At 44.3% G+C, this 144,179-nt stretch overlaps 1 protein-coding gene across 1 annotated transcript; it reads right to left on the bottom strand.

The window, feature by feature from the left end:
• Positions 1 to 23,417: 23,417 nt before the first annotated feature.
• Positions 23,418 to 128,932, bottom strand: CBX6 (chromobox 6). The gene is made up of 5 exons (XM_069231302.1): positions 128,784 to 128,932; positions 116,727 to 116,770; positions 78,756 to 78,821; positions 33,077 to 33,143; positions 23,418 to 26,578 (listed from the first exon to the last, which is right to left on the bottom strand). Exons 1-5 carry the CDS (start codon positions 128,883 to 128,885, stop codon positions 25,640 to 25,642), a joined length of 1,218 nt encoding a protein of 405 aa, XP_069087403.1. The 5' UTR covers positions 128,886 to 128,932; the 3' UTR covers positions 23,418 to 25,639.
• Positions 128,933 to 144,179: the final 15,247 nt, after the last annotated feature.

Raw genomic sequence — 144,179 nt, 5'->3', positions numbered from 1 at the left:
AATAGGCTACTCACGCATAGCCTCATTGCAAGTTTGCCAACGTGCCTCACTCGGCAAACTTGGAGACTCAACATCTTCAATGGTGGTGCATTCCCTGGGCTGCAGTAACAGGGCCTAAAATTTGAAATTTCACCTTTTCATGGTCATTCTCATTTAATTAGAACTGATTTGGTGGCTAGACTGCAAAGATAATTTTGGGAACTTGTGCAATTTACCTACTTACCATCATTTTTGATCCAAGCTATGCCCAGGTTGGCAGAGTCATTCTTAGCTATAATAGTTCTGTGTTTTACTGGGTCATTGCCTGATTTCCTACTAAAGTGACCTGTTGCTACCTTCTGGGGACTCTCTGTGTTGGTTTTGACTCAACTCTTTTCTCAAGATGTCAGATTATGAACCACTTGAGCAAGACTATGAGACCTACGGGCCTGCAGAGGATGAATGCTACTTTTATGATGATGGTCTGGTGGAAGTGATTGATCATATGGTACAATGTTCATTAGATAAGGCATTTTCCTCAGCCCTGCAGCCTAGTGCTAAGGACCTTGAAGAACTTTCTGGCCATCCTTCTGCCCCTCCCCCTACCCTTCTCCCACCTTCATACTCCTCTCAGCCCCCCATCCCAAATCCTACCGCCCAATAGCCCCATTTTTATACCATCTCCACATTATCTCAAGGTATTCTTGGGGAGCATACCTATAGTGCCCAAAAATGTCCACTTTCTCAAATGCATGATTCTTCCCTAGATTTCAATACTGATTCCTCTGCTTCCCGTCTATCCGATAACAGCAGACTCCCCTCTACCCCCAGAAGAAACGTTCTTTCACTGTCCGTCTAAGCTCTTCCCACTACCTCCCTCAGACTCCCTTTACCTTTAAACCTGATTATTTTGTACACTCTAGGTCCTCTGATTGGGTCTTGGCCCCTGCAGTGGTGGAGTACATGCAGACTCACCTCTGCAGGAGCTTTGAGAAGGAGGTACGATCTAGACAGAGGGCAGAAAGTCCCAGAACAGACCTTCCCAATAAAACGGCACAAACACCGGACACTAATCCAAGTATGCTTACTTTCTTGAAAAAATACGCCAGAGATCCCAAAAAGGGATTAGGTAGAGCCCTCAGGTTGTGTCAAGACAAATTGCTGAACGTGTCTGTGCCCTTGGAAAAAAATCTTAGAGTTGGCCCTTAAAGCACAAAATTCTGGCATCCCTATAACTCCTGATGTCTTGGCGGGTGGGCCCAACATGCAGTTTGTTTACTTGGCAATGTAACTGTGCTTTGGCTTCGGAGGGACGCAAGTTTGTGCTCAAAAGGACTGATCCTAAATTAGTGGAGTTGGTAACCTCTGAAACAGGTCTGCTTGTGGAACGGAAATTATTCGGAGCCGATTTGTCAAGGACATTGGCAAGTCTATCAACACCTTTGCCTCATTGGATAAAGCCCAAACTTTTTAAAAGAAAGTATTTAATCCCCTTTGTGGATGGGCAAGCTGCGGCCAAGGACGACCGGTCGGCAGTTTCAACATTCAAGGTCTTCAATGAGGCTTCGGGCTTCGCCACAGAAAAAACTGGCAAGACACCTCTCAAGCAGGCTTCTTCCCCTCCATATCCAGGGTTTTTTGAAGCAGCTACAATAAAGGCATCAACTGAGGTGGCCAGGCCTTCAACTCCCAATCTGCAGGTAACTCTGTCACTTTGTTCACAATTGGGCCAAAATTTCCGCAGACACTTGGATTTTGGACACTGTTCAAGGTTATCACATAGAACTTACCCAGGTCCCAATCCAAACTGCCCCTCCCTTCCCTCTCCATTTTTCCATACAAGTCATGAATTTTATAGACACCAAATTCAAGAACTCCTGCCGAAACAAGCTATTCCCCCCTACTCGACCTCACCCAAGGGCTTTTGCAGCAATGAGTTCTGGTATAAAAAAGGGTGTATGTCATAGGCTCGTTCTCAATCTGAGACAATTCAATCAATGGGTGGTTTATCGCCATTTCAAAATTTCGAGATTTACTCCAGAACGACTGGATGGTGCGTCTGGATCTCAAAGACGCCTATCTCACGGTTTCCATCTTTCCTCCTCATCAGCGTACTTCTCCAACTCCAATGCCGGAACCAATGATTTGAGAATCTGTTTCTCCCATTCGGTCTTTTTTCAGCTCCTTGGCCGTTCACAAAACCTTTGAACAGTTGTCGAATGACTCAGGGAAATGGGTGTTCAAATCATCGTGTATCTAGACGATATTCTTCTGATGACGCAAGAGAAAGCCTTGCTTCATACACGTTTCAACCTTACTTTAATTGTTGGAATTTGTCATCAACACTAAAAAGTCAGTGATGATTCCAAACAAACAATTGCAATTCCTAGGATTTCAGATCGACTAGCTCAAGACCCAGTTGCTTTTCTTGGAAAAATAAAGTCCATCAAGAAGGAGTTGAAGACAGCTTTGTGCAAACAGACGGTATCTTTGAGATCCTTAGCTCGGATTGTGGGTCTTTTAGCTTCTTCTATTCAGGCGATTTTCTGGTGCCCACAACATTACAGGACGCTGCAGGGATTGAAAATTCATCATCTTCAGAAAGGGTTGACTTACGATCGTCAGGTTCCTTTATCTCCCAAAGCACAACATGAACTCAAGTGGTGGCTTCAACACATGGATACGTGGAATGGCAGAGACATTTTCAGGGCCATTCTTGATACTGTCACTGAATCTGATGCCAGCAGTTGCGGCTGAGGAGCAAAGTGCGGGGACTTTTCTACCGGAGGTTGGTGGTCATCTGAAGAAATCGGCCTGCATATAAAGTGGTTAGAGCTTCTCACGGGGACCTTTGCAATACAGTCCCTCTCTCCCAAGAAGAGCACTTGCTGTATCATCCTTTGGATGGACAATGTATCTGCGGTCCAGTACATCAACAGACAGGGGGAACCAGATCTAGTGTTCTGGCGAACATTGTCAGTAACTTTTGGCATTTTTGTCTTCGTCAAAAGATCACAGTGATGGCAGAGTATCTTCCGGGCAAGGACAATATTGTGGCGGATTGTAAATCCAGAATCCAGGTGGATTACAGCAACTGGAAACTCCATCCTAAGGTCTTTCGGATGATCCTTCGATCCCTAGGCCTGTGTCAAGTGGATCTCTCTGCATCCAAACTGAACTGTCAGCTGAGAAATGTTTATAGCTGGAGACTGGATCTGGCGGTGCTGGCCATGGATGCATTTCTGCAGGATTGGTCCACTCAGGTGAATTATGCATTTCTGTGTTTCACAATGGTCCCCAGACATGCAGCCTAAATCCGGTGACAACTTGCGACGTTGGTCTCAGTGACTCCCATATGGAAAACTCAACCTTGGTTCCCTTCCTCATCCCCTTCCCAGTTTCCAGAACCTCCTGCAAAATCTGGTGGTTTGTCACACCCTCCTCTTCTTCAAGGCCAATTAGTTCTCATGGCCTAGAAAATATCATGAGACACAGACACAGACAAATCAAGGGCATTTCAGCGGCAGCTGCCAATTTTATACGACAAGCTTGGGCTCCATCAACCCACAAACAATATTCTTCTGCATGGGAAAAGTGGATGGGTTGGTGCCATCAACGGGATGTGGATCCCATGGGCTCAGATCTGAATGATGTACTGAATTTCCTCTCCAAGTGTCTGGCTTCTGGATTGTGTTCCAGGTCAGTAAACAATTTAAGATCAGCTTTGTCAGCAGTTCATGATCATACTGACGGCAAACCAGTGGGTATGCATCCTTGAGTGTGCAAATTGCTCTAAGGCATTAGAGGTGCTAATCCTCCAAGAAAGAGGTATGCTCAGTTATTGGATGTGAATTGTGTTCTGTCAGTTTTTGACAATTGGCTGAATCATGCTGATTTACCCATGAAACTCATCTCTGCTAAATTGACCATGCTCCTTTGCTTAGTCTCCTGTCAAAGAGTAACAGATGTGATGGCTCTGGACTTAGCATGTAGGTCAATTTCTCCTGAAGGTGTCTCCTTTGTCATATCAAAGAGGAAAAAGACTTTGTTATGGTCTATTGATTACCCATCCTTTCTGCGTAATAAAACATTATGGACCATATTTATACTTTTTGACGCACAACTGCGCCAACGCAGTTGTGCGTCAAAAATGTTACCGCCGGCTAACGCCATTCCAACGCGCCATGCGGGCGCCTTATTAATGGAATGACGTTAGCCGGCGCTGCGGACTGGTGTGCGTCAAAAAAAATGACTCACACCAGGCAGCGCCGGCGTATGGGAAAATGGGGGTTGTGCGTCAAAAAATGGTGCAAGTCAGGTCTGAGGCAAAAACCAGGCCTCAAACCGGATTTGCGCCATTTTTTTTTACGCCCAACCTCCATTGACATGACTCCTGTCTTAGCAAAGACAGGAGTCATGCCCCCTTGCCCAATGGCCATGCCCAGGGGACTTATGTCCCCGGGGCATGGTCATTGGGCATAGTGGCATGTAGGGGGGGCCAAATCAGGCCCCCCTATGCCACAAAAAAAAAATCGGAAAAAATACTTACCCGAACTTACCTTTACTTCCCTGGGAAGGGTCCCTCCATCCTTGGGTGTCCTCCTGGGGTGGGCAAAGGTGGCAGGGGGTGTCCCTGGGGGCAGGGGAGGGCACCTCTGGGCTCCTTCCGAGCCCACAGGTCCCTTAACGCCTGCCCTGACCCAGGCGTTAAAAAAACGGCGCACATCAGGCTGTGCGCCATTTTTTAAGGCCCACCCCCTCCTGTGCGTCAAAATGACGCCAGAGTATAAATAAGGGGCACAGACGTTAAAGTCATTTTTTGGAAGGGAATGCCTACCTTGCATATAATTTACGCAAGGCTGGTTCCCCCTTCCAAAAAATGACGCACATGGTGGAATTTTGACGCCCGCGGGGTCGGGCGTCAAAGTATAAATATGGGGCAGGGTTTGCGCCGATTGTGCGTAAAAAATGTTGACGCACATTCGGCGCAAACAGAGTATAAATATGCCCCTATGTGTTGTCAAATGCTTGAAAATGTATGAAGAACGGACACTAACTTGTCTAGCAGATCCGTTTGGTCCTCTGCTTTTAGCACTTTGAATACCTTTCGAAGCAGTCTTGGCTGCAACCTTGACTCGTTGGGTCATAGCTGAAGCCGGCATTGATGTAACTATGTATGAAGCTCATTCTACTCGGGGAGCTAAGGCCTTTAAAGCTTTTGTGCTAGGATTCAGATTAGAGGATATCATGTGTGCAGCTGATTGGTCTTCTGAGTCTGTATTTAAAGCATTTTACTATAAACCTATTGTACATGCTACTTCTGTTGTGGCAAGTCAGATTTGGTCCATCATAATTTGAGCCTCTGGTTCTGCCATAGAATAAAACATTTTCTAGCATGTGCAACAAGAATTTTAGTTGCAATTAAGGACACGGAGGCATGGATTTTCCCACCCATTCAGACGGGTAAGCTGTTTTGACATCTATTGTGATGTTGCTGTTATGGTTCATGATTTGTTTATCTATCTAGTTTTTTGCCTGCCCTCATTGTTTTTTCTTGGGTTTTGAAACTGAGTTCATATTTCCTACTTCATTTTCAGGCTCTGATACAAAACAAGAATGAGGCGTTTCGGGATGCGAATTTCAGGATGATGCCAGTTGGCTTCTGGAGTTCTAAGAAGTTTCATTGATCAGGAGGCATGGTCCAGTTCGTTCAGCTCCTGCTTTGTGGACTTTCTCGTTCCGGCTTTAGGTTTGGACTGTTGATCTTGCAAAGAAAGAGGCAGGCAAGATAGTGTCTCTCTGTTTTGTACATGGAGACTATATATGATTGGTGGACTATGCATGAGGTGTAGTTCAAAGCTTCCTGGGAAATGTAGTTATTGTTTGCCTTTTTTTGCTGTGTTGTTATTGGCTGCTGTTCAGGGTAGTAAAGATGGAGAAAGTATAATCCTTGCCTCAGAGTCCTTAATAGAATTTAAAATTCTTGTCGTAAACGCAAAAAAATATCTATTTTTCTGAAATACTGATGCGCTTCAAACGTCATTAAATGGGTAGGGGAAAAGCTGCCATGGCTCCTTTTACCTTCATGTGGTAGTCAGGGTAGTGAGCTCAAGAGAAGTGGACAAATCAGAAGACCACTCTAAACTAAAATAACAATATAAAGAAATGTGAGGTCAGGCACCTTCATTGTTACCAGGGAAAAAATGAGATAGAATAATATAGCTAAAATATTAGAAACTTGAGGGCCAGGCACTTTTCTGCTGGGAAAGTATCATACAAGAAAAATAAAATCAGTCTCAATGTTAGAAGAGATAGGCTGCAATATCTTCGGATGAAAGCTCTGCCTTGTGATACTGTGACTTGTCTTCTCTGTCTAGATTAATTTTCTCAGTTTCTTGCTCTTCACGTACCATGCCTTTGTGTTCAGCAATTTCACAGATGAGGCACAGGTAATTAACTTCCTGCTTCCCAGCTCAGAACAAGTGAGAAAAACATTCTACAAGCCAGGTCTGCCTGTGGTCATAGATACTGTGGAGTCCGTTTACAGCAGCTGCAAGATGCTGTGCACGGTCAACCGGCACTACCTGAAAAGTGAGCAGTTCTCCATAGAAATGCAAGTGGCACTGTGTGCCAGCTCTAAGACAAGTGCTGCAATGTGCTGCTTCTCATTTTCTTCAAAGATGTTCCTTACCAGGCACGGTCCCCCTGCACCCAAATATGGAGGATCTTTCAGAACACTACATATCTCAAGTGGTTGTAAGAATCAGGTCCTCAGATGCTCTTCTGAGAGAAGTTACAGGAGACTTGGAGGTCTCCAGACACCACCACAGGAAGACATGTTTCTCTATAAGTGCAAGATACCTAAAGAGTGGTCAAAGGGGAGAGGTGCTGCAATGTTATGCTAATGGCAGATTGTGTGCTATGCAGGTGCTACTTAGCAAACAAGTTACCTTCAGTAACGTTTTATCTGGTAGAGAAATATTCTAGTTGCACATTCCTTACATTTTTCCCAGGTGTCAGACTGGATCCGGAGATTTTTCTTCGAGCAGCACCCATGCGCATCGTTAGGTGGCGTCGGTTGACTCCGTGTCTGTTGTTGTGGTCACTGTGATGACATTGGGGTCATACATAGGCGCCCCTTCGGTGCAGTGATGTCAGTTTCTTTTCATAACTTTCCACGCCACAGCGCAGAGCCATGAAGAACATTCAAAATGTTGCAAAACAGCTAAGACCCTGAATGGGGAATCCCTGTCCCTAGAAATCAGTTCACAAGCGGGGAGGATGGGTAGGTCAGTAAGGAACTTGCAACTAAAATATGTCTCTACCAGAAAAATCGTTACCGAATGTAAGTAACTCGTTCACCTGATAGAGACTTCTAGTTGCAGATTCCTTACCTTAGAATAGATACCCAAGCAATACCATCTTTGGTGGTGGGCTGAAAAGCAAGATCATATTAGGAAGTCCTGCAGGACCGAAGTAGCCATCTCTGTGGACCTGACTGTCCAGGCAGTAATGCTTTTTAAGCGTGTGCAGGGATGCCCACGTTGATGCCTGGCAGATATCTAGGACAAGAACTCTGCGTGCTAATGGTGTGGTAGCAGCAGTTGCTCTAGTAGAGTGAGCGTGCAAGACCTCAGGGGGTTGCTTCTTTGCCAAAGCATAGCACATTTTGATGCAAAGTAGTACCCCTTTTGAGATGGTACCCTTTTGCACCGCCATCCCTTTCTTCGCATCCACATATCCAACAAAGAGTTGATCATCCACCCGGAAATCTTTGGTACGATTAAGGTAGAATGCCAATGCTCTTTTTTTGGATCCAGACGGTGTAGTCTCTCCTCTTCATGAGAAGGATGTGGAGTTGAGTAAAAAGTGGGCAAATTAATGGACTGGCCTACATGAAAAGGTGTAACTACTTTGGGAAGGAAGGAGGCCCTCGTACGTAGCACCACTTTGTCCAAGTGAACAGACAAAAATAGGGGCTTTGAAGAAAGAGCCTGAAGTTCACTAACTCTGCAAGCAGAGGTGATGTCAACAAGAAATGCAGTTTTGAGAGTAAGGAGCCGCAAAGGACAATTGTGTAACGGCTGAAAAGGAGCACACATCTAGTAAGGACAAGATTGAGGTCCCACTGAGGCATGAGAAATGGAGTGGGATGAACCAAATGGGGGAGTCCCTTAAGGAATCTACCAACAACAGGAGACTTAAAAAGGGAAGGTTGGTCTGACAATCTAAAAAAAGGCTAAGATAGCCAGTAAGCAACCTTTAAAGGTGCCCAAAGCAGAGCCCTGCTGGGCTAAAGAAATAATGAACAAAAGAACCTCAAAGAGAGGGTAGAGAGGGGATCAACAGACTTGGTACACCAGGCCAAAAATGTATGCCGACAGGCGTATACCGTTTTGGTGGAGGGATGCCTGGCTGCCAAGATAACATCACAGACTTCAGACAGAAGGTCAAAAGCTGTCAAATGCTACTGCTTTATCTCCACGCACAAAGGCAAAGATTGGACAGGTTTGGGTGAAGGACCGTCCCCTGATGCTGCGACAGAAGGTCCTCCCGAAGTGGCAGTCTGACTGGAGGATCTGTGGTCATGCTCAGTATCTCTGGATACCATAATCTCCCTGCCCAGTCCGAAGCCACAAGGATTGCTTGGGCCCAGTCATTCTTGATCTTCTTCAAAATTCTGGACAGAAGTGGTATAGGCAGGAAGGCGTAAAGGAGACCCGAGTTCCACTCAAGATGAAAAGTGTTGTCAAGCAAGTACCACCTTGGAAACTCCAATGCGCAAAACAGCTGACATTCCACATTTTCTGCAGAGGCGAACAGATCTAACCAAGGCTCTCCCCACTGCTGAAAGGGACCTTGCGGCTGAGTTTGTCTGCTCAGGCGTTCAGAGAGCCCGCCAGATGTTGAACAACCAGGGTAATGCCCTGATGGGCCAGTATTGTCCAGAGGCACAGAGCCTCTTGACAAAGGGTCCTGGACCCTACTCCGCCCTGTGTGTTGCAGTACCACATGGTGGTAGTGTTGTTCGTGAACTCCTGCACCACTTTCCCTTTGAGAAAGGGAAGGAATGCTTTCGACGCAAGTCTGATCGCCCAGAGCTCCAGAAGATTGATGTGGAGTCCAGACTCCCCCTGAGACCAGAGACCTCTAATCTCCGCCTCTCACATGTGGCCGCCCATCCCAGGAGTGACGTGTCTGTCACTACTGTCAGATCTTTTTGGGGAAGGGAGAGGGATCTGCCATTGACCCAATCCTGATTCGAAAGCCACTGCAGATCTTTCAGAGTCCCTTCTGAGACCTGGACCATGTCAGAGAGATTCCCCTGATACTGCACCCACTAGAACTTGAAGTCTCACTGCAGAGCCCGCCTAAGCCAACTGACATGTCTCACTAGCAGGATGCAAGAGGCCATGAGGCCCAGTAGCCTCAGAGCCATTCTCACAGAATCCCAGGATAGAGGCTGATACACCAGAATCATAGCCTGAATATCCTGGACTCGCTTTTCAGGAGGATAGGCCCGAAACTGCACTGTGTCTAGAACAGCTCCGATAAAAGGGAGAGTCTGAGAGGGAGTCAGGTGTGACTTTGGCATGTTTAAAGTGAACCCCAGCGTGTGCAGAAGGTTCTCTGTAGTCAGAAGGTGGGAAGACGACTTTCTGGGGCGTGTCTACCTTCAACAGCCAGTTGTAGAGGTAGGGGAAGACTGAAACCTCGGACCTGCGCAGATGAGCTACAGCCACCGCCATCACTTTTGTGAACACCCGAGGGGCACTAATAAGGCCGAAGAGGAGCACGGTAAATTGAAAGTGCTCGTGACCTACCACAAATCGCAGGTAGCATCTGTGGGCAGGCAAACCAGGGATATGGAAATAAGTATCCTGCAAGTCCAATGTGCCAATCCAACCTCCTGGGTCCAAGGCTGACAGGACCTGAGACAGAGTGAGCATTTAAAACTTTTCCTCCTTGAGGAGAGATTGAGGGCCCGAAGGTCTAGGATAGGACGTAAGCCCTTGTCCTTTTTGGGCACCAGAAAGTAGTGGGAATAACCACCACAACCTACTTCTGGCACAGGGACCCTCTCTATGGCTCCCTTGGCCAAAAGAGTTGTGACTTCCTCGCGGAGAAGGGCCAGATGATCCTCTGGTAAGTGGCCGTAGTATGGAGGCACGGCCGGAGGGGCAGTCTCGAAGGAGGGGGGGGGGGGGGGGGGGGAGAGTAGCCCCTTTGGACGATCGTCAAAAGCCACCTGTCCGTAGTGACGGATTCCCAGGGGGCAGGTGATGGCGAATCCTGCCGCCAACTGGTCTGAGATGGGGGAAGGGACTAGGAAGGCTTGGAGGCTGCAGCAGGGGCGGGGTTGTACTGGGCAGACCGTTGGGATTCTGTGTCCCCGGCCACGCAGGGGCTGAGTAGCATGGGTGGCAAGGTGGCTGGGAAAGGGACACAACAGGGAGCCCCTTCAGTGGCCACGAGAGGCAGACTGTTGGGGACGAGGGTCAGTCGAAAGGATGAGGGACTGAGATGTAGCCCAGGACTCCTTGACCCTCTCAAGCGCCTTGTCTGACTTGTCTCTGAAGAGACGGGTGCCATCAAAAGGCACGTCCATATGGGTCTGTTGGACATCCCCTGAAAAACCAGATGTCCTCAACCAGGTGTGGCACTTCAAGGCCACTATTGACGCAACTGATCTACCCAGAGAGTTGGTTGTGTCCAGCCCACGTCTAATAGTGAACTTCACTGTGTCTCTTCCATCAGCAACAGTTTGGGAGACGATAGCTCGGGCCTCCTCCGGGATCTGCAGTAAAACTCGCATGACTGTATCCCACAAGGAGTAAGTATAACGGCCCAAAAGGCATGCGGTGTTCACTGACTTCAGCGCCAGACTGGAGGAAGAAATCATCTTTTATGTCCAGCCTCTTTTGATTCCTTATCCAGGGAAGTGGAAGGAAATGCGCCAGATGATGAGGATTCCTGGATAACAAGGCCTCAGGCGTGGGGTGCTGGGACAGGAATTTAGGTTTGTTCGGGGCAGGCCGATGGCGGCGAGCGATTGTCCTATTCACAGGAGCCCTTGTGCTGGGTCTGGACCAAGTACCCAGAAGGACATCAGTGAGGGCTTCACTGAAAGGGAGGAGAGGCTCCAAAGTGGAAACCCCAGGCTGAAGCAACTCCGTCAGGAGATTAGTCCTGACTGCTACAGTGGGCAGTTCGAGGCCAAGGACCTCAGCTGCCCTACTGACCAAAGAGTAGGAGGCTCCCTCGCCATAGCCACAGTAGGAGGAGAAAGCATGCCAGCGTCTGGAGAAGTATCCAGACCACTGGCCTCACCCAAGTCCAGTGCCCATCCATGTTAGGGTCGTCCATCTGGTATTCATAAGGATCCAGCGACCCCTCCAATCCTTCCGCGTATTCGGACCCATAGGAAAAAATCTGAATCCAACCAGGGGTGAGTAGGCCCCATTGAAGTTGGAAGTGGCGTCAGCTGACGCTTTTCCGGCTACTGGTCGTCAGGGATCAGGATTGGGTCGATGTCGATCATGGGCACAACAGACGTCGGGAGCGTTGATGACCTAGCCGGTGCAGGTCATGAAAGGTACGACCGGCATCGGCATGGATCCGGTAGTGGATCCTGAGGGGCACTTGGAGGCTGGGGCAGACAGCGTGAAACCCACAGGGCCCCCATCCGAAACCCCCAGACCCTGAAGGAGCTACAGTGGGGGTCCCCAAATATGGGACGCATGGTCTCATAAAATTCTTTCAATTGGGCAGGGGTAGTTTCGGCTCCTGGAAACTCGGGGACCCAGAAGTAGGCTTGCAGACGGAGGCCTGGATCATCGACGCTCCTCCTGCGTCGCATCAGCCGAACGACGGGGTGAAGTCGAAGAATGCCTAGCCTTCTTCGACTTCTTCCTACCCAAGTGACCTGAAGACTTGGAGGATGACGAGTGGTGATGACTCAGCGTGTGGTCTCAAGACCTTCCTCTTGAGCGAGACCAGGAGCAATGCGGAGTCGAGCACCAAGCCACAATAAGCTTTAGGGACAGTTCCCTCAAAGCCTTTGGGTGCATGGCCCGGCACTCGGAGCACGACTTCGGGTTGTGGTCGCGCCCCAAACACCACAAACAGACCCCGCGCATATCCGTCAGCGACATCATGCGGTGACAGTCCTTGCATGGTTTGAAACCGGTATTCACGGACATCCTCGATGCACCAAAAATTCACCCAAAAACTCGACAAAAGTTTTGAAATTGGTAAAAAAAAAAAAAAAAAAAAAAAAACAAGGGTAGCTCTCTCCAGATCAACGCAGGAAGAAAGGAACGGATGTCACTGCGTCGCCTATGTATGATCCCGACCTCATCAAGGCGACCACGACGCCAATGACGTACGTGGAGTCAAGGGAACTATTCCTCGAGTTTCCCAAATGTTAAGGCTCATGCCACAGACAGGAGAGCTATCCAGGTTAAACTGATCTTACAGGCTCTGACGAACCTGGATGTTATGCAATAATGCTGGCTTTATGCAAGTCTGATGACTCAAATGGACACAAGTCTTGGCACAGAATTACGGACAATACTTGAAATATGGTTGTGTCCTCCAATATGAATTTGCCAGTGTTGTGCTTAGAGGCAATATGTATCAGAGTTATGTTTCTGTCAGGGTAGTAGAGACAGGAGCCTATATCCTTGTTCCACTTTTAAAGTAATAAAGCAGTTAGAAGAATGGAGAGCCCATGCTTGTCCCAAGATGATGGGAGTGTGTATCAGACATCTATGTTGAGTAACATGTCCTCTGATCAACCACAAAAGCAAAGCCAGAGAACTTGCTTGCTTATTTAGCGGGCCTAAGAAAGGTAAGTCTTTGATTCCAACTTGTCTCACTGGAAAACGGCATCTGATTCAGAAGTACAAAGTACCCACAGCTCACAATAATGTCTTTGGAATTGAGATCAGGAACAGTGTTCTACACAAAAACAGCTTTGTGTCACAAAGCCTACAACTCAAGGGACTTGCGCATCAGGTATGGAAGAAAGTCAAACTCCCAACTTCCCACCATAGGGGAAAATAACAGTCCATCTAGATAACATTTGAAGACATCCAAATTAGAAAAATATAGCCTAGATCAATGACTGAACAACCTGATTGCTGCTAAGCAGGTCTTAAAATTATTCACTTGGCGGGTGCCTGGTAAATGATAAGACGTCATCCCTCCAGCAAATCAGTGATTGATGTCATTGGGCAGAGACAGCAGAAAAACGTTAAACAACTGCTTTTCTGAAGAGAACTAGAGGTGAATTTCCTGCCAGCTGTCTGAACGTCCACATTATTGGAGAAGCCTTTCTGGGTGAAAGCAGTGGTATACTGTGAATTTGAGGGGGTGACAAATCATCTCATCCATGGACAGAAGTTGGTCATGTATGAAAGGAAGCTAGATCGCCTCATTTGAATGAGGTGCATGATGGCAGATAACCAAATCTGGCTGACCAGGTTACGGCCAATCAGATGACCAAGCTCAGTGACCAGCTCAAAATGAGGACCTCCTCATCAAGAAGGGCAAACCTTTGTATTCTGTCAACATGTGTCACACATAAATGTCACGTCACCCGAAGGCCACAAAGATGGAGTCAAGGATTGCCACACTGAGATCTTGCTCATGTGATACAGGCAGGTGCCTGCACGAGCTGTGTCCATTCAGACTGACCACCCAAATGAAGGAAAAATCCAGTAGCAGCTGGTCTAGGGAAGCTGCTAGCTGCCACAGATCCACTGCCAGGTGGCAAAACTTTGGTGAATGAGTACCCCTTTGCTTTCTGACATGACAAAGGGCCATGGTGTCATAGCTGTATAACATAATCACTTTGATAGACCACAGAGAAGACCTTCAAGTTAATGAAGGTTTGGGGGGGGGGGGGGGGGGGGGGGGAGTATCAAATCAGTTCCACAAGGTGTTTGTAAATAGATATGTTGTGTTCTTCCCATCAATACTGAAAGAAGTCTGATGAAGCAGAGATCGGGGGATATAGTAAGAGGATTCTGCCCAAATATTAGCAATATGCACCTAGCAACTCAGAGGTGTCACCAGGCTTGCACCAACTGTCCAGCAACTGATGCAGTACCAGTGAAAGATGCAAGGGTCTCATATCTGCTTGCAGCGGGACACTTTCCTTGTGCAGGAAGTCTCCAGTCCCACAAGCATAATGAAATGTTATACTGCAGCAAAGATGTGATCTAGAAAGGAATCCTCTGTTTTCTGGATGCCACTCCTGCAAATCACTGTCAGTTGCACAGAGGTGGCTAACAGGCCAGTATTTTATGGCTACTCTATAGTCTGTCTTAGGAACATAGGAAAGATCTCTGTTGGCATTTCATCACAACATTAATGACGTAACACCAGGAAGATCGCCTAAGCTTCAAACTGACACTATGGCCTTTTTCAGAGAAAAGGAACTGGCAGGTGTGTTTCACTCCTAGGTGAGCGTCATGAGTCTGACAAAACCCGTCGGCCAATCTCTCATCTACAGGTGGTACACAGAGCTCCACTTCATACCCCAAAATCTGTACCCACGCAGGGACTAGTATTTTATCTACATAATTATTTATTGTACTCTACTCATCTGCAAATTATATGCGTTAGAAACATTATACCAACTAATTATTTACTATACATATTAGGGCAAATATTAGATAAGCCCCAATCATAATGCATCACATAACTCGGTCCAACTAGTCTAAAACACTACCTCAGTTATAATTTGCTGTTTAACAGCACGGTCACACTAATTCATCATGATGCCAAGTCACTTAAAGCCTCCTCGCATACCTTATTGTGCCATAATGCATCGTATTTTCAGCATTCCTCGGTTACTGGTCTATGTGCCTAACCCCATGCCTCTATTGATATCTTATATACCTTTCGCATACATGGAGCTCTGTGGAGTGGGGAGGGGTCTGCTTATGCTCGGCTCCTGCTCTTGCTTAACACTGAAGTTTACTAATATTTTACCTCGTCCTTCCTACAAGACAGAACTCGTAGGTCATTTCTGTCTGTAGCTGTATAGCACCAGCTGTGTTTACAAAGGAGCACCAAAGACTAGAAATGTCCCTTTTCTAGTCTGTTAGACTGTCTCAGAAAAGCATGGCAACTGTTCACACACTTTATTCGTTGCATTTTTTAGACTATCACACCTGCGTTTTAGACGTTGAGTTTGCACCATGTGCTCTAATGCAATTAACTCTCAGTGGCCATGTTAGCATACAGCCAGGCCCGTAGTGCATGTAACACCAGGAAATACATACATGCCATTGTCCTGATATTGCTCGTCTCCAAAGAAAAAACAAAGGAATATTCTGTGATCCAGCCAGATGTACACATGAAGCTATATATGCTGCAGCACTCTTCATTGTTCTAAAGTGTAGGGAAGATCTGGACAGAGACAGCATCTCCAACTTCTGAGAGGTGTGGAACTAGTTTAGAAGATACAGCATTTGACAAAGATGACATTTCATCTTGTTGGCTAGGAAGTACAGCAAGCTGTAGCCATGCCCACTCCAGAGGATTGGGGAGGTTTTGCAGCCACTGTGGGAACAACAAGGCTCTTCACCTCCAACAAACATTCTTCAAACTTAGGCCCATGTAGCATCTTTGAGAAAATGTTGGTGTGCTTAGACCTAGAAAGTATGCACAATACATTCAGGCCACAAGGACACTTCAGAGCGAGGTCTAGTATTTGATCACAAGCCCATGAGAGTGTTGTCCCCAGTAGTAGTGGAACAGGTATGGACTTATATCCATTTCAACAAGTCCCTCTGCAAATGTCTGCATGAACTATGCTAGAATACAGACCCCTGTGCAGGTGGGTTTTTTAAAACAAAGGCACACTCACTGTACATCTTTGATTCCCTGCTTTGACTGTCTAAAATATCGATGGGGCAACAAATCGAGGACTGAGTACTATTGGGGAACCCTGTTATTCGAATGAAAATTTGTCGCCAAATCAGAGGAGGTCAGGCTTACAAAGACTCTCCAGAGACAGAGACTTTAGAGGATTGAGACCGATCCAAGTGCCATCACTTGAAACCAGTAAAAAGAGTCTTATGCAAAAATAGCAGTCAAATGTCAAAGCCAACGGACTAAACCAATAGGTGACAAGAAAAACTGAGTACTGAGGAATATTGTCATGTGCCAAAGGCAACCGATCACGGTTAGCAGAAAAAAAGTCACTAAGGTGTGGAGAGTAAGGAAGCTTGTATGAGGAGAAAGTCCAAATAGTGCATATGTGCGGAGAGCTTTCGCCCAATTTTTTTCTGTTGTGCAAAAGGTGTTACAGTACATGGCTTGTGGTCGACACATTTTAGGTTGCAGAGTATGGGGCTAAGGATTACCTGAAATGAGAAGCTGTGTTTTGGGGGAGCAATATGTTTTTTCATTTGTTGTGAAATAAGTTGAATCCATCACTGTGCTCAGTTTTCGAGCCCAGAGACAAATTGTTGCAAACGTTACAGGGACGGCATTAGCATGCTTTTTAGAAGAAAAATTGGAAACCAGAGGGCAAAATCCTTCCTGTAGATAGAATGGAGTTGACTTGAGTAACTCAAGACTAATGGATACAATGATCAAAATTTCCTTTCATTCTAGGGATGAAAGATACTAGAAACGTATGGCCACTTGCAGGTTCTCATTCCACCAAGAGTCACAATAACTCTGTGGTATTTGCTGGCACGACAGACCAAGGTTTTGGTTTGCCCTATTATAGGCCGTACCTGGATCCATCAAGTGCTGACAATATTTGTGCAGAGGTTTCAATCACATAAGAAGATTTTCGTCCACTGTCTATTTTTGCAGGATCAACAGGATCTTCAATATGTACTGCTGCCTTCTAAATGGCACAATCACCTGCATTTCCAACATCACACATACGTGTAGACTTGGGAGGGGGGTGTTACACTGAAATGCCTAAGTACAGTAAAGGTAGAAAGCCTGAAGGGGTCAACTGACAGCAGAAAAAATAATTAGTGTGTACCCCCACCTCTATAAGAACAGAAGGCAGAAAAGATTCATGCGTTTGCAGGAAACTGAATCGTTAACTGAAACGATGTGTGTGAAAGGACAACTGTCAAAAAGAGGTCGATCACTGCACCCAGATTTGTAAGTCATATCTTGGGAACCAAGGATTTTGAGCCAAACACTGAAGAAAAGTTTGTCAACAGGATGACTAAACCTCCCAGACTGCCCACACGTTTCATTGTCTCCTGCAGTACTAATGGCATTAGGTTGTCTTATTACTTCATAGGACTATAAAACAGTTTTCAAAGTAATGGCTACTCCAGCATCGGTTAATGAAACTTACGAGAAAGACACACTGGAAAGGGTTCCCTGTACCAACGTCGGCGGTGGGCACAAGCCTTCTACATGGCTGAGCTTTATTTGTGCTGTGCATCAGTCAATGCCACCCCTTCCACTCCAGTGCTAGAGGCTCGAACATTGAGTGCAAGGACAGCTGATTTTATGATAGGTATGGAACCAACCTCTACGGGGCTCGAACAAATGGCACGTAGGCAGCAACATACCCTGCACATCTCTGCTGAACCTTACAAACATAGCCTCTTTCTGGAGCAGTGCAGTCAGTCCTTGTTGCCAACATGTGTATCTTCCCATCAAAGTCTTCTCCCATTCTTCCCACAAAAAGAGCCTGGCACTGGTTCAATAGCATCCTTCTATATAGGTTTTGTTTTTATTACATTGTTATCGCTTCCATTCATTTTTTTCAGAAAATGTTTATAAATATAGCACAAAAAATGTATGGATTTTAGCATGGTGCATTCTCCCATTGATCGAGGGTGAAGTTCTGGTCCGCTGGTTAGGCAAATGCCTTGCTTATTTTGAAAGCTCGCTGTTTTTTTTGTTTGTTTTATTTTTGCATTAACATTAAGTTAGACTTCTATGCACTATCCAGAGTATTTGGTTTCAATTTTACACATTTGGGTATAAAGGTCACAGCGTTTATTAAGTATGACTTCTACCTTCCGTGCTCCAAGTAGCCACAATAGCCTATTAGAATATTCCTCTATTACATGGATACTCAAAGTACGGCCCACGGGCCTCATGCGGCCCCTCTGACCTTTACATGCGGCCCTTCGAGCAACAGGAACACTGGGCAGCTGTTTGCTCGACTTTGCACCAACAATAAAAATATGAAATACACGCACAATCATTTACTTAAAGCTCAATTGGTCTGAAAGAAAGGAAGTAACTAGAGACTCCTGCACTTCAATTTAAAAAAGCCTTCATTTTTAAAGACATCTTGCAACACAAGTGTAAAACTAAGACAGCCTCTTCAAAATTAAAAAAGTGTATTTAGTTAACATACAGATCCTTTTCGCCTTGATACAATTTATTTTATCAGTGCATTGAGATGTATCCATTTAAAATTGATAGTCTTCAAACATAAATTTGGAAACATAAATTTGGAATCATTAATTATTTCCCTAACCCTGAGAACATCACCAATAGTAAATTAAAGAGACAAGTCACTCGGTATGTGCGCTTTATGGGTGGCCTGGGTTCCTATCATTACAAAATTACACTTTAATAAATCAAACATAGAAGCAGGTTTTTTGCAGCACACCATGAATCATGTATTTCGAGGTCATCTTAAATGTGATAATGCAGAAAAAGGAGGGAAAGTGAGACTAAACAATTGTCTAGGATCACACAATTTGGAAAAGTGGGTAAGCTGGGATTAGTTCCAGGTTTTCTGATTTCCCATTGTTTATTTCAGCCACTAGATGTATATAATTTGCTTCTCCTACACCTACCTTGCCGCCAATCCCCCCACCCACCCCACCCGACCGCCACTGCCCTGGGCATCAATGCGGCCCCCAGACACGTCACAGACCAAACTTTTTGGCCCCTGGGAAAATGTTTGCGAGTACCCATGCTCTATTCACTCTCCACTATCTCCTTAGACGACATCATCCCTTCAGGTTCAAATTGCACTTTTTTTCGCTCCCAGCAGCTGTCTAACTAGGCCTATGTCTTAGCAACCTTGAACTATCAAACTCTGGGTGTTTTTTCATTACCTAATGCTAAAAAAAGCTGAAAATAAAGCAATCCATTTCTTAACTTCTGCCGTACAAACTATCAATTGGTGCCCACCTTATGCCTCCCATCATAACAAAACCTGGAATTTCGTTTTGACAATGAGGTGAGACTTACCTCTTCCATCATGGTCATCATCTGAAAGAGCCATCTAATTTCACATTCCAATCAAAACCATCTTCCTAACCCAGGAACACACTGCCAGCCCTGCAGGGGTCCACGGTTAGCTTTGCCAATATTCAAATACTTACACCCTTCCAAAAGAACAAGTTATCCCAAATGGTATAGCAAAGACTTGGCTCTTACTTCAAGTACTCATGTTGCCCAATGAGCTACTTCCTGGTACAGACCCCCATGCCCAGAGGCCAACCAGAAAAGAGATGAAAATGTGCATAGCGTAACAAGGTCACAGCTACCTACCTGGATCCATGGTTTTGTCTAACATCCAGGGTCTCCTTCTATGATCTCTCAGAATTAAAAGATAACAAATAAATAGCTCTAGAGCCCTCATCTAACACGTTTCTACATTTAGTTTGTATCTTATGTTATGATGCAAAGCTGAAAAGACCCTTAGGCAGGGCCTCCAACCCACTTAAGACACTCGACAGCACAGTGGAATGTTTTTGTTTTTATTTAAAATGTATTTTGCTCCATCTCCACGTATTAATTCTCGTTGGTGGGTACAGAGAGCAGCAAACATGAGACTACAGTTCAGCACACACACAAAATTAAGCACTAGATCCCCAACACCCAACAAAAGCCCACCCCCACATAACTGAATACAGCGCTTTTAGCCACTCTTAAATTACACAAGATACGTTTTAGCCAGCTTGAGACTGGATTTCAATACAATATAGCTTAATTGTTTTCATTTTTAACATAATGAACAAAAAACATATACACAAATATCCATTTCATCTGTAGGGAATATTGATCAATGTGATTGAAGAAAGAGAAGCAGGATTAAACTGTGTCACTTTCCCTCTGTCTGTATGTGTCTATAGAGCAAGAATGACAAAACACATACTAAATCAATTATAAAACAAATTTGATGTCTTCATTCTGGTAGAGGTGCCGGGAACAAGGGCAAATCGTCAAGTGTGCTGTTTCGGACACCGCATGGTCAACTTGGCAGCAAAAATCACCACTGTTCTTAGTCAAGTGATTCATAGAAGAAAGGATGGACGAAAAGGAGCGATTCAAAGTTAGTGAGAAAAAGAGGACCCTTCACCAATAAAAACACCAGTTACGTAGTCCCCTTGACATTGCTTAGCAGACAGATGGGACTCTGGATACAACATCTGCATGGGGCCTTTTTAAACCTCTTTTCAGTATTCCTGCATACTGACTATGCCCCTACATAGAGCATTTTCGTGGTTCAACATTGAAGGTCTTATCAATGTTCATGTAAGCACATGGGAGGTTGCAATCTTGCTCCGAGAACATATACATATTTACAAAGAATCCTCAGTGCTCCAATACACATAAAGTTGGAACCTTTTTGCTCCGTTACAGACATAAGCTCTCCTTGTTGCTCTTTTGCATGACATACCTTTATTTTTCTTATATACACGACATGTACATTTACAAGATTTTCCCTGTGCTTCTATACCCAGAGCAGGGGTTGCCTCGGTGTTTCTATTAACATACTCTTCAACATATATGCAAGAAATGTTAATTTGCTATTCTCAAAAACAACATTTAAATCCAATTCACCAACAACCCTGTCCTTGCAAGTTTCCTACACTACACCAGAGACTCATGTACCTAAAGCTGTGACAGTAGATGACTTGGTAGAGGGGGCTGTTCATTTGAAAACCTAGAATGACCTCTATCCCCTTCAGAGGGCATCCAGAACCCCAGCTCCGTGTAAAGATTCCAAAATACACGCCGGGCACCATGTTTCATTAGCATCCTTTAAATGAATTCTGTTGAAGCAAGTATTGCTGAACATAGACTATACAGCGCCTAGTTTTGCACTTTTTATTTTTATTGCAGTGTAACGTCGGTTTGGTGAAAGGCAGACAAAAATGAGAAAAAAACCTACTGGTCGGATCTGCATATGTAATTCCGTCCGTCCATTTGTGTAAAAAGGTTTTCTTCCATTTTATGCTGCGATAAAATGGCACATGTTACTACATCTGTTGTATCAGAGTTGATTAAAATACACCTATTATTACCATGCATCAATATACTGTGCATGAAATAAGCGTGCCCTCCCTACTTTGACTAATCAAGCACGTCACACTGTTGTGCCCCATACCTTTTTTTAAAGAACAGACATTTACACGGGTTCAGCTGTACACAATCCCATTCTGCGGTCTAGACATTAAACCTCTATAGCTGTCATTTCTGGAAGCTATTCCACATTACAGGAACCTCGAATTACCGTTATACCATGTATCGGTATTAAAGCTACTAAACTATGTACCAATATTAATGCCAGCTAACTTCCTGCCTTGCAAAAAAACACCGTCTAGACAGCCAGCCACGGGAAGGCGGAAAGGTTCTCTAAATACGATGCCCTTATCACTTACTTATTCTTGGGGGCTGGAGAATGGAGCCTCTGGGGGTGGGATGAGAGTTTTACATAGTTTCCTAAACAGTACTACTGTTCACAAAAAAAGGCACACAAAAGAAGAAAAAAAATAATAATAATAAAAAATAAAAAAATCACAAAAATAAAATTCCAGCCCCAGAATTGTTTTTCTCTAGGTAGGTGAATGTCCCTTAGTTTACAGCACACATTTGAAGACGTGAAATGGTGCCTTTTGAAATTCTTATTTTATATATTTATCATCAGAGTTTGGAAGTAGCCTCACCAGAGTATTCAGCGAAATCCCTCTCCTCTTCATCAAAGCATTACTAGTCACTTCAATGACTCTGGTGTCAACAGAGAATGTCTTTAACAGAAAGGCTGAACAAGTGTGCGAATTCAAGTAAACGGAACGCTTACTGGAAGCGTGGGCAGGGTCAAATATTGCACTGAAATGACTCCTGCATAATGCAAATGTGTTTAGCACTATAGGGAGGATATAGGGTGGTGTCCTTGTTAATGTACACAGAAGTGCATTTATATTCTACAGGAAGAGTGGGCGGTTCCAGATTTACCATGACTCTTCTTAAATAACAGATATAGGTTTATGTCCTTGTTTGTTGAAACAGGAAGTACATTTCTGACCTGGAAGAAGTCTGGGTTGAATATTGCTCCCTACAGAACACGCTTGCCACCACTATCTAGATACAGCATACCATCTTGGGTGTTGGGGAGGGGGGGCGGTCTGGTGACCTTTTTGTGGCCAGAACAGTGCAATGTGATTGGTGAAGAGAGCTGCCAAACACTATCGCCTTTTCATGGAAGAAACGCTCCCCAAAACACCCAATCTGCCCTGCCCAGTTTCAGCAACTCTGTGGTAGAGTAACTCGGACTGATGGTACGCTGCTTAGCAGCAAGAATTTTGAACCATGGTGAGGAGCTAAAACAGATTTTGTACTTAAGAGAAAATAATCACGACCACAGAAACAGACAAAAAAAAGAGTAGAAAAATACTTGATGAACAAAGCAACTTTTCAGTACTCATGCTCAATGAAATATCTTCAATCTCTTAATAAGTGCATGTCTTGTCACAAAAAATATATTTCGTTGGACTAAATATATTACCTTTGCTTTCCCTTTTCCCAAATGTGACATTTCTTTCTCTATCACAATTACAGAACCTGACATGCTTAAAACAATCAACAGACGTTACTCAACAGCCTACAAAGCGTTTTTACAACAGCATTCTACTCTAAATGCAATGCATCAGTTTTAGTGCACTGCTACACAGACACACGCTCATCACAATGAACTAACTTAAAGCTGCTTATATGCTAAAAAACAGCTTTTAGAGATTATCCTTTAAATAGCTGTGTCCACCACAGCTCACATCTGCCAGTGCAATATTACTTTACCACCGCTGATAACTTGAGCTCATTATTGTCTCCAGATCTATGATCTCGCTATGATAATTAAGAAAGGATCTATCTTTATAATTCAACCTTGTTTGAAGTCTACTCATAAATGATGGTAACAAGTGTGGTTGTAGCTCACTTTGGAGGTTCTGTTATAGATATGGGTGAGCCTGATACCCCAAACATTGGATCGCTAACAGATGGCAGGAGGGAGCCAAGACTAACTACCCTGCTCCTCCATCAGACGGATTTCAGGCTGGGGGGGGAGTTTGGGGGCAGAAAGAGGAGAATGTATGTGTGTGTGTATATATATATATATATATATATATATTTAATAATGCCATGCCAGTGACAATATGGCAAAATAACACATTATTTATAGCATGTGTACTAATAAACACACATTTATTGCTACAGTGCAAAGGTGAAATTCCAGGTTATTAACACAGTACATTGTAACTGATGCTAGAAAGCATTGCTTACTGTCATACAGAATCCATATTAGAACAACTTGACAGAGGTAAACTCTTTGCCCACAGTACAGTCTGTGTGAATTCCTCTAAAGGTATGGATCTAAACCTTTTAAGCTGGATTTAGTCAATATCTTTGTTTATGACTACCAGATACGACAAAACAGCATGCATAAACAATATATGCAGATGTGCAGAGTGCAACATGGTATTTATTACAATTAGTGAAGGAGGGGCATCCTCAGCCACTCAAAATGTTTGTCTTGCGCGACTTACGGACCCTCACCACTCCTAATGGTAGTAAATAGCATCATATACAATGTGTATTTAAGTGTGTGTGTGTGTATAAAGAGAGAATGTACCTTGCTACTTCAGTCCTCTTCCTTCTGAACACTTTAGGCAAACATAGGGCACAACATAAATAAATAAATAAATAGCCCAGCTTCCAACTTTGTGGCAACGCCAGATGGGTTCCTGCTTTTTAATCTTAAAGGCAGAGGCACCATAATTTCCACTCAGTGAATTATCACCTCCAGTACACAGTGAATGACCCAGTAGGGGGGTTGGCAAATGAGATGTAATTGCATTGATGGGCGCCCTCCAATCAGTTCACGGTGAAGGCACCCAAAACCAGTTCCTGGGTACTTTCAGTATCTCTCCCAAATTAATCTCAAACATTTCTAGAGCAAGTCTAAATATACTGACAAGTATATTGAATAAATAGCATATCTGAAGAAGAAAGGGCAGCTGCTTTAGTGTGCTCACTCATTCACAACAGAAGTGAGTTGAGTATCACATGGACTGGCAGCGTAGAACTCGAATAGGCTTCGGGGTACCAAGGTAGGAGTCCTAACCACTGGCCGTTGCATCTACTAAAACGCTAGTCACTAGCAAAGGGAGTCAACGTCGTTTTCACATGGGGGCCAAAGGAAAACAAGTCTGTGGAGCTTCCTGCCTCTGAGAAGCGAGGAGGCTGGAAGGGATGTAATATGAGGGTGGGGCTGGAAACCTCTGCCTGTAATCTATTTTCAAAAATATAAATTAGCAACTTCGGAGTGGTGAAAATGATGCAACTGGCCAACTAAAGCAGAATTGAGGAAGGTTTGCGCAGAGGTATGCCTCTACCCATTTACGGAGACATTCAGGTCTTTTACAGAAAGACATGGTATAAAAGAAAATGATATATGTAAGTTCCACAGAAACAGAGAAAATAAATGACAGCTGGCAAGGCATTAGTAGCCGTTCCTCTACTCCCCTACAAATAGTCCACACAGACAGGCGACACATAAGCACTTTCTTTATGTTGAATGACTGCATACCTCAGCCCATACATTTTCCTGTGAATGCCTACCTTAAAAAGAGAAAAAAGCTGCACTTCCAACATCCACAGCACTTACAGGGCTGATTAAGTTATGTTCTCTTTTGAACAGCACAAAATCCCAAACTGTGTGATCATCGCCAAGGCAACAGGCTTCCTGGGGAGAAAGGGGCCTATAAACAATGTAAGGAAACAGTGTGATGTCATAACGGAGACCGCGTAGATCAAAACCGACAGTGGAAACCACAGAAATTGCATCACCTTGCGGCAAATTATAGATTCATTTGACTGAGGAAATAATGAGCGTGAACAATAAAAAATAAAAAAATAGTGGGATGTCATTACTGGGATAATCTATAAAATACATGTGATGAAAGCAGATATACAAATTCAAGCAAAAAAAAAATACCATGATGCCATCAGACGCTGCCTGCATACACCTAAGTTACAGGAAACACATTGTGGTGTCATCACTCTAGCTACCAAAAGAGAAAAATACACAATTCTGACATCATAACTGCAGCAACTTATAGACTGCTGTGATGGTACATTTCAAAACCAAAACAGGCACATACGCAATGATGTCAATACTATGTGCGACTGGACTACGTTCCCTGGGATGGAGCTGGCCCTTGTAGTTTGGTCAGAATTCAAAAAACTGCAAAATACATAAATACATAGGAATGGATGGAATCAGGAATAGGCTTTCCTGGGGGGGAAAGCACAGCAGTTAACCACTGAAATGACACTGGAGTTTAGCACCTATGAAAACATAACTGTTTTTGCTCTCCATCCAACTCCTGTTGCAAGGGACCCACACAACCTATTTGGCTACGGCAGCAACCTTCTCAAAGTCTTCGGCAGTGCAGAACTCCTTGATAGTGACAGTCAGCAGGTTGCTGGTTACGTCGGTGACGACCACATTGGAGCAGGGTGACATATCTGGGCGCCAGTCTCCAGCGGCCTCTTCCTCCTCCTCCAGGTCTGAAGATGGAGTCTGCTCACCAGGTGGCGCTGGAGCCCGCTTCCTGGCAGCGGAGTCGCTCGGAAGGGACAGATCGAGCGCCTCAGACTCTCGCCAGTCGGGTACAGCTGCGCACGGGGTCTCCGGAGGCGGGGGCACGATGTGGGAGCGGGCTGGTGCTGGGGATGAGCATTCTGACGAGCTTGAGCTGCTCTCCTCGTCGTCATCATCATCGTAGGCCATGCCACCCGGAGGACAGAGACCCATGGCCCCTGTGGCCGAACTGACTCCGGGCCTCCCGCCCTCCGGCACCTTCCCACGTTCTCCCTCCTGACTAGTGGGGGGAGGCTTGCCATACAGCGAGAAAGAGCCAAACTTGAGGTGTTGCAGCTGAGAGCGCAGCGTACTCTCACTATACTTCTTGCTCTTGCCTATGACTCGGTTGCGGGAGGGTATTTTAGGCCGTGCAGATCCTGCTGGGAGCGGCCTCTTTCCACCACCCTTGTCGATCACCTTTAGGTTCAGGATGATGCGGCTTCGCTTGGGTTCCCGTGGCTTCACCTTGCGGTTGAGTATGCGCACGGTTTCCGAGAAAGGGGAAGGGGGTGGACGTGTGCCCCCACTTGAGAGTGGGTCCGGGCGCGGCAGGGGCCGACGGGACATGCGGTGACAGCGGCGGATATCTTTCTTCAAACGGTGGACAGCGGCGCTGGAGTGGAGCTTCGGTGAGGTGCTGGGCCCCGGCTTGACTGCAAAGTGGACGTCGCTGATCCGCAAGGCATCAGCCTGGGCTCGGGCCTGGGGATGACAGAAGCACAAGGCAGAATTAGTACAGTCCATGCTAAGGGAGAAGGCGAAAGGGCAGCAGAGAGGAGCTGGGCACAGTAGGGGTAGTTTTCCTAGCTCGATAGTTCTCAAGTTTGTTTCACAGTTTCTATTACACACGTTGCTATCCTATGACAAGGAGGGCTATTTTTTTATTCTAATGAAACACCATGGAACCGTGTTCCATTTTGGATGACGTATTGACCGGTGTTAATGACTGCATCTGGTCAAAATGCAAGGACAGCACAAATTTAAGTTGGTTTTTACCAACACAATGAAAACCACATCTGCTTGGGGCCTAAATTTGTTAAACTATTGTGAGCAAAACACAGCTCCTGACTGCCCAAGTGGTAATGCATAACAGCAGGCGCTGTGGATTGAACAGGCAAATCATTACTACTTTTATGGAAGTTGTTGTCCTCTGCCTCAGCACTTTATCAGAGTGAACCTTTTCGTAGTATAAATATTAACTGAATAAGCAAGGGACCCCTCAGCTCAAGGCCACATGTAAACTGCTCTAGCCTCAGCGAACAGTGACTTATCTGATGCCACCAGTCCCTGATGCAGCCCACCAGAAAGCATGCTATCCAAAACTGCCATACAGCAGGTTAAATGGATCAGAAACTGGAACAGCCATCTGGGGTTGCTTGGTCCAGAAGAACAAGTTACTTACTTTTGGTAATGCTTTAGCTGATAGAGACTCAATCTAGTTGATGATTTCTTACCAGAGAATATTTTCAAGGCGTTTGACTGAATCCGGACATTTTCGAGCAGTATCTATGCACACCAGTAGGTGGTGCTGTTCAGTTCAGCATCCGAGCCAGAAGTGGGGTGTATGGTGTCTATATAGGTGCCACTTCAGCACACTAACATCAGTTTCTTTTCATCACATTTTTGCATCCGAAGCACAGAGCCATGATAGAATGCTGATAGACCAAAGTGCAAAGACCAAGGGCCTACAAGGACTACCCAATATAGATAAGTCCCCTCACAGAATGGGGAGGATCGCTAAGGAATCTGTGGCAAGATGGAGTATCTACCAGATAAGACGTTACTAAAAGGTGAGTAAATTGTTCATCTGATGGAGACTTCTAGCTGCAGATTCCTTATGTTAGAATAGATACCTAAGCATTACCTCCATGGAGGTGGGTCTACGAACACATTTAGACCAGAAAGCCCTGGAGGACGGAATGGGCAAAGTGCCAATCACAACAGACCTGAATGTCCAGGCAGTAGTGTTTGGTAAATATGTGCAGAGAAGCCCACGTTGCAGCCTGTCAGATATCCAGGGCAGGGACTCTGCAAGCTAACGCAGTGGTCGCCACCTTGGCTCTGGCGGAATGAGCACACAAGCCCTCAGGGGGATGCTTCTTGGCCAGTTCGTAGCAGATATTAATGCAAACCACAGTCTGTCTGGAGATGGTCTGCTTCTGCACAGCCTTTCCTGTCTTTGCCCCAACAAATCTAATAAAGAGTTGATCGCCTATCCGGAACTCTTTGGTACCATCAATATAAAACAATAACACTCTTGTCTCTTTTTGGGTCCAGGCAGTGGAGGCTCTCCTCCTCTTTGGAAGGGTGAGGCAGAACAAAGAATGTAGGCAGTATGATGGTCTGGCCTACTTGAAAATGTGCCAACAATGTCAGCAGGAAACCAGTGTGCCTGGGAAAAAGTAATGTAAGGAGAGAACACAGAGTGCCTGCAGCTCACTTATCAGCCTTACCAATGTAATGGGCACTGGAAAAGCGGTTTTAATGGTCAAAAGGTAAGGAGTGCAAGGGTTCAAAGGGTGAGCATATCAGGAAGGTCAAAAATAGGTTCAAATCCCACTGGGGCACGATGAAGGAATTATGAGGGAACATAAGCTGTAGTCACATTAGAAAACAAATCACAACAGAGTACTTAAAAAGCAAGGGCTGATCTAGAAACCGCGAGAATGCAGATATGGCCAAAAGATATCATTTAACTGTGCCCAATGCAAAGCATAGCTGGGCTAACAATACAGCGAACAAATAAACATCTGACAAAGGGGTTCAACAAAGCCACAAATTTGTCCGAATGGCATGCGTTTACAGTCCTGGTTGAAGGATGCCTGGCTGCCAGAATGACATCACAGACATCTGTATGGAGGTAAAAAAAAAAGTCAAATGCTGCCATTCAATCTCCATAAATGAAGGCAGAGCATACGCAGGTTAAAGTGCATGACCCTGCCCTCTTGATGTGACAGTAGATCCTCCCGAAGGGGCAGCCTGAAGAGAGGCTCAATGCTCAGGAGTTTGGGATATCATACTCTCTGCCCAATCTGGACTCGTAAGAATGACTTGGATCCCGTTTGTCCTGATCTTCTTGAGAACTCTGGGCAGAAGTAGTATTGGCGGAAAGGCACACAGGAGGCTTAGCTACACTCAAGATGAAAAACGTCTCTGAGTGAGAATAGCCTTGGAAATTCCAGCACACGGAACCCACCAGATGTTGAACACCAAGGAATATGCCCTGAGGTTACAGGGCTTGTCCAGAGATACAGGGACTTTTGACAGAGGCTCCACGACTCCACTCCACCCTGTTTGTTGCAAAATCACATGGCGTTGGTGTTGTCTGCGAACACCCGAACCAGCATTCTCCTGATGGAAGGAAGAACGACTTTCAATGCCAGACGACTCGCTTCCAACTCCAACAGGTTGTTGTGGAGCTGAGACTCTGCTGGAGACCAGAGTTCTCTGATACCCACGCTGTACCAACCCAGAAGTAACACATCAGTCTCTACAGTCGGCTCCGGGGAAGGGAGAAAAGACTGCTGCCGACCCAAATTTCAGTCCTCAGCCACCACTGCAGATCTTTTGTAGTACCCTCCGATACCTGTACAAAGTTGGAGTGATTCTACTGATGCTGTGCTCACTGGGACTTCAGGTCCCACTGCAGAGCACACATATGCCATTGGGCATGTTACCAACAGGATGCAGGAGGCCATGAGGCCCAGCAGTTTTAGAGTCAGTCTCATAGAAATACAGGATAGAGGCTGAAACATTAAAATCATAGCCTGAATATCCCGGACTTGCGGCTCCAGAGGATAGGTCTGAAACTGCACTGAATCCAGAATGGCTCTGATGAAAGGGTGCGTCTGAGAGGGAGTCAGGTGTGACTTTGGCACACTGATAGTGAACCCCAGGGAATGCAGGAGGTCTGCCATAGTCTGGAGGTGGGAGAACTGCTGGAGTGAGCCCACTGGCAGCGGTCATCAAAGTAGGGAAGGCTGGAACCCCTGACCTCCGCAAACGTGCTGCAACCACCAGCATCATTTTGGTGAACATAGTCGGGCGCTGGTGAAGCCATATAGGAGCACAGCAAACTGAAAATGCTTGTGGCCCACAGTGAACCACAGGTCACATCTCTGGTAAGGTAGGATAGTGGATGTGGAAGTAGGAGTACTGCAAGTTGAGCACTACCGTCCAGTCCCAAGATCCAGGGCAGACAGAACCTGAGCTAACATGAGCATCCTAAATTTCTCCTTCTTCAGGAAGAAGTTGAGAGGGCGCACATCTTTAATAAGGTGGACGCCTCTGTCCTTCTTGGGCACAAGGAAGTAGTGGGAGCAGCAGCCACGACCTACCTCTTGATGGCTCCTTTGGCCAAAATAGACTGTACTTCCTGACGGAGTGGGAGAGGTGGTCCTCCATCAGCTGGTTTGGGGATGGTGGCATGGGTTTCTAAGAAGAGGATAGAATAACTTAGTTGAACAATTTGAAGTACCCATGTGTCTGATGTCATGGACTGCCAGAGGGCTTTGGTTGCTAGGAGGGTGGTGGACTGGTATACCTCTGGCTGTGTGTCCCACAAGGCTTGTGGGAGATACATCCATGGCCACGAAAGGAACGGGGAGCCTGTGGGCCTTAGCAGCTGGGTGGGAATGGACCCAACAGATAGCCCCTGCTGTAGCCTCAGAAGTGGTGAAAGGCAGATGGGGTTGACTTGGGGACAAGGAAAGACCCAGAGACCATACAGTGGCCCGGCTGTCCTTAAAGCAATCCAGCACGGAATCTGCTTTATTACTGAAGAGGCACTAAAGCACTGAAGGGCACGTCCATAGGGGAGGCCTGGACATCCCCCATAAAGCCAGTAGTTCTCAGTCAGTTGTTGCATCTAAGTGCCACTAACTATGCAATCACTCTGCCTATCGAGCTGGTCGTATCTAGTCCATAGCGAAGGGTGAACTTTGCTACATCCCTGCTATCAGCAACAGACTGGTCAGTATGGCATGGGTCTCCTCCAAGACTAGGATCAGCACTTGGTGCAACCGAATCCCAAACTGTGTAAGAGTATCGGCCCAAGAGGCATGCGGTGTTCATCCACAGTAGTGCAAGGCCGGAGAAAGAAAACATCCACTCGCAAAAGGTATCAATCCTTTTGGATTCCCTGTCCGGTGGGGTGTTAGAGAATGTGCTGTGGTTAACTTTGGAGGAGGAGGCCAGGACAATCGGACACTCCAAGGTGGGGTGCTGTGTGAGGAAAGCTGAGTCCACAGGAACGGGGCGATGGCAGTGAGCAATTGTCCTGTGCAAGGCTTGGCCCAAGCCCCGAACAGGACATCTTTTTTTTTAGAAGGGAGAAGAGGTTCTGTGTGGGCCACTCTCAGTTGAAGCACCTCCGTCAAAGCATTCTCTTAACTGCTACTGAGAGCAACATAAGCTCCAGGACCTCAGCTGCCCTTCACATTACTATGACAAAGAAAGCCAGTTTCTCAGTAACCACACTAGGAGACTAGGCCAGTGGCCACTGGCATCTGCCAGTTACCTTCAGGCTCTTCTAAGGGGTTCTAGTAATCACAAGTATCTGCATATCCACTCCAATCCTACTCCTTGCAGGGCCTGTTGAATAAAGGCCCTGGATCTGATTTGAAAGGTCCAGTTTCAGCCGGAGTCAACGTCTGGTGACGCTGCTCTGACTCTGTATGGGATACAGGTATGATGATGGGGGCCGGAGCCACTGGAAATGATGTCAATGGAACTGGTTCCAGGGATGGTCACTATCTCGTGATTGGAGCCAGCCTGGAACCAGCACCGAAATCATGGGGCCCAACTGGCACAGAGGGAGGACCCGCCAGCAAAAATCCAGCAACACTCGTCAAACTCATGGGGCCCTGTACGCGCTCCAGAGGGGTCAGCTCGCCCAAAACTGAGGTGCATGGCCTCCTATAATTAATGCAGTTGAGCGAGGAATGTTCCGGCAAACTCTGGGAGGCAAGAAGCAGACCCAGAGGCAGGCTCTGCGATTGACAGGTGGGATCAGGGCCTCGAATGGTGATGTCATTGCCAAGCCTCATCCAATGACATGGACCAACATGGCAAAGTCTGAGAGTGGTTCAACTTCCTAAACTACTTCTTGTTGCGGGACTAAGCAGACAACTTCAAACACCTGGAACGACTTTATGCATGTACCCAGGACGTTCCATGTGACCGGAACCTGAAGCGTTGGAGTCTATCAGCGTCAGGAGACCAGGAGCTTCAGGGAGTGCTCCCACAGTGCCTTGGGGTCCTTGGCATGGCAGTCATCACAGGTCATCTGGTCGTGGCCCACCAGAGACGAACGAGATGGGGGTTTGTCACAGACATCTGCCTGTGAAGGGAACCACAAGGCTTAAATCCCCAGGGGTTTTGGTGGATATTCTCGCATGCTGAGAGAGAAGGCCAAAAAAAGGTCAACAAAACCTGGAAAAAAGTTGTCCAAAAAATGGACAGAGGTAGCTCTCTCCAGATCTGCACTGATAGCGCAGAAGAAAAAGAACTGATGTCAGCACGCTGGGGTGGCACCTATATAGGCACTCTGCATGTCACTTCAAGCACAGAAAACGCCCAGGAGCCAAATGATGCCACCCAACAACGCTCAGAGGCACTGCTCAAAAGGTTCCAAATCCAGTCTAACACCTGGGGAATACTCTAAGTTAAGGAGTCTGTGGCTAGAAGTCTCCATCAGATGTGTATGAGACGGCGGCTCAAAAGAAGGAAGAAGATGAGAAACATATATCTTGGGTCACAAGTGTCCACCACTCTTCTTACATATAAACACTTGTAGAAAAGATTCTATGTATCACACTGGGAGCATATTGACTGTGAGAGACTGAAATGGTAAACACTTCCTGTGCTTTTAACTAGTAATATCTCTCTATGATCAACTTACCTGACCCACATGCACAATAGAATGAACTAAAACGATATGATAAACTGCACAGTCTTGGAAGAGAAACATTGGTGGTAGAGCCTAATGTGTACAGATCAAGTTTGGGACACAATCCCGCATTGTGCTCTGCCCTATTTTATGCAGGAGCTAAACTAAACTGAAGAATTACACTGCAGACACACCCCACACAAACGCATAGCCTGGACAACCCAAGAAGTTGCTGTTCAGTCAGTATAAGCATGCTCAGAGGAAGGGACAGGAAGGAAAGTCGAACTTCAAAGAATTGCTCTCTACGTTACCTTCAAGAGGAAGTTTTTCGGCTTTGGCCCTCGTTTCTTTGGTCCATACATCTCCTGCTCCCTCTCCCTGAGCAAAAAAGGAAATGACAGGCAAAAATATCAGTTCTCCAGAAAAGGATCCCTCCCAGGTTTATAGGCTTAAAAACAGTTCCATACGTCCCAGCCAAACCTCAAAAGCTATATTTTTCAAAACGATAACAGATAACACAACATTTTTTCAAACCAATTCAAACAAGCACAGACAGCTATTGAAGGTTGTGAGGAGAGGAAAAAGTAATCTGTTTCTCTGTGTTTTCAGTGGCAAATGGCTCTGTGCTCCGAGAACAGTGGGCATCAGAGATGCATCCTGAGTTCTTTTTATAGCTGCCAGCTATTTCGTCCACCATGACACTTTTCTATAAGACATAACATCAAATCTTACATGATAAGCGCCCAAACGATTAAATATTTCTCACAAGACCATAGATTGTAGATCCAAGGAGTCATCGATCTGGACGCTTTTTTTGTCTACCATCCAAATCCACTTCGTTGCAAGCTGTCATGGGCATGAGTGAAGCATTGCTCCATAAGCAACCAGCACATTTATTACTGCACCTTTTTATGAAAAAAACACAGCACCCAGCCCCTTTGCTAATACCAGGGCTTCAAAACTAAAGAGGAGGCCTGGGGTATTCTACTTAAGAAAGGGGCTAGAGAGTGTATTTATTCCGTCTCCAACAGTCTCTTTGGGAACCAAAAGATCCGTCAGCAAGATTCAGTGGTCTGTTCCCCCCTCAATACTTAGAAAACAGATACAGTTGGTGGAGGACAGGCTTAAACCCACGCTCTTTTAGGGAAATGTAGTTCCAGCTGCCCAAGGCATGCTAGATACAGTCATGTCACATTTAACCACTTTGGCCACTATTAAAGCAGTTCTTGACAAGAACTGAAATACAAGGCTCTTAATATACATCCACTCTGTGAGACACAACTTGCCCGAAGATTCTGCAGTGGAAGAGGTTCCCTTGGGGGAACAAGCGCTGCTAACATCATTATGATCAATTAAATGTGTAGAGCGACCAAGAACTGCTAGGCAAGAAGGTGCTATACAGTAGTGAAATACAGCGGCAGCTCACTCAAATAAATGAGTCTTTAGGGCTTTTGCGAAAGACAGATGGTGGTTCAACTGCCCCAGTCCTTTGGGAAGAGCAATATATAGGGTGCTCACAAAAACTGGGAAGGACCTACCCCAGCATTTGTTTTCATGATTAACTGTGTGGAACTAGTATGTTTGCCAATAACATCCTACTTGGCCAATAAGCACTGACAAACTGCTTCAAATATCCAGGAGCACTTAGATTATTGTGAGTGACAAAGTGAATTGTCGCCTCTACAAATACACAAGCAATAGCAGTTCTAGGTAGGACTTATAGTGCTCATAGGGATGAGTTCTGCAACACTTTCAGCTTTCTGAAGTTAGCCGTAGATGTTCCTGCTACCAAGGCTTTACTTTTCGTGCCAACAACACGAGCCACAATAGATCTAGCCTCCTGAGATATCAGATGTCGTACATTTCTCTGTATTTTCAATGGTAGCTAAAGGACCTGATGATATTATTCACCTAGTTATTCATCGAATGCAAATAATCTAAATAGGCCCCTAAAGTTTTCATACTTTCACTAATATATCTGAGTTTCCAACAGAAAAAAAACCAGTAAGTTGATGTCTGGGTTTTTGAAGCACTGATGCCCGCCCACTTTTTATTCATCCAAGGTAATAGCCAAATTATTTCCAATACTCTGACAACTGATAGCCAAACGACTGGTTCATCAAAACACAATTAATGCGCCATCTATGTAGTTCTGACAACTCATCCTGTATGCTCTATGAAATGAAAACGTAGCTGGGCGTGTTATATGTTAAACAGAGATGAGCTGCAGCTTTGAGGTGCCCTGTACTGTAATAGTACAGTACTCTGCTTTTCCTGTCCAATACCAAACACTAACCATCTTAGGGATAATTGACAGTCCCAATATCTAATAGGATAGGGTGTTAGAAGGTGTCAAAAGCTGCATTTAGATCTAGTAGTATAAACAACGTCTAGTCCCCTGTATCCACAATATCTAGGATAATTGACTGCATGATCAACAAGATAGTTTTGGGGCCTCTACGTGGTCAGAAAAATAAATGGGTGACTCAAACAACCTCACTGAACACCGCATAATCTTGCAATTGTACAGTGCAACCATCTCAATTATTTCTAATACAGGGAGTGCAGAATTATTAGGCAAATGAGTATTTTGACCACATCATCCTCTTTATGCATGTTGTCTTACTCCAAGCTGTATAGGCTCGAAAGCCTACTACCAATTAAGCAGATTAGGTGATGTGCATCTCTGTAATGAGAAGGGGTGTGGTCTAATGACATCAACACCCTATATCAGGTGTGCATAATTATTAGGCAACTTCCTTTCCTTTGGCAAAATGGGTCAAAAGAAGGACTTGACAGGCTCAGAAAAGTCAAAAATAGTGAGATATCTTGCAGAGGGATGCAGCACTCTTAAAATTGCAAAGCTTCTGAAGCGTGATCATCGAACAATCAAGCGTTTCATTCAAAATAGTCAACAGGGTCGCAAGAAGCGTGTGGAAAAACCAAGGCGCAAAATAACTGCCCATGAACTGAGAAAAGTCAAGCGTGCAGCTGCCACGATGCCACTTGCCACCAGTTTGGCCATATTTCAGAGCTGCAACATCACTGGAGTGCCCAAAAGCACAAGGTGTGCAATACTCAGAGACATGGCCAAGGTAAGAAAGGCTGAAAGACGACCACCACTGAACAAGACACACAAGCTGAAACGTCAAGACTGGGCCAAGAAATATCTCAAGACTGATTTTTCTAAGGTTTTATGGACTGATGAAATGAGAGTGAGTCTTGATTGGCCAGATGGATGGGCCCGTGGCTGGATTGGTAAAGGGCAGAGAGCTCCAGTCCGACTCAGACGCCAGCAAGGTGGAGGTGGAGTACTGGTTTGGGCTGGTATCATCAAAGATGAGCTTGTGGTGCCTTTTCGGGTTGAGGATGGAGTCAAGCTCAACTCCCAGTCCTACTGCCAGTTCCTGGAAGACACCTTCTTCAAGCAGTGGTACAGGAAGAAGTCTGCATCCTTCAAGAAAAACATGATTTTCATGCAGGACAATGCTCCATCACACGCGTCCAAGTACTCCACAGCGTGGCTGGCAAAAAAGGGTATAAAAGAAGGAAATCTAATGACATGGCCTCCTTGTTCACCTGATCTGAACCCCATTGAGAACCTGTGGTCCATCATCAAATGTGAGATTTACAAGGAGGGAAAACAGTACACCTCTCTGAACAGTGTCTGGGAGGCTGTGGTTGCTGCTGCACGCAATGTTGATGGTGAACAGATCAAAACACTGACAGAATCCATGGATGGCAGGCTTTTGAGTGTCCTTGCAAAGAAAGGTGGCTATATTGGTCACTGATTTGTTTTTGTTTTGTTTTTGAATGTCAGAAATGTATATTTGTGAATGTTGAGATGTTATATTGGTTTCACTGGTAATAATAAATAATTGAAATGGGTATATATTTTTTTTTGTTAAGTTGCCTAATAATTATGCACAGTAATAGTCACCTGCACACACAGATATCCCCCTAACATAGCTAAAACTAAAAACTACTTCCAAAAATATTCAGCTTTGATATTAATGAGTTTTTTGGGTTCATTGAGAACATGGTTGTTGTTCAATAATAAAATTAATCCTCAAAAATACAACTTGCCTAATAATTCTGCACTCCCTGTATATAGGGAATATTTCAGTGATCGCATGATAATTTGCAAGAATCCAATAGTGCACAATGCTCATAAATACAAATCAGGGTTAGGAACAGCATCCGAAGCAGGAATCAGATGCCCGAGATACTCAATCTAGTTCTAAAAATAATTTCGTACATACTGAACCAATAAACAGACAAGTCCAGAAGACCCTTAAAGGCTTTTGGATCGACTAGGTATTTCAAAATAGGATTTGTTTATGAAATATTATCAAATTCTTTTATGATGCAACCTGTGCTCTGCTTCTGACCACTACTCCACAATTCAGTACTGGGGATGAAGCCAAATGGTAAACTGTATGTCAGTCTCCCTCAATTTTATGAAAAAACTTTAGTTTCAACTTTAGGATCACTCCGGGTACAAGGGATAGCCTGTTTACCCTGACATCAGGTTACATTTGAGTTTCCATTCACACTATGCCAATATAAGCAAAATGAACACAGAGTTTATATTAGTGAAGCTACAAGTACATAAGTCACACAACAATACATCCTCTCCACAAATCAACAGACAATTTAATTCACAATGACTCCCAGTAGGCCGAGGATTCACTCCTCCATTAAGTCACCTCTACTACACCAATATAAAAGCTAATAGCCTTAGTAAAGTAACACACAAAAACCTGACAAAAAAGTTTCAGGTGAGCCCACCAACAGGACATGACAGGTGATAAGTGCCCTTTGTGAAGAAGCATGGTGCCGTGCATCAGTGAGGGGGTCAACGTCCTGTTTTTTCTATAATCAATAAAAGCAATAGTTGGCAACAGTCTCTCTCAGAGGACCACAGTACGTTTTTGTACATACTGTGAAAAAGGGAGGTTGTGCAGGTGGCCCTTTAATTTCCTCGTGCTGCCATTTAACGTAATAGGTATATTTTATGCCTCCTCCAAGAATTAAGCTTTCGGCCGTCTATTTAAAATTCTTGCTCGTTGGCCATTCTTTCTATACAGTTTTCACGATGTCATCAGCAAATCTATCCTTTAGCTACCCACCCTGTTTTTTTTTTTTGTCCTAATCAACTTGTCGTATGCTAAATGGTCAGTTCCAATGGATTGGTTAGCTCATCACTTCTCTGAAACAGTAAAAATATATTTTCACTAACAACAGCCTTTCTATACTTACCAATATGCATATGATATGGACAAGTCAAACTATAGCAACTGGAACATAAAACACACAAACTCGACCTTTACAAGTAATTCCATATCAATATCCCCCAGAGGGCAAGTTAAGGAGTCAAAACTATAGCTCCACACTGGTTCACTTCTTCTCAGTAGCAGTTCATGGTCCTGCTTCTGACGAGTTTTTCCAATTTTGTCAATTGTAAAACCATTCACACTCTCAGATTTACCATTATGAACTTCTTTAAAATCTAGGGCGGTTTCATAAGGTCTATCCAGTTTCTCCACAGAATTCATGTGTATTAGGATTTTCTTTTTAAAGCGTTGTATTGTTAGTCCTATCTAGTTTACTCTAAGGAAACAGTTTTACATAATACCATGTTTGTTGTAAAACAGTTAATTTGAAAATAAAATCTGCCCTGGTCAGAATGAGGCTACGCGAAGCATCACCAGATTACTATAATAACTTTCTCTAGAGCTTTATGTGTCAACGAAGACTTTTGAAAAGCATAAATGATTTTCTAGATGGGCTGCATTCCCTTTGGAATCTTCTACTTCACCAAGGTGAAAAGAAATCTGACAACACTGGTGTTGGGACAGAAAAGCCTCTCACATGGTAATAGGTTTATACCCCTGCTCTGAGTTTCCCAACTGCAGTGATATCTGAATCCTTGGTAAAAATAAAATTGTGGTCATGGGCAAACACGGATCATGTGTGGGCACCATGACCTAGGCTTATTTCAAAGATTGCAATCTGTTTACACCAGGAAGGGCAGTGCGCTACCCTCAAAGTCGTGTTGGGCTACAGGTATTAACAAGGGCTAAGTAGCATGGGCATGGTCGTGGCAGCATACTGTTTTTTAATGAGTAATCAGTAGCAAGGCCAGGCCGGTCTACCTACGGGATGGGAGGGGGGCCTCCTGGTCCACTCAATAGCAAATTATGTTGCTGTGTGCTTAGGTTGCCCAGGATGGATGGCGGTCCAGGAAAGGATGTGCCGTACATGGCACACCATTATGTTTGCATGCCTGTGACAGCAGTGCATGGAGGTCTTTACACGTCTTTACACAGTGCACTGTTATGTATGTATTCCGGTGACATTAGTGCCAGGGGACATGAAAAGCCATTCCCGGATTTGTGTGCAGGGCTAATGATGCACGGTTGCCTGGTAGTTGTACAGTGCATGAGGCCTGTGGGTCCAGATTGGGAACCCCCTGGGCTGGCTGAAAGAACATGTGGAAGTAGAGGACTAGCTCCAGGCAGATTTGTGGATTGCTGCTTTCCTGAAAGCCGGATGGGACACACACTGGAGGAAGGAAGAGCGAGGCTTGTCAGTATGCATCAAAAGGGGCGATTTGATTTTGAAAGACATCAAAGAGGGGCTGGGCAGATTTTAGGAAGGAGATGGGGCTGATATGGGAATCAAAGAGTAGGGTTGGAGCCATTTGTTAACTTTTTTTATGATCATCACTGAGGTTGCCATCCAGGTGTGAACCTCTAGTCAGGCTTGTGTTGGGGCTATCAAGATTGGAGATTGTCCAACTGTGATAGACTGCTCTCTGGAGGAACAGCACAACAGAGGAGTGTGAACTTTTTTTTGTTGCAGTTTTTTATAGCGCAAACATGACCCAAAGGTATTGGAGCGCTTTATGAGAGCACCAATTACGTTACACAAGGACTTATTAATTTTTTTTGGTAGGCACGGGGAGGTTAAGTGATCTGGCCAGAATCACAGGATGTTGAGCCAACGCCGAGGCTCAACCTGGTTTCCCAGCTCCAAGGTCGGAGGCTCTAACCGCTGGCCACATCCTCTCCCTTCAATTCAAAGTGGTCAACCGCAAGAACATGAACTTCAAAGACAGATACATTAAATCACATTTAAATCTGGTTGGACATTGATTATAAAAGGGGGAGCATGAGAATCCCAAATTGTTAAACTGAAGCTGTACATCATGTTAAAGAAAAGCTGCACTAGTTCTGCCTGTTGTGACCAGGACTAGGGCACTAGACTAAAAGTATGCCAGTCTTCCATGTTGGATGAGAAGACCTCAGACAGAAGAATCAAGAAAATGAACCTGGAGCACCAGCTTCTTTCTGACCCAAGACCAGAGGACCCTGTGAGGAGAAGGAGATCACCTAAAGCGAATGAGGTCCAGTAGGATTCTTGTATAGTGGATTCTGGAAGCGAGTGTGAGATTCTATCAGGAGTAATGCACCTTTCGGGTTGTCCGCCCGTGTTCGCTGTTGTGGCCCCTTTATACCAGTTGGAGGCCACAGAGAAGAATGAGGATCATCACCCCTGGTGCCACACTTCAAGAGAGAAGAGTAGTCACCCTGTGCAGTGTCGTGACCTGAGGAGGGCCGTCGTCTTAGCTGTACTGCATGGGACCCCATATGCCAAGTGGGGGCTGTGGAGAAGATTGAGGGCCGTAGCCCTCGTGCAGCGCGTTGACAAGAAGAGGGCCATCGCACTGTGCAGTGCGGTGACCAGAAAGGGCCATTGGCCTGTTTGCCGCTGTCCACAAACCCTAGTATGTCAGGAGGGTGGGCCGTAGTGAAGTAAAAAGGCCGTTGCACTGAAACAGCATGCAGCTATGAAGAAATAGCAGGCCATGGGCAGTGGAAGATGAGCACCAATAAATACCCGAATCCAGGAGCACCCAAGAACTAACATCAGATTCAAGAAGATGTACCATATGGCCAGAAGAGTGCCTTGGAAACCTACTGCCCGACCACAGGATCCAGATCTGTGCTCATCGCTGGGCCCCAGATATGCGCATGGACACTCTACCTGACACTCTAGCAAGAGAAGGAAAAACTGAATATGGGGATGCCGGACCACAGGGAGAACTTGCTAGGCTCATGCGCCACAGTGCAAGGACACTGACTTTCACCAACACACTACGTAACTTCTAAGCCTCAAACTCACTTGCCAGGCTTAGATTGGATATCAACTCACATAACTGGGAATAACCAAAGGACCTTATACAGGGATACAGTACTTGATAAGCTGACCAGGATGTTAGTAGACCTGGCTAGAGAAGACTGTGTGTATTATTTGTGGTGTGCCGTATTTTACTTTGTGTTCAAATAAAAATATTACTTTTTATTTAAAAGCAAGTATCTGACTGGACAATCATTTATCGGGGACTATTGGATGTATTCAGAGTTGTTGGCCTGTATTTACCCTACAACATCATCCGCGAGAAGCGGTAGGCTGCTCGTCCCGCACTACCACTGAGAGCGAAGTGCGGAAGGGATACCTGACCCGGCTGCTCAGAGCTCAATTAAGTCAGGACATTGCCTCCAAAATGACCAGAAGAATGGCCATGTGAAACACGTCAAGTAGAAGATATTGGCTGAGATCGTACCGCTGAGATGGTCCTGATGCCCTACTTCAACGAAATCCCTGGAATACAACCTGAGGATCTTCTTCTGATTCAGCACTAACTTCACAGCTCACGAGAAAAAAAACCGTTTATATTTCCTTTAGAAGATCAAGTGATAGCTTCTGAAATTCTGAAGTAGAAGCAGCGTGAGGGGAAGAAAGGAGGAAGGTTCAAGGCATGGCCTTTCAAGATGATTTTCAAAATTCGCTGGACTTATTTTACGGAGAGACCACTTTGTTGGCAAAGGCTCTTCCCTTTACACTACTGGGGATGCATAATTTGTTTTTTGCTAGTTTGGAAAGGAGTGTCATACAGTGAATGAAGCAGACTGGTTTACAGGTTTGTGTTTGGGATGAAATCTGTCAATCCTAGAGAAAACACTGGTAGCATGTTAGAAGTCTGTCTTGCCTTAAAAGACTTGATTAAATACAAAATGCCCTTTTGCTGGCTGGAAGTTACGGCACTCAAAGTTTTGACCATCGCCACCAATATTTTAACTTTCTCTGAAACCTCTTCAGTAACAGAGGCAAACAGCATTATGCAAGGGCCATGTTTTGAGCTACACATGGTTACATGGATTCTGAGCCTTTATTTGCATAGGTTGTAGCGTCAACTGAAAGTTTATCAATTTGTAGATGCTGAATAGTAGCTTCTTTAGATTCTGAAATCCAGAAGATAAATTCTTCAGTGGTTGTGAAATAAAGAAATTCTACAAATGTTTGATTTAGTCAAAATTGGTGGACAACAAACACTAGAAAAAACGGACCTGAGACCTTGGCCAGGGGTATAATAAGAAAAAATTCTGGAATCGACTGAAACGATAGTCTCCACAAGAAAACTCGTCACCACCACCAGAAGTGGGGGGAGAAAAATGTGACACAGCGACAGCAGCCCGGGAGCCCATGGATACCCCATGAAATAGTTTTTATTAGTGGGGCACTCTGGCCATCACTGAACAACGCAGGCAAGACAACAAAAGACACAGGGTGTTATTCAAGGTGAGCAAATAATGGATCCAAGTACAACACTCGAATAGGAAGAACACCCTAATGCTGCAAGAGACGTCAATAAAATCCTGAAAGCTATGACAAATACACAATCAGAGTTGAAAACTAGAATTGGAGACATCTGTGTAGATGTCACAATACTGATACAGAATTTACACAATGGATTTGATGGGATTACAGAAATGGGGCACGGAGTCTCTGAACTGGAAGAGAAGTCTGAACCAGTGCAGATTAGCCTACAACATTTGACACAGGCAACTGGCTCTCTGAAGCAATGGATGGAAGATGCAGAAGGGACAGCCTGGCGTAATAATGTGCACAGTGGGGATTCCAGAAGGGAAAGAAAGTAGCTACCTGGAAAAGTTTGTGGAGGACTGGAGACCATATCCTCCTGCTTCGTTGTAGAAAGGGAAAATAGGGCACTGGCTCTGTGGCCATCACTGGGGGACCCACCCACTAATTACCAGTCTTTTAAATCACTGTGATAAGGATCCTGAAAAGGGTCAGGGAGTGACTGAAATTTGCCTATGATGGAGCAAAAATGTTAATTCCGGACTATGCAAAGCCAATACAAAAATGGAGGTGCTCCTTGTAGGAGGCTGGCCTGGCTTGTAGTGGGTACCCAGGGGTACTTACACCCTGTACCAGGTCCAGTTATCCCTTATTAGTGTAGAAGAGGTGTCTAGCAGCTTAGGCTGATAGAAAAGGTAGCTTAGCAGAGCAGCTTAGGCTGAACTAGGAGACGTGTGAATCTCCTACTATACCACTGGTGTCATATGCACAATATCACAAGAAAACACAATACACAGATATACTAAAAATAAAGGTACTTTATTTTTATGACAATATGCCAAAAGTATCTCAGTGAGTACCCTCAGTATGAGGATAGCAAATATACACAAGATATATGTACACAATACCAAAAATATGCAGTAATAGCAATAGAAAGCAATGCAAGCAATGTACAGTCACAATAGATTGCAATGAGAGCACATAGGTATAGGGGCAACACAAACCATATACTCCAAAAGTGGAATGCGAATAACGTATGGACCCCAAACCTATGTGAGCTTGTAGAGGGTCGCTGGGACTGTAAGAAAACAGTGAGGGTTAGAAAAATAGCCCACCCCAAGACCCTGAAAAGTAGGTGTAAAGTGCACCTAAGTTCCCCAGAGAGCACAGAAGTCGTGATAGGGGAATTCTGCAAGGAAGACCAACACCAGCAATGCAACAACAATGGATTTCCAGACGAGAGTACCTGTGGAACAAGGGGACCAAGTCCAAGAGTCACACTCAAGTCGTGAGTGGGCAGATGCCCAAGAAATGCCAGCTGAGGGTGCAAAGAAGCTGCCACCGGATGGTAGAAGCTGTGGATTCTGCAAGAACGAAGAGGACTAGGAACTTCCCCTTTGGAGGATGGATGTCCCACGTCGTGAAGAAGCTTGCAGAGGTGTTTCCGTGCAGAAAGACCGCAAACAAGCCTTGCTAGCTGCAAGGGTCGCGGTTAGGGTTTTTGGATGCTGCTGTGGCCCAGGAGGGACCAGGATGTCACCAATTGCGTGAGGAGACAGAGGGGGCACCCAGCAAGACAAGAAGCCCACTCAGAAGCAAGCAGCACCCGCAGAAGTGCCGGAACAGGCACTATGAAGAAGAGTGAACCGGAGCTCACCCGAAGCCACAAAAGAAGGTCCCACAACGCCGGAGGACAACTCAGGAGGTCGTGCATTGCAGGTTAGAGTGTCGGGGACCCAGGCTTGGCTGTGCACAAAGGAAATCCTGGAAGAGTGCACAGGAGCCGGAGCAGCTGCAAATCACGCGGTATCCAGCAATGCAGTCTAGCGTGGGGAGGCAAGGACTTACCTCCTCCAAACTTGGACTGAAGAGTCACTGGACTGTGGGAGTCACTTGGACAGAGTTGCTGAGTTCCAGGGACCACGCTCGTCGTGCTGAGAGGGGACCCAGAGGACCGGTGATGCTATCTTTTGGTGCCTGCGGTTGCAGGGGGAAGATTCCGTCGACCCAAAGGAGATTTTGTTTTCAGAGCTTCTAGTGCAGAGAGGAGGCAGACTACCCCCACAGCATGCACCACCAGGAAAACAGTCGAGAAGGCCGCAGGATCAGCGATACAAGGTTGCAGTAGTCGTCTTTGCTACTTTGTTGCGGTTTTGCAGGCGTCCAGAGCAGTCAGCAGTCGATTCCTTGGCAGAAGGTGAAGAGAGAGATGCAGAGGAACTCTGATGAGCTCTTGCATTCGTTATCTAAAGAATTCCCCAAAGCAGAGACCCTAAATAGCCAGAAAAGGAGGTTTGGCTACTTAGGAAGGAGGATAGGCTAGCAACACAGGTAACAGCCTATCAGAAGGAGTCTCTGACGTCACCTGCTGGCCCTGGCCACTCAGAGGAGTCCAGTGTGCCAGCAGCACCTCTGTTTCCAAGATGGCAGAGGTCTGGAGCACACTGGAGGAGCTCTGGGCACCTCCCAGGGGAGGTGCAGGTCAGGGGAGTGGTCACTCCCCTTTCTTTTGTCCAGTTTCGCGCCAGAGCAGGGCTGGGGGATCCCTGAACCGGTGTAGACTGGCTTATGCAGGGATGGGCACCATCTGTGCCCATCAAAGCATTTCCAGAGGCTGGAGGAGGCTACTCCTCCCCAGCCCTGACACCTTTTTCTAAAGGGAGAGGGCGTAACACCCTCTCTCTGAGGAAGTCCTTAGTTCTGCCTTCCTGGGCCAAGCCTGGCTGGACCCCAGGAGGGCAGAAACCTGTCTGAGGGGTTGGCAGCAGCAGCAGCTGCAGTGAAACCCCGGGAAAGATAGTTTGGCAGTACCTGGGTCTGTGCTAGAGACTCAGGGGATCATGGAATTGTCTCCCCAATGCCAGAATGGCATTGGGGTGACAATTCCATGATCTTAGACATGTTACATGGCCATGTTCGGAGTTACCATTGTGACGCTATACATATGTAGTGACATATGTATAGTGCACGCGTGTAATGGTGTCCCCGCACTCAAAAAGTCCGGGGAATTTGCCCTGAACAATGTGGGGGCACCTTGGCTAGTGCCAGGGTGCCCACACACTAAGTAACTTAGCACCCAACCTTTACCAGGTAAAGGTTAGACATATAGGTGACTTATAAGTTACTTAAGTGCAGTGGTAAATGGCTGTGAAATAACGTGGACTTTATTTCACTCAGGCTGCAATGGCAGGCCTGTGTAAGAATTGTCAGAGCTCCCTATGGGTGGCAAAAGAAATGCTGCAGCCCATAGGGATCTCCTGGAACCCCAATACCCTGGGTACCTCAGTACCATATACTAGGGAATTATAAGGGTGTTCCAGTATGCCAATGTAAATTGGTGAAATTGGTCACTAGCCTGTTAGTGACAATTTGTAAAGAGAGAGCATAACCACTGAGGTTCTGGTTAGCAGAGCCTTAGTGAGACAGTTAGGCACCACACAGGGAACACATACATATAGGCCACAAACTTATGAGCACTGGGGTCCTGACTAGCAGGGTCCCAGTGACACATAACAAACACACTGAAAACATAGGGTTTTCACTATGAGCACTGGGCCCTGGCTAGCAGGATCCCAGTGAGACAGTGAAAACACCCTGAAATACACTCACAAACAGGTCCCAAGTGGGGGTAACAAGGCTAGAAAGAGGTTACTTTCTCACACTCCTTCAAGGATGTCAAAAGGATAATGAAGGCAATGAATGCCCCGTACATGTCCCTGTTTCCAGCAAGGTTCAGAGTGATTTTTATCTCAAAAACCCTGGTCTTTGATACACCAGAGACAGCTAGAGAATGGGTGAGAGGAGAAATCTGTTAAGAAAAACAAAAAGTACCCAACAGCAGCAAAAGACAACAACGAATCACACTACCCAATCTGCAGCACAGGTTGTGGCCAACTATTAAGTACTAAGAACCATCGACACAGTAGATACTGAAGAGATGGGACTCGTAATACAAGCTACAGATTGATCCTCAATGGAAGATGGAGAAGTAAGACCCCGATGGACTGCAGACGATACTTGGGGGGGGGGTGGGGGAGGGGGGGGGGGGGTTTTGAGAAGATAGCAAGCATGCATAAAAGGGCTGAGGAGGAAATACAATAACTGACCCGTCAAAACTGGCTTAGTACACAGTATAAGACCAAAGGAGGTATGATTTGAATTAGGGTGCACGATATACCTTTCCATAGTTGGGTAAACAGGTAGTTTTAAGGCTGTATACAAGAAAGGTTGGGTGGGGAAAAGGGCTGTTCAGGAAAGTCTGACTGATTTGAATGTGCAAAACACTGGGTCAGACAAAAAGGCAAAAAAATAAGTACATTCGCTCTGATGTAATCAATGTATTGGAACTGTCCTATATATTTCATGCCACGTGATGAGCAAGTGCCAAACAGCAGAGGAACTAAAGGCCCTCATGTGAATGTTAACAGATTGGCCAGTAAAATTGAAAGATGAGTAGTGGCACAATAGATCCGGAGGCAGGCACTAGACTTGGTAATGATAGAGGAGACTCACTTACTAGGAAATTATTGTAAATGTTTGAATAGAGGGCAATATATATCATCAGCACAGACAACGTTCACAAAAGGCTTGAAAAGGTTGGCTATAATAGTTAGAAATATCAAAAGAAGGGAGGTGGCTATAATAGTAACATTATCAAACGAAGAAACACAAAGTGAAGCAAGTTCTGGCACTACAAGAAGAGATCTTGAATCTGGAAAGGCAGCATGTACAAGCAGGAACACATGATCATCTCTGGCCTTTAGAGGCCCTTAGAGAAAAAAAAAATCAAAATGTAAGCCATAACACAGCTAGGCAACATTTTCTCGACACACGGAGGAAGCTGTATGAGTTGTGTTGCCCCTGGGTCTGGATGGGATAGAAAGAGGAGGAATCAAGATAGGTGAGAGAAATGGTAAAAGAATAGTTACGAAGGATGGAGAGATTGCACAAACATTCAGACACTACTACCAGAAACTAAATCAGGCTAGAAATATAGCCAAGGCTGAGCACACCCGAGTGTTCCTGAACAAGCTCCATGTGCTGATCCTGAGAGAGAAAGGTAGGGAGGCATCAGAGAAGGCTCTCTCACTGGAAGAAATATTGGAATCCCTCAAAACGGGAACTATATAAAAATTGACACTCATAATTGGTCCACACCTCTTACATATGATTAACATAGCCACAAAAAAGAGAGAACTGCCACCAGACCTTAAATAAGCAGCTATTTCAGCAGTACCAAAAAAGGCAAGATAAGAAAAGCCTATGCCTCCTGCACGCCATTTTCACTTTTGAATACTGAAAAAAAAAAATCTTAGCAAAATTACTTGCATTGGTATCAGTAAAAGTCATCACCTTGCTGATACATGGTAACCAGACAAGGTTTATGATTGGTCGTGAAACAAGGTTCAACCTTAGAAGTTTGCATAATTGGCTAGATAAAATAAAACATGGGAGAGATCTACTAGCTATTTGTCCCCTCAACTCCGAAAAAGCATTCAACTCCATTAGCGGGGGTGAAGCTTGCCTGGCTTAAAAATGGCTGCCTTGTAGGCGAGCTCCTCCAGCCAAGACACTATCCTTCTCCATCCTGGTGCCACATGTCTACTAAAATCCACTGGAAGAGTTGGCATGCCACAAGGCCACAGTCAGGTGCACCTGGTTACTGTGGAGACCTGACACCAGACCGGCAGTAGAAATCTTATTTCAGACCTGATGTCTCTTTTGCACATACCAGAGTCTCGTTGGACCTGATGCAATGTTTGTAGCTTTAGAGGCAACCTGATGCTGTGCGCATTCGATCATGCCGAGACGCAAGATTCAGATACAGTTTTTCCCTGGCTGGAGTGGCAAGACATGAGAGATCTGCCAAGGGCCCCCCACTCATCACTGCCACAGAAAGACTGCTCCAATGTGTAGGGGATGTCTTGCAGGGCCGCTGGATTGGTGAATGGTGCAGCCTGTGCAGAGAAGTGGCTGCGCTCTGTGATGTCCGAGTGCTCAAGATACATGCGCTGGGTGTCTCGCACCTGACCCCCCCCCCATCAGAACTTCACAACAATGCAGTTGTAAACTGCTACCTCTGAAGAGTCGTTGTGTGAAATCAAAGAGGGTGATGGTCATTTGGGTTGCTAGCTGGTGCTTCGCTGCCTGACTGGACTCACCTCTGAAGCCACACAAAGTACTAGGGAGCTCACATGGGGCCCCTCCTGGCTGCACTTGGGTGAAGTCCGGCACTGGGGACCTTGGCCTGGGACTACCTAAAAAATACTGAATGCACCATTTTGAAGTGCAGCGGCACATCCCACTGAGGAGGTTAATGGGCACTGGGCAAGAGGCGGATATTATTGCTACACTGCCCCTGTGTGCAGAACACCTGCTGGGAGCACTGAAGGAGTGCAGCGATACCCCCAGAGACACTGTGATTGTACCCAGGGGTGGACTGAAACGTACACTTGTGTGGTTGTCAGTGCTGAATTGTTGTTGCTGGAGCCTGCATCCTTGGGCACCCCTGCATGTTACCTCGCTGCTGAGTGCTGCGGAGGACAGTGCAGACAAGATAGTCACTTTGCAGCGAGGGTGCAGCTACGCTGAACGTAAATGACTGCCCTGGAGAAGGTGGGCTTTTGCATGGAATAGACCATTGGTTCCCAACCTTTCGACTTCTGGAGACCCCCACTTTATCATTACTGGAATCCAGGGACACCCCCACTGATCCATTACTGAAATCTGGGGACCTAATCTCTCATTATTATTTAATTTTCTAAGCAGTCACGGACCCCCTGTGGAGGCTTCACAGATACCCAGGGGTCCCTGGACCACAGGTTGGGAACCACTGGACTAGACCTGTGGGCTCCTCATCTGCAGTTACCCTGAAAACCTACTAGCCGTCTGCCTCACACACTTATGAGGCGCCCCGGTCTCCACTGGATCTGTGCGCCAACATGGGAAAGGCAGATAAAATGCATTCTGAACTGCAATTTGACACCCGTAGGACAACTAAGCTACAGAGGGAGGATGAAGCAGCGACTCAGGCAGGAGGAGGTAGACCCCTGGAGATTTGCACCAAATACTAACAGAGATGCAACATAGCCTCACAAAAATAGATGGTAAGATAGATGCCCAATCCTTCTGTATGGAATGAATGTCATAACTCTCGACAAGCATACAGAGCACCTTGAGATGGTGGACCAGAGAGTTTCAGAGGCAGAAGTTAAGCAGGTCACCATGGCAGTAGAGCACAAGCAACTAGACAAATTGATGCAAACCCTACAATCCAGGGCTGACAACCTATAGATCTGATCGTGTCGTAATAATCCTTGCATCGTGGGACTGGCGGAGACCACTAATATAGCTACTGTGGATAGCTTTGTGGGAACAATGCTCATCAATCTGTTGGGGTGTGACACGTTCTCAGACAGGTTTGTGGTGGAACACGCTCTTTGCTAAATGGCTGCAAGGTCAGTACCGGCCCTGATAATGCACCCCATAATAGTGTGACTACTCAATTACAGAGATAGAGATGCCATGTTACATAGAGCACATAATCTTAAGAAGGTGTGCTATGAGGATGCACTTCTGGCAATCAACCCAGATTTCACGCAACAGGTACAGGAGGCCCGTAAACACTTCATGCCTGCTAAACGTATCCAGATTGCTTGAGAGTAATGGTGGATGGGAGGCCCAAGATTTTTGAATAGCCGAAACATATGACTCAGTTCCTGCAGCGATATGACTCTGCTAAATCAAAGAGGTGAGCACCAGATCTGAGTGACACGGAAGGGGTGGCCTCTCAGGACCCAGAAGACGAGTGACCTGACTGGCAGAGTGTGCAGCAGTTGGCCACTGGTGGTGGCCACATTTTACTCTTTCATGTGATGTTACAGAAAATTTGGTAAAATGTGGGTGTCAGTAAATGGGTGCTGCTAGTTTCTGTGAACTTATTGCTGTTGTGTTGCAATGTATATGTTCTACGAGGCTCGGCTATACATTCGCAGGGTGTCTTGTCGCTATATATTCAATTGTTCTGTAACACCTGGGCCTTTGTCCTGGAGAAGGGGGTGGTTGTATCTAGACAATTGTGGGTGCTTCAGAAGGGGGCTCTGTACTGAGCCTTTAAATACTATGTCACAGGTAATAAACTGTTCAAGGCCAGAAGCACTCTTGTTGATTGATAGTTTGCAGATGAGGTAACATCTGCCCCCATGTGTGTATCACATTGTTATTCATTTATGTTTGGATGCAAGGAGTTGGGTGGGTTGGGGTAGGTAATGAATAATGTTTACCACTGTGCTTGTTTTCGGTTTGCATGGTGTAGAAAGGGGATTTTTTTTAAACTTTACACAGTTGGAGGCACTGCACTGGTGATAGTGTATGACGGCTACAAGTATACATGCTGGGTTGGGATATATAGCTTAGACACACAAACATAGGGACTAACATGGGTTAAATCAAGCTATGTTGTGAAAATCCCTCCATATGGCAGCTTACATAGAACATTTGAGGCCTAATGATTGTTGCAAGGTGTGTAAGGTAATGGCATATCTACACTGTCATAGTGTGGATAAAGCTATCTTACAGGAGACATCTCCCACAGGGAATAGTATGCTCACACAGCGCAGGCTACAGAGTGCTTTTTGCGTGGCTGGCTTTACCTCACACCCGTACAGGTGTTGATTTGGACTCGATGCGGGTCAGGGATGAGCCTGAAGAACGAGTTACTTACCTTCGGTAACGACTTTTCTGGTGGATACATTAGCTACCTGTGGATTCCTCACCTCATGAATACTCCCATGGCGCCAGCATTCTACGGAAATCTTCTTACTAGTCTCTGCACGTCGACGAGGACGTCACTGTCTCGCACGCGACGCCGTCTGACGTCATACAGGCAATAAGAGGTCCTCGACGACGTGCGGACGTCAGTACCAATCATTTTTTACGTGCATGAGAACAACCAGGCAATGCAATGAAAGAACAAAGCAACATCCATTATAATGTAAAAATACACCACATTGTATGAATAACTGTAAATCTTTTTATGTACATATATATATATATATATATATATAAAACTCTCTCTTTTAAAATATATACACACACCAAGTATATACATAAAGATATATAGACATATACCTACATATATATAAATATATTATATATATACATCTATTGCACCCTCAAAGACCAAGAGGAGCACACTCAAGGATTACTTGGCAAGACCATAAAGGCAACGGGGAGGCGGGTGGGACCGTGAGGAATCCACAGGTAGCTAATGTATCCACCAGAAAAGTCGTTACCGAAGGTAAGTAACTCGTTCTTCTGATGGATACAACTACCTGTGGATTCCTCACCTCATGAATAGAGTCCCAAAGCAGTACCACGCCCGGCGGTGGGTGCCTAAATGGTCAAACCAAGAAATCCTGCAGCACTGACCGTGCAAAATGGCCGTCCCTTCTAACCTCAGAATCTAAACAGTAATGTTTTGCAAAAGTGTGAAGGGACGACCAAGTCGCGGCCTTGCAGATGTCGACCACAGGAACACCTCTGGCTAAGGCCGAAGTGGCCGACTTAGCTCTGGTGGAATGAGCTCTAATGCCCTCAGGAGGATCCTTCTTTGCCAAAGAGTAACATATTTTAATGCAAAGAACAACCCACCTGGATAGTGTTCTCTTGTGGACTGCCTTTCCTCTCCTCTTGCCCACGTATCCAATAAACAGCTGATCCTCCAGCCTGAAATCCTTTGTTCTATCGATAAAGAAGCTCAACGCTCTCTTTGGGTCCAGACGGTGCAGTCTTTCTTCCTCTTTGGAAGGATGAGGCGGAGGATAGAACGTGGACAAAGTAATTGCCTGAGCCAAATGGAAGGGTGAAACAACCTTCGGGAGGAAAGCAGCCTTGGTCCTCAACACCACCTTATCCCCATAAAAAGTTGTATAAGGGGGTTTTACTGATAAGGCCTGCAACTCACTCACTCTCCTTGCTGATGTTATAGCTATCAGGAAGACTGTTTTTAAAACCAAATACCTCAAGGGGCAAGAATGCATAGGTTCAAAAGGGGACCCCATAAGGAAAGTTAGGACTAAGGACAAATCCCATTGCGGCATAACGAATGGCTTTGGAGGATATTGATTTAGAAGACCTTTCAAGAATCTGATAACAATAGGGGATTTAAATAAAGATGGTTGGTCTGGAAGACATATGAAGGCTGACAAGGCCGATAAATAACCTTTAATGGTAGCCACTGCACAGCCTTTCTGCGCCAGAGATAGAGCAAAAGACAAAACGTCCGATAGATGAGCATGTAAAGGATCAATCTGCCTCTCTCCACACCACGCAACAAATTTAGACCACCTATTAGCGTAGATAGATTTAGTGGAGTGTCGCCTGGCCGCTAATATAACATCCACTACCTCAGGCGGGAGAGAGAAGGAACTCAGGTTGCCCCGTTCAATCTCCAGGCATGTAGGTGCAGACTCTGGAGGTTGGGGTGTAGAACCTGCCCCTGCGACTGTGAGAGGAGGTCTGCCCTGAAAGGGAGACGGAGCGGCGGGCACGTTGAGAGTTGGAGAAGGTCGGAGTACCACACCCTCCTTGGCCAATCCGGAGCTATTAAGATTACTAGAGCCCGGTCTTGGCGAATCTTCCTCAATACTCGAGGAATCAAGGGTATGGGAGGAAACGCGTAAAGCAACTGGCCGCACCAGGTCATTTGAAACGCGTCCCCCAACGCTTCCTGCATCGGATACTGAAGGCTGCAGAACAACGGACAATGCGCGTTCTCTCGAGTGGCGAACAGATCTACCCGAGGAAACCCCCACTTGTGGAAGATTAAACGGACTTGATCTGGATGGAGACGCCACTCGTGGTCTGCCGAGAAGTGGCGACTGAGACTGTCCGCACGCACGTTCAAGACTCCGGCCAGATGGTTTGCTATCAAGCAAATCCGATGGTCCTTTGCCCAGGACCATAGTCGAAGAGCTTCTCTGCAGAGAAGGTACGACCCCACTCCTCCCTGCTTGTTTATGTACCACATCGTGGTAGTATTGTCCGTTAGGACCTGTACCGACTGACCACGAAGGGAAGGGAGGAAGGCCTTGAGAGCCAGACGTACAGCCCGTAACTCTAACAGATTGATGTGAAAAATCTGTTCCTCTGGAGACCAAAGACCTTTGATCTCCAGATCCCCCAGATGAGCTCCCCACCCTAGAGTGGAAGCATCCGTTATGACTGTGGCCACTGGTGGCGACTGCTGGAACGGCTTTCCTTGTGAAAGATTGTTGCTTGCAATCCACCACTTCAAATCCACAGCAGCATCTCTGGAGATCTTGACAGTACCCTCTAGATCCCCTCTGTGTTGAGACCACTGCCTTCGGAGGCACCACTGAAGAGCCCTCATGTGCCAGCGAGCATGCATGACCAACAGAATGCAGGAGGCAAAAAGACCGAGCAGACGAAGGACCTTGAGGACTGGAACTACCGCTCCATTTCGAAACATTGGAACCAAATCCTGAATATCTTGAATCCGCTGAGGCGGAGGAAAGGCCCGACCCAATGTTGTATCCAGTACTGCCCCTATGAACAGGAGGCGCTGAGAGGGCTCCAGGTGAGATTTGGGCTCGTTCACCGAAAAGCCCAGGTCGAACAACAACTGGGTTGTTGACTGCAGATGACGCAACACAAGCTCCGGGGACTTGGCTTTGATCAACCAATCGTCCAAGTAAGGGAATACTGCTATCCCCTTCCTTCTGAGCTCTGCCGCAACCACCGACATCACCTTCGTGAAGACTCGAGGTGCTGAAGTAAGACCAAACGGAAGGACCGCAAACTGGTAGTGTTGCGATCCCACCACAAACCGGAGATACTTCCTGTGTGACTTGAGTATCGGGATATGAAAGTAAGCATCCTGCAAGTCGACAGACACCATCCAGTCTTCCATGTTCAACGCCAAAAGCACCTGTGCTAGGGTCAGCATCTTGAACTTTTCCTGCTTGAGGAACCAATTCAAGATCCTCAGGTCCAGAATTGGTCTCAAACGACCATCCTTCTTGGGAATCAGGAAATACCTTGAGTAAACTCCTTGACCCCTTTCCTGCTCCGGGACCAACTCCACCGCGCCCTTTAAAAGGAGGACTTCTACCTCCTGTTCTAGCAACAGGAGGTGTTCTTGTGAACAATACGAAGGGCGGGGCGGGATGAGGGGCGGAAACTCCCGAAAGGGAAGGGTGTAGCCTTTTCCCACAACACTGAGAACCCAAGTGTCCGACGTAACAGTCTCCCATTTGGTGAGAAAATGCTGTAATCTTCCCCCTACAGGAGAGGAGTGAGTGGGAAATGGTGGAAGCCTAAGGCTGCTTCCCCTGCTGCACCCCGCCAGAGGATGAGGAAGAGGCAGAGTGCTGCTGAGAGGCTCCCCTGGTGCGGACCCTACCCCTCCCCCTAAAAGATCTATAGGGGTGGGAAGAGGCAGGTTGCTGATATCTTCCCCGAAAGGAAGAGGAGGAAGAGCCACGCCCAAATCCACGAAACCTCCTGAAGAATCTGGAAGAGGCCGTGGAAGAAGGAGCTTGGAGTCCCAACGACTTAGCCGTGGCCCTGCTCTCCTTAAAACGTTCCAAGGCCGAATCAGCCTTAGCCCCAAACAGTTTGTCCCCATCAAACGGGAGATCCAACAATGTGGACTGTACATCTGCCGAAAAGCCCGAGTTACGGAGCCAGGCCTGTCTCCTTTCCACCACAGTTGTGCCCATTGCTCTGGCTACCGAGTCGGTGGTATCCAGTCCCGTCTGGATAATTTGGGTCGCAGCAGCCTGGGCATCAGAGACAAGATCCAAAAGACCCTGGGGAAGCTCTGTAAACGAAGAGGAGATGTCATCCATCAGAGCATGAATATACCTCCCCAGGATACAGGTCGCATTAGTGGCCTTTAACGCCAGACTGCAGGACGAAAAAATCTTCTTCGACTGCGCCTCTAGCTTTTTTGAGTCTCTGTCCCCAGGCACCGTCGGGAAAGAACCAGGCGCTGACTTGGACGAACAGGAGGCCTGCACTACCAAGCTCTCCGGCGTAGGGTGCCTAGATAGGAAACCAGGATCAGTTGGAGCCGTCCGATACCTCCTGGCCACGGCTCTGTGAACTGCTGGGGAAGATGCCGGCCTCTTCCACACCTCTAAAACCGGATCCAGCAGAGCGTCATTAAAAGGTAACAGAGGCTCCGCCGCGGCTGAGGCCGGATGCAACACCTCCGTCAAAAGGTTTTGTTTTGCCTCCACCACCGGCAAAGGCAGGTCCAAAAAACTAGCTGCCTTCCGTACCACTGTATGAAAGGAAGCAGCTTCCTCAGTATATTCCCCCGGGGACGAAAGGTCCCACTCAGGGGAAGTGTCCAGCCCACTGGCCGACTCCAGTCCACGCAGCCCATCACCCGAGTCCTCTAGCTCTCCTTCCTCTAGGGCTCGTTGGTACTCCTGCTCTTCTAGTACCCGGAGAGCACGTCTCCTCGAATGAAGTCGTTGTTCAATACGCGGAGTCGACAATGCCTCCGCCGAAGTCGAAGATCGGCGCCGATCTTCAGAAGCCACCGACGCCGCGTCCGGCGCCACATGTAACTTCGGCGCCGACGAAAGAGCAGCTGAAGCAGATGGACCCCCCGGAGTCACAGGCCGAAATCCCGACGTCGACGGGATGGAAATCCCCGGGGCCAATCCTTCTGAAGCCACCGGAGCGGCCACCGGCGCCGACACTGGCGCCGAGCCCACGTTCCCAAACGGGAGAAAGGGCATAAAGGGTGCCGGCCGAAGAGGCGCAGGATCACCCAAAGAAAAGGCCAAAGGCCCAGCCGGAGCACCCCCTGGAGCCATCTGTTGGAAGATGGCATACATCGCATTCAAGAATGCGGAACTATCGGCTCCAGGGGTGGGAAAAGCCGGATACTGGGGTGCCTGTCTCGGAGGCGACCCCGACTCCGGCCTCGGCGTCTGCGCCGGAGAAAACACTTGAGGCTCCAATACCTCAATCACCGACGCCTGTCCAGGCGAAGTTGGTGACGCCGGAGAGGGCAACGGCGTCGAAGGATGCGGCGTCACCGTGGGGCTGACCTCCCATGTCTTTCGGCGCCGATCCGGAGACCTGGAACGAGCCTCCCTTGAATGACGCCGAGATTCTCTACGGCGCCGGGAGTCTCGATGACGCCGATGTTTTGGAGAAGACTTCTTGTGATGCTTCTCCTTTGACTTGGCCATAAACAGCTTCGCCTCACGTTCTTTAAGGGCCTTCGGATTCATGTGCTGACATGAATCACAAGTCGAGACGTCGTGGTCGGAGCTCAAACACCAAAGGCAATCGGAATGAGGATCCGTCACCGACATCTTGCCTCCACACTCACGACAAGGCTTAAATCCAGACTTTCTCTGCGACATTATTTCCACGGAGAAAGAGTACGCAGCAAGATATACACTGTAACCGCAAGAGTAACAGTTGCTCCCTCGAAGATAACCGTTTCGAATGCACGGAAAAAAGGGAACTGACGTCCGCACGTCGTCGAGGACCTCTTATTGCCTGTATGACGTCAGACGGCGTCGCGTGCGAGACAGTGACGTCCTCGTCGACGTGCAGAGACTAGTAAGAAGATTTCCGTAGAATGCTGGCGCCATGGGAGTATTCATGAGGTGAGGAATCCACAGGTAGTTGTATCCATCAGAAAGAGCTGTGCTTATATCAGGAGTGCAAATATATGGTGGCACACTGAATGAGGAATGATTTGGCAGTGCTTTAGTTGGGAGTTTATGGCCCTAAACATGATGATCCTGACTTTTATCTCGCATTGGATGCAGTGCTGCTGAGGTGGGGAGACATCCCTCGGATACGGGTGGTGACTTCAACTGTATACTTGACCCACTGTTGGACCACTCCAAGGGTGCACCACGCTGCCCAGCAGAAGCAAAGCATGTTATTCAGGAGATGATCAAGCAGCAAGGTCTGCTAGATGTTTGGCCTTTTCAGCATCTCACAGCAGGGGCTACACACACACTATTCCACAACACACAATGTACACACATAAATAGATTACTGGTTATTGTCACACAGTGTGGTACATAGGATTCACAGTTTCAAATCGTGGGCACACACATACTCAGATCACTCAGCAGTACTGCTGGAACTGGAATGAGGCAACTCACAACCAGCACCATTTGTTTGTCGATTCCCGCCTTATTCTCTGTTAGATGCGGCTTTTATTTTAAAGACAAATTAGCGCAGGCAATAGACTATGTTTTTCGAATGAACATAGGCTCAGTGACTAAGTCTGCCACAGTCTGGGAGGCGTTCAAAGTTTATATAAGGGGGGGGGGGTCATCATCTCAAAACACGCCAGAGTCCTTTGCTCTACTTGGAATTGACTAAAGTGATTGGAACAGGAACTAGGGGCTCTGGAACGTACAGAGAGAATGTGGATTCTAGTCTCGTGCGGTACATTTGCAATAAGTTAGAGGACTATAACGACACTGCACAGAGTAAGCTTAATCATTTACAAAACTACGCAACACAGATGTAGGGAGAGGGCGAATTACCTCGCGCCACACTGGCGGCCCTCTTGCAAGGAGAATGCCAATTTGGTTTTTTGGGATGAACAGGGAGAGCCGCTATAGCCAGCGGAGCACATTTCCAAACAATTTCACCAATAATATACAACTTGTACGCCCCGAAATCAACGCCTGGTGACACTGCAGCAGCTGATTACTTGGTTCATATCGCTATGACACAGCTTACCAATGAACACAGAGAGCAGTTTATGGCTCCGCTGAGTTCGGCGGAAGTCAGTGCTGTGCTTAAGGATATGCCCACAGGAAATGCACCAGGTATAGATGGGCTGATGGAAGCCTTTAACAAGGCCTATCAAGATAAGTTGATTCCTCACCTGATTTCTCTACATGAGGAAATAATAAATGATCGCTACATGCCACCTTCAATGAGAAGGCCATGTTAGTTACGTTTGTGAAGCCTGGGAAACCAGAGGATAAATGTCCATCCTATAGAGCTTTATCATTGTTAAATGTAGATACAAAACTATATTCTAAATTCTTGGCTAATAGATTGGCACTTCTGCGTCCCGGGTTGGTGGGCCCAGAATAATCTGGGTTCGTACCTGGCCAGACACTATCATACTATCTTTAGACCTTATTTTGTGCAAATGAAGGTCTTAATCCTGACACAAAAGTGGCTGCTGTATTTCTTGATGCTGAGAAAGCTTTTGACTCAGTGGAATGGAGCTTTGTCCCTGCACTGCTACAGCATATAGGCATGGGGAACGTGTTTCTACACTTGATCCAGGTACTCTATACCAAACTGACGGCAAGTATACGAGTTAATGAAGTAATCATTGATTCCACAGAAATCACCAGAGGTACCAGGCAAGGATGCCCCTTATCACCAATGCTGTATGCCCTAGTTGCAGAACCCCTAGTGTGCGCCCCCTCAGAGAGTATCATGTACACAGAGGTCTGCACTTCCCTCACTATACACTGATTATTTTAGCATACGCGGTTGACACTTTGATGTACGTCCACAACTCAGAACGGAACATGTCGCCAGTACTGCATGATGTGGTGCTCTTGCAACGCCACTAGGGCCTTCGCATCAATTGGGAGAAGTCATGATTATTTCCATTGACAGCAGCTACAACCCAAGTGGTTCTGTAAATTCCTTACAGTGGACCACTGATGCTGTACGTTACCTAGGTATACAGGTGCGTACTGACCCTTTGGTTGTAATTCAGGAGTATTATGGTATGGCAGAGCAGAAATTAACAGAGGCTGTTGACGGCTGGATACATCTCCCACTTTCGCTCGCAGGCCAGATAGTCATAATGAACATGGTGGTGTTACTGCGGTTTTTGTTTTTATTTGCTAGCATCCTGATCCTATTGCCTCGTGTGATATACACAATTTGTGCACTATCCATGACAGACCAGCATGGGCAGGCAAGCCACTACAGGTACCTTAACATTACCGTATGACATGGGAAAGCTTGCTGCTCCATACTCAGAAGCGTACTATCAGGCGGTGCAGTACACATACACTCACAACTGGATACACAGGCCAAGGAACGGATGCACATTTGACTCAGGAGGGCTGAGGCTTTCTCAGGTTCTGTTTATGAGATCCACTCAGAAGTACAATGTTATAGATACTTTGTCTACAACAGCAAAAGTATGTCATAGGGAGTTGGAGAAGGAGGCTGTTTCACTGCTGCATTCACCCAATACATAAAAAGAACTGGTGCCAGTGCTGACCTTACATACACAAGATATGTATTTACATTTGTGTACAACAAAAAAACATGTCCCGTTCAACTGGGGGATACTGATTTTTGTTGTACAATCCAAAGAATGTTGTTGCCATATGTTAATTCAATGTGATAATGTCATTTTATGTTATATGTGATGTGAGCTGCTATCAACAACATTTTTTGATGTAATGTATGTTTTGCTTATTTGTTGTTCCACTGTTTACGACTACTTAACAAAAAAAAAAATCATGAAAAAGTGCTGTATGTGTTAGATGAAAATAAATGATGATCACAGTGATTTAATTGTGTGATCATGAATGTAAATGCATATCTCGTGTAAGTAGGATCAGTACTGGCACCTGTTCGTTTGATATTTTATAGTGGCCTAGCCTTGCTGACATTAAAGTGGCCCAACCGCTCTTACTTTGTCAGTATTCACCCAATATAGCATTGGAACACTGCCATAGGTTCCCTCTTGGACAGGAGAAGGGGGTGGGAGGGTGTCTGCACTATGGAACCTAGGACTTCAAAGCATGGGAGATTTCTTTCAGGAGGGCCTGATGCACATGTGGGTAGACTTAGACCAGGGCGGTACTGAGCGCATTCTGTTGGCACAGTTCTACTAGAACAGAGATTGACACACAATGCATGCCTTGCTGGGCCACCTCCTTAATCTGCACTGACGCATTTGCTTACGAAGACCTTATCACAACACCTTGCATCTCGATTGTATGCTTCTACTCAGGAAGCCTGTAGACCTGGAGTCACCAAGGCTACATTAGAGTGGCAGAGACACCTTGAGATCACCATTAGCGATAAGATGCGGGCATACTGTTGTGCAGCAGTGCAATCTGTCTACCTGGATAGCAGCCACATGTTAATCCATTTTAAGTATATAAGCAGGTTGTATTATACACCTGTTCGCCTGCATTGCTGTGGTCTGCGGAGCGACGCCAGATGAGCTAGCTGTGGGGAGTCTGTTGCTGACTTTGTGCACGTGACATGGCACTGCCACATGTGTTTCATGTTCAGCGCTTCTGGCAGGCAGTGAAAAAGGAACTTGAGGTAATGGCGAGTGAAAGACTGGAGTTTGTATCTGAACTTCCTTTGCTGGGTTATGATAGGGAGGTGCCATCTCCTGGGTGATGTTTGGTTGCATTGGGGCTGCTGATGGCGCAGCACAGAATTGAAATGAGATGGGCGCGCGGCGCACTCAGGACGCCACAAGACTGGCTAGCGGATATGGCCTACTGCAATTCGCAGTCTGATGTTTATCAAGAACTGATGTCAATATGTAGTCGACCAAAAGACACATGGGGACCCTATGGATTGTATATGGCACGTACTGGGCTGGACGTGGGATCTGAGCAAGATGGCAGAGTAGGAGACTATTCCCTAGCAGGGCGCACAAGGTAGAATTTCTGGATAGTTAATGTTGCATAGCAGTGCATACTGACCTTAGACGCAACATGTGGGAGGATGGCTATGGTGACTGAACTAGCTTTAAGAAAGAGTTGTGGGGATGGAAGTCAGCATATAGGAATTGACAGGAGTATAACACACAATCTTAAATTATAAATAGAAACATATATATTGTGACAAAGACCAATGGAGCCGAAATGCGTCCGATGCTTTTGTTTCTGTCAAACTTGGATTGTAATACATCGCGAAACCCTGCTTGGAGTGGAGTGCCATTCCAAACCCAACAATAGGAGTTCGGTAATACTAAATACTTGAGCATTCCAACAGGCACCCCTGGTGCTCTGGAAGTTTGCCATTCTACATTGCATGAAATATATTACAATTAGTGTTTTTTTGCCCACTTGGGCTGGATTAAACGAGTGATGTAAATTGAATCGACATATCAGTCTTGTTATAGAGTCGCTGTAAATAGCCATCCAAAGATGGCCGAGAGTGTACTGTTAAATATTGCATTTTTCTGTAGTCCGTCCTTAATGTCGATGTGGTGTCTGTATTGAGTAATAAAAATGGAAATAGTCGAAGAGTTTGTCAACCGTGATCAAGGAAACTTGGTTTCTGAAACACGTTGGGTTTTTGGTGCCATTAAAAGTTCTCTTCAATAAAGATTCTGTGACTGAGACTATTTCTGTTCTTTTGGGGTGAAGCGAGGATCGCCAGAGCTGGAGAAATTTGTTTTTTTGTATATTAGGGGGTTGCTACCCCATCGCTACCCCATCTCGGTCAGCCGCTTTGTCGGCAAAGGAATCAGTGCCTTTTCCATGATATACATGATAGTTTTGAGGGTCATTAGAAGAAGAACATATAAAGGGTGATAACAGATTTTAGTTAAAATATAAATCATTTATTGATGGTACCATACTAATTTTAGGAATTGTGGTGTGTTCTAAGGTGATTTTACCCTGGGAAAAACCTTCAGCTAGGATTTCATGTATCATGTTTACGAGAAAACAGTTTTCTCATTATTTTCCTATAGAGGTGATGGAAGGTGCTCAAGAAGCTAAAATGAGAGCATATTTCCTGTAAAATCACACTATCCTTCTCAGCCATAGTCTCACATGCTCAATAAAACATGTACTTCCAACAGAGCAGCCTTTCAGTTGATTTTATTACAAGACCCGGAGGCTCCTGGTATCTTTTCTTGCATTTATCTGAATAGCAGCCCCCCAAAAAAAAACTACCACTCCCAGCATGTTTTAGTAAAAGAACTACCAAATGTAGTCATAAACAACAAACATCCAATGACATGAAGACTATTGCATAAAGAAAGGTCTTATCTGGGAGCAACAATTCCTCTCTTTTCTTGCTGCTCGCAGGCAAGATAAGTACCCTATTACATGTGATCTGTCTCATTACTTTAAATAATTTAGTTGCACATTTATATGTATTGTGTAAAATGGGTCTGATGTATAGTATTTAACAGTAAGTAGATTCCGCTGTTATTGATTAGTGTTTTTTCCCCCTCACGCGACGACCGTGGCGAGTTGCAACGTGTTACTGTAGATTTTGTCAAACTCTGACGGAGCGCTCGTTTTCACTCGCCAACGCGTCACTGTTTCTGTTGGTGCTGACAAGAGTGTTGCTTCTTAGTGAATGGCACGCTTACCTGACAGGAGTTCGTGGCCTTGTCAGACAACCAAGCAGCTCATTTGATTCTGATAGTTCGTCACAGCGGTGTACTTCCTCTAAACTCATTCAATTCATTCAAGTTTAGTTTATTTCGGTAAAAATATACCATAAAACCACATTTACAAAACACTTTGATAAATATAATAAAAAGGGTGTTATAATATCCACTGACTAATAATGACATACAACAAAATGACAAATGTGCTACATACGGAATCTAAAGTAAAAATAATGATAAAAGAATAAGATACAATATAATAAATTTAAAATTGTAACTCGATATTAAAAACATGACTTCAGGAGTACAGCACAACTCCTATTCTAGTTTGTAAACTAATAATCATGAATCATCTATAAAATATTATCAAACTACAGTTTCATGCTCACAACAACATCAGTACAATGCATTATAAGTTACACTTCAAAGTTTTACATCTAATATACCAAATTGGCTCCAAAAATGTTGCCAGTGTGCATGCCACATTCCCATGAGGACTTGTTTTAAAAATCCTAAGGGCTAATAGCCGATTCCTAAAACCCCTGGATCTGCAGAGTGGTATAATCCAATGTGCCTCTGCTTGGCATAGGCGGGGCAATGAAATAAGACATGGGCTATGCATTTGGCAACTCTACATCCCATTGGGCATAAATCAGAATAACTATAGGTTTGGTCCATCTGCAAGTGAAAGGGTGTAGTGGTAGCAGTCCTAATTTAAATCTAAGGTAAAGTGCAGGTGCTAAAGGAGATAAAATCAAATCCATATAATGCTCAAATTCATAGTAGCATTTGAATGATAGAAAGCTATTTGTCATACTAAACAAAGGCACCTCTGCTAACTTTTCTACTTGTACATTTAACCAGTACGCATTTTTGCAACCTGCATAGCATGTTTTGGGAGGTGAGAAGGGTCTATCCAATAGGCTCCCAACCCAAGTTTAGTGAAGGTGTTTTCAACATAATTGCACCACCTAACTTTTTTTGTAGCATGCGTGCTCATCAGGGCACTCAGCCAGACTCTATATGGGCTAAAAATGTCCAAGGACCAGATCCTAATCCAGTACATTAACGGCCTTAGGGCAGCTATATGCGAGATGGAGTGAAGATTTAAATCCATCCTGATGGGCAAGGTCGGGGAACTTGCAGGTACTTTTAATAAAGCTTTTATGAGAAAAATTTTGGCTCTTTCTAGGTCATTCAAATTACAATGTCCCCATAGCTCTGCACCATATAATACCCCCCCTCTCGCTTGGGCTTTATATATTTCCATCACAGGAGTGACTGCAAACCTAGGGGATCTAGCGGCACATCTCAAAATACCCCCAGACTTTTGTTTTAGGCTCATAAAGGAGTTCGATAAATGAGCCTACCATTTGTGTGAGTCCTCCAATCTGATTCCTAAATAATCGAAGTCAGTCACTCTTTCTAAAGCTTCCCCATCCAAAAATATCAGTTTCCTCACTTTATTTTTTTGTATCACCAAATACCATGTACTTGGTTTTGGAAGTGTTAATTTCCAATCCATTGTCTTTGCAAAAACCTGTGAACTTCTCGAGGAAGTTAGCAAGTCCAAAAGCAGTTTGGGATAGTAGCAAAGTATCATCTGCAAACAACAAACATGGGGTCCTCACCCCACCTATTTTGGATTCGTCAGTAACAGAGTCCTCTTAACTCGGTCCTATGCACTCACTGCCAGCAGATCCATCTGTTTTTCTCAAATCCCACCTTCCTTACAGAGACACACCCTCGGGCCTGCCTCCATTTTTACTGATTAGAAGAGCAAGTTCTTTTGCCTTTTTTGACGTGGTGACATTGTTTGACTTATCATAAATAATGTTTTAAATCTTATATATTTCAGTGTTTATTTTTGAACTCACATTTAATCTTTTTCAATATATATATGAAATTCATTTAAATAAAAAATGGAAAGTGTTTTCTGATGATGAAGAAACACAAATGTTTAAAGACAATCTGAATTCTTCTATTAAAGATTCAGTGCAACAAGCTATAACACCATCTATGACTAATATTTGCAAAACCCTTGAGGTCTCTATAAAAAAAAATATTGGTCACTGATTCCAAACACATTAATCTTAAAAAAGGCCAAGAAACGTGTGACAAGTGATATGAATATTTCCAATGATTCTTCTCAACACTTGGCTGATGTTTCTAATAGTTCAATTAAAATACATTTTCCTATTAAGGTAACTCAGATACACAATACAGATGATGACATGGGTGTTTCTGATGACAACATGGACAAGGATGATCCAGACATAATGATCTGGTCTGGGCCTGTGGAGAAAAACTTCTCTTAATGAATTGGGAGAATCATCCAAAACTGATACTGATGCACTTTTGGATTTCCAGGTCCACCGATGTTTGATCCTATGCTTATCCGTGACCCAAATTCCACTGAATGGTCGCCTTATGAGCATGTATTTCTTAATGTATCTAACAAATTGAGGCAACTACTGGATAAATTATCACGCAATAGACTTCGTGCAGAATTTTCTCATCCTTCTATGCCTCCCAATATCGCTGCCACACCAACTATTGATCCCAACATGCTCTTATTTTTTACTAACTTCGGGAAGGGCCCTAAAAAAAGATGTATCCAGAGCCTGGACAAACTGTCAGAGCAGATGCTGGATCTCACAGGTCCTCTTATTAGAATTTTAGACCTGGAGGAAGAAGCGAAGATGGAGGGCACCAAAGACAACCCTATTACCTTGTCAAACTGGACCCAGAGGGCGATAGGTCTTTTAGGAAATGCCAATTCTGCCATGGCACAAGAGAGATGCAAAAGTATTGATAATTGATCCAAAAATGAGCAATTTAGCCTACAAAGAGATGGGTCAAGAAGAAAACGGTTTACTCTTCAGTGACTCATTTATTTAAGAACGGAGTAAATACATTGCTACTTTTGCTTCAATAGATAAGATACAAACTTCTCCACAGAAGATGTTTCATGGTGGTGTTTTTGGCAGGGGCAGCAAAGGCATGAGCTGCTTTGCCAGCCGATATACCTCACAGTGTGAATTTACCCAAAACAAAGGCTGCTTCAGATGGCAACAGGATTATAAACCACAATTTCATACCTAAAAAAGCAGACTCTTCAGATATTGTGGGTCCAGAAACAGAGGACCCCAGAGCTCAGGTAAGCATTCCATCTTTTGGCCGTCCTCCAATAGGAGGACGTACAAAACTGTTTCTCTCTACTTGGAAAATGATAACTCCAGATCCTTGGGTTCTTCAAAAATACATGGTTACTGTATAGCTCTTTATGGAATTCCAACCCAGGGCAAAATTCAAAACTCCCTCTCTTTTCTATCTCAAGAAATCCTAACACTTCTTCACAAACGAGCCATAGAAGTTTCTTCCCCTCATCCAAAGAGTTTTGTAAGTACATTATTTTTAGTCCAAAAGAAAAACAAAAGGTTTCATCCAGTCATAAACCTAAGATGCTTTAACATTATGTATTATATCATCATTTCAAAACGGAGACAATTCTCCATCTCAGAGACTTGTTAATTGAACAGGATTGGATGATGCGCCTGGATCTGCAGGATGCACATCTTTCAATTCCGGTTCACCAATAATAAAAGACATTTCTTCAATTTCAGCAGACATACTCTTTTTACCAGTTTAAAACCCTACCCTTTGGACTGTCTTCAGCTCCTCGGTGTTCCACAAAGATGTTGAAACCAGTCATAACCCTCATGAGAGCACAAGGTGTCAGATTACTAGCTTACTTAGACAATTTCCTTCTACTACATCAGGACAGAACCTTACTAATGACACATTTAATCAACTTAAATTCTCTCCTTCACAATTTGGGTTTTCTCATAAACAAAGAGAAATCAACACTAATTCCAGCTCGACAAATAGAATTTCTAGGTTTTGTAATAGATTCAGACAAATCGATCCTTCAACTCCCAAAAGAGAAGATATCTCACATCAAGAAAGCGAAAAATCCATTCTATCGGACTCTTAGCTCGAATTATATGTCTTCTGGCATCCTCAATTCAAGCCATTTTTCCAGGTCCCTCACATTATGAGGCTTTGCAGAGGTTCAAGATTTGCCATCTTCAAAAAGGTTTCACTTATGGATACATAATTCCTCTAGATCATGATTCTCGTTCAGAACTCCAATGGAGGTTGGATCACCTAGAAGCATGGAACGAGAGAGTAATATTCTCTACAGCCCTAGATCTTGTCTTGCAATACAATGCAAGTCGGGCTGGTTGGGGCGCAAGATATGGTCAGCTCTTGACTGGCGGCGTATGGTAAAAAAAAACAAAAAGGAGTCATCATTGCACATCAAATGTTTAGAGATGCTTGCAGGTTCCTTTGCGATCCAAACTTTTGCCAAAGACAGAATAAGCTGCCCCATTCTTCTTCGAATGGACAACCAATCAGCGGTTCGTTATATAAATCACCTAGGAAGTACAAGGTCCAAACAGCTAATCCAGCTAGCCAGAAATTTCTTGGAATTTTGTCTCCAGAAACAAATTTCAGTTCAAGCAGAATATCTTCCTGGGAACATGAATACGACAGCAGGCTGGTGTTCCAGATATCTTTGAGATTCAAGCGACTGGCGCCTTCATCCATCAATATTCAAAAAAAAAAATCCAGATTCCGTCCCTTTCCAGTAGATCTGTTTGCTTCTCACTTGAATACTCAACTTCCTTATTTTTACAGTTGAAGGCCGGATCCTCAAGCCTTAGCAACGGATGCTTTTCTCCAAGATTGGTCAACTCAAATAAATTATTCATTTCCTCCATTCATAATGATATCCCAAGTCCTCGCTCAAATAAGGCATCAGAAAGCAAAGGTTCTTCTAATCACTACTTTTTGGCAGGGCCAATCCTGGTTCCCTTCGTATCCTGGAGTTGTCAATAGATCAACTTTTTCTACTTCCATTATTCTAATACTGGCTTCCGAATCCCCCAGGGCCTATTACACAATCTAATCATCAGTCAATCCCTCACGCTGGTGGCATGGATGGTTTTGGATCTTCCTGAAGAATCCCAGGAATTTCATCAAAAGTTGTCCATTTCATTCAACAATCTTGGGCTCCAGGTACATCCAAGGTATTCAGAACAGCTTGGAAAGTATGGGATAGCTGGTGCATGGAAAAGGGGTGCAAATCCCTTTTTCAGCAGATGTAACTTTGATTTTTTACTTTCTAGCTTCGTTAGCTTCTCAAGGAAAAGCTTGTAGCACAGTTAACACATACAGATCAGCACTATGAGCGGAACATGTCGGAAGTGATGGAAAGCCAGTGGCTGAACATCCACTTATATGTCTTCTTTTAAAAAAAACCTTTACCAAAATACAGTTCAATGTGGGATGTAAATGTAACTGCAATATTTTGTTCATCAACCTTATAACATATTTTTATCTTTAAAGCTTTTGTCTGCTAAATTGACTACGATTTTATGTTTAATGTCTTTGAACCGTCTTTCTGATGTTAAAGCTTTGGAAGTTACTTCTGTAGATTATACTCCTTCTGGTGTATTCTTTCAAATTCGCAGAAGAAATAAAATCAGCTTAATGTCTGTCTTTTATCCTTATTTTCCTGACCAACCAACACTATGTGTTGGAATATGTTTAAGACAATACATTTCAAAAACTAAATATTTGAGTAAGTTATCAGAACCATAACTCCTTATTTCTTTCAGAAATCCCCACAATCCTGTTTCTTCTCCCAGCCCATTAGAATAAATTGGTTATGAGTCTGGCAGGTATTAATATTTCAGTTTTTGGGGCCCATTCTACCAGGGGTGCTATGACACATAAGGCCTTCTGGGCTCGAGCCAGTCTAAATGACGTTCTCAAATCTGATGACTGGACAGTGTTTCTACTTCTAGCACTTTTTACTGCAAACCTGTTCCTCATGTTGCTAATGTAATTACGTCAGTGCTTTAAACTAGGATAATAGGAGCCTCCGGGTCTTGAAATAAAATGGAGATTTTCTTAGCTTTGTAAAAGAGTCTTGATTTTATTAAAGACACAAAGGCGAGTAATATTCCACCACATATTTTAACCCCTCCCTTTTTCTTTTTCGGCAGCCTTCAGTGCATCCACTAACCAAAAACCTTAAGAACAATCTACATAAAAGCGTATTCTGGAACATTTTTGTTTTTCCTTCCTCAACCATTCCTGCAAAAAAGAACATACGATGGACACAGATTATTTACAACTATGCCCTCAGACTCTACAGATTGGGAATTATTTCAAGAACTTGTCTTTTTTATGTTTATCTTTATCTGTCGTTATGATTACTATACCGTCGTTTCAATGTCCTTATGCTTGGCAAGAAATGAAAACTTGTTGCTCCCAGTCAAGACCTTTAAGCAATAATCTTCATGTCATTGAATGTTTGTTATGACAGTATTTTGTAGTTCTTTTACTAAAGCATGCTGGGAGTTGTAGTTTTTTCTTGCCTGTTATTCAAATAAATGCAAGAAAAGATAGCATAATACTCGCCTCTGTGTCTTTAATAAAATCAAGAGGCCCTTTCACAAAGCTAAGAAAATCTCTATTCCCTTGTGTTCTACTACAGCATCCCAGAGTGTTCGAAAGAACAACTAGAGCGCTAATAGTCTTACTTATGACAAAAGCGTGGCACACCTGAAGCCATCTTCACTGAATAAAACTGGTAAAACTTAAAACATTTAATTTAGAAAGGAACAAAATAAAGGGGTTCATTTTGTCATAGAAATTATAGTTAGTGTTGTAGAAAAAAAAATTTGGACCAGAGTTCTCAAAAATCTTTCTATTCTATTTAATTAAAACATTCTGACATGCAGACTGAAACATGCATTTTCAACACCAGCAACAGACTGCCAGTTAATTCCGAAGTGATCAGCAGCTTACAGTGTTCTAATGAGCAACTAGAGTGGTAACATTCTCAATTTATGCCAAAAATGTGGCACCTCCGAACGCCATCTTGATGGAATCGAAGTGGAAAACAAAGCATTTTGTACTGAAGAAACTGCAGTAAATAAGGAAATTAGGGAGCTTCATAACAAATGAATCTATCAAGATGGCCATCAGGGAAACAAGCATTTGTAATGTAATGGGTCTCGCTTTTGCTCGAGTTCGAGCTTTTGGCATTGTAAATTCCTAACTGGACTTCTCTTGCCACATAAATTGAAAATGAAAAGTAAAACAGTTGACATAAGCGAGCCGATTCAAAGTGCCACAGCCGCCATGAGCCCGAAGGAGAGACACAAAAGGAAAAAGAAGTTTGCTTGCAGTCAGACGTATCAGCAAACATGCAATTATCCATGTAACAGGGTTGGTGTCCAAGGCGGTACCAAAACTGATCCACTGAGGGAAAACGTAAAGCTTTTACTAATTATAACAAAGTATTTTTGAAAGGCAATCCCATGAACAAGCGATAGTGATGGGCATGCAGTGGGCATGGTTAACAGCCCACAGATAGATTACAACAGGTCAAATTGCTTGTGCGCTCGACCTAATGAATAAGGTAGACACGTCCAGCGCTAGCGTCATCATATCATTTTTTTCCTCAAAGCACTGGTAAAGCCAACAGGTCTCACCTATGCGAGATCTATTGGCTTTGTCAATCTGTTTTGCTATGTTGTACAGTTGCACGGCTGCTGTGCAGCATGGTTCAAAATAAAATAAAAAAACGCTATGATGGAGTAAGCATTGACCAAGCCATAGCACCTTTTTTATTTTTTACTTTCAGCTATGTTGCATAGCAGCCACACTGCTGTACAAGGCTAGGAAATAGCATAGATAAAGTCAATAGATCTTGGCTAAGTACAACCTATTGGCTTTGCTACTGCTTGTTGTTTTTTAGGCAAGGGTTGATTAAATGATTTTCCCATGATTGCAGGAGGTTAACTGTGCTGCAGTGAAACGTATCGGAAAAAGTGCAATTATCAATGTAAGAGGGTTGATGGCAGAGGCGCTAACAAAATTGCCCCAAGAGGGATAAACCTAAAGCATTTATCAGTGATAACAAAGGATTTTTGAAAGGCAAGCCCATGAACGAGGGATAGTGATGGGCATGGTTAAAAGCCCACAGAGCGATTACAACAGGACAGAGTGCTTGCTCGCTTGACCTAAAAAGAGCTCAAATGTAGCACACATACCACCTAAATGTAGCCCAAGTATAGCCCAATGACAGAAGTGTGCAAAACACTTAGGCCGGGCCGGCGGTGAAGACTGCCACATTATGAGTGTGGTGGGTTGGCCTCTGCCAACCCATCACATGCCCGCTTGCACCGCCAGAGAGGTTGAACAGCCAGGCTGGAGATTAGCAACTCTGACCCGGCGGTCCACTGAAGACCGTCGGTGGTATAACGAGTCGGCTTTCCACCAGAGTTTCCGCGGTGGTAGCACCACCACAAAAACCCTGCCAGAAAGGCTACTGATGACAGGAAATTTTGTTCCTGTCACCGGCAGACAACTCTCCCAACCCCTCCTGCAAACTCAATATCCCCCCACCCCACTTCCATATCAGCACCCCCCTCCCAGAACAGCACATCCCTACCCCATTTCCGGAACAGAACCCCCCCCCTCCTCCCGGCATACACAAGCACCCCACATACACTCATTCATCTACACTTATACACGCATTCGCACACATGCATCCATACACGCATTTACTCACACGCATTCATACACACACATCCATACATGCATCCATACTCGCATTCACACAAATATATCCATCCATACTGGCATTCACACACACATTCCAACACGCATTCACTTCAACAATCATACATGCATTCAAACACCCATACTAACGCACATTCAAACATGGATTCAAACACCCATACACACACACACACACACACACACACACACACACACACACACACACACACACACACAGACAACACACACACACACACACAGACAACACTCACTCACACACAACACTCCCCGCCCTCCTCCCCTGTCGGACGATAGACTTACCTTGTTCGGCGAGGAGGTTGCCCGGCAAGGAACAGGAACAGGCACTTCCACCGCCGGCAGCACCCAGCCATCAGGATACCGCCAGGCCGTGTTACAGGTCGTAATATGGCTGGTGGCGGCCTTTTGGCAGGGTGGGGCCGTCGGTGGAACTGCCCCTCCGCCTCGGACCGCCAGTACAACTACTGGAGGATTTCCACCCAAATTGTGGCGGAAATCCTTCAGTACTCTTAATATGGTGGCCAGCACTGGAGGTCTTCTGGCACCCGTGGCTTCGGCGGTCTTCTGAAAAGACCGCCAAAGTCATAATGAGAGCCTTAATGTTTTGGTTTTTTTGCACTTTTGTAAAGCGCAGACTTGACCCGAAGGTATTGGAGTGCTTTACATGAGCATGAGTTACACAAGGACACATTCATTTTAGTACATAAAGATAGCAAATAATTTAAAAGAGCTTTGTCTCTATTTGAGGACTCAGAAAATATGTCCTCAATTTAGTTTTTTAGTGCACTAGCCGTAATTTCTATGGGAATAAGACCCTCTCATATTTATAATTTCTAAAGGAAATGGTTTAGATATTACAGTTTTGATTACATCTAGATGACAAGCGTGCCACACTTGTGTAATAAATAAAGAATGTTAGCGATCTAGTTGTTCATTAGAATACCTTGGGGAGGCAGATGTCAGGAGCACGGCCTCAGATAACTGAGGGCAGGGAAGAGTATGCTGAGTCAACTAGTTGACTAAGCTAGGCAGGCAGGAGGGGCAGTAGCAGCACAATGAACCATGGAGGGCAGGGGAAAGGGTGTCAGGGGTAACAACCAACCATGCAGGACAGGCAAGAGAGGCTGTGGCAATTTAACAGACAATTGAGGGCAGAAGGAAGAGGCTGTGGCAGTACAACCATACATGCCAACAGATTCGATTCAGGCAGGAGACTCACAATTTTTTTAAGTCCAAAAGCAGGCCTCGAAAAATCTACTCACCAACTCGTTATGGAGAGTCTTTTTTTTTTCCAGATCAAGCTATATTTAGGACCTACTCCCCCCTTCTGGTGAGTTGACCAAGAACACATGTTCTGTTCAGCCAGAAAGTGAAGGAGCAATAAAGACGCCTTTGAATCTTGTTCTTATCTTGTGACATTTGCTCTGTGTTCAGAGACAGAGGTCATAAGTCAATTTGCAGACAGAAGGAAAATTAACTGTAAGAAGACAGAGTTCCAGGATTTTGTAATATGAGCTGTATGACCTTCTGTACAAAGAGTGTGAAATGAAGGGCTGTAGGGTGTTGGGTTATTCCTAATACACAAACATTTCAAAATATATTTAAGTAGTTGTAAAAGCCCATTTTATGTATTTCTGCATGATGAAAAATATATTTTAATATGATGAAAACAAATCAGAACACTTTACTTAATGATGTGAAAGCATAAATATGTTTTCTGAAACCCAATTTTCACAGATTATTGTTAATATACTTTATAGTTTTATCAGTAAAGTTGCAAGGCAGTGGTAAGGTTTTTGGGCATTTCATGAAAATGTACTGTCTGTAAATGACAGGGTGGTACTACATCATGCTTTAGTAATATATTTATTAAAAGTGAGTGTCTAAACATAAACTGAGAAACATTCCTGATGAAATGCTAATAGTAAACTAAGAGGCAATTCATGGATCATGTGTCCCCTATACATGGGGTATATTCTTTTAATACATGGAACAAATGTTTAGTCTGTTTAATGAGCTCACATATCTGAAGGTGCAGTTATAATAGACAATGAAGAAAAACGGGACTATATTTGCCTGGGCGCACACGATTTGAGACCCATTTACAGGTCAAGAACATTACAGTTAGGTCGAGTAGATTATTCAAGTTTCTTGACCTACAGGTCTAGTTACATTTTTATGATTTTTCGAGGCCTGAAAAGGTCTTTAATTAATCTGTCTCCTACCTAAAATCTCCTCATTTTCAATGTAAGTCAATGAGGAAAATCAACTCCCAAGGTTTTGTTTCAAAATCTCCCTTTTACCAAGTTCAAAATGTTGGCAAGTATGGTACATTGGATCACTTAGGGCAGGAGGAATTGTGTAGAGGCATGGACTCGGATAACAGAGGACAGGAGGGAGATCGGCAGGGGTACCAAAAATACCTTAAAGTGCAGGCATCAGGGATTGCAGCAGCACAGTACACCACACAGGGCAATATGGGCAGCAGTGCAGCACAACAGACCAGGGAAACCAATAGGGAGGGGACAGGACCGTGCACATGGACGACAGAGAGCAGAGGGGAAAGAGGCATGGGCATCAAGCTGATGATATAGGACAGACAGGTGGATCAGTTGCAGCATAACAGACCATGAAGGTAGGATGGAGGGGCCAGGGGCACAACAGACCAGACAAGGCAGGAGGAAGGGAATAGGGGCTGCACTTCAAAATCGGAAGGCAAGAGGCAGCGGGGCAGGGCTGGAGCAGCAAGCTGACCATTAAGGGCAGATGGGATGGGTATTGGAAGCACAACACACCATGGAGGGCAACAAAGAGACTATAAAGGCATACCCACGGACAACAGAAGGAAGGTGGGAGGGTGTGAGGGGCAGCAAGTTGACCACATAGGGCAAGTGGAAGCACAGAAGGCCATGCATGACAAACGGGAGGGTTAGTGGCAACACAACGGCCATGGTGAGCAAGAGGGAGGGGTTAGGGGCATGCACAAAGGACCATGGAGGACAGAAGGGAGGGGTAGAGGCTGCACACAGACAAGAGTGGGAAGGGGCTTCACAACAGACTACGCAGGAGGAGCGGTTCCAGCACAACAGAGCATGGAGGGCAGAGGGGAGTGGCAGCACAATGGACCATGGAGGACAGGGGAGATGGGATAAGGGATGGAACTCGGACAGGCAGGGTAGAGGTGGCAGGGACAGGCAGCAGTCGTCTGACCATGCTAGGTAGGTAAGAGGAGCAGTGGCAGCTCAACGGAACACTCAAAGTAGATAGGAGGGGCAGTGGCAGGTCCATGGAAGGACGGAGGGGGTGGTGCATGGACTCAAGACAACAGAGGGTATGGAAGAGGTGGATAGGGCAGTAAGCTAACTGCTCAGGGAAAACGGGAAGGGTAGTGGCAAAACAACAGCCACACATGGCTGTAATGAGGGAGGAGGGGCATGGACTTGGACAACAGATGGCAAGGAGGGGAGGGCAGGAGCAGCAAGCATGGGTGGGAGCAGCACAATGCCGGGTGAGGTCCTGCTTCCAACTCCTCTACCCCAACCGTGCATTGCGATGGGCATTTCACTTAACATTAAAATGGTGTTTTAACGTAAAGTCATTTTAATTACTAGACGTTATTCCAACCCCCACCACATGTGAGTAACATATATGGGAAGCTGTACAGAATGATGCTGCTGGGACTCACTCCTGTACCTGTGATAAGGCCACACAGTCCTTTGGGTGGCATGGAAAGATAACAAGAGAAACCCCACAATATCAAGGGAAAATACTGAAAGAAGTAAATAAATTAACAGACTTTCAACAGTTGGACCTTATAGTTATATCTAAGAGGAGGTGTGTGATGGACGGGGAAGGGCTGAAACATATGACAAATTACAGAAAGCATACACACAGGGGAAAATCCAAACCTCCTAATATAGCTAGCTCAGTCACACACTGGAGGCCTAATCGGTAAACAGGACAGAAATGGCAGACAGCACCCCTCTGGAAGAGTTAAATAATAAAGCAGTTTCATTTATTTGCCAAACCTTTATCAACAACTAGGCAACTTGCAGACACTAATGGTGATGTGGGGCCATTAGAAGATAATGAGTGGGGAGCTCTACTAATGCACCAGTGGAAGTGGCTATTAAGTCGAGACTGAGGTTAATCTATCTTAAAAATCTACACAGGGTGTATTATTCTACAAATAGGCTTTACAAAAATTAGAGAGGGCACAGTTTCCCACCTTATAACAAACGTAACAGAGGTGAAAGCATGATTCTTCCCACAACTTGAAATGTCGTAACATTCACTTTAAGGGAAGATATAATCAAATGATTAACTGCTATACTGGATGCAGCTCTACCCTGCAACCTCTAATTTGTCCCCTTGTGTATTTCAAATGATGTAGATCTTCCTAGGGCCAAACTAATGTTCTCTGTGTTGGGGTTTATAAGGGCTAAGAGAGATATTGCGAGGATATTGAGTAAGCAAATTACAACCATCGAAGGGTGTTAGCTGGCATTGATATGAGCATCGAAGAGGAGAGTGGTGTCTGAGAATAGAGAGCGCTTTAAGAAAATCAATAGGTATGCAGCAGCTGGCAGGCCATTATAGCATCATAACAACATTGTCAGTACACTGAAAACAGGCACGGCGGCAGAGGGATGGACATAGGAATGAAAAGGAACTATACACACAAGGGAGGGAAACAGAATCTGAAAATCCTAATGGTGGGGGCACTGAGGGAGGTATGGGGGTAACTGAGATTTGTCAAGGACACGGAGCTAAATTCATACGTGTTGATTGTACTAAGTTGTAAAAAGTAAATATGAATGCATACATTGAAAAAAATAAGATTTTTGTCTTTTACATGCTCAAGTCATAACACTGTTTGAACAGGTATGGCAGACCTGGATTCAGCATCAGGAAATAAATAACCTTCTTTAAGTGCAATCTCCCCTGTAGGCAGTTGATTGAGATTGAGGAGCTGGAGCGCAGACAATATTAGGTTGTGAGTTCTCTAATCTTGGTTTCATTAGTTTGCCTAACACTATCAGAAATTTCCATCTCAGTTTTGAATGAGAAGACATCAATGGTACTGGGATCAATGCATAAGGCTGTGTTGTCTCCTGTTATTCTAAATTGGTTTTCTCCTTGGGTTTGTACAAAGAAAGAGAATCAAAAGTAGGCAATATCATGGAAACAGGGAAACGAATACAAGAAAATATTAAGACCTTCACTGATTCACTGAGTGGAGCAATTTATGTGAATTGGTGAAAGGCTTGGATTTTTTGGGCAGTCACACTGGAAACAAAAAACACTACTGGGACTGTGACATGATTTGTCACTGGGTCTACTGACCTTATTTAGTTTTTGGCTCAGGAACCTGAACAGCTCAAGTAGGTTTGGTGGTGTTCCAAGGTAGGAGTACTCTTTTGAGTTACTGTAATAACCTTATCAGGGAATATGTAATTTGGCACCATATGATCCAGAGTCTTGCAATGGGGTGCATTTCCACTAACAGGTATGTGCCACCTCATAACCATGGAGGCTACCTCTCAAGTAGTTATATGCCCCAGAGCAGGAAAAGGTGGTGACAAAATAGGTACCATGCACATTTCTGGATCCCTCAGACCTTTATGGTAGTGGTGGGGGTCCTGTGAAATAACAAATGGTTTCTAGTGCTTCTGATTCTACTTGCAACACCATCCTCAGCAACCCTGGTTGAAGTCCCAAACAGAACAGACAGGAATTCAGGTGAAAATGTCCACAAATGAAACACAGAGGATAGCTGAAAATCAGCCACTGACAGTAAACCATGACACTCAATGAATTGCTTCTTCAACAGCATGCACAAAATTGAAAGGCAACTCGGGTTTGTGGTTAGATATATACAGAAAACATTAACAAGTAGTTTTGTTGGTGCTAGGTCAGAATACAGCAGGATCCTGCATCTCATATCACAGGATTTTATTCTTTGCTGAAGCAAGAATTCTTTCTTTATATCCTTTGCATGGAAATAATTATCAGCATTAGGCCGTCTTGATGGGTCTCTGCCCAACCTAGTACTGGGTCTTCCTCTTTGTTCAGGACTAGAGTCTCCATTATCCACGATGCACACGGAGCGCTCAAAGGAATGAGGCCCGCTTGTCATAAGGCCGGCCATGCAATAACTCCCCCACAATTTCGTTTTTAGTAGGCAATCAACTGGAAAAGATGCATAAACGAAATCTCTTCCAGGTAGAAGAGAGAAAATGAGAAAAAATACATAAGTGTGGAATGCGTCAATAACCCCTTTATTCCTATATTCTGTCAAATGGCTGAAAAAACAGGAAGTTGACTGTGATGGTTGTTGAACGATCACAGCACACACAGATGGAAGATCATGAGTAATTCCCCTTAAAATATTAAGGTGATATTTTGGAGACTCGTTTTCCGGTCCTTCTTGCACCGCAGAGGCAACTACGTATTGATATTTAATACCAAGGATCAGGGTAAGACTGGGACAAAAATAGAAGCTCAGGCACCAGAATAAAAGGGCCCAGATTAGCGAAGCATACAGCTAAAAAGTGGTAATATCAGGGAGATCAACTGTAAAAAAAAAAAACAGCCCACACCTGCTAAAAAAAAAAGTCCTACAGCTGCCAAAACACTGGCTCACAACTGCTACAACTTCGACTCACACACCTATCTGTCAGACCAGCCCATCGGGCACTATCTGATTGCCCAACAGGTCAGTCTGACACTGCCACGAATGCCAGGTGAGAAAGTGTGAGCTGTAAGAGAGAGGTGTTTCCACTGGCATTAATGACCAGACATGTTAGATGTGAGATAGGGATACACAGACAATAGGGGCAGGTGCACCAAATCATAGTTCGACAACACCAGGCACATCAGGTAAAAGAAAGAGGAACCTGTGTAGGTAATACAAAGATAGGTGGATCCATTCTTATATTGACATTACCATGGGCATCATGTATGTGAGAGTAGGGGCGTTGTAGGTAACAGGGAAATGTGCATCATAATAAAGACTGACCTAATCAGTGACACCAGGCGTGTAACATATGCTGTGCTTGCAAGGGACGGCTATAATTTTTATACTAACATTCCAGGGTGTATCAGGGCTCTAGTGACGAAAGAGGCAAGTGCATCAATCTATGACTGGCACTATCAATGGCATGAGATGGGTGATAGCCGGCAGTGCAGGTAACAGAGGATGTGTATATATCAACAGATCGATATTGAATATTGATTAGATATAAGCTCACTTTTGCTCAAAGGCCACAATGAGTCGCGAGTCCAGAATATTCTCTTCTGGCTCCCAAGTGCTGTACCTGAAAGAAAAGAACAAATAAAGGCAAAAGAATTAAAGGTCAGGATTTGTAAGTGAGAATAACAATTCAATTGATGACTGGATGTTAAACATACTCTTTAAAAATAAAAAATAAACTTTTTATTAGATTTTTCATTAGCATTGTAAACCATTGGATAAACTAAAAACAAACAGTTATTCATTTCGACTACTATAGTCAAGTATCCACTTACAGTATTATGTGGTGTGGACGGTGTGAGAACCTTACAGTTGTTCAAGCACAAGCAATATAACACATAGTCCCTCTATCCTCCCCACTTAGGTCTTTCCTCCTAGCTAACCTCCAGTTCCTAGTGTCATCTGAATGGACCCCTTCCCTTGTCTCAGATATCTTCATTCCATCTGGAGATAGTCCTTTCATTGGCTCAGATGTTTTTTTATCTCTTTGAGGGCAGCCACGGGCTGTGTACGTCATCTCTCCTGCCTGCATACTCCAATCCATATCTGTAGTCCAGTGTTTCATTAGTCCCTAAGCTGCCACGATATCCTGATGTCTCACTTGACTATAATTAATGCCACATGAGGTCCACGTCTTCCCCATCATCCTTGAGGTAGTCTTTCCCACTTGCGCCCAAAATGAGTTGTGTTCACAGACAGCCCCATAAAGTATGATGTAATGTTAACAACTGGCTGGAACCTTCGTACATTTACTATTGTTTTCCATTTTCTCAATGGGGAAATACTGGTCTTGGCAAGATGTGCTTGGTGCAGTATTTTAAGCTGCAACAGGCAGAACCTTGTTGTGATGGCTGCCTTACTGGTATAGCAGCATACCTCTTCCGAGTTCCCCTTTTCAAGGATCCCCAAATCCCTGCCCCAGGTCTTTCAGTGCGGCTATGGGTGGTTGACTGTTCATTATAAGTGCCATATAGATCTGGGAAACTGCATGTTTATGCAAGAGGGCAGTGAGCAGCCTGTCTTCTAGTGGTGTATAATCAGCCACCTCCTCAAATTTGTTGCTGTGTTTTGTGAGGGCATGTTTCATTTGTATGTATCAGACTTGTTGGCTGTACCTTAACTCGTACTATCACTACAGTTCCCTAATGGGAAGGATCGCTTGTATAGCTCAAAAGTGGCCCAGCTTGGATATTACCAGCATATTTTATTGCCTCTGTCCCTCCAGGTGATTAAGCTTTGCTAAAACGTCTGATTTCCAGAGGAGGGTTTCCAATGTCACCCCGCCCACAATTCATCCCACTCACTGCATCGCTTTCTTCCATATTTTAATCATAAGGTCTATCGGGGACAATGGCCAAGTTGTTCTGTTTTTACTATATAGTTGGCATACATAGCCTCCTGCTCCATTACCCTTCTGTCTGTTATCCCCGCTGGTTCTCACTAGGAGGGAAAGGCTCATTTGTTCACTACCTGCAATTTAACCACCCAGTCATAGAACTGTAGATTATGGGGTGCAATACTCCCCTCCCCCATACTGGCACATGGGTCAGAGTGACCAGTTCTTTTCTAGGGGCACCACCATCCCAAAACATTGTTCCTATCATGGAATCCACCATATGGAATAATTTGTTAGTGACATCCTAAGCCCAAAAGGTAACTTGGGCAGCATTATCTTTTTTGTAGAGGGCAACCCTGCCCAGCAACAAGATGCAGAGGCCCCACCAATGTTTCACATCTTTCCTGTTTGCTTCCAAGATGCCCTCCATGTTTTGCATCTGAAATTCAGTCAGGTCTAAGGTCAAATAAATACCCAAGTTAAGCAAGTCACTCGTGTTCACAATAAGCGGAATTCCCAGTCTGCTGGTGGCTGCCATGGGGTGATAAAAAACGCCACTGATTTATGCTAATTGACTCCAGCAACTAGGTACCTGTTAAACATATCCAGAATCTCTAGGAATCTAGTTACTGAAAGCAGCGGGTCCACCAAGTACAGAAGCACATCATCTGTGTATAGGAGAATCACATGCTCCCAAACTGAGCCTCAATGCAGGTCCCGAATTCGAGCATCTGCCCTCACCCAACCCTCCAAAGGTTCTAATGCCAAGAAAAACAGGAGTAGGGATATCAGGGACCCTTGCCTAGTCCCCCACTCCACGCTAAACTCCCTGACAGTGCGCCATTAACTCAGACTCTAGCCACGGGTCTAGTATATAGCAAGCGTACACAGGATGGGAAACCCGGACAAATCCCCATTTTCTGTAAGGTTGCAAACAGAATGGATCACTCCACAGAGTCAAATGCCTTTTCGGCATCCAATGACAGTACTATCGCTGAATCTTGCAACATATGGCACCTTGTTAAACCGCCGAATAGTTGTCTGAAATTATGGTGCTAGGACCTTAGGGGCATTAAATCTGATTGGTCAGGGCTTGTTAGCTTATCAATTACCTATAGGAGATGGTTAGCTAGGACTTTCTCCAAAACCTTGACATCTGTTATGAGCAACGCGATGGGTGCACTCCCACACTGTTTTGCTGAGAATTCTGATTGCCTGAGGGAGACATCACTCTTTTTTTTACCTCAGATAGCATGAGCCGGAGTCCTCTCAGCCTCAACATTTAAACTATTCTTGAAGAAAACCATTTGGCTCTGGGGTCTTCCTCCCTTTTAAGGTACTGGATCACCTCCTTAAACTCTTCCTCCCCAAAATCTTAATGTAATGATTCCCTGTCCTCACTATCCAGAACATAGGTGAGTATATCCTTAACAAATCCTCAGATTCCTTCCCCCCCCCCCAAGATTCTACTGCCCTAGATTGATCCAGGTCAGCTAGGTGTGTTGCAAAGGTTTAGGGCTTTAGGCTATTTAATCTAATCTGTCGAATAGTACTTCCTTCCTAGGTTTCTGGCTTGCAGATCCTACTTTGTCCCTCTTCTCGTCTTGTCAGCCAAGCCACCAATTTGCCCACTTTATTCACTACCTCGTAGAGTTTAAGTTGTTTTGCTCTATACTGCGCTTTGGCTCTTCCGCTCCTAGTCATTTGTTCTCTTCCCTGGCTAGGTCTATTTGATGGAAGAGTTTGGGAGTGAATCGTTCAATACTTTCTGCCTCCCATTTATCTTTCCTCCAACTCTTCCACCTCCCTGGCTCTTTCTCTCTTTCAAACCATTTTATGTGAAATCAGGAGTTCCATCATGGCTGTTTTGTAGGCTTCACTGATTACCACCTTGAATTTTACTGGTTTGCTGTTTTCTTAAAAATATAACTTTTTGTTAGTGAATTTAAGTCCTGCAGCATTTTAAGATCACAGTATACTGCAAGTTATGTTTTCAAAGTTCCAAATTCACTTTGATGAAGGATCTCTTTCTAGTTTGTACTTCCTGGATATTAGCTGGAAAGGTAATTATAAGGCGATTCTTAAATTCAAGTGGGATGTGCAAACGAGCTACCCATAGGATCGCATCCAGGCCTCTGAAATTCAGGATCCAGACTATGATGGGCAGCGGTATTGTCACAGGCTCGGAAGGGTACCCAGCACTCAATGGGCATTTGCTATTACAAAGTGCAGGGGATTAAGTCCTCGGGTTTCAAGACAGCTTGCACAGAGTTCTCAATGAAGCATTCTACTCCTGTGCCCTCTGCCTTTTGTGGAAAGCCCACCTACTGCATGTTATTCCAACGATGTCACCCCTCTGCATCCTCCACCCTGGCATATAGGCAGTGAGCTCTCTACTTAAGTTGACCCACTTCCATTTATAGCATTTAGATGGATTCAGCCTGTTCACAGATCGTGTTCTCTGCCATGGAAACTCTTGTAGCAATTTTCTCCAATGTTTGTTCGGAGTAAATTAATTTAAACGACCGCAGTATCCATTTTATTTTCCAAGGCAGGTGTAGTTTCCCGGACTGCTAACAACAGTTCTGTGAGAGATAGGTCTTCCCTTTCATCTGTGTGTTCAACAGCCCCTCTCATTTCCGCTCCAGGTGTGGCTTATTCGCTATGAAAGAGTGTTTGCTTATTGTTTTAAGCTATTTTCTGTGCCTTGTCTCTGAGTAGAGCTGAGATTTCAATTTGCAGGCAGCCCACAACTCACCCTGGTGCCTCGGTAATGCTTACCCTACTGCCACGGCTTATAAGGGGGCTGGGCGAGGAAAGCATTCTGATTACAGTCCAGATGCTGCATAAGATCATTCAGAATTTTTGGCTCACTCTTACCACTCCTCTGTTTGGTGATGGGTCCCCCGAGGCCCACTGAGGACGCTGCTACAGATGATTCTGGCTCAGTGGGCCCTTTTATTAGTTGGTGGGCCTGGTGACCCATTGTATAGCTCCCCCACCTCACACTTGTATTGGCGAGTGCTTGCACCAGAGGCCAGCTGCTATCTTGGGTCTCTGCAACTGCCAAGTGTGCTCTGGGTAGCATGACAGCTGCAGGATGTTGTTCGTGTCCCTGAGGCAATCCCAAAGGCCCTGGCGGTTCTCCTCACCTTTTGCTATTAGGGTCCATCCTCCAGACCCAGCAGACTATGGGGAAATGTATAAGAGTAATCAGACGTATCAACAAGTGCACCATATATGTAACAGAGTGCTACAGCAATCACAGTTGAAATAATATTTGACAGTGTTCTCCAGTCAGAACACCCATTTAACTTGGCCAGAGTCGGGACATATGTTCAGGTGCATTCTCAGTAATATCTATCTTAAGGAAGAACCCAGAGTAAACTCTGCTTAAGTGCTAATGCCTCGATTTAGTTTTAACTAACCCAATAAGATTGGAGACTTCTTATAGTTTGTGTAGTTAAAAATACTGACAGATAACACTTGTATCCTTATTTTAGATCAGAAAATTCACAGAGAAGGATCAACAGACTGGATGGTCTCATACTTAGTTAAAAAGGGTTTGATAAAGCCAAAAGATATGCCTTAACCCAGACTGGATGATGCCTTCAAAACTCCTAAAAACAAATGCATCCCACCAAAGATTCATCTCCTCGCAACTGTTTGAAAAAGAAAGAGGCAACTTGTGCTTCATCTACAAGGAATATGAGTTGTTGTGGATGGGAGTCAAGAGCAGAACTCCAATCTGGGTAGATCCCAGGAGGATATGACTTTATATTGATTGATAGTTGTGGAAATTGGGCTTGGGTTGTTTAACTGTTGCTCAGGAAGACAGGGTCTATTAAGACATGCATTCTAGAAGTAAGGAGGGCAAGGAAACCAAGAAAGAGATCACCTTTAAGGTGTTAATAGAAGAGGCACTCAACCACTAAACGTCACTCTTACTAGAAGATTGGTGGCCCCCATCCGAAAGCCTGGGCTGAAAATCATTAGTCTGTATGCCCACACTAAGTGGCTAGGCATTATATTTCTATTGCATGAATCAGTATGTGACATTTGCCTCACTCAAAAGATACATTTGAGAATGATTGGTGTTGACTTAGATCAAAAGGATTCTTGTGACAGTTTCTCTCATAAGGCTGCATCAAGACTTGGGCGGGGGTGGTAGAGCACAATTGTAATATAATATACAGTCTGTGGCAAGATTCATGAGAAAACATTTGAAGAGCCCTCTCTCAAGATCACATAGAACTCACTGACCTTTACACTTGCCAATACCTAATGAAGCACAGTACAGCTTCTGCCAAGTTGCATGGACAGATATCCCAGTGGCATGGCACTTCAATGAACAGGATGGACCAGCACAGAGAGTCTGGCAAACAAAAAATAGGAAGGCATGGCTTAGAGAAATGGGCCTACAAGACATATGGTGTACACTCCAGTCCATTGGGTCAGATTTTACATACTACTTTCTATCACACCACTGTTACGCTAGGCTCAATTACTATCTTTGTACAGGATTTCATCAGTGATATAGGTACTGTTGCACTCTTTCATCATGGATATATAACAACCACACTGGAAGTTCCCAAAGCGTTAAAGAAAATTGGGCAAAGGAAACTACAATACTCCATGATGCACAACAAACAAATTAGAGACAAAGTACAACTTAGCATACCTCACTTTCTATTAGACAATGGGCACCTCAAAGAACAGCATTAGTAACCTAGGGGAAACACTTGAAGCGAAGGGTTACCAACCTGAGATGCAAGATAGCATTTCAGGGTGTGTGATAAAGAGGGAAAGTATGTACTGTATTCGTATCAGGAATCAGGGGAGAATAGGTGTGGGTATGTTTATCTGCCCCTAGGGTTGCTCGCACCACACCAACACCCATACGCGGTGTGACCATGTCGGTGAACATCCTCCTCTCCTTCATTATCTTGATTGCGTGCCAGCGCACGTCGGACTGTCCGTGTGTTATTTTTTCCATAGAGCTTTCTTCGGTATGTATATAAAAACTATCACTGCAATTATAAGCTCTATTGCAGAAAAACGTTAGGCTTGAAATCTTATTTTCATGGAAAAGCTGAAAATTAATTATTGCAATAGGTTTTCCATTATTTTTGTTCGTTATTTCAAAATGTAAATGTCAATTGTTACAAGAATGAATTGATATTACATTAGAAATTGCTGAACTGTGATCAATCGTTTGCACAACTGATCAATAGGTGACTTTCATGATTGTAGAGTACATGTCTTGACAAGATATGACATGCTGGAATGTCGAACACATGAAAACATTTTTATACACTGATTTAGTATGCATTTGGATGTCTAACAGTGAGGCATGTTGTCCGACTATCATGGTGCAACCAGTGTCTTGCAGTGTGCCGGCATATGTAGGTCATTTTTTTTTTTTTTTGCTCTGAGGGCTACGACATTTTGAAATTATATTTTTATAGAAACATCAGTCAGGAAAAAGTTGTTAAAATGGGCTTTATGGACAGGCAAATTAGCTCATATTACTTACTGTTTCGCAGACTAACCCTTCATCATGTCAAAAAGAAGGAAATAAAATGATGACTGTGAGCTTTGGTTTCAATTGCACAACAGGAAATGACTTACAAAACCCTAGACCATTCTTTGTAGAGTAGTGTTTTCCAACTCAAACCTGAAGCCATCCAAGCTTCAAGGGCGCTTCAAGAACAAGCATGGCACTGCTGATGTTGAAGGACATGATGTTGGGTCACTGAAAATCAAGGGAGCTCGTTTTGATTCTGGAGGAACTATACTAACGTTGGGTTTAGTTTCTGTTGAACAACCACTATTTCTTGCCTCATACAAAGCAGCATATGAGGCTACCAAATCCAAGAAGCTCCATACAATTGCAGAAGACAACATCAAGCCATATGCACAGAAAATGGCAACAATTATCCTGGGCAAAGAAGCAAGAGAAAGATTTGAACCTGTGCCCCTATCAAATAATGTCATTCACAACCGATTCAGTGATTTGAGTGAAGATATTTTGGACCAAATTATGTCAGAGATAGTCCTTTGAAAATCTCTTATCAGTTGGATGAGTCAACTGATGTCTCAAGTTGTAGTCAACTCATGGTATTAGTGAGGTGTGTCAATGAAGGTGCTGTGAAGGAAGATTTCCTGATTTATGAAGATCTGAAAACCACAACTGCAAAGGATGTTAAGCAGCTGGTGAAAGACTTGATTTAGATATGCACTGACAAGGTACATACAATGCTTAGAAATATAGCTGGCTTTGCTGCATTGATGAAAAAGGAGATTCCAGACTTGCAAGATACCCACTGTTTTCTTCATGGGCATGCTTTGGCATCAAAAACATAGCCTCCACATTTGAAGAAAGTCCTTGATATTTGTGTGAAGATCACCAACTGGATCAGGTGGCATGCTTTGAACAATAACATCTTCAAATAATTTAGTGAACATCAAGGAAGTGAGCATTCAGTTATTCTTTTCCACACAGATGTCCATTGGTTGTCATGAAGACAAGCTTTAACCCACTTCTTTGAAATTCAGGAAGAAATTAAAGTTGTTCTGGAGTAGCATGAACATGATCTGGTTGGGGCATTGGAAACACAGGAATTCACACAAATGGCTTACTTGACTGACAATTTCCCTCGTATGAACGATTTGAGTGTTTTTTTTTTTTTTTTTTTAAGGAAAAGGGCTAGAAATATTGAAGGCTTTCAAAAAGTTGAATTCTTTCAAAGGAAAGTTACTTCTTTGGTGTTGAAGGATCAAAAGAGGTTATCTCTCAAAACTTTCATCATTTGAAAAGATGGTTGGTGTTCTTGGATTCATAACTCGTACTATGCGTGAAGAAACTGTGACTTATTTGAAAATGCTGTCAGAATTGTTTGACAGATATTTTGCCACTGAAGACCTGAAAATTTCAGGAGAATGGATCATGAATACATATTCCTACAATGTGCTGAAATTGTCAGATGATGAAGAGCTGAAGGAACATCTTATTGATTTGCAGACAAATCATGCTCTTTAAATGGAATTTGAAAGTAAGACTTTCGAGGAGTTTTACTGTTCAGAACTGGATATGTTCTCAAGAATTGGTGGAAAAGCACTCAGAGACCTCATTCCATTTGCAACGACATACTTGTGTGAATCTGGAATCAGTTCTCTTTTGTCAATCAAGACAAAATCTAGGAACTTCCTGAATCCACAGGCAGATCTGCAGATCGCAATCAGAAAGAAAGTTCCATGTTTTGATAAAATCAAGAATGAGAAGCAGGAACAAATAAGTCATTGAATTTTATGCTCACAATTGGGATTGATTTTACTATTTACAGTTTTTTCTAATCGCTTAATTTATATTTGCATTTAATTTTAACTGGGTTAAAAGCTTTTTTAAACTCAATTTGTTCACCCACAGTACTGTATGCAGTTCAATCTATTGAAAAAATTAAAATATTACTATTCCTCTGCAAACATGATATTACATTTTGTAGGGGGAGCAAACATTAATCAAACATTTCCTAGGTGTGCGGGCATAGAAAAGGTTAGGAACACTGCCCTAGATGGACAAGAAGATTCTCAGCCAGGGTATACCCCCCCCGGACAATTCTTGATCCCACCAGGAAACAGATGATGATGCCGGGGAGGACTCAGACAACCCTGATGAGGATTTGGGAAATGAGCCAGGCCCAAACAGACCGTGGCGACCAGAAAGCAGCACCAAGAAACCCAGGCTGGAGGATAAAAGCAACCAGGTCTCCCAGGGGTTTCCAGGTATGCTCAATCCAGAGCACATTTACCATCTTCATTCTACAGACTGGATTCTCACCGTTAGGGTGGCACGATATGTACCCAGCCACATTAGAAAGCCCATGGAACAGGATGTACAGGGGCGTCTGAGGGCAGAGTGCCCTAGACCCTCCTTGGCCAATAAGGTTGCATGTACTCAGGATATTGATTGCAAGATGGCAAGGTTTTGTTACTAAATTCATCAAGGACCCAAAAAAAGGCACTGATCGATCCTGGGGATCCTGCAGGATAAGGTACTTGATGTCCTGGGCCCCCTTACTAAGATTCTTGATATGGCTGAAGTTGCAAATAATGCCAGCTACATGACTGACCCAACCATTCTGTACAGCGGGGCCCAACAGGCCCTTAGTTTCCTAGGCAACGCTAATTGTGCTTCATTCATAAAGCGCCATCGCTCATTCAATAAAAATTTAACCCCACTGGAAGAGTTGGCCACCACAGAAGCGGATCCAGTGGTGAATGAGGGTCTCTTCTGGAGCCCTTCATTAAGGAACTATCACACTTTGTTAATACCTTCTCATCCTTTGACAAGGCACAAGAAGCCATCAGAAAGGTGTTTGTTAGAAATGGGGTTTCTAGTTGGCAGGGTTTTGCACCCTGTCTAAGTAGGGACCCTCGCTCTAGTAAGGTTAAGGGAGTCACACAGCTAAGATAACCCCTGCTCACCCCCTTGGTAGCTTATCTCAAGCAATCAGGCATATCTCAGAGGCAATGTGTAAAGTATTTGTGGACACTCACACAGTAACACAGTGAAAACACTACAAAATGACTAAGCATCAGTTTAGAAAAATAGCCAATATTTATCTGAATAAAACAAGACCAAAATGACAAACATTCAACATACAAAAATAAATAAATCACTTTTTAAATGTTTAAAAGAGTCTTAATCCATAGGAATCAATAGCTATATCCTTTTAACACAACTTGCCTGGAATGCATCTAAAAACAAACACGATGTGGACCAGAAAGGAGGTGATGCATTGGAAAAGCAAGCAATACGTCCATTCTTTACTGCGCAGTGGACGCGATGCGTCGGTTCTTTCCTCACAGGTGAGGCCATGCGTCGGTTCCTTACTGCGGTGCTGGGTCGATGAGAAAATGACACCCAGGGATGATGCAGGGAAAATCCAGACGAGCTGATTCTTCTGCTGGGAGACCGGCGTTGCATCGACTGCTCAGCCGCGGGGCAGGCGTTGTGCCAATTTTTCTGCTGCAGCAATGCGTGGATTTTCTTCTTCAGGTCATCAGCTTCCACTGACAAGGGCCCAGGGACTGGATTTGGCACCACTTGCAATGTCAGGACTCTTAGCGGGAGGGGCCAGGCACTGGCAGATGAAGTCTTTGATGACCCTGAGACTTCTTAATAGGGAGGCAAACTCAGTTCAAGTCCTTGGAGAACTTTGGAAAACAGGATGTAGAAAGCAAGGTCCAGTCCTTTCACTTCCAGGACAGAAGCAGCAAGTAGCAGGCTACCACAGCAACTACAGCATCCAGCTCTTCTTATTGGCAGAATGTCCTCAGTCCAGAAGTGTTCTATCTTTGTGGGGTCAGAGGTCCAGTACTTATACCCATTTCTGTCTTTGAAGTAGGCAAACTTCAACGTGAAATCTTTTTAGTGCACAAGACCCTGCCTTTCTCTGCCCTGGCCCTAGACACACACCAGGGGGTTGGAGACTGCTTTGTGTGAGGCCAGGAACAGCCCTATTCAGGTGTGTCAGCTCCTCCCACCACTCTAGCCGGGAAGACGCATCAGGATATGCAGGGCACACCTCGGGCCTCTTTGTATTATTACTATTTAGAGTGAATTCACCAACAGCCCAAATGTCATCCTGGCCCAAATGTGTATTTAGCAGACAGGCAGAGACACAGAATAGTTAAGGAAGAAAATGCCCACTTTCTAAAAAGTGACATTTTCAAACTCACAGTTCAAAAACAAGAAGAAGTTTGGATTGTTTTACCCCTCCTATGAGGACAGCAGAAGCTGGAGAGGTAAAGGAGCCAGCAACGCACCTGATGGCACCACTGGTAAGCGCTATCCCTTCTTCCCTATGCAGGCGGGAGGCAGGTTGCAATCGTTCAGTCAAAACTGGGTGGCCATAACAGGAGATGTGTTGGTGCTCCAAACGGTGAAGGGTTTCACATAAAAGAGTTTTACAGGATGCCATGTCAACGATCCTGTCCCACACCTTTGGTGTTCTCCCAGAAAGAGAAACGGGTTGTCAACTGAGAGGTACCAGAGCTCCTGGAGAAAGGGGTGATTACCCATTCCGTTCTTCATCCAGAGGGTTCCTGAGCAATATCTTTCTGGTGGAGAAGGAAGACAAGGGATATCGTCCAGTAATAAATCTGAAAGACTTCAACTGATGGGTGGTGTATTGCCATTTAAAAATGGAGGGTATTCAGATCCCCAGGGATACTATGTTCCCCTAAGATTGGTTGATGAGGCTAGATCTGAAGGACGCCTATCTTACCATTCTGATTATTCCGCCCCACAGGCAATTTCTGAAATTCAAATAGGTCAGCCAGGTTTTCTAATTCACACGCCTTCTGTTTGGTATGTCCCCTGCACCCCGGTGCTTTACCAAGGTACTTCACCCTGTCATGGAATGGCTACGTGCAAGAGGAGTCAGACTACAACGACATGCTCTTAATGCATCTTGACAGATCCACTCTAATCATCCACCTCCAGATGACACGATCCTTCTTGAGGATCTGGGGTTGATCAGAACAGAATTTGTCCTGGCTCAACAAAAAAACTCTACCAGGCTCTTCGAGATCGTTCGGGTCCATCATTCAAGCCGACTACCCGAAAACAAGATACTAAGCAAATGTCGAGAATGATGCAAAATGCTGGTGAAAAAGAAATTTTCACTCAGTCACCCGGCCAGGAATGTAGGGTTACTTCCTTCATCCATTCAGGCGATTTTGCCAGACCCACTACACTCATGTGCTCTTCAACGGCTGAAGGCACAGCACCTCACGAAGGGTCTGACATATGCACAAATCTCCCTCTTTCCAGAGGCTTGGACGAAACAACGATGGTGGCTGGACCACATGCACGCATGGAATGGCAGGGCCATCTTCGGATGAAGCCCCAGATCTGGTAAGAGTCCGATGCCAGTCAACAGAGTTGGGTCACACACTGTGGGGATATTACCACTGGAGGAAGGTGATCACAACACGAGGAGGCTCTTCACATCAACTGTCTGTCTGGAGCTCCCCGCATTATCCTTCAATGTGTGGAGTTTAGCGGCCCACAGTGTCTTGCTTCATCCTTCTAAAGATGACAACGTATTAGCGGTGAGGTATGTCAATCGCTTGGGGGGTACCTGGCCAAAGGTCCTGATGGGAATGATCAGAGATTTCTGGTATTATTGCCTAGGGAACAAACTGTTGGTGAAAGGGACGTACCTACATCGGTAACCGAATCAGTCTGCTGGCTGGCAATCCAGACACCTGAAGGACTGCAGCACGTGAAAAATGAATCCCACGTTATTTCTGAAGATCATGCATCTGTGAGGCCCTTGCTAAGTCGACCTCTTTGCATCCAAGCTAAACCAACAACTAACAACGCTTCTTCAGTTGGTGACTGGATTCGCTATGGGAGGTGACAAATGCCTTTCTTCAAGACTGGAGTCAGTTTCAGGGGTATGTGTTCCCTCTCTTCTTGATGAGCACCAGACTCACAGGGTTAGTCAGACATCAGAAGGAGGAGGTGATCCTAGTGACTCCAATTTAGAAATCGCAAGTATGGTATCCAGTTCTTCTGGGGTGTTCCATGGATTTTCCAATGCGGCTTACCTGGACTCCTCTTCTGTTGACGGACCCTCACAGCACCAGTTGCTTCAGGATGGAACTCTCCTGCTGATGGTTTAGAAGATTACAGGGGATGTTGGGAAACCCAGGACTTTCGGCAGAAGCTTCTCTCCTATCTGAAGCGCATAGGCTGACTCTACCATCAAGAGATACGGTTCGGCCTGGCGTAGATGGTCACACTGGTGTCTGCATTGGGACCTTGATCCTGTGGGGATAGATGTAATACATATCATCAATTATTTGTCAGAGTTGGCGGGTAAAGGACTGGCATATCACACAATTAACTCTTGTAGATCAGCTTTCACAGCAGGGCATGTGCCTCTTCATGATATTCCAGTGTGCAAACATCCTCTGGTCTGTCGTCTTCTGTGGGGGTATTCGTTTGTCCTTTCCACTTGAACCAAAGTACTCTTCCCTATGGGATGTCAATGCAGTGCTTTGAACGCTTCAATCATGGCAGGGTAACAAGTATCTGTCCCATAAGAAACTAATAGGTAAGCCGGCATGTCTTAGTTCTTTTAACAAGTGTCTGATGTTTGCTCCCAGGACATTACAGTGCATATGTTTACTCTGGACGGAGTATCCTTCACCATTTCTAGACATACTAAGTCCACTACCAGGGTGGGTCATTACCCGTCTTTTCCTGTTCATCCGAAACTGTGCGTGGTTTGCTGCTCAAGAACTTATGAAGCCATGACTGATGAGTACTGTCCTTCTGGGACGGCCCAACTATTTATATCTCTCAACAAACTTTTCAACCAGTTTCCACAATTACCATTGCCCATTGGGTGAAAAGGGCCCTACCCATCCAATCTGATGTGGATACATCTGCTTTTGGGACTTACTTCTCCAAGGGGAGCTATGGCTTCCAAGGTCTTTGCCTTGGGGCCGATTGGAAGACATTCTCGGAGCAGCGGACTGGTTCGCAGACTCTACATCCAAAACTTTTTACTTTAAGCTGATTACAAGTATAGCTTAGCTAATAGTTAACTAGCTTTAATCCAGCATAATCTGAGCCTCTGGTCCTGACCTAGAATATATAATGTCCTAGCTATCGTGAGGGACACTTTCAGGTCTATTAAGGACATGGAGGCAAGGATTATCCCTCCCCAGGTGGTTTATATAATTACCCTCCCTTTATCCTACAAAACTTATGATGTTTTGGATAAATATAATAGCAATTTATACTGGGATTCCACAGGCTAATTATGATTGCATTGTTTTCTCATACTGTACTGTTGACACTGCTGGATACTTTAAGTGAGGTTTACTGGACTTGAGAACTTACATTCCATGTCTTGTTTTGTCATAGGATCAGACTAAAAGCATGAACTCTGAAGGAAATGTCTAGAAAAAGACACTTTCGCGAACGAGAATTAGGAAGTGCTTTTCCTTGATGTTATATATGTGGGACTTACTCTATGGTTAATGGGTTGACTCTTACAACAAAGACTCAAGTGATATGTAGACTTTGGGTATTAATGTTATTGTTAAGGCTGCTGCGTGATAAAATTTGAAGAGCTAAGCATAATCCTCGCTCTGTGTTTTTGACAGAATCTAAACTTTCCTTCACAATAGTTAGTACATTTTATATTCAGTCAGACAACAGAGAAAGCATACGTCACTGAAATACTGATGCTTTCTGGCCCGGCCCTCACCTTAGACATGGGAAAACTACCAGTTTTCAAAGATTACTATGGCTCTTTGTACACTGCAGAACCCCCTTCAAATCAAGAACAGATGAACTACTCAATCTTGGCACCACTCACTGAAGTCTTCCCCAGTTGAAGTCTCTGATTAAGGTCGATGATGCAAAGGGAGACATAAAATTGCTTTGACTGGATAAGACTACGGGCCCAGATGGGCTACAAGAAGAATTCTACAAAATGTCATGAACCTTTTAGCACCATACTGATGACTAAGCTTTATAATGCCTTTGCATAAAGTAAAAAGGTCAAGCCTACTATGGCTGAGCCAATCATTTCTCCTTTTCTGAAGCCTGGGAAAGCCCAAGCTTCATCAAAATTAGGATCACTGTATTTCTGAATACAGATTGGAAATTATTCACAAACAAATTTGCAAGTCATTTAAAGACCCTTTTACCTATAATTATTCATCCTGGCTGGTCAAGCTTTATTAAAAGATTATGGTGTGCCAAGCACACAATGTCAGATGACTGGTCCTCCTGGTTGAAAATGTCAATGGAAAGCGAGTCTTTGCCTCATTGGATGTGAAGAAGGTTTACATAAGGGTGAACTAGCACATTCCCCATACGGTGCTTTGGGAAGCAGGTCTAGGCCCAAAGTTGATTTCTATGATGCTTGTCAGATATAGCCCCACCACCCCTCTGCCCCCTCCTGCCCAGAATAAGACGAACGAGGAATCTCAAATCCTGTAAATTTACTATAGACACCAGGCAATGGTGGCCCTTGTTCCCAGTTACTCTTTGATCTTAGTACTGAGCCCACACAACACGGATACAAGAGTATACTAAAGGATTAGGGTTAGAGAAGGAATCCATCCGACACAGATGTCCACAAAGTTTTCATGTTCAGCGCCAATGTGCTCCTTACATTATTCTCCCCTCCATCCTTCCTCCTGAAACTGATGAGATAGTTGGAGACATTCAAAAGAGTGACAAAGAATAATAATAATCTTTCCAAATCGAAGACACCAAATGTCATGCTTCTTTGGGCAGAGGTGGTGAAACTGGGACCCTCTTTTCTCTTTTGCTGGGTAGAGTGGTACACTAGAAACTTAGGAATCAATATTACCATTGCAGAATCAGGAATCTATAACACAAACATTCTGAACTCACTCTCCCCCCATGATGGAGACCTCAGACAGCGGTTGTCCCTTTTCCTGTTAAGGATAGAGAGTCTATACATAATTAAAATGAATGCTCTTCCCAAGTCCTATCATTTCAAGTCCTTCCCTATCTCCAATATAAACAATTTTGTGATGACCTAAAGAAAATACTACGATTTATTTGGGGGTAAGGCTATCCTCTAATATCATACAAACTCCTTCAGCGTTCTACAGAATGAGGCGGCCTATGCATTTAATATTTTTTTTTAACTTGTTTTTATTTAGCAGTTGTACAGTATACCAGCATAACATACGTCACAGAAATCAAAAGCAGTGCAATCCAGTATGGCTGGCAGACATTAAGAAATAAATGAGACAATGCCCCACCAATTGGGGCCAAGGACTCATTGCAGCTGTAACTTCTAGTTAGACACACAACCACATGGATTGGATTCATGCTATACAACTCCACGTTTGCAGCGCAGCTCAATGGTATGCCAACTAAGTGAACTAGAAACAGCTAAGTTATCGATCACGAAAAAACACAAAAATTGAAACAACCAACAGCAGCAGCCACAGCCATCCAGTGTACGTTCACCCCCGTCATGACTCCAGTCTGTGAGGGGAGACTGGGGGCAGCAAACTCAAGCGACAACAGGGGGTGGGGTGCCAAGGATCCCTCCTCAGGTATAGGAAGGCGGTGTCTGGGGGAAGCAAAAACAGAGGGGCCTAAGGATATTCAGGGCCCAGTCCGCAGGGAACTGTCCTACCTCACCACATCCGTAAAAAAAAAAAAAAAAAAAAAACAGTGGCACATGTGTTTTATACAGGTCTGTGGGCCCATCCTACATGGTCCTTGAGAGCACAACCAGGCCTGTGACCAAAGGTGCAGCCAGCCTTGGCCCCTAAGTTGCCAAACCCTCCAGCATGCCACTCCAGGGTTCCAAGTCCCTCTCTGCATTCCCATCAGTGCAGACCAACCTCAACCACCGCTCCTCTGCCACCCCCACTCGCACAGGTCTGCACACCACTTATCCAGCACGGGGAGATTGGGACACATCCAGTGGATAACGAGGCACCGTTTAGCAAGCACCAATCCCAAATGGGAAAACTTGCATTTAATCTGTGCCCCCTACCCACTGTTTAGGGGGCGGCAGTACTTTCAGCAGGCAGGGCTTGACCAAGGCCTCCATCTGGACTTGTGTGATCTCTCGCATTTTCCAGTCTGAGTAAGTCTACAGTCTAGTACAATCCCAAGTCATGTGGAGGAATGTTGTTGGATCCACCCAACGTAGCGGGGGGATTGTGATGTATTAAATCTAGGCAGTTTTTGCAGCGTCAGGTAGGTGCGGTGCAAGTAAAAAAAACAAAAAAATAAAAATAATAATAATAATTGGGTGAGCTTGAAGCAGGCGTTGCTGGCTACGTCCTGGACCTGAGCAAATGCTTGTCTCCACGTCACCTTCCGTGAGGGACTCAGGCAGGTCGGTCAACCACCTATGCAAACTCCTGTTATGTAGAGCCTGCAGTCGGCCTTCAGGGCTTTATATATACAGGAGATCAGTTCTCTGAAGGAGTCTGGGTCCAGTAGCAGCTGCAGTGTCTGCGACTCCTCCGGTTCTAATGGGATATTGACCCCAAACCTCACCCGCTGTAGCGCAGTGCTCAAGATCTTAGCATACTGTAGGAATTGGCCAGATTGTAGTTGAAAAACGCCCAGCACCCCCTCCAACATGAGGAATGTGCCACTGAGGTAAAAATCCCCAGCCGTGATGCATCCCCCATTGCACAATTGCGTTAGACCCATCACAGATTGTATCTGCCAGAAATAGGGTTATCACTAAAGGGGCAACAGCCTAGCATATTGGGCTCTACGAAGCACTAGAGTAACTGCCTGCGCCCAAGCCTCCGCAACCTGGCAGGCAATAAACAGGCAGTCAACTGGCGTCCTCGACGCCTTCATCAGACACTCCGGAAGGTCTCTGTGGTATCCTGTGTATTGTTCTTCTTATGGTCATTATGTTTTGTCTCTTTTCTCCTCTCCTCTTTATTTTATATTGCTATGTGCTTGTTTAGTTAAGTGCAAGGAGTCTGAAGGAGTTGTTTATGCTGGCGGCTGGAGTTTCTTTCCTGGGAATAAACTACTATTTATTACATATTCTCTTGCACATCGAAATCTCTCTTTTCCTGTAATTACACCACCACAAATTGGCGACGATTGGACTTAACGTGTACCTGCCGAAAGAAATTTCAACGCGATCTCAACGGTAGAATCTTCAAAGCGGACTACGTTTCTACGTGATCTCTTAGGAAGAGACTTTAAGTTCAAGTTTTTGAAGGAAGACTGCTTCAACGAGCGCAGTGTAAAGTAAGAGCACTTACGGACCTTAGTCTTGATCCTTCCCAAAGTCTCTCTTCTTTCAAGATCATTGCTTCTGATCATTGTATCACCGCACGCAGTGCTTGTGCGGTGTGGAGAGTGAACTGCAGGAGCAGCTAGTGTGTATAAATCTTTTGCACATCGTTTTTTCCATCTCTCATTTCTACCAATATTAATGAAACTATTCCGCTTTACGTCTCCTTTTTTTCTTTCAAGCGGTAACAATAGAAAGAGGACTTTCACATACTTCATACAATCTTCAGTAAAACTAGCAAAATGACTTCTTTCCAGTTTAAGTTACTAAACCAGTAAAACTACAATAGTGGTTTATTACTTTCTACTTCTATGTTTCTACAGAAATAGTTTCATATTTTAAAATGTAGCACATTACCACACCAACGTTTTTTGTTTTTTTTACCAGTTCCTGGTGAGCCACAGATTCCATGGCCTAAATGGAAAAAAAGTATTTTTAACTTAAATCCGTGTCTGTGGAAGTTCTTTGTCAGCTGAGTGGAAAACCTCTTTATTACAGCATTGTTTAGTTGCCAGAGTCAAGAAGTTTTAGAAACTTTACCATTTATTACTTCACCCAAGGATAGTGGTGGTGATGCAGCTTTAAATTAATTTGAAAGTACACTACCGAGATTAGATAAACATTATTTGCCCCAAATCTCTATTATATTACAAAGATATAATTTTGGCAAACACAAACAGAATGATTCAGAGAGCATTGAAGATTTTGTTACAGCTTTACGAAAATGAGCTGCTTCCTGTGCTTTTGGCAACCCAGTTGAAGATCGGATACAGGATCAATTTATGTTGGAATGTAAAAGTGATAAGATTCGAGAACAGTTATGGAGTAAGAATGACCTCAATCTTGAGGAAGTGTTACCTACAGAGAATCAATTTGAACAGTCTATGTCTTGTATCAAGGAATTACAGAAATCCAAAGAAATTGCTTCTGGTGTACAAAAACTTGAACTTAAAGTCAATCCTAAGATTCAAATTGCTTCGAAGGGAGAAATGTCATGTTACAGATGTGGATCAATCAGCCATTTAGCTATCTCAAAAGAATGTCCCTGCAAGGTGCTGCAAATCAGTACCTAAGGATTTGCCTAAGATTAGTGAAATTGGACGTAGTGAAGATTCTGACGTCAATTTGAAAGTTGAGAATGATGTGAATTGTATTTCCAATGTACGTTGTGAATATCCGTCTGATGAAGTTATGCTGAATGGTATAAAAGTATCCATGATGACGGATTCAGGAGCCAAACTCTCGTTGGTTTCTGAATCTGATTTTACTAAGTATTTTAAAGACAGGGTTCAGGTACCAGAACCTTATGTTACCCCCTATAGTTATGGTGGTAAATCCACTGAACGGATAGGCTATTTTAATGCTGATATTGTTTTCAAAGGTAATAGAACTACAGGGAAAATGTATGTACCTGTGAGGGGGGGGGGGAGAATACTATTTTGAGGTGGCCACATTAGAAATTGCTAGGAATTTATTTAGATCCTAATGCTGTTCCTAGAGTTTGTGTACATAAAATTGACATTTTGAGGGAACAATTGCTAAATGAATTTTCTGATGTGCTTGATTCTAAAATTGGTTGCATCAAAGGGTATAAACACCATATATGTTTAAAAGAAGATGCAACACCTGTAACGTGCAAAGTTAGGAGTATTCTTTTCAGTTTACAGGAAGCTGTACGCTCCGAACTTAGGTTACAATCTGAGGGGATCATTGAAACAGTTGAAGCTTCACAGTGGATAGCTCCAGTAGTAGTAGCCACAAAAAGTTCAGGAGCTATTCGTCTTTGTATTGATCTTAGGAATCTTAACAGAGCAGTAGTTGAAGATAGGTTCCCTCTGCACAACATCACAGAAATGATCAGTTTGTTAGATGAATGAAAATGTTTGACAACGTTGGATTTAAGTTCCGCCTATCATCAGGTGCAATTGAGTGAAGAATCCAAAATTTTGACAGCTTTCATAACACCCTTTGGAGTGTTCTGGTTTAACAGAATGCCGTTTGGCTTATGTTCTGCTGGATCAGTCTTTCAAAGGTTAGTGAATGACATACTTGATAGGGTCAAAGGGGTAAAAAATAAAATAATCAAGATGATGTCCTTATTTACTCTCGTTCAATGGAAAATCACACTTCTAAAGTGAAAGTAGTATTGAATATTTTCCTTTTCAAGGGAATCACGAGTGAAAAATTTATTTTTGGTTGTTCAGAAATAACTTACTTACGCTATATGATTTCAGGGGCATGGGTGAAGCCAAAACAAGAGCTTGTGAAGGCTATTACTGATTTAAAAAGTCCAGTAAAGAAAGAAGCAGTACAAGCATTCCTAGGAATTAATGAAATGTATGCCAGATATGTACCAAACTTTGCTAAATGTTCTTGTCCCATCAGGGAGTTACTCAAAAAAGGTACTGAGTTTTGTTGGACAAGCTCTTGTCAAAGAGAGTTTGAAGATATAAAAGAAGCTCTTTCTACAGCGCAGTCTCTTAACATTTTTAAACCTGGCTTTCCGTGTTGCATTGGAAAAGATGCCTCCAATAAACGTTTAGGTTGTATTCTCAAGCAGATACAAAAAAGGTAAAGAAGTCACCACTGCCTCGAGAGCACTTAGGGGTGCTGAACGAAAGTATTCTACGATAGAGAAAAAGACATTGGCTGTTTGTTGTGCCTTGAAGAAATTTAAACAGTTTCTATGGGGAGTGCATTTTATAGTAAAATCTGATCACAAACCTGTACATGAAATATTAGGAAAGAAAGGGTTAGATTGTGTTTCTTCTCACATCTGCAAGTGGATTGTGGGTTTACAAGATCATCAGTTTGTAGTAAAGTACATACCTGGACTAGAGAACTAGTCAGCTGATTATTTATCTCATTTAACACAGGAAGATCGGTTTGGGGATGTTGGAGGAGATGGGTGGAAGAAGAAGAAATTAAAGTGTGTTTATTAACAAATTATTGCATTTTAGAGGATGAGTGGTTGGATGGGCTGAACAAACATGAAGAAGTAAGTTGTGTGAGAGATTGTATTACTTCTGGTAATTCTATTACAAGTGCAGATAAGCACTTATTGAAGTATGAGAAAATAATGAATGAGCTTTCTGTGGATAACGGCATTGTTGTGAGAGGGGGTAAATTGAATCCTCCTTGTAGTCTTGGGGAGAGTCTAGTGGCATTTGCTCACAAAGGTCATCAAAGTATAGGTAAAACTAAGGAGAGATTGAGATCTACATATTGGTGGCCTGGGATGGATTTAGCAGTAGAAAAGAAGATCAGAGATTGTTTGGAGTGTAAGTTATCTGATAAGTCTCTTAAAGTTAGAACCAATCCCTTGGTTGTCAAAAAGATTCCTAAAGAAGTGTGGGAAGATGTATCTATGGACATAATAGGTCCCATAAGTTGTGGTGCTTCAAGTAAATATGTTGAAGTTTTGATGGACTCTCTTTCTAGATGGCCAGAGATTATGGTCACTTCTGAAATTACTACACATTCTACATTGAAATTTTTGGATGAGACATGTGCTACAGAAGGCAGCCCTAAAAGTATTTTAACGGACAATGGTGAACAATTTACATCCAGAGAAATGCAGGCATTCATGACAGAGAGGGGCATTGCACACAAAAAATGCACTCTTTATCATCTAGAAACTAATGGTATGATAGAGAGATTCAATAGAACTCGTAAAGAAACCAAACAAACTGCAAAACAACAGGGGGCAAATTGGAGGGAGATAATTAAGTTAAGAGTGGAAGAATAAAGTTATATCCTTATTCTACCACAGGTGTGTCACCTTATATTTTTATCTAGGAAACGTCTTCCCATCACCAAAATGAGTCCTCCATGGATTAAGGCATATACAAAAGAGTTTCCTGATTTACAGGAACAAATTGAGGATGTCAAGAAAAGGGAAAATCGCATTCAAGAGCAAAGGAAGATAAATATGCGTAAGGCAGTTAAAAAAATTGGATGTTAAAGTGGGGGATATGGTGAAAATCAAATTGCCTCATTTAGGGGGAAGTGGTCAGTCACATTTTAGTAAACCATATAGTGTGGTAAAAGAGGCTGTTAAAATTGATGGACACATGTGGAATATGAATGGACGTGTGAAGCTGAACTAAAGGCAATTGAATGTTTTCTGGAAAATTTGTAATGTGAAAATGAAATTTTATTATTTCTGTAAATTATAATTGGGTTGTGGGGGGGCTGGTACCCTGTGTATTGTTCTTCTTATGGTTATTATGTTTGGTCTCTTCTCTTTATTTTATATTGCAATTGCTTGTTTAGCTAAGTGCATGAGCGATTCTAGTAATGGAATGTTGACTTTTGAAATGGAGTGCAAGGAGTTTGAAGGAGCTGTTTATGCTGGCGGCTGGAGTTTCTTTCCTGGGAATAAACTACTATTTATAAGATATTCTGTTGCGCAGAGAGATCTCTCTTTTCCTGTAATTTCACTACCACAATCCCCCTACCTACCCCATTCCGCCAGCATTGCCATGGAACTAAGGTAATAAATCCACTAATACTCTTCAGCCTTATGAGTGTTTTTTTATTTTTTATTAAGGTTTTTAATTAAACCAGCAAAGTACAGTAACTACATTTAGAGTGTAGTAATTTGTAGCCCACACAGAAATTGTATAAATCAGTGATACTCAAATTATGGCCCAAGAGCCGCATGCGCCTGACCTGACCTTTATATGCGGCCCCCTGGTGAACAGCAGCACGGGGCTGCTATTTAATGGACCCAGCACTAACATTGAGAAAGAAGTTAAATAAACAGGCAAGCCTTTATTTAAAGGTTAATTGAAGCTTAAGAAGGGAAGTAACTAGGGGCCAGATGTAGCAAAGGTTTTTACCCATTCTGTGTCTATGGGAAAAACTGTTCGTACATATGGCCCTAGGTTATCCTGCACCACCTAAGTTTAGAAACACCTTTACTTTTAAAGACATCTTGCAGCAAAAGTGTAAAAATATGATAGGGTCTCTTAAAAATTCAAAACTGCTTTTCATTAACATGCAGAACTGCTTCACCTTGGTACATTACATTAGATCAGTGCATTGAGAAGTATTTTGTTTTTAAAAGCAATAGTTTTCAAACATAAATTTACAAACATTTAGTCTTCCCCCTCCCTGACAATGTCAATAGTGACCTAAGATGCAAGTCAGTTAAGTGCACTCTTAGGGCTGGGTTCCAATTATACATGAAAAACATTATAGTTTATTAAATCAAATACTGGAGAAGGTTTTGTACAATGCACATCAAGAATTCATGTATTTCAACGTCCTTTTATTTATGATAATGAAGAAAAAGGAGGGAAAGTGAAATAAACAATTGCCTAGGATCACACAATTTGGTAAGGTGGGGAAGCCGGGATTAATCCCAGGTTTTCTGGTTTCACGTTGTGCATTTCAGCTGCTGGATCTATATGTTTCGATTCCCCTACACCACCTTACCAGCATGGCCCCCTAGCACACTTCCACTGAAGGCCAAGCCTGCTACAATCAATACGGCCCTCGGTCACATCACAGACAGGTCTTTTGGCCCGGGGAAAATGTTTGTGAGTAACCATGGTATAAATGTTGCACACAAAGTGCAAAAAGAAGACAAATCAACACATTTCTGCTGTGTCTCAAGGTGAACAAACACATAGAAGTGAAGAGGTGACAATTTTATGTACAGGCAACAACTTTTAATATGTGTTTATAAAAGCACATATATGTTAATTAACAAAAATGACAAACTCTTTTAAGCCAACAATAATTAGTGTGCTCTGATGTCAACTGTCTTCAAACTCTTTAATCAGGTGCCTTTGTTATCTCATGGTCTTGACTAGAACTCAACATTTCTAAAGGATAGTTACAAATCAGTGACTGGATGAAGGCTCCAGGATGTGTAAGAGTTCCAGTGTTTGCTGGAGATAGTGACAGTGCACTGCTCTACAGCTTCCTGCATTTAGACTGATTTAGCCAGCGCAGCCTGGATTCTGCACTGGCTTTGCACTGGATATATTCATTAGTAAGAGGACATTTGTCTGCTACTAACCAATCCACGGGTGGAAGCGCACACCAATTGCCCACGGTGACACCACTCAATTACAAGCACAACCAATGGAGTATGTTTTATCTATCACAATCTGGCTGTCACTGGAACTCTTAGAAATTAAGGTTCCTTCATCCAATCATGACCTCATGACTGGAGCCACAAACAGTTGAAGGTGTGTCGAATAATGACTGAATACTCGCTTAGTACTTTATATGAAAAACAGGACATAGAGACTAATCAGTTAATTATCTTTGCCCCATCCACGGTGGACTGGTCAGTACGAATATAGACAATGAGGATGATCAAAATGCTAAAGCATGATTTAAAGACAGGAAGGGGAAAATTAAGCACTTCTTGGAAACTGATATTTAGACCATTTTAAAAATTACTCTCAACATTAGTATTATCCCAAAACTCCAAGACCCCTGATCTTATACGTGGATCTACACACTGAAACTGAAGCAAAAGTAAATGGAAGCAATGTTGGTTTGCCCTTGACTGGTGATTATAACAGAATGGGTGGAAACTTGAAAAATGACAAGTTATCCCTCCTTCCAGATCACATCAACCTCCTAAGATACCTTAATAAGAGTGAATACTGGCTCTGGATGGAGGAAGGCTGGGTTGGTTGAGTTCAGTCGTTCCAGGGGAATAAAGATAATGTACACCATCATATAAGTATAGCAAGCTGTACTTTGACTAAAAAGATTATTTTGTGCTTTTGTTTCTATTTAGTCGTGTATTAAAAATCACTAAGACCAATAAAGAATCTTTAGAAGAAAGAAGCAATGATAAAAGGTGGAGAATACTCTTACGGTAACTACAGAACTGCTACGATTTCCATTCTACAAAGTCTAATGTGGGGTATGTCACCATATTTGCCTAAAGTCCACTAAAAAAAACACGACACCTCCAACAAAGTTTACTAGTAGAAGGATACAAGGTGTCAATCATGGAATAATTTATAATGCATTTCTTTGCCCACAATGCTACTGGAACCCTTCTCTAACTCCCACTGTGGGAATTTCCATTGTTCCTCCCTGAATGTTCCACCCAAAACTCATAATGGACCTAAAACCTTACAGGACCAGTGGTGGCATGGGGAATCCTCCAGTAGGATTACTGCATGGGAATCCACCACTAGGACTGCTGCAGTTTTCACTACAAGGTTCATCACCCCATGTTTAATCTGGGCATAGTGAACCCATTCACCTTAATCCTACATACAAGTTTGTTTTACAGGTTTCAAAAAACACAAAGGTCCCTCTGTCAACAATTATGAAACCTTTCCCATTTTTCAATATATCAAATGAGCCTTAGTATAGGGAAGGGTAAAGGAGGGAGTGAAATCAATGGGATTGTGAGGTGACTGGAAAGAAGTCAGGCCCATTCATGCACAGGCCGTGACCCAAACCACAAGGGTAACAATAAAAACAATAAAAGGGGTGCTAAGGTAAACATTCTGGGGTCTGTCAGATTTGGGCTTTTATGCCAAATCTCAGAATGTTTTGCTAAATACACATGCACACACCTCTGACAATTCAGGAGGTACAGGACATGATTAGGTGCAGTGGTTGGGGAAACCCTGTGAGGAAAGTGTTACAGAGGGGTCCACTTGGCTGTAACCTCCTATGGGGCATCTGGACTGAAAGTAGGTTTGGACGCCAGGAAGCATTAGAGTGTCAATGCAAGAAACTAGATAGTGACGGTTTTGCAAGAATAAGTTGGTCTGCATAGAGTGCCTAAAGAAAGAAATAGATGAAAAATCTGCTCAGACCTTGCTAGATTGATTTCAACACCAGTGACTTAAAGTATAACAATCCAGACTGTACAGCATAAAATGTAGGACTCTGGGGAAGGTAGGATCAACCAGACAGTCTTCGAACAAGGTAACATTATGGACACTGGGCGCAAACATAATTACCTCAATGTTTAAAAGGTAAAAGCAACAGTAAGGGATGGGATTCTAGACAGGAGAGCTAACAAAGAGGAAATTAACATATGCCCAATGTCAAATTTTTGCAGTATTTTTGCGAGGGAATGGCCAGCCACCCAGCTGAAACCATGCTCTGTATTGAGAGTCGTTAGTACAACAGTGTCCGACTGGTCCAACTATTTTGACCAGGTGAACTATCCACCTAATGTTGTGAGCTTGCTGGCCTTTAATGAAGTTAGCTTCATCACAGTGTGTCAAGTATAGAATAATAGCATCCAATCGGGTTACTAGTAACTTGGTAAATAGTTTCAGGTCAACAGTTGGCAAGGCAATGTGCCTATAGGACACATAGTAAAGAGCCTTCCTTGGTTTTCTGGGGTCAGGATGGCAATGGCCTCCTATCAATGTAGGAGGCACCATCCCTTCTTCAGAAAATGAACTGAAAAGCTCCACAAGCTTTGTGTTCAGGGTCCTGGAGAAGGTATTATAAAAGCTTCTAACAAAGCCGCCAGGGCCATGTTCTTTATTAAGTTTGAGGCATTTTACTGCAACTAGTACTCCATTTGTCATTGCAGGAACCGAATGATTTTTGCATTGTTCAGACGCATTGCTGTGCATTTAAGTAATGGGATTGTGATTAAGTTGAAACGAGATTCAGCTGCATACAGGGAAACCGAAGACTTCCAATCTATCCACTTAGGTGATGGCTATTCCACTACAGTATTCCTCCAATATGACCAGGTTCCATTTTTTGTCTACGCTGCTGGATAAGAATGGGTCAGACCTTATTGTATTGTCATAAACTCTTATTTTTAAGGTAGAGTAAAATCATTGTCACTTTCTTGTTAGAGAAGGTCTCCTTTGCCTTGCAAAATTGTCACAGCTAAGAGGAGGAATCTGTAGCCCAAAACCCCTACTCCTGCTCTGCGGAGTACTCCCTATAGGCATTTTTTATCACAGGCATTCAATTACCACTCATAACAGTCTTGTAACCTTTAAAAGGCAGACCGCCAGGGGGTCATTCAAAGGGAGTTATTTTTCAATATGTATCTGTAATTCTTCCCACAGCAATAGGTCACTCGATAGAGTTGGAGTAATCTGGTTTTGGTTATTTAAGCTTAAGCAGCCAAATCCCTAGTAGAAGCGATTCTTGACCCATTTTAGTGACATTTGTCAAACTCCATGCTTAGATGGGTGCTTCAGGCTTTTACAAAGGGAATGAAGGTGGCTTTAACAATACGTGGAGGAGAGTGAGAGCAAGAGAGAGACAGTGCACTGGGTTTTCTGAGCAGGAGTTGGTGGAGGAGCGGAGTTTCACAGCTAGTTGAGAATGAACATGTCTCAGCCAGAAGGGGTTACCTTGGTCTTCAAAAGCAGGTGGCTGGTGCTAGAGTCTCAAGAGCTTGTATGGACACTTTTTTTGTGTTCCACAAGAGTCTGTGCCTGAATCTATTTACAAAGTTAATTAGCTATAGGTCTGCAGCTGAATAACTTAAACCAAAGAGGTGCTTTCTACAAACATTAAAAGGTACATAAATAATCCTGTTCTGGGTACTTCTTTGCGGTTTTGGAAACAGCAATAATTAACTTGCTTTTTGACAGTTACGGATTAATTTCAGTTCAGAGCTCTACTCTGCTTTCGAACTAGATGGTAGAAAACAGAATCTGAAAAGGGTAACAGGGCTGCAAAGCAAGTGAATCTATCAGAGTTTCATCCAGAAAATGGGAAAAGTTACTCAACCTTAACAATAGTTTTACAGCTTGAAACTATTATAGATTCACATGACAATCCCAGCTCCCCACTGAAAAGGAATTTTGTGAATTTGTAGGAAACTATCCTTATTCATTTAGAAATACATTATGTTCCTTGCATTAGGTTATTACAGAAAACAACATTTGAATATTGTCAGAACTGGTGTAGACCAACGTTATCATGAGTCCTTCAAACAGCCTTTGGTCAACACATTAAAAATATGTTCTTCTCTGTGCACCTATAAGCCTAACAACTAGGCAGTGTTATATTGCACAATTGAGAATAAATCCAAACTGCCCAACTAATATTTTGGCAAACAACTTGGTTCTAAAGTGCTTACATGCAATACAGTGGATGTTCATGTTGTTGACACTGCCACAGAGACTGTGGAGCACACTGCAAGTCCCCACAGAAGGTGGCAAGGGGCCTATTGAACATATGCAGGGTGAGAGTAGCTGTCTTGTAAAGTGGGGAGTATTACCTTATTAACGAGCATGGTGATGCAATGCTGCAAATCTGGGTGTACAGCAAGTGTAGTTAGCTTTCACAAGGGAGAGCCAACAATGTTAGATGGAAGTATTTGATAGTGTTCAGGGACAATGTTTGAGTGAGGCCTGGAAGCAAGCCTAGACTCTATAGAGAATAAGAAAGAGAAACTGAAAGAGGACCATGCTATGCACTGACAACATCTGCTTCAAGAAGCAAAGTCTGCTGAACAGAACACTGATAAGTGCCTTTATTTTGTACAAAGATGTAAGGAGAGATTATATGGATGCAGAGGAGGTGGAAGAAAAAGCTGCGGTAAAGGAACTGATGGAGAAAGACAGCCAAAGAGAGCTCTCTTGGTGGTGCCAGGCATATGCGAAAGGGCCTAAGTTGTCTTGGGGAAAGGTCACTAACGCAGACATAATGTACATGAGGTTATAAAAAAAGGAAGTATATTCTTTTTGTCAAGTTCAAGCAACTTCCTGTGCCAGAAAGCCATGATTTTGGCTTAAAATTGAGAAGGAAAGGGTGGAAAGGAGAGTTAGGTGCTGTGAATATTCAAACAGTGCAAGAACCCAAATAAATATGGGATCCCACTGGGGGTGTTATACAGTAAAGAGGGCAAAAAACAGACATTGGAAATCCCAACATAATCATATGTGGGGCATTTCAGGAGCACCAGAAAATCAGGAAGAAATGCTCAGAGAGGCAGAAGGTGAATCAGGTAAGTATAGTGCAAGTAATGTGAATAGAGGGCACGATGTGTCAAAGGTTGCGTAACGGTCAAGAAGAAAAATGGAGTGTTAGAAATTGGGTCTTTGGTTGGCAGTCAGATTACCTCCTGTCCAAGCAAGGACCCTCACTCTAGTCAGGGTAAAAGAGATTCACCCTCAGCTAAACTCTGCTTACCCCCTTGGTAGCTTGGCACGAGCAGTAGGCTTAACTTCAGAGTGCTAGGTGTATAGTATTTGTACCAACACACACAGTAACTTAATGAAAACAGTACAAAATGACACAACACAGGTTTAGAAAAATAGAAAATATTTATCTAAAAAAAATGAGACCAAAGCGACAAAAATCCAAAATACACAAGTCAAGTTATCACTAAAAATTCAAAAAGAGTCTTCATGTAATTTTAAACACAACGCTAACACTGCTAGCTTGAAAATGTACCTTGGGTGCGTCAAAAATAACCCTGCACTGGTGAGTGTACGTCAAGAAGGGCTTGCGATTTCACTCACAAGTGAGACCTTACGTTATTTCTCCTTTAGTCGGGTCGGCGTGCGTTGTTTCTTTTCTCCGCAGGAGAGCGATGTGTCGATCCAGTCAGTACTCTCGGGTCCGGGCAGGCCTTGCGTTGTTTTTACACGCCCAGAGGTGTTTGCGTCAGAAATTCAGCCGCACTATGGTCCGAAAACCACGCAGCGCGGGTTGTGATCTCACCAGCCTCCGTCAGCGTTGCTGCGTGTCGTTTCTCCAGCCGCGAGCATCGATCTTCCGGTCGCGTTGCAGGCGAGCATTGATTTACAGCCGCGCATCCAGCGGCGCATCGATTTTTTTCAGCTGAAGATCGGAGTTGCGTCAATCTTTTCCCCGCACGGCGGTATGTGTGTGGATTTCTCACTCTTGGGCTGCCAGCTTCTCTTCTCAGGGTCCCAGGAACTGGATGGGCACCACTTGGCAGAGTAGGAGTCTCTCCAGAGGCTCCAGGTGCTGGCAGAGATAAGTCCTTGTTGTCGCAGAGACTTTAAACAACAGGAGGCAAGCTCTATATCAAGCCCTTGGAGATCTTCACAAGAAGGAAGGCAACACAAAGTACAGTCTTTGTCCTCTAGCACAGGCAGAAGCAGCAACTGCAGGATAGCTCCACAAAGCACAGTCACAGGCAGGGCAGCTCTTCTTCCTCAGCTCTTCTCCAGGCAGAGGTTTCCAGAAATGTTCTAAAGTCTGTGGTTTTAGGTGCCCTTCTTATACCCATTGTGCCCTTTGAAGTAGGCTTACTTCAAAGAAAAGTCTCTCTTGTTTGTGAAATCATGCCTTGCCCAGGCCAGGCCCCAGACACACACCAGGGGGCTGGAGACTGCATTGTGTGAGGTCAGGGACAGCCCTTTCAGGTGTGAGTGACCACTCCCCCCTGCCTCCTAGCACAGATGGCTCATCAGGATATGCAGGCTAAACCCCAGCTCCCTTTGTGTCACTGTCTAGTGAGAGGTGCAACCAGCCCAACTGTCAAACTGACCCAGACAGGAAATCCACAAACAGGCAGAGTCACAGAAATTTGTTTAAGCAAGAAAATGCTCACTTTCTAAAAGTGGCATTTTCAAACACACAATCTTAAAATCAACTTTACTAAAAGATGTATTTTTAAAATTGTGAGCTCAAAGACCCTAAACTCCACATATCTATCCGCTCCCAAAGGGAATCTATACTTTAATCAGATTTAAAGGTAGCCCCCATGTTAACCTTTGAGAGGGACAGGCTTGCAACAGTGAAAAACGAATTTAGCAATATTTCACTGTCAGGACGTATAAAACATATTACTATATGTCCTACCTTAACCATACACTGCACCTTGCCCTTGGAGCTACCTAGGGCCTACCTTAGAGGTGCCTTACACGTAAGGAAAGGGGAGGTTTAGGCCTGGCAAGTGGGTATACTTGCCAAGTCGAATTTACAGTTAAAAACTGCACACACAAACTCTGCAGTGGCAGGTCTGAGACATGATTACAGAGCTACTTATGCGGGTGGCACAATCAGTGCTGCAGGCCCACTAGTAGCATTTGGTTTACAGGCCCTGGGCACCTCTAGTGCAATTTACTAGGGACTTACTAGTAAATCAAATATACCAATCATTGATAAACCAATTAACCATACAATTTACACAGAGAGCATATGCACTTTCGCACTAGTTAGCAGTGGTAAAGTGCTCAGAGTTCAAAAGCCAACAGCAACAGGTCAGACAAAATAGGAGGCAGGAGGCAAAAAGATTGGGCATGGCCCTGCATAAGCAAAAAAGTCCAACGTGGAGAAACATCAGTTATGATCTACCATAATAAGAAAGCTGATGATATGGATGAGACCAGTCTCAAGTGCAATTTCCAGAACTCTGGGGTGACTAGGTTGTGCCTAGAAAGGTGAAGTATGGATCTGTTGAAGACTGCTGATAAAGACAGGTTTTGAAGACGAGAACGACAGATATAGGTGGTAGGATGGGTTAGGTCAGCAATAGGTTTTTTGTGCAGTGGAATAATCATTGTCAGTGTGGAGCAGTAGGGGTGTGGAGAAAAATGAAGCAATTGGTTGAAAACATGGGTCCTGCGGGCTTGCACAAGTTGTTGAGAATAAAGGAACTGCAACTGAGGGGCACAGTGCTAATTAATTCCTCCTTATGATAATTCTGCACCTGAATGTTTTGCCACTGAGGTTACCAATCGCTGCAATCAAAACACCAGCAGGAATGGGATATATATTTGTACAAATGTGAGAGAAGGCAGCACAAATACATTTCAGTCTGTAAAAAAATGTCTTAGAATGCATGAACCAACTGAGTTATTGTTTTTTTGTTTAAAGTCCCACTTTGCTCTTTGATCTGCAAACGTAAAATTACATTTTTTTTTTTTACTTGACTATTTTTAAAAAACATCTCCTTTGACCTTTCACAAATTTTGCTATTACCATAATCAAAGACAGGTGTTTGGATAAGCTACACGTTGATACGTTCTGATTCTTGCAGATGTACATGTTCTCAGTACCTTACACTAAAGAACAAAAATGGAACTTTAAATCAGACAAATAAAATGGTAATAGACAGTGTAGAAAAAAAAGAAGTTAAGGAACTCTGGTTCCAGTTGTTTGGGCTTGATAAGTAGAGGAAATATTTTTTAGGAGTGTTCGAGCTCGAGTCATACCTTTCTAGGTCGTTTTTAATTTCTGTGATCCATCAATACAGCGAAATGACAAGCAGTCAAAGTAAATTACTTAAAAAATAAAAATAATTTTGCAAGTAGTCAATTTAAAAAAAGGCCACTGCAGTTTGCAATGTAACACCATTTTTATACATAACAATACCTATTTTCCTAGGTTCATTCAGGAGCATATTTTTCACATAGAAAGCACCACATATTGAGATCAAAGGCACGCTGTTTCCAGGAGCTGATACTAGGGTCTCCTATGGATTTGGAAGAATTGGGCTGTAATGGATTTTAATAAGTTGGGGGCTGCAATACGATTTTAGGGCACAAGAAAAAAAAGCTACCCGCTTGTGACTCCCGTTCTCCAGTATTGGCATCTTTAACAGATTTGCATACGTGAATCATTTGCTGTCTTCAGACTGGGAACCCTTAGTTAGAACATTAATATAGAAGTGTGGGCCCTACACTCAATAACATTGACATTTCTCATAGACTTTAGTAACCCATTATGTATGAACCAAACTGCTGCCAGTCATAGACCAACCGCCTTATGTGCTGACCTGCCAGAATCTTCCAACTTTCAGATTTTTCTAGCTTGTACAAGAACATAATATAATGAGAAATGGAAGCCTCATCACAAGGGGAGGAGGGTGGGTTGCATGTGAATCTTTGAAAGATGATAATGCTGGAGATCCAGAGTTACAGGTATGTAACTTTTTTGCATCTCTAGCTTTGGATCTTTCATAGATTCACAAGCTTGAATTAATATTATCAGAGCAGTACACAACGTGAAATCAGTCGATGGTGGGCATGAGGCTTGCCTTATATAAAATGGTTCCCGAGCACAGCCCTTCTAACTGCCATTTCTTTGTTAACATCCACATCAATGTAGTAATGCTTGGCGAAAGCATGTGTAGTTCTACAGGTGTCGGCCCTGCAAATGTCTTTCAGCGAAAGTCCTACAAAAAGAGCTGTAGCGGTTTCCATCACTCTAGTGCAATAAGCTCTTCCAAATCTTGTCAGAGACTTATTCATGAGCCAATAGGATTTTGTGATGCGTGCAACAACCCATCATGCTAGTATTTTTCATAACTGGATCTCCTTTATTTATTGCTCTAAAGACTACAGTTTGTCTGCCGCAAGGACTTTGTGGCCTATTAATAAAATGTTTAAACTCTTACAATATCTAGGGAGTTAATGATCTTTTCTCTTCAGTCTTTGGAACTGGAAAGAAAGCAGGAAGCACTATTTTGTGTCTCAAATGAAATGTTGAAGGTACCTTTGGATTGATTATTAACATTAACTATTTGTTTGTAAAATGTACAAATGGCTATTGACAAGATAGTGCTTATGACTCACTCTTCCAGCAAAGGTGACAGCTAGCAGGAAAGCCATCATCCAAGATACGCTGGATAACTGCCTTTCAAGAGCCAATCAGCCAATCTTGGAGATGGGAGAGGGATCGGGGCGGAGAGGGGGGGGCTAGAGTCTAAAAAGTCCTTTCATAATCCCCTTCATATGTTGGGAGAATAAAGATAACTCATTGGGTTTCATCAAAAAGTCTTAATATTGCAACTAGATGTACTTTGACTGCAGCAAATCGACAAGCTTTGCTTGGACAGTCTGAATACAGATGGCAAAAATTAAAAGGTAACAATTTGAAGTGGATTTAGTATTTGTTTCATAGCCCACATAACAAAGCATTTCCACTTGGCATAATATATTTGACTGTAGAAGGGGATATTGCGGCTTTCAAGACTTCTTTGCAACTCACTGGGATCAGCAGGTGACCAATTCTAGGTCCTGATTCGGATTATGATGTAAAATCTTACTGTGGTTTCTCAATAGCAGGTTTCTGTCCGATCTGAACTGGATTGGTATTTGCACCGCCATGTTCCACAGTTATTGGAACCAATGTTGCTGAGGCCATGTTGGGGCTATCAGATGGCCTTGCAGAGTTAGTTTCATTTGTAACTTGTGAATGACTACTGGGATGAACAGTACTGACGGAGAGGAATGGATACATTTTCACATCCAATTCATTGGAAAGGCATTTCCACTGGATCCGTGGAATGGCCACCAGGTGACAAAGTTGGGAAAATTGCTGTTTTTCTTTGAACACGTACCACAGTAGAAAATCCCATCTGAGAAAGATGAGACAAAGCTGGTTATCGTCTAACTGCCACTTGTGAAAATCCAAGTAATGCCTGCTTAGGCGATCTGCAACATCGCTGTGCCTTCCTAGGGCATGCCTCGCTGAAATGTCTCTATTGTAATGAATGGCCCATTTCCAAAGCTTCTGAGCTTCTTTGCAAAATGTGAGGGATCAGATTCCTCCCTGCTTCAAAATAAAAAACATTGTAGTGAGGTCTGGCCGAACTCTGACATGAGAATAGTACTGCTCGTAGTTCTAGGACATTTATGAATAGATTGCACTCTTCTGTTGTCTCTATATTGTCCTTTTCCATGTCCTGGAGATGCACCCTCGTACTGTGAGAGATGTATCTGTTGTCAACGATATTTGAGCTTTTGTTTAATTTAATGGTTGTCCCTTAAAAATAATGTTGCTTATCAACTACCATCGGAATGTTTTTTTCACCAGAAGTTACCTGGACAACATCACCCCTATCTCCTTGAATCTGTTGTCATTGTGAATGTAACAGTTTTTTAATTATCATTATCTGTAAAATATAATAAGGGATCAGTAGAATGCAGGAGAACATAGTTTCAAGAATTGCTTTTAGTGTCCTCACTTTTGCGATGTTCTTCGTTTGTAAAGACATTGATTGTCACCTCAACTTTTTGCCTCTCTTCTGAGAATACAACATACCTAGGTGTGTGGAAATCTTGGACCTAAAAAAAAAATGATAGTCTTGCTTTTGGTGTTAGCTGAGACTTTTTGAGGGTGATAGCTTGGCCCAAATTGAAGAATGGAGACCTCATGAGATTGACAGCCCAATACAAAGTAATTGCTTGTATGAGCCAATCATCTAGGTATGGGTGTGCCATACCCCCTTTTTGTCTTATGAAGGTTACAACTGGAGCTATGCGTTTCAGGAAAACTATTTCAGACCAAAAGGCAAGACTTTGAATTGTTAATGGCGGCCTGCCACAATGAACAAAAGAATCTCCTATGTTTGACATATGTAGGGATGCTGAAATAAACTCTCTTCAGATTTACAGATGCTATGAAATCCTCTTCCTTAAAAAAAACGGTCAAAATCATTTTCAGGGTAACCAAACAAAAACTGTGTTTTCACGTATTTGTTGGGATTCTTTAAATCCAGGATTTGTCACTAGTCCCCTGATCTTTTCAAAATGAGAAACAAATCTGGAGTAAAATCCCTGCGTTGTTTTCCAGGGTCACCTCTTCTATTGCTTCCTTTTGCAAGGGTTTTGAAATGTCCACAAGCAACTGAGGGAGGCATTTGTGTTTTTCTTTTTCTGGTGGAACAGCTAGTGGTTTCTCTACAAACTCCAGGGTATGACCATGATGAACTACCTCCAATACCCATCTCTCTGATGTTATATGCTGCCGGTTTTCCTTGAATGGTGTTATTCTGCCTCCTACTGGCAACTAGATAGAAAGCAGATTGTCACTCAGAAGTATGGTTTGTACCCATTTAGAATCATATTTAAACAACTGATTCTCTCTCCTTTTTGTCCTCGGTTATTGGTGCCATTGTTTTGCAGCTATTATCTTTGCTGTTTTTATTGTTGCCAATCTGATCCCTATTGTCTATATGAGCGCAAAAGGGTCCTTGATTATAGGATCTACTTTCTTTTCTCCTATAATTTCTAAACTGTCTGGTTTGCAAAACACCAGAAGATCTAGCAGTTTCGGTATCATTGTTTATTGACTGAAGAGTTTCATCCACTCCACACGCCCCTAAGAAGTTGGTACTGGCAAAAGTAATGTCCATTACTCTGGACTGTTCTTCGGGCTTAAAGGTTGTGCTTTTCACCTATCCGTACCATCTCATAACGGCAGTGTTGCCTATCTGACCAAAAGCACAGGTGGATGCGTCCATAGTTGTATCAAATTGAGAAGCTGAAGCTTGTTCTCTGACTTAAAATTACTACTTTAGCTTTGGCTTCTTCCAGCAACTTGTCTAATAATCGAGTTATAGCACTGGATAGTTGACGATCAAAATGAGCTATAATAGCAATGGCAATGGCAACTTTAACTTCATCAGCAGCATCGACTCGTTTACCCATAGACTATTTAAAAAAAAAAAAAAAAAAAAAAAAAAAAAAATGAGGACTTCTAGGTCTTCGATATTATGTTCATCATCATCAACCTTTGGGTCTGAGGACATATCTAGTAGCAATGTTTTAAGTGATAACAGAGGCAGTGGAAACATAAAGGCATGAGATGAAAGTTCAAAAGGAGGAACAGATAATGACCCTGTGCATGGAGCCTTTTTGTGTGTTATATATATACTATCGAGAACACAAGCTTTTTCAGCATCATCAACAGTGTAAGACTATGCAACAGTGCTTGCATTGTCGGCGTGTTAAGTCGTTATCGCCAACTGTTGGCATCTCCTTGTTGGTCGACAATACTGTCTATGGTCTTGCCGACAAGTGTGTCGTGGATGATTCCTGTTCTGTCAACAATGATGTTTAAGTCGACGTCTCCTTTGTCACCTCCTTAGGATTTGCCGGCATCGCCGAAGAGGCTGAATATTTAATAGACAACAGACCTGAAGTGTCTGTTTGTTTTTCAAGGAATGCCATTCTGGCACACTGTGAAGAACCTTCTTTAATTTCCTAATGAGTGTCCTCACCCAAATCTGCTTTCGTCTTTGACTTTTGTGTTTTTTCGTGTATCCAAATCTTTAGAGAAGGTATCAGATAGCAGCTGACCTGACGTCTGACCCTTAGAAGCATGGTCGGAGGGTCTTAGAGCCTGCTTGGAAGTCTTGTTGACAGACTTCTTTTTATGAGCCACAGTAACCTCACCTTGGCCTGACGGTGTGGCTTTTTCTACCCTCGCCTCAAGTTTGGCTAAAGCCAATCTTCTTTCACAATCTTTAAGAGCCTTTGAAAAGAAAGTGAAACATAGCTCACATCGCTTTGCATTGTGGCTGGGGTGAAGGTAATAAAAACACTCTGAATGTGGATCGCCCATAAAGATTTTCTTCTTTCCACAAGCTTTGAAGCGTGACTTCTTCTGTCTTTACTTTCTCATGATATGATATTTTTAAAATAGAAAAAGACTGCAGAAACATCTTCGAGTAGGGAGCTTCTCCCAAGGGTTCCTCACAGTAAAGTGCAGTGAAAACAACTGGAAGCTTCTGACTGTGAAGCGCCTCAGGGTGCTGGTCTCTAATTGGCTGCAGTTTGGTTCATACAAAATGAGGTGAATGGGTTACTAAAGTCTATAAGAAATAGCAAAGTTATTGAATGTAGGACCAACCCTGCTTCAAAAGCATGCTTACTGAGGGTTCACAGTCTGACAACGGGGAATAACTCAGGCATGTGTATCTATGAAAGATCCAATGCTGGAGAAGGTACTTATTTCTGTAAGGTTAGGGGGCACTGTCTACCATACAGAAACAAGGGGAAAGTGTCACTCCATAATCCAGAAGGGGCAAAATGACTTAGTTTACAGAAGGTTAGGTTGGGGTGCTCTGTAAGCTTTAAGTACTCACTTGATTGCCCACCCTTTCCACTTCACGAGGTATTCTATGCGGCCCTGTAGAGAAAAAAAAGAGAAGGTGGTCATGCTCAGATCTTCCACTGGTGCATAGCCCCTCAAGCTGTGCACTGCTTACAAAGCTGCACCACCACAGTTGTGCTCATCACACCGATAGTCAGCCCCAAGCAGTATACTGCAAACAGTGAATCCCTTCAAGGGGAACCACTTCAGTCCCTTCACTACTCTGCATGTGCACAAAACCTAAAGCACCCTCTGCCCCAAAAACTACATAATAAGGTATCCATGAGGATACTCCCTACACCTCAGAGAGGCATACTTATGTGTACGTACAACTCTCAGACTAGTCACTGCACACAGAGCTCCCTTCAGGCAGTACTGCCATACCTCAGTTTCACATCCATGCACTACACAGACAATCTGCTGGATGATCTTCCCTTTGCAGAGGATCTTCTAAAGGATGTGCACCTCATACAGACTGATCTTGTGAGGTAAAATAGAGCACTTGCACAGCACCCTTTCCAGACTATCCAATGTACGCAGAGTCCTCATCAAGCATACACAGCACACCCCGGCTGAGCTTTGCATGCAGATGTCCCTCTCTTGGAGGCTGTGCACAAGAGCTCACATCTCCCCAACTGTGTGCTGCAGACAGAGGCCGCTGGAAGCCTTTACACTAGGCATAGAGTACTTCATGCACAATACATATAGTTAAGACCCGCCAGTCACAGCATGCCTGAGTACTGCTCACAGACTTCCTTCCGCCCCCACAGTACCCACAGAACCGTCCAGGTTGCGCACTGCATGCATACATCTCTTCAAACTACACTGCTCACACAGAGCCTCCCGAAGGCCTTTCACTTTGTACTGAGTGCCTCCAAAGTTGGGTACTATAAACTGACTGCCCAACAGACCATGTATTGCACGTAGAAGGCATTCTCTCCAGACCTTGCACTGTATGTCATCCCTTAAATCACTGAGCCCTAAGCCATCCCATGATGTTAGAAAATCATAGTTGCCTATGCAGTGTTTTTTTGTTTCAAAATCATTTTCAGACATTTGATCATACAAACATCAACAAAGCAGTAAAATTATTTCTGAAGAAAACATCTTAGATTTCTTCACATTTTAAAGAAAACTTACAAACACAATCAAAATGTCAAGAGATGGCACAGATTTAAAAAGCTCAAAGAGCCAGATTTCAGGACATTAGACCTTAAACAAATATCAGGCACAGACATACTGTCAGAAGGACGATAATATTTTACAATGAAATGACAAATGAGTAATGTTAAGTTTTATGGAAACATCACACATATGTTATCCTTCCTCATTTTTCTCATAAGTAGACTTGTCTGATTACCAAATGGGACATGCGCATTTCCAAGATAGGAAAAACAAGATTAAATCATTAAATAATTTGAGAGTATACTCGATTTAATTAAAAACAAAAATGAAAAAAAAAAAAATGAAAAACAGCCATCATCTTGTAGGGAAAACTAATATTGTGCTCAGCTTTATGCAAAACTCAATTTACTTAATTTATTTAGGGCACATAGTCCAGACCCGTATAGGCCAACTAGAATAAATTTAACATTCTAAAATTAGAGGAGGAGCACCAAAGGAGGAATTACATTTATGGAGCCCATTTAATACTGAAAGAAGATTACTTTGTTCCCTTGCCTTTTGAAATGTCAACACACCTTATTTATATGAAATACAGGTTTATTTTAGTTACAGTATTGCGTCTAAGCTTCTATTTTATGCTGAAACCCAATTGCAGTACATTCTAAGAGGGCCAACCATCAGAGGAAAATAAATGTACATTAGCTATGGCCGCTAGTAAGCTAAAAAAATAAAGTTCAAACAGGGCCAACTCTAGTACATAGCTCACATGAGGCATGCTTGGGTGTCGAAAGTCTTCCTTCAACATCTAATTTTACTTTATTCCACATTCCAGAATGGAGCAAATTGAGTTAAGTGAAAATGTAATTTACAACATATCACTTGAAACTAACAAAATCACTGAAATTCACCAGTTGTAGTTATCTTGAGTAACTAACTTGAACCCTTAAGGGACTATAACTCACGCACTCGCCATGCACAGTGATGTTATCAATGATGTCATAGAACATGTCATGTGTGAGTGATGCAATATGTGTTCATGGCGAGGGTGCGAATTAAAGTTACTTTAGAGCACAAGTTATAATTACTTGAGATAACTATAACTGGCGAATTTCAGTGTTGTTTCTTTGTCTTTTAACCTGTTCTGTGCCTTGGACGAGATTATCTCGTCCAGGGCTACAGTTCCCCTGTGCCTTGGACGAGATCATCTCGTCCATGGCACAGGGGAACTTGGGGGAGCGCTAGCGCGCCCCCCGTGAACCCCCCTCCCCCCCCCAAGCCTGGGATGGAAGGGGAAGACCTTCCCCTTCCACCCCCGACCCCCCCGTGACGTCACCGCACGAGCGCGCGCTGATTAGTCACAGGGGCCTCCCCCATCGCGCTGGAAGCAGAGCCACTAGACCCACTAGACACCAGGGAGTTTTTTCTTTGCGTGAATTTCACGCAAGGGGAGCGACCCCTTAGGCAAGGGTTGCTCCCTGGGGGGGGGGGTGGGGGGGGGCCATTTATTTTAGGCTATTTCTGCCCCCAGGGGGGGCAGAAACCTCTAGGCGCCAGGGGAATTTTTTTTTTTTTTTTTTTTTGGTTTTTTTTTTTTAGAGATGGGGAGCGACCCATCAGGCAAGGGTCGCTCCCCTGGGGGGCAAATTGTATTTAGGCCATTTCTGCCCCCCTTGGGGGCAGATTGGCCGATTTTAGGTCAATCTGCCCCCTTGGGGGCAGAAACCACTAGGCACCTGGGATTTGTTTTTTGGCGCCAATGTCACGCAGGGGGAGCGACCCCGTAGGCAAGGGTCGCTCCGGGGGGGGGATGGGGGGGCAAATTTATTTTAGGCCATTTCTGCCCCCCCTGGGGGCAGATCTGCCTATTATTAGGCCGATCTGCCCCGGGGGGGGGGGGGGGTTGGGGCAGAAACCTCTAGGCGCCAGGGGAATTTTTTTTTGTGTTTTTTTTTTTTTGTTTGTTTTTTTAGAGATGGGGAGCGACCCATCAGGCAAGGGTCGCTCCCCTGGAGGGCAAATTGTATTTGGCCATTTCTGCCCCCCTGGGGGCAGATTGGCCGATTTTAGGTCAATCTGCCCCCAAGGGGGCAGAAACCACTAGGCACCGGGGATTTGTTTTTTGGCACCAATGTCACGCAGGGGGAGCGACCCCGTAGGCAAGGGTCGTTCCCGGGCAGGGGGGGTTTGGGGGGGGGGGGGGTCACATTTATTTTAGGGCATTTCTGCCCCCCCCCTCCCTCCCAGGGCCGGCTGAGCTAGAGGCCAAACTCCACAGGTAGGCACTTTGCAAAAAACACCTCTGTTTTCTGTGAAAAAATATGTTGTGTCCACGTTGTGTTTTGGGCCATTTCCTTTCATGGGCGCTAGGCCTACCCACAGAAGTGAGGTACCATTTTTATCGAGAGACTTAGGGGAACGCTTGGTGGAAGGAAATTTGTGGCTCCTCTCAGATTCCAGAACTTTCTGCCATAGAAATGTGAGGAACATGTGTTTTTTTAGCCAAATTTTGAGGTTTGCAAAGGATTCTGGGTAACAGAACCTGGTCGGAGCCCCACAAGTCACCCCATCTTGGATTCCCCTAGGTCTCTAGTTTTCAAAAATGCACAGGGTTGGTAGGTTTCCCTAGGTGCCGGCTGAGCTACAGGCCAAAATCCACAGGTAGGCACTGTTTTCTTTCAAAAAGTTGGATGTGTCCACGTTGCGCTTTGGGGCGTTTCCTGTCGCGGGCGCTAGGCCTACCCACACAAGTGAGGTATCATTTTTATCGGGAGACTTGGGGGAACGCTGGGTGGAAGGAAATTTGTGGCTCCTCTCAGATTCCAGAACTTTCTGCCACAGAAATGTGAGGAACATGTGTTTTTTTAGCCAAATTTTGAGGTTTGCAAAGGATTCTGGGTAACAGAACCTGGTCCGAGCCCCGCAAGTCACCCCTCCTTGGATTCCCCTAGGTCTCTAGTTTTCAGAAATGCACAGGTTTGGTAGGTTTCCTTAGGTGCCGGCTGAGCTAGAGGCCAAAATACACAGCTAGGCACTCTGCAAAAAACACCTCTGTTTTCTTCCAAAAATTTGGATGTGTCCACGTTGCGCTTTGGGGCGTTTCCTGTCGCGGGCGCTAGGCCTACCCACACAAGTGAGGTATCATTTTTATCGGGAGACTTGGGGGAACGCTGGGTGGAAGGAAATTTGTGGCTCCTCTCAGATTCCAGAACTTTCTGCCACAGAAATGTGAGGAACATGTGTTTTTTTAGCCAAATTTTGAGGTTTGCAAAGGATTCTGGGTAACAGAACCTGGTCCGAGCCCCGCAAGTCACCCCTCCTTGGATTCCCCTAGGTCTCTAGTTTTCAGAAATGCACAGGTTTGGTAGGTTTCCCTAGGTGCCGGCTGAGCTAGAGGCCAAAATCTACAGGTAGGCACTTCGCAAAAAACACCTCCTGTTTTCTTCCAAAAATGTGGATGTGTCCACGTTGCGCTTTGGGGCGTTTCCTGTCGCGGGCGCTAGGCCTACCCACACAAGTGAGGTATCATTTTTATCGGGAGACTTGGGGGAACATAGATTAGCAAAACAAGTGTTATTGCCCCTTGTCTTTCTCTACATTTTTTCCTTCCAAATATAGGAGAGTGTGTAAAAAAGACATCTATTTGAGAAATGCCCTGTAATTCACATGCTAGTATGGTCACCCCGGAATTCTGAGATGTGCAAATAACCACTGCTCCTCAACACCTTATCTTGTGCCCTTTTTGGAAATACAAAGGTTTTCTTGATAGCAATTTTTTACTCTTTATATTTCAGCAAATGAATTACTTTATACCCGGTATAGAATGAAAACGCACTGCAGGGTGCAGCTCATTTATTGGCTCTGGGTTCCTTGGGTTCTTGATGAACCTACAAGCCCTATATATCCCCGCAACCAGAGGAGTCCAGCAGACGTAATGGTATATTGCTTTCGATAATCTGATATTGCAGGGAAAAGTTACAGAGTAAAACGTAGAGAAACATTTATGTTTTTTTCACCTCAATTTCAATATTTTTCTTTTTCAGTTGTTATTTTCTGTAGGAAACCCTTGTAGGATCTACACAAATGACCCCTTGCTGAATTCAGAATTTTGTCTACTTTTCAGAAATGTTTAGGTGTCTGGGATCCAGCATTGGTTTCATGCCCATTTCTGTCACTGACTGGAAGGAGGCTGAAAGCACAAAAAATTGCAAAAATGGGGTATGTCCCAGTAAAATGCCAAAATTGTGTTGAAAAATTGGGTTTTCTGATTCAAGTCTGCCTGTTCCTGAAAGCTGGGAAGCTGCTGAGTTTAGCACCTCAAACCCTTTGTTGATGCCATTTTCAGGGGAAAAACCACAAGCCTTCTTCTGCAGCCACTTTTTCCAATGTTTTTGAAAAAAACGAAATTTTCCCTGCATTTTGGCCAATTTCTTGGCCTCCTTCAGGGGAACCCACAAAGTCTGGGTACCTCTAGAATCCCTAGGATGTTGGAAAAAAAGGACGCAAATTTGGCTTGGTTAGCTTATGTGGACAAAAAGTTATGAGGGCCTAAGCGCGAACTGCCCCAAATAGGCAAAAAAAGGCCTGGCACAGGAGGGGGAAAAGGCCTGGCAGCAAAGGGGTTAAATGATATCATGCTGCATTTTTTACTGCTTCCACTGGGTGGGAGCAAACTTTTGTTTTCTGCCTGAAAGCATGTGACTAGGGTATTCCGACACTCTCCTAGGCAGAACGGTATGTTTAAAGTAAAATTTTCACCCAATTATAATGTCATTTTAACCATTTTATTTTTTTTTGATAGATAGACAGACAGATAAACTCACACACATCCATTTACTGGGAAAGAGGTCCCTGCGTCATTGCAGCTGTATCCGACCACAGGGCCTATTGCGCCATCGCTCCTTAATAATAATTTATGGCCCCGCAGGTTTCGGCTCCATGGGCTGGTGGATTTCTCTGCGTGGAGGGGGTGGTATTGGTGGGATGTCTCCTTCCCCCCCACCCCAGGGAGGGGGTTTATTAAAATTTAAAACAAAAAAAAAACAAAAAAATAACAAAAGGCAGGAGACCGGGGCCAGGAGGGGTGGGGGGGGGGGGGGGGAGGAGAGATACAGGGGTAGGCTATCTATAAAGTGGTAGCCAATCAAATCTCATCTTGAGATATCGGATCCACAGATTCTGCATGTGGTGAAATATATATTTTTGTTTTAAACTGTAAATTCTCTGAAACTATGAAATTACAGCAAATCAAAAAAAGTACCTGTTCTGGGCCACGATTGTGATTTCTGCCAAATGTGGTGTACTTCATTTCAGCAGAGTGGGCTGTAGATGGGTAAATGTTTCCCATGGAAAAATGAAAGGGGAAAAACACTCTTTTGGGACTTCCCCCTTTTTTTGGGCCCCTAACTTTCTAGGGAAGACCTGAGGTGGAAGAATATTTTTGGGAATGTTTTGTGAAGATTCAGTGAATTTTTCAGAGCACCAAATTTATAATCAAATCAAAATATGTTTTGTCCATGGAAACATGGTCCCAACTATATATACACACACATTCACGCTGCATACAGCAACGGCTGGGTGCCAAGGAAAGCATGCAGAATCTGGCTGCAGCCAGGCCTCTTGCCCAAGCCCATGCCACGTACAGCCAAAGGTGGTGCACGGTGGGGAGATGGGTAGCTGTGTGGGGTTGGGTGCAGCGACACTGTATATGGTCGAAGGCTGTGCACAGCAGGGGTAGCAGCCTGCGCGGGATTGGCCGTATGTGGCAGTGGGTTGGCATAGTTACGTATGGTAATAATATATCAGTATACATTTAAGAAAAATGCTAGACATTGACTGAAAAAAAAAAAAAATAACAAAGGTTAAAGTGACCTTATAGTTAGGTGAAGATGCTAGTACATTTTTAACTACAAACAAAATCTGAAATTCCCCAGTTATAGATATTTCAAGTCAAAATAGCTCACACCCTCATCATGCACTGCTTATGACCTCACATATTACATCACTCATAACATGTTCTATGATTTCACCGATGACGTGAAATGACATCATTGATAGCAACACTGCATGGGAAGGTGTGTGTTATAGTTACTTTAGGGCACAGGTTATAGTTCCTTGACATAAGTATAACTGGTGAGTTTCAGTGATTTAAAACAGTATGTTTAAACTAACATTTTCACCCAATTATAATGTCATTTTAACCTTTTTTTGTTGATAGATAGACAGACAGACAGATAAACTCACACACATCCATTTTGTTCACAAAACTTGCCTAACCACTTTATCAAATACTTGCTGGAAGCAGACAAGTGCCACTTCAATCAATCTCCATGCAATTGGCCAAAGAGTAAAACAGTGACCCACAATACTATGCAAAACCGAGATAGCCATCCTTTTGAAATGTGATTATACTGTTTGCTTCTATCCAATCATTCAGCACCCCCTAAACTATGTTTTCAAAAACCCTGAATAGCGAGTTCGAAAGTGAGATGATCCAGTAGCTCCTTGGTTCATCTCTGGCCCGCTTCTTATGCAGAGGCTTTCTAATGTCACCTCCTCCAAGTATCAGGCATTTCCCCATGTATGACAATATTTTTAAATTATAGCTGCATGGGGTGGGTTATCAGGCCCTGAAGAGGAGTTCTTAATTAAGGAGATATCATTTTATTAATGTTTTGAGAGTTTGTTAGAGTTAACAATTTCCTATCTATTGAACATTCCCCTAATTGTTCATTTTGTTGTTCGAAATTATCTGGATTACATAATCAAATAGATAACTAGATCCATGTTTGTGCTGATATTACAAAATCTAAACATGCTGTGTGTCCCAAAACAAGTATTGTCTTATATCTGAAATAATCTGTAATCTCCAGTTTTACAGTTTTGATGGCCGCAAGCAAATTTTAACTAGATTCTTGCTGTACTCCCCCTTCAAGTAAGACATTATTTTCAATTTAATTTAGAGCAACTACTTCTAAACTATTAGTCCTGAATTTCCTCTTCATTCTATGACAACAGAAACTCTATAAATACCAAAGCAAAATAACTCTTATTCGGTTTCCACAGATTATCATTTTCACAGTGTTCTCTTGTTTATATAATATTAAAAATGTAATGCACTTTATAAATATTAAAGGCGCAATACATTTTAAAGGGGTGTGACATTCCTATAGCTCAATGCCCAGGACATATTGTTTGGAGTCAAGGACAACAGGTTTTCATTTTTATTCTGTCCTTAGGACAAGTAGGACCAGGCCCCTGCAGCACAAATCCCTTGGCTGCCCCTTTACAGTACCACATTGTGGATCAGGGAAGGGTACTGTTTGCAGTTAAGTTTATATTTGCTTCCATATGTTAATGCTATTCAAGCTTGCATTTATGGTTCATTAATATAAAGCCTTTAGGATTAGGATGAGCTCTCTAGAGAAATATTGTGAGCTCGAACTGCACTACTGAGTGGTTCCATTATAAAAAAGTGCACAGACTTTTGCAAAGTTAAACAATATGAAGCTACATATAATGCTCCCAGAATGCTCATTGATCAGATGCAAATATTTGAAGAAGCTTGAAAGCAAATGTGATTCTTTGCTTTCCAAATAAAATGTTCTAAAAAAACTAGGAAAACAAGTTTTGCTAAATTATTGTGAAATTATAGGTACCATTTTCTTGAAGCATCATTTACTAAAATGTGTTGATGCATGGAAGAATATTCATAATGGAAACTTAGCGCAATCATTTTAACATGATTATCCAAAACATGAAATAAACAAGCATTAGCAAAGCCAATAGGTCCGATATTGGTGGTCAGCCTTTTCCCGCACCATTATCACGAACACTGGCATAAAGAAAAAATATTTTTTGGTCTTAATAACCTCATATTGCTCAGCAGTCCATGGCACTGAACCAAACAACTTTGTGTGCAGTTATGTTCCTTGTGAAGAGCAGAATGCTGTTACACTGAAGCCAGCTGATACATACATAGATAGAATTTTTCAATAAAAACAAAAGATTTTGCTTAACCTCCGAACTAATTAGGGGTCCAAGTCTTTAAAAAAAAAAAAAAAAAAAAATATCACAAAAGTGCACTCATGGCCTATGTTCTTGCATTAGTGCAGATTTATGGCTTTCAAGAATTCATAAGAATTTACAGAAGTAGGCCAGGAAATTGTGCTGCTACAAAATATTTGTGAATTGCATTTTAGCACGAGCACATATGCATATTTGCTCATGCGAATACCTGTTGAGAGTTTACGGGTTCACTTTCTTCCAACCACTTTTTTTCCCAACCCTGGAAGAAGTTTTACTTCTGCCTTTGTCAGGAGTAAATTGCCAACCTTTCTCAGTATGGGAAAAGTTCAGAAGTGCAGATGAAAACCCCTAAAACACGCAAGTTAATAGGTCTGCACAGGTTCAAAAAGGCATTCCATCCCTGGAACTATTGATCGCCACTACTTCCAGTCCTAGTTTGTGGAAAGGTGGCAAAAGAAGGAAATTGCTAGTATACAAACCGTACCATGGTATAAGCCCTGCCATAATTAGAGAGGCTATTATCAGAGCTCTTATATAATGAAATTGCTGCCATAATTTGTCACCACACTAACTGGCACCAAAGGTACAAGTGGATTTTTTTTTTACAGGACAAGTAGATTTATGACACAAGCCTGTCCCATAGACAAGTAGATATTTTGTTAAATTCCAAACTCCTAATTTCATCAAGTCGGAAAATGTCTTTCAGCTAAGCATTATTAATAAGTACATTTTGCTGAGCAGATTGAATTTGGTCAATAAATTGATATCAACACAGTCAGAGGCTAGGCATATTCCATGTATGAGCCTCACTAAAATTATAAAACTAAACATCAAATAAACAATGTAAAACTACTAGATATGTTGGGAGATGGTGACCATTTATGGTTTCCAAAACTTTAAAATTTGATATCAAAGGACCATGATTATTCAAGAAAAAAATATTTAAAATCGATAGCACGTTCGTTAATGATCCCTTTGAAGGATCTTATGTGTCACATGGCTAACCTGTGAGTGGCTGTTAAGGCAGATAAAATTATTCTGTTATATTTATGCATTCTGACTAAAGCTTCCTCTTGTAAGAATAAATAGCATCTTTGAAGACTGCTGTGTCAATGAGATTAGTTTTAATGCTTCTGTAAGGAAAAAAAGAACAGGTTAGATCAATTTTGAGGTTCGGATTTCCCCTTATTATTACCAACTCTTTAGGGATACTACAATATTCGCTAGATCAGGCAAAAAAAAAAAATTGCAGACTTTAACAAGCACTAACATTGCTAGACGATAATTTACTTGAACTGGTAAAAAGGCTGCATGATTTAAGAGACAAAGTTAATGTATTTTACAACTTCTACCTTTGTAAACTATATTAGCTGGAACTATTTCTATAGCTTTCTGTGACAGTTCATTAGAGGCCTCCAAAAATCACGATTCCTATGACTTTTGAGAACAGGGTAAATTTGGTTATCAACTGCCCATTGTGCAATGAAATTACAATTGGTTTTATTTCAGTAGGGTTGTTAACAGTGGATTTCGGAAAATCTACATAGAATTTATTGCTGATTAAGTGCAAATCTTTTTCCAGGTTTTTCCTCAACTTCTAAATCCAAAATATTTTAAGGGCTAAGAAATCTGGTCCATATTCCTTTTTTCATTTTCTCTGACTTCCAGCTGATATCCTCAAGAACATGTTGCGGAGTGGCACTTGAAGTTTTCTTTTTAACTACAATTAGGCTAACCACTGCAATATTGAGGCCTGTCTCTGCCTCAGATCAAGGTCCTGTTAGACCCTTGAGCCAAAAAAGAGTGCGCTTTCAGATGGCTTTCTGCCTGCCACCCACGCTTTAACCTCATGCACTAAGAATTAAAAACCAAGCATTAACCTCTTTGGTAAAAGGGATACTGATTTAGTTCCATATTGCTCAAATAAACCAGAACATTTGGGATCAATTCCAACTTCTCTGCATTACCAAACTGTGTGATCCTAGGCAAATATTTTACTTTGCAAAGCCTTTTTTTCTTATCACACATGAAGGAATCTTCAAATATGTAAATTCAGGATGCGCACTGTAAAAAAACCTGGTGTTTGATTTAATGGATTATAACATTTCTCCACTCATTAAAAATCCAGGCCACATGCATAGTGCACACCAATTTACTTGTCTCTTTGTGCACTAATTGTATAGACGTCAGGGAGAGGGGTTAGGACTGTTTTCAAGTTCATGTAAAAAAAAAAAACGTCATTTAATAAATGCCTCTTAGTGCAGTTATATAATCTGATGAACTAAAGTAAAACACGTATGAATGTTAAACAAATACACTCTCAGAACTTTAAAGATACTTTATCATATTTCATAATATGTTTGTTACATGACTTACATGCCAAACACTTTTAGGGGTCGGCATATGCACAGGCTCTTGGAGCCAAGGCAGAATTTGTTAGGTCACTCACCTCTACTTTTAAAACTGGTTAAGGCGTCACAACATAAATCACAAAACTTAAAATTATGTTTGCTAAAAGACCGAGATTGGCTTACTGGCTGAAAGTGTCACATATAACATGGGTTCTTCAAGCAGATATGCCTGCACAACCCATCCACCAAGGCCCTGCACTATTCTCTCCTTCCTTGTTTCCTTCCTCTGGTCCTGCACGGTTCTCACTCCCATATCATGCACCGTTTATTCCCCCCCCGTACCGTATCTGTCACTGAACCTCCTAACGCCCTTTACTGCTGTGCGCTCTAACTCTGCACTGGCCCTCCAACAACGCAGGCACTGTATTCTCGCCAATACAGAACAGCCCACCACCCCAAAATAACCGTCTCTGCAAGCTCTAGACGCCTTCAAACTCCACCCAGGGATTGGCATATTCTCTCCCCGGTTCCGAGGGACGGGGGTTCACCTTGCGCACGCGCCGTTTGATGATGGACTCAGCGGCGAACACCCGCTCCCCAACCGCAGACAGCTCCATCTCAGCAGGAAGGCTACCAATATCACAGCGCATGCGCACCACTGACAGTGCCTACCCCCGCTCAAACCGGGAACACCGAACTCTTTAACCGCGCGTGCGCCTCGCTGACAGCCTGGATGCGCATGCGCTCTAACAAACATTCGTCACAGCATCATCACGGTTGAGCTCGTCTGTCAGCCTGCCCCCACGCTTTTACGATTCTATCACTACGCAAGCGCAATGCTTAGAGTCAGCTCGCGAGCGTTCCCTTCGCCGTCCGCTGTTCTTAAAATTGCGCAGGGACAGTCTGTCGGCTACGTGCATGCCTCTTTAAGACGAGGTCGTCAACCGGAACCCTGTGGGAGTTGTCGTGAACCACGCTACCTTTGCATCAGCACAGACAGATGTTGCACTAAACAGCACAGAGGGATGGGGAGATTCTATGTCAGTTCCGGAGGTTTCGGATTATGCTTTCTCTTTACTGACAAAACAGCAGCCAATAAAATACAACAAAACTTTAGACTACAACTCCCATGAGCATTAAGCTTACCAATCATGGCTCTACACTGCCGACATAAATAGCCTGAATGCTACAGTCCATCCCCTTTCTTTGCTGCAGCAGCAGCCAGATAAGTGATGCGCTTATATTACGATTGTTTTGTGTTGGCAAGTTAAGCATTTGTCTGTATTTCATTTGTGCGCGAGTGCACGTGTTTATACTTTACGCTGTTGCGTTTATATCATTTTTGTATCGGGGATCTACGATCCCTTGTTTATTTTTATTTCTTGCCGGCGTGGAGCGGGAGCAGGCCACAAGTGAGAGTCTCACAAGAAGAGGACTTAGGGCCAGATGTACAAAACCTTTTGCACGTCGCAAACAGCGATTTTTGCTGTTTGCGACATGCAAAAAGCACATCGCGATGCCCAAACCCCGTTTAGCGATTCGGTAACCTGGTTACTGAATTGCAAAACAGGACTGCGAGTCTCAATTAGGAAGGGGTGTTCCCTTACTAATTGCGAGTCGCAGCGTGATGTTGTATTGTTTTGTGACCACGAACGCGGTCGCAAAACAATCGCACTTAGTACCCATTTCAAATGGGTGCTAACCCATTCGAAAAAGGGAAGGGGTCCCCATGGGACTTCTTCCCATTTGTGAATGGCATTAAAAACATTTTTCCAGAGCAGGAAGTGGTCCTATGGACCACTGCCTACTCTGAAAAAATTAAACAAAAACGTTTAATTTTTCGTTTTTGTAATGCATCTTGTTTTCCTTTAAGGAAAACGGGCTGCATTACAAAAAAGCAGTCACAGTGAATGCCGCCACTCGCAAGGGGGTCGCAAATTGCGACGCACCTCATTAATATTAATGAAGTGGGCCTTTGCGACCCCCTTGCGAGTCGCAGATGGTGTCAGGGACACCATCCTACATTCTGAATTGCGACTCTCAAATTGCGAGTCGCTCTGACTCTCAATTTGCGGGTCGCAATTCAGAATTTACCTACATCTGGCCCTTAGTCCTCTTTCTGTTTTGGGTGCCCCACGCGCATGTTGAGCCAGATCGGAGTTTTTCTTCCGATCTGCTGAACGCACGTGTTTCGGACGGGACACAGCTCATTATTGAAAAGTTTATCGGCCTCATTCCCCCGACTGGGCTGCAAAAAATACGAATTGGGCTTTGCCCTGGGGGAGTGTTTCTTTCTTTCTTTAAATGTAATCTTATTTTCAAGAATGTATGTTTAAAAAAAGCAGGTGGCTCCCCCCAATGTACTTATTGATGGCTAAGCAGCTTATAGCTGTTTCTCTCTCATTACTTCACCTGCTTCAGGGTTCCCCCGCTAACTCCTCCATCCCTCCCAACATTTAATATGGCGTACTACGCCAATGAGACAGAGCAGTGTCAAGAACTGCAGGAAGTGCCTATTGAGCACCAAATGGAGGAACGACTTGTGGTGGCACCTGGTCATCATGTGCAAGGGTCCGTGAATTGGGCTCTTATTCAGGCCCTGAAGCCTTTTACACAACCTTTTGCCAATTTTGGCAGAAGATAGTTTTTGGGCGAGGGCAGTCAACAGCCTCACTTGCAAACTGGAGAATCGAGGGAGATGTCTGGCCTTTCTCTATAATGCTCTGGGAGTTCATCCTCGGCTGAAATTTTGGCACAGATGGCAACTTCGGTGCTGCGTGATCATGAATGTGGGGGTTTTCCCGCTCAAGAAGCATCTAGCATTTTTCCAAAGTCCTCTTTTTCTCAAGCAAGTTTGCATGAACCATCGTCGTCTAAGTCGAGAGTCTGATGACTCACAGAGAGATTCGGTTCCATGTAAAAAGCAACGTAAATCACGTCATGTCATGCCGGAAGCAACAACCCCGGCTGGTAAGAATCTTTTATTCACTCCTGAGGATATAACACATCCATGTTCCACCGAGTGGGTTCCCACAGCTGAGGTAGCTCATTACGTGCAGGATAGACTGCGTAAAAGCTTTTAGAAGGAAGTGCGCAATACTCTCGGCTCTGAATGTCCACGGCCTTCCTTATGCGGCAAAGTAGCAGAGACTCCAGAGTTGGATCCCAGCATGGTGACCTTTTTGCACAAATTCGCTAAAGACCCCAAGAAAGGTCTAGATTGCGCTTGGTGTGGTTGCCAAGATAAGTTATTGGACTTGTCAGGCCCATTGACAAAAATCGTGGATCTTGCTATTCATTCTAAAGAAACCAGTACCCCTTTGGACCCAGAAGTCGTGCTGGAATGGGAACAGTAACCTGTCTGTCTTTTGGACAATGCCAACTGCACCATGTCGACAGAATGGAGTCATTCTTTTCTAATTCATTTAGATCCCAAATTGTCTGATTTAGCGACTAATGAGGCTGGTTCTTTAGCTACTGGTATGCTTTTTGGCGGTAAAGTAGTTAAAGATTTGGGCAAATATGTTGCAACCTTCACAGCTTTGGATAAAGCTCAATCCAACATAAAGAAGGTATTCAACAATGCTCTTCTTGCCTGGGCCGAGCGCTTCAGAGGCCGAGCACCAGGCCGTAGATTCCAGTCTTCCAGATACGCCTCTCAAAGAAACCGAGGTGGATCCACAAATGATCAGACTTTCTACCCTAATCGTTACAGAGGACGTGGTCGTTCCAATCAAGAAACCACTAATCCAGGGAAGGATTATCCCTTTATCGGAAGTAATTTTGGGGGGCAGGGTGCAACATTTTCTCCCAGCATGGCAAAATATTACTCAAGACCCTTGGGTTCTTCAAACAGTCCAGGGTTTCCACCTAGAGTTTTAGGCCTCCCTGGTTCAAGGTGCCCTTCCTACCCCACTTCTTTTTTCCCTCGCAGATTGTGATATCATCGAAGAGGAGATTTTTGCTCTCATTCAGAAAGGGGCAGTGGTGCAGACCACACCACACCTTCACAGGTTCATCAGCACAATTTTCTTAGTGCAAAAGAAAGGGGGCAGTTCCCGATTAGTTCTAAATCTCAAACATTTAAATTCTTGGATGGCATACCGCCATTTCAAGATAAAAGGGATACATCTTCTTCGAGATAAATTAAGAGACGGAGATTGGATAGTATGATTGGATCTCAAAGATGTGTACCTTTTAGTTACGATATTCGCTCCCCACAGGCGTTTTCTTAAATTCCAATGGGGATACCATTGGTTCAAATTCAACACCCTTCCCTTTGGACTGTCTTCAGCTCCTTGGTGTTTCACCAAACTCTTTCGTCCGGTAGTCCAATTCTTAAGAGAACAAGGTGTGAGACTGATTATATATCTCAACGACATTCTTCTTATGGCTCAGGACAAAGATACAATTCTTTTTCATCTCAATTGGACAATCCAATTGTTACAAGATCTCAGGTTTGTCATCAATTCAGAGAAATCCAGCTTGGTGCCAACTCAGAATATCGAATTCTTAGGTTTTCAGATAGACTCGGTAAAAGCTTTGTTACTACTTCCTTTAAGCAAACGGGATTCTATCAAGATGGAGTTGAGGAGAGCCTTTGTCTCTCCGTCTATATTGTTGAGGGCGTTAGCATGTCCAGTCGGTCTTCTTGCATCGTCTGTTCAGGTGATTGTTCCAGGGCCATTGCATTACAGGGCCCTCCAGAGGTTGAAAATCCTTCACCTTCAGTATTCAGAGTTGATTCCCCTATCGGAGGATGCCAATATGGAGATTTCTTGGTGGCTCTCCCACATGGATGCCTGGAATGGCAGAGCAATTTTCACATCCAGTCCAGGTGTGATAATAGAGTCGGATGCCAGCCGGTGGGGCTGGGGAGCTCGTTGCGGCTCAGTGGAAACCGGGGGTCGTTGGTCCCCGGGGAACTGAGTTATCACATCAATTGTCTAGAACTCTTAGCGGGAGCTTTCGCAATCAGATCCCCTTCCCCTTGCAAAGCCCATTGTTGCATCCTTTTTCAGATGGACTATGTGTCTACGGTCAGGTACATCAGTCGTCTAGGGGGGACCAGATTGCGACTATTAGGAGAGATTGCGAAGGAATTTTGGTATTTTTGTCTCCAACAGCAGATTTCATTAATAGCGGAATACATTCCGGGTCGTGCCAATACGATGGCAGACTGGAATTCACGCTTCCTTCGGGATGGCAACGACTGGAAGCTCAAACCGCAGATTTTCCATGCTCTTAACTGCGGTGGGGGATTTGTCAAATAGATTTGTTTGCCTCCCGGTTGAACAATCAAGTTCTGTGTTATTTCAGTTGAAAGCCGGATCCTCAGTCGATGGGGACGGATGCCTTCCTCCAACCATGGCTGGGGGAGCTACTTTATGCGTTTCCTCCTTTTGCGATGATTCCAAATGTCCTGGCACAAGTTCGGCGCTAACAAACAGAGGTTATTTCGGTGACTCCTTTCTGGAGAGCACAGCCTTGGTTCCCATCTGCAATGATTCTTTCATGCGACTTTCCAGTGATGTTACCAGTGAGTGAGGATCTTCTCACGAATCCGATACTCAGCTCACACCCTTTGATTCTACTGGGATTGTTTACCTGATGGCTTGGAGACTTTCAGGCAACAATGGCAACTGCCTGGAGTTTCAGAATCTGCACTGTTTTTCTTATCCCAGTTTTGGGCTCCCTCCACTCATAAAAGATATGAACAAGCCTGGATGAAGTGGTTATGTTGGCACAGTGCAAGGAGTTTGGATCCCGTGGGGTCAGAGATTTATGGCATAGCCAATTTTCTATCTGATTTGGCTTCCCAAGGTTTGGCGTATAGGGCAATTAATAATTGTCGTTCCGCTCTTTCGGCTGGTCATCCTCATATTCAGGGTAAACTGGTTGGTGAACATCCTTTGATTTGTAAAATTCTTAGGGGTATCCGCATGGTTAAACCTCCTCAACCAAAATATACATCTTTATGGGATGTTAATATTGTTCTGCTTTTTCTCAGCAATTGGCCTGATAATGACGGACTATCTCGTAAGCACTTATCAGCAAAGCTGACGATCCTGTTATGTTTATTATCTTGCAGAAGAGTCTCAGATGTTAAAGTCTTGGATTTATCAGGTAGAGTATTTATTCCTGAAGAAGTATCTTTTTCCATTACCAGATGTATTAAGACTTATTCAAAATGTATTTCTTATCCATCTTTTCCGCATAATAAAAAACTTTGTGTTGTTCAATGTATAAAGGCTTATCAAGATTGTCCATGTGAATTTAGACAAGATGTTTTTGATCAATTGTTAATTTCCTTGCAGAAGCCTTTTTGGCCGGTCACTGCAGCAACTTTGGCTCGTTGGGTCAAATAGTTATTGGCAGAGGCAGGTATAGATATAAGCATATTTGGAGCTCACTCGATTAGAGGAGCTATGGCTTCTAAAGCTTTTTCAACTGGGGCTAGATTAGAGGATATTATGGCAGCAGCGGACTGGTCAAATGATTCTACTTTCAAAATATTTTATCATAAACCTATTGTTGATGAGGTGAATAGACTTTAAGCTAGCATAATCCGAAGCCTCCAGTCCTGACATAGAATTAAAAATGTTCTAGCTATTACGTCAAGAATTTTAGAGTCTATTAAGGACACGGAGGCGAGGATTATCCCACCCATTGTACTTCTTTATAAACATTTGTTATAAATGCTTTGCATAATAAGTATTTTTTGAAAATGCATAGCAATGATAGATAATAAGACCCACCCAATGTTATACATAGATATTAGTCCTTTATTTGTTTTCCACAGGGGCGACTAACACTGTTTCATGAGTTCTTTGTTTTCTGTTTGGATCAAGTGGGAATTCTTCTGGTCAAAGTAACGGATGAAGTGGTTGAGACTGCTCCAAGTTGCAGGAGAGACTTCTATAGACTAAGGTTCTGCAAGTTCTTATGCATCTTAAACGTTTGGATTTCGCGAAGAAAGAGGACGGACTGTAGCGTTCAGGCTATTTATGTCGGCAGTGTAGAGCCATGATTGGTGGACTTAATGCTCATGGAAGTTGTAGTTTAAAGTTTTGTTGTATTTTATTGGCTGCTCTTTTGTCAGTAAAGAGAAAGCATAATCCTCACCTCCGTGTCCTTATTAGAATCTAAAATTCTTGATGCGATAGCTAGAAATTTTTTAATTCAGTGAACAGCTTGAGGGGCAGGGAGGGCTTGGAGGGAAGCAGACTAAAGAGCATGGAGGTATTGGGAGCAGTGCTTGAAATGATAAAATAGAAGTGCAGGTACTCTGTACCAGAGTACCTGCTTGTTTCTGAGAAGTGCCAATACTCTCCAATTAAAAGTATTACTTTTCTCTTGAGAAGTGCAGGTATTCTCCCTCTCAAAATAAAAAAGTGCCTGTACTCAGTACCGGTCCATTTAAAGCACTGATTGGGGGGGTGCACTAAACAGCACGGAGGGATGAGGAGGCAGCATGCAACATTCATGCTTGTTGATAAACTTAAATAAAATAGATTTTTAAAACTGCATCTCTAAAAGTCCTGTTAACTGGCACATTGGCCCTCATTGCGAATTTGGCGGCAATCACCGCCGACCGCTCTGCTGACGGTGAACAAAAGACCGCCAGTGGCAGTGACCTGCATACTGCCGTATAATGATGCCAAAAAGACAAACCTCCAAAAATCTTGCAACTTCCACCCACCGTCAGGGCCAACGATGGCAGAAAGCCAGTACACCTCACCCCGCCACTGCCATGCAGACAAATCCCCCGCCCACCACATTATGATGCACAAATCAGCTCGGCGGACAGTGAATGTCGAACGACCATTGGCGGTACGGACCACCACGGCCAGCAATGGGACCCGCCAACAACAAGTGCACACATTGGCAAGTTTGAAAGGCACACACCTGACACACATCCACAACACTTTAAAACATACACACCCCACAATCCTTTGCAACAACAATAGCACAACAGATATTGACAACACAACACGCATACACTGAACTCACCATCACACAAGTCACATACACAAAAACACCACAAAAACTCATACATTGCTCAACCACCATCACAAGCCACACACCCAACCACACAACAGCACCCTCACCAATACACCTACAACACACCACCCATAACACACACCTTGACACCCCCGCTTCACAGATAGGGACCTAACGACCATGGTGGACGAAATGCTCAGGGTCGAGCCACACCTAGTCAGGGCACAGGTGCAGCAGACACCCTTGGCCAGGAAGATTGAGCTACGGCAGAGGATAGTCAACAAGGTCAACGCCGCGGGAAACAATCCACGCACAAGGGATGACATCAGGAAGAGATGGAACGACGTGCGCGGGAAGGATCGTTCCATGGCATCCAGGCACAACATTGCCGTACAGAAGACTGGTGGTGGTCTCCCACCTCCTCCCCCCGAATACACAGACTCGTAGGAGAAGGTCCTGGCTATCCTGCACCCAGAGGGCCTCACTGGACTCACTGGAGCACTGGTCTCGGGTAAGTCAACTACAATACCTTAACAGTCACCACATCTATAATGCACGTATTACCCCATCCCTCTCACTACTACCAGGACCCCATCCCCTTCCCAGTCCACAACACACACATCCAAGTCACCTGCATGCCCACAATCCCCCATACTAATCACCATCCAGCCCCTTGTGCACAGTCACCAAACCACACATGTAATCCCAGTAGCACTACAACACCCACAATGCACCACCCCCCCTCAATAAATTCATCAAAATATACATGAAGGGACCTTGCATGACACTACATGGGAATTCAACCACCAATTACTGCTGACCAGTGCTGCAATTGACAAAGTGCAGGACACCCACGTCTCTATTCTCTCATACACAGGTACCACCACCCACGCCACCCGGACGAAGCCATCAAGGAGTGGCAGTCTGCCACCTGGAGACGAAGGCCCCACTCAGGAGAGTGCAGAGGGATGTCTGGACACAGAAGAAATCCCTGGCGCATCCCACATCCCTGGACAGTCACCCTCCATAAGCCCCACCCAGGATACCCCTGACACCCCTACCACTCAGCCACCACCATCAGCTCTGGCCAAATGACCCCACACCAGTGTCACCAGGCCACGGACTGGCTGCCAACATGTACAGAGGCCCGAGTCTCCACCCACCACCAGGCAGGATGATGACGGGCCAACTGCAAGTGGGACTGCCAGGCCTGTGCAGGGGACACAGGCACAGGGGGCTAAAGTCAGTGGGAGGGCATCAGTGGCCCAGGGGGTGGCCCAAGGAGGGATGCTGCTGCCCAGGAGGTGATTTCTGAGGTCTTGGGAGCATACCACCATTCCCAGGACAGGATGGCCAGATCCTGGCAACCCTAGAGCAGAATCAGAGGCTGCAGGTAACACACCACCAGGAGGCCATGGAGTAATGGAAACAGCTCAATGCCACCATGGCCTCCATTGCAGGGGTGCTGCAGCACCAGACAAACATCCAGCCTGAGTCCTCCAACCAACTGCAGGCCCCTTACACTAGCCAGGACACTGCCCTGCCATCTACATCTGCAGCAGCTACTGGACTGGTGGCACTGCCAGAGGACTCACAGGACACCAACACCCCTACCCCTGCAGCCCAGTTTCACCCTCGCAAACGTGCCCTCAGACCCAGATATCCCACTGAAACACCAGCCAAGACCAAGCCCAGTGCTCACTTCTGCCCTGCACTGTCTCCCTTGTGTTCCACTGAGCTACCTTGTTGACATGTCACTGCCATCTCACCATCTTCCAATGGCCCCATGGACGATACCCCTGTGCAACCAACAGCTGAGCATATGTCCCTGAGTATGTTGTTCACCATGTGCCCTCTCCCTTCCACTGTCCCAACACTCATGGATGTTTTGACTTGGAATAAATACACCTGTGCACTCAACATATCTGTCTTTAATCAATATGAGCTATCAATTGTGAATGTGAATGCATTAGCCAGTTATCATCATAATGCCGCTTTTATTGCAGGAGGGTGTCTAACAGACTAGTGTCTGAAGTATGTCACACTATACGTTCCATTGAGTTAACTGGCATGTGCCACTTCAGTCATGATTTAGACTTATCACTGGTAAAGGACACCACAGTACTTACTACATGAGTCAGCCTGAAACAATGCAGTGAAGCCATCAGCATCATAGGAAATGTACCTGAGAGTCACTGGAAGTATAGCTGGATTAGCTGGGTCCTGGAGGTGATGTCTTCCTCCTCTTCTTCACCATCGCTCTCATCCCTCCTCTAAGGTGGCAGGGCTAGTTGGACAGCATCCATCTCTTCCAGAAGTGGGATAGCTTGCCTCACAGCCAAGTTGTGCAGTGTGCCGCAGGCCCCCATTATCTTACACACCTTGTCAGGGATGTAGCACAGGGATCCTCCAGAGAGATGGAGGGAACAAAATCTTGCTTTCAGGAGTCATATGGTCCGCTCAGTCACTCTCCTAGTACGACCATGTGCCTCATTATAATTCCTTTCTGTATCTGTCCTGGGATTCCTCACAGGTGTCAGGAGCCATTGCATATTGGGGTAGCCAGAATCCCCTGCAAAAGTGGGCAAAAGAGTGTTGAAACACACACAATTTACATGCATACAGCCTGGCTGTCAGCTATGTAACTGATCCAGTGTCATACACACTCACCTATGAGCCAAGCTGTGTCCCCCTGTAGTTGTCCCATCATGTGTGGTACACTGCTGTTTCCCAGGACAAATGAATCATGGACTGATCTTGGGAACCTTGCATTGACATGTGAAATGTACTGATCAGCAGTACACACCAATTGGACATTCATGGAGTGATAGTTTTTACGATTCCGATACACCTTTTCATGTGCTTTTGGGGGTATGAGGGCTATGTGGGTACCATCAATGGCACCTATCACATGGGGAATATTTGCAAAGGCATAGAATCAAGATTTGATGGCGGTGAGATCAGCCCTTTGGGGAAACTGGACATAACTTTGCAAGTGTTGAACAAATGCATTCAGGAAATTGGACAGGATGTGGCTGAACATTGGCTGAGATACCCCGGCTGCCATGACCACTTTAATTTGAAATGAGCCTGTGACCAAAAATGGAGCATAGATAGTAACTGCACAGTTGTAGGTATGGCATGGTGATTCCTATTAGCCGGCTTCAGAACAGGATCCATTTCTGCACAGTGGTCAAGGATTGTAGCTCGATTAAGTCTGTAAGTTATGATGATGTGACGTTCCTTCATGGTGGCCAGATCTACCAGGGGTTTGTAAACAGATGGGGCTCTCCCTTGCCACATGCGTCTGTACCTATGGGTGATGAAGGAACACATCTTGAGTTGTTTGGACATACACTTCCATCATATGGTGACACAATTCATGTTTTCAATGTGACACATATGTAACGCACACAAACACAAAGAATGAGGTAATCGTGTCAGGCTAATGTGCGGTGAGGTGTCTCAGTCATAATGGCATCACAGTGTAGACACACTTCCCACCACAATTACATGTGGGGTACCAGTACTCATGTCAGTACTCAACGAAGGGGAAAGGGAATGGGGCAATGGATGAGGCCCCCGGCCAGGCTATGGAGACGTGGTGGATGCAAAATGGCAGCCTCCTGCCATCCAGGTATTTTAGTGTGGAAGTGACTTAATTCCGCTGTCGTAACTCGTCATGGCGGTAGGCGCTGTTCACCGCTGTGAACCTGATCATTGGATAACATGGTTGTCAATGGGGAACCTGGGCCAATCATTATCCCCACTGGTGGTGCACACCCCACAGTATCTACTACCATTTTGACAGGCCCTTGACACTTGACTCCTGCACTACGAGAAGGGAAGAACTCCACTGCGTGTGTTGCTGTGTCATGACTCTGGTCCCTGAGATGGCACATGTCACATGGGAACGGGCCCTGGCCTTCACCACGGAGAAGGGGGAGAAGCTGGTGGACGGGGTCCTACCGCTGTATGCCAAGCTGTATGGGCGACCAGAGTAGCAGGTGAGTTGGTATTTGTCCTCCTTAGATGTGTGTGAATGTGTTGGATGCCTGTATGCGTTTTAGTTCACTGTGTGCATGCTCACCCGTAATGTGTCTGGCAATTTTTTGGCTTGAAATTTGTCCATATGTATGTCTCCATCGGCCATGTCAGTTTGAACGGCATGGCATTTGTGTATGGGGCATCCACACTGACGTCTGTGTCTTTACCCTGTGTGTCCCATGGAGGTTAGCGCCCATCAGAAGAGGAGACTGTGGCAAGCCATCGCCAAGGAAGTGCAGACCCTGGGGGTCTACAACCGCGGAGCACTCGCTGTAGGAAGCGGTGGGAGGACCTGAGGCACTGGGCCAGGAAGACCTGAGAGGCCCAGCTGGGGAAGGCCTAACGAGGGAGGAGTGCCCGTCGGACCCTGACCCCCCTAATGGCCCACATTCTGGCAGTGGCCTATCCAGATTTGGATGGGCGCTTGAAGGCAGCACAGCAGCCACAAAAGGGTGAGTACCAACACTGTTGTGATGCCACTATGATGAGTGTAGTTAGATGCTAAGGAGTGCATGCATAGTAGTGCCAGGCACATAGACAGGTGTGTCTCTGCTCTTCTGCCCCCCTCCATGTCTGTGGGATAGTGTCATAGCTAGTTTTGGCAGGGTCTGTAGGCCTGTGAGGGGACCCGTGTTTGGCCCATTGTATTCAATGTAGCCTCATGAACTTGCAGATGTGTTGGCTTGGCATCGTCTCTCATTGGTTCACTTCACAAAGTGTATCAGAGTACTGGGTCCGGATGGGAATGTAGTGTACTGTGGGGTCATGCCTACCAGTAAGGGCCACATTCATAACATGTGTTGTGTCTGCTGAGGGTTTGTGCCTGAGCTGGGTGGGAGTGTATGTGTCCCAACATGTACATGTTTCCTGGAATTGACATACTTCTTTCTTGTTTTGTTTCCCCACCCCTGTGCTCTTGTGTCCCTGTGTACATTAGCATCATCTGGCGAGGGAGCTGTGGCACCGGCGAGTGGGGATGTTGCAGCCCACGGTTCTCAGGAGGCAGAGTCCATCGACGCCAAGGGGACCAGTGGGTTGAAGGGCGAGGGAAGTACCACAGGAGGCAACTACCACTGGAGGTAGTGACTCCGATACCTCCTCCAATGGCAGCTCCCTAGTGGTGGTGGACCCTACTGGGCCCACCCATTCTTTGTCATCTTCCCCCATCCCGCATAACAATACCGCCCTCCCAGTTGCTCCCCACTGAGGTGCCCGTGCCCGCTCACCCAGGAGGGTGGGCGTCTCCTTCGCCCTAGGCACCTCATCCCCTGCCACAGTCAGCCCTGCTGCCCTCACAGAGGAGGCTATTGACCTCCTGAGAACTATCTCTGTAGGGCAGAAAACCATCTTGAATGCCATCCAGGGGCTAGCATCCCAGATGCAGCAATGCAATGCATACCTGGAAGGCATCCACGGTACCATGTCTGGCCTACAGAGATCTTTTTAGGCTCTGGCCTCCTCTTTGCCGGCAGCCAGTGTCCCTAGTCTTTCCGTCCCCCCTCCCACCACCTCTACCCCCTCCAGCACCCCACTCCCTTCACCCATCCCAAGCACACAAACAGACAGCCGTTCACACAGATCAATACACAAGAAGCACACTGAGAAAGACAAGCACCAAACTTCCCACCACAGGCAGGCACACACCTAACATACCAAAGCACACACAACAACATCCACCTCCCCCACTGTGTCAGCCTCCCCGCCTCCCTGTCTATCAGCTCACCATGCACACCCACATGCACTGCACCCTCAGTCACTGCTGCTGCCCTCATTCTTGCAGTCACCACAACAGCTGACATCCAGTCATGCACCCCAGACACCACACCTGCACTCACCACAACTCCCACTGTGTCCACCCCCCTCCTTCCAGAAAACTCAAAAGCTCACACTCATCCACACCACAAACATCCACTATACATAAACAGACTAAACACACACCTGCATACATGTCCAGCACACCTACACCTCGATCCACCACTCCCTCAACTTCCACTCCCAGACCTAGCTCTAACTCCCCTCCAACTGCACCTAAGAAGCTTTTCCTCTCCTGTGTTGACCTGTTTGAACCCAGTGCCCCGTCTTGTCCCTAAACATTCCCATGCCCTAGTCCAGTCCACTCATTCCTCGTCAAAGTCCTCCCCAGTCCGCCCTTCCCATTCCCATGCCCATTCCCCAGGGAGGAAGAAGCCCCATGTTGCCCCAGGTCCCTCTGCCACCCCCCCCGGTCCAGGCCCACTCCCCCTCCTTCCAAGTGCAAACCCAAAGCTTCTCCACCTCCACCTCCTAAACCTAAGCCCAAGACCCCCCTTCAAGACCTTACTCACCACCCCGCCACCCCATGCCCCTGTTCCCGGAGGTGCCTGGCTGCCCCCTTGATGCCCCTTCTCAGTGGAGTTTCCTTTGCCATCGTAGCAGTCAAGTGTAACCTATATTTGCCCTTACAGGACTTGTTTATGGACTGGCCTAAGGCCTTGTTTGGACATTTTATATTATTATTAAAGTTGAGTGCCCAGCAGAGCTGTTGGTGCTAAATTGAGCCGTTGTGCAGCGTTTCACTGTGGGGGTGTGGTGTGCACAGGTGTGTGCATTGGTCGAGGTATTTGTTGGCTTGTGTCTGGTAAGTACATCTTGTTATGTATGGCTTGGGATGGTGGGAGGGGTTTGGAGTGCGTTGCGGTGTTGGGTGTGTAACTGTGCCCTTTCCTCCCATGTGTACTAGGCTGCGGTACTTACCATCGTCGTCATAGTCTTCGGTCACATTCCTGGAGAAATACGGCAAGGAGAAGCACTGGGATTATTTCCCACTCTTGCTCCATGTCTGCATCGGCGTGTTCTGTGTGCCTACGGTGAGTGTTTCCCTTTATATGGGTCGTTTCTGCCATGCTTTGCCTGGCGGTGTTTCCTGCCCCGGAACTGATGGCGGTGTGGTGTTTCATAATTTGGTGGGCGGGTAGGGCCTTTCCGCCGGGTGGAGGGGGACCTCCCCCGTCGTCGGCAGGACTACCAAAATGGCAGTGGGTGGATGGCCCGCTGCTTGTTTCTCATGTGCTTCATTATTTGGGAGAACAGACCGCCAGCCTATTGGTGATAGTTACCGCCATGTTCATAATGACCACCATAGTGGCACAGTTCTGCAGCCCTGTTAAGAGCCACAAAGCGCAGGTTGAGATAACACATTTTAGTGTCGGTTATCGCATTACCGCACTAAGCTATGCGGTCACGCATTACGAAGCTCCTCTTTGAGCGAATTGCTCTAGGTGCTTTAGCTTGCACTCAACCAGAGAGGCTTTTTTGCTGTGTGCCTCTGGCATTGTGAGCCCAGCTGAGGGTCAGGGAGAGGTGACTGGTTGACATGGATACCAGTCATCTCAACCCAGGCCTGGGATGATTACTTTGTATCTGTATCCCTTCTATCCGGCGTAGGCTGCAAGACAGAGCCTGACGTTTAACTTCGGTCTTTGAATGCCCAGCAAACATGACGAGATAAGAACAAGATTTACTTGCCTGTTTATTACAGAAAACAAGCTCCTGGAAGAATATTCTAAGCACAGCTTCACATGGGGAGGAGCGAACTTAAGCTGGACTGCCTAACGCAAATAAAGCCTGCAAATGGAAAGCCAGAAAACGTGAGGTACAAACCACAAAGCCAATAGCACGCAACGGGCAGAAGGCATTCTCAGCTCAACTTTCTGAAACTCCACAAGATATCTTTCACATAACACGCAGCTGCGCTATTGTGTAGCCTGCAACCTAAAAATAACAAATCCCATAAATCCAATAACTACAAATTTTGTAGTACAATGTCCAGTAACCAATCATCAGTCGATAAACTGGTTGCACACTGTAAACCCTGCCTCTTTGCTACTTGTCGGCTACAGCATATTTATTGTTGT

Source organism: Pleurodeles waltl, chromosome 4_2 (genome assembly GCF_031143425.1).
Source record: "Pleurodeles waltl isolate 20211129_DDA chromosome 4_2, aPleWal1.hap1.20221129, whole genome shotgun sequence".
Classification (NCBI taxonomy): Eukaryota; Metazoa; Chordata; class Amphibia; order Caudata; family Salamandridae; genus Pleurodeles; species Pleurodeles waltl.
Note: the sequence above shows the minus strand (reverse complement) of the source record. Positions and strands in the feature narration are given on the sequence as shown.

Excerpts from the sequence above, each read along its gene's own strand:
- CBX6 (XM_069231302.1), bottom strand. The coding sequence starts at position 128,885 with ATGCGCTGTGATATTGGTAGCCTTCCTGCTGAGATGGAGCTGTCTGCG. Across the intron at positions 78,822-116,726 it reads TGGAAAGGGTGGGCAATCAA|GTACAGCACTTGGGAGCCAG; the intron begins GTGAGTACTTAA and ends CTTTTCTTTCAG. Across the intron at positions 33,144-78,755 it reads ATTGTGGCCTTTGAGCAAAA|GGAGAGGGAGCAGGAGATGT; the intron begins GTGAGCTTATAT and ends TTTTTTGCTCAG.